This window comes from Oreochromis aureus, linkage group 20, assembly GCF_013358895.1.
Source record: "Oreochromis aureus strain Israel breed Guangdong linkage group 20, ZZ_aureus, whole genome shotgun sequence".
In the NCBI taxonomy this organism is placed as follows: Eukaryota; Metazoa; Chordata; class Actinopteri; order Cichliformes; family Cichlidae; genus Oreochromis; species Oreochromis aureus.
The window spans coordinates 36,080,366-36,224,544 of NC_052961.1; the positions used below are offsets into that span (position 1 = coordinate 36,080,366).

The following is a 144,179-nucleotide window of genomic DNA, read 5'->3' on the forward strand; positions in this document are numbered from 1 at the left end:
TGTACTCTGAGCACTCAGAGTGCTTTACACAACTTGCCTCATTCACCCATTCACACCCATTTGCATAAGCACTTTTTTTCTATGCTCTTTCCTATTCCAGTGCAACACATCTTCCAGTGTCTGTCAGTGTCCTCCATCCATCCAACCATCCATCTTCTTCTTATCCAGTTCAGCTTCACAGTTAGGCTGGAGCCTATCCCAGCTATTATAGATCAAGAAGAGGGGTACACCCTGGACAGATCACCAGTCTATTGCAGATACACTGGTAGATTGATAGTTTTTTAACCCCACATGTTACAGTGCCCGGAGGCCAGTACATGGACATGAACTCAGATGTGGATACAAGTATGGGAAGCAAGGATAACTTTTCTCACAACTTTATTTGGTAGCACAAAGAAACAAAACATGCCCCAGAGCTCGTGCGGCAACCAGTTTGCGGGGTTCCGTATCCATAGTGTTACGGGTTCGAAATTGAGGACGAGAGTAAAACAATGATAGTCCAGAGGAGGTCGTTCAAACAATTGATTTTAATGCACGCAGCGTGGAGAGGTGTAAACTGCAAAACAGTTGTACATCTCTACCCAAAATACACTCTAGATTGCTTTTATAACATCAGGGTATTGTAACGCCCCTTCTTGCGTTTACAAGCACATAATTTGCATGTACAGAACATTCATGTATTTTAAGAATTAAATGCAACATAGAGGTTCCTCCTTGTGGCATACTCTTCCGAATATGGTGATGATCTAAGGCCTTTGAGGTCACCATGGGCTGGACATCCTTCCGTCACCTGTAACTAAGCAAACTCAAATACCACAAGAAGCTGAATACATTCAGGCCTTTGCTCAGCTACTATTTTACTGTAACAATATACTCAGCATATGAGTTATGATATATATATATTTAACTCAATCATTTTAAAGTAGTTATAACTGCACCTGTAATAAACATGTTAATATTTGATTATGATAACCCCTATAATATAAATTATAACATAATGCCAGCAGCTTCAATAAACGCTTTGATGAAATGATAATTAATGCAATGATAAGATGATGGTTATGTAAAATAATCCCTGTAATTCCACAATTCCCTCTTTTGACGTCTTCCAAAGACGTCACTACACCATTCCCAGGTCCACTACCTTCGCTCTGACCCTCTCTCTGCTACACCTTACTAACCTACTGTGTTCATCTAAGGTTCCTGTCATTATTCAAAGTTGGTTCCCAATATCATATCAGGCAAAATCACAAACCCTACTGCCACGTCTGCTTTGTTAAGCTCTTCAGTTAGACTCTGTACCGGTTTGCCAATCTGTGTGTACATGCCTCTACACTTTTAATGTCTAAATGCACATCTGGATGTATGTGCACTTGTATGTCTATCTGCATCTATGAGTCAGTGGTTTTTCAGAAAAAAAGGCGTTAAAGTGAAGAATGTTTCCTGACTATTAACTCCTGATACTGGAGGGACTTTCCGGGTTGCCCAACCTCTTAGGTTTGGCCTTTTACACTTTTACTAAAGAAATTTTAACAGAGCCCAAAGAGATTTTTATTTTGCTCCTGTGCTTGACAGGTTAAGCGAAGTTGTTTTTTGTTTTGTTTTGAAATTTTTCCCTTCTGTGTGTGTGTGTATACATAAGTAAGAATATGATAATCAACATAAGATCCCTGGTTTGCAAATGATTTTCTGCCCCCGCTGCAGGGCAACATCATGTGGTGGTGAGTCTATGTTGGCTAGTTTAGTACAGATATGTAACAGTTGCTTGATTGCATGGCCCACTCAGAGTTGCACAGCTTTAATGTATGTGGAGAGCTAATACACATTTCTTGGCTAATTATTTTTAAAAATTATTTATTTTCCAATATTTTGAAACTATTCAGGTGCCATTTAAAATAATTATCAAAACTCCCTATCTCTACATATATATATCAATATCAAGCGCATATCTACACTTAAACACACACTCAACCATTTCTCCTTCACTTGTTTAAAATACTCGTCCAGTCTCAGCACACACCAACAGCAGATCTCTTCATGAGACCATCTTCAGGTGCATTTTCTAACTTGGTCCTCCTGACATGAGTTCTTGTTCTTTCTACAGTTTTTCTATGGAAATCAACCCACTTTTTCACGGTTTAAACATAGGTTACTCACATTTCTAGCCTGATTGTTTTGAAATCAAACATTGCATTTGATTTTACTTATGTATTATCATGTTCTGGGCTCTATCCATTATATTAACTTTCTTCAATCTCAATACTCTTTATGTGTGTGAGCAACGCTTTTAGTTTTATTAAACACAACCCCAGTAAAATACACCATCCCCATGTCAGCCTAACTCTCCGCTAAAAAGCACACTTCAAAGTTTTCTATCTGGATTTACGCCTCTTTTGGCTTCAAGCATATACATAACATGCAAAAGTTACTGTTAATGCCAGTTAGACAAGTTTCCATTATCCACAACATTTTGTTTCACCCGGCTCACCTTCACACATTTCCTGTTCACTTATTGCATATTTATCTTTAACACCTTTTACCTCAGTAGTTGCTAAGCAGAAACAAAGCAACCTGTGGTCCACCTTTACCCTGTAAAATAAACCCCTGTCATGTTTGTGTCTGTAAGCATGTTTTGCATTCATTCATTACACTCCCCGCCATTCCTGCAAGTTAGGAGCTGTAAAGTTGAAAGCTGCATCAAGTCCAGGCCTCTGGCCTGGCCTATATATAAATCATGTGTGTTTGTAAGCGTGCGTGCAATTAACCTGCTATGTTCTCATCTTCCCTCAACATGTATCACCTGGACACTCTCACCAGTGAAGCTTAGAACCTGTTTGGACGGAACACCAACTCTAAACAAGCACAGTTACGCATTGTGTATAAAATTAACTCAACCTGTAAATAGAGACATCACTGTTATGACAAACATAAAATAATACTGTACAACACGTTATTAACACAGTCATCCTAAGGCAGATTATATGATAGCAATAAAAAATCTCTAAATCCCCAATCCCAACAGGTCCTGCTTTTAAATCTTTCCTGACTTTCGCTTCAAGTTCTGCTGTCTTAGTACAATAATTAGGTCCTCCTAATCCCATTAAATCTGCCATATTGATTCCTTCATGTGTAAATGTCAGATTTCGAGCATCTAAAACTTTACTCTGTTGTGCTAACGATGTCATAGTGAACGCCTGCAAGTTCACATAAGCCACCACACTATGTGTAGTCAGAACTTTTAGTGAGTGTTCTCTCCCTACATGTGCTGTTTCCTATATTATTTTGGCCACCCCTGCTGCATGCTGTGCACATTTAGGGTGCCTTGCTTCTGTTGGACTCAACCTCATGCTAACCTACATAAGTACCTGTCTTAAGAGAGACCTCTGCACAGCTCAGACGCCAGTTGCAAGAGCTCTCTAACATTAGAATCATCAGCTGTGACTTATATAGTGTTATTTCGGTACTTTATACTTCACACATTTTCAACGTTGTTTATATGGGGGGTTCCTCTTTTTGTGTCTATATCTATTAATATGCCTTGTGCACTACAGCTTCCTGTTTTTCAGTCTGGCTGAGCACTTGTTTGTGAGTAAAAACTGGCCTCTACAAGCCTTCACAATTAAAGTACATAAAACAAGATAATGAGCAGATACACATTACAAATGCTTCATATATACAGAGAAAAACCCAATAATCCACATTTCACTATTTTGTTCTTTGGTTCAGATTTGGATTCTGTATTGTTCTTTATTTGTTATTATTTATATTCAGATTGTTTTTGCTAGTCTTGGTTTGTTGTTGTCTGTTTGGGAGCTGACATAGTCTCTATAAATAAACTTCTTTTGGTGGAGTAGCATCAGGAGAGAAGCTCCAGAGAGGCATCTTCCATGTTAAACACTAAAATATAACAAAAGAGATCTTCTCAACGTGTTGTATATTTTTAATATTTCCTTATTATTTTGTCATAAAATAAATCACCCAAATAACTTAAGCTGTGTGACAGCACCTTGCGTTTACGCCAGGCTGTGAACTGCCCTGAAGCTACACCCCCCTTTTACCCCATTTACTTTCTCAATCTTAGTTTAAACTATTCCTGACCTTCTCCTTCTCTCGTCTGATCATCTCAAGTACGTCCTGTACCAAATTTGCTTCCTCTTTTCAAGTTCCACATTTAATTACAAGCTCAAACACATTTGCCCTATATGGCTGTCTCGACGTGTTTCCTGTCAACTTAACAGAGTTATTCTCAGAACTCAGAGCTGAGGTTCCCCTTTTCTAAGTCTGTATGTTCTACAAGAGAGCAAGTCGGTAAACAAGTTTATCATCACAAAGGTTGTTAGGTAAAGGTCACCTGTAGAGCTCTGCTTAGTAACCCTAAAAGAACACATTTCATGTAGCTAATCGCATATATTAACACCCCCCTTTTTGTGACACATCTCATGTGTTACAAACTCAAAATCCTTCACTCAGGTTAGGGAATTAAAAGAAAAGTTTAGTCCTATCATATTATGTATAAATGCTCCGGAGCTTCAAACCTGTATTTAAGGAATGAAATCAAATTAATCATCATGTCAAATCCTTTCTTGGCTCCATCCACAGCCTGCATCCTTGAAACGTCCTATAAACAAAAGCCTGTGTGTTAACCAGAACATCACCTTTTATACTCAGTTTCTCCACTTATGATCCAACCTGTGTTTTAAAAAGAAAAGTTAAAACAGAACAATTATCAGTCATGTGTCCAACCTTAGTCCAGTCTTTTGTCAGTGTCCAGTCGGTCCAACCTATGATCTGCCTGGTCCGTCCATTCACCTGTCCATTCCCACACATTCACTCACACGCATTAACATCTGGTAGTGGTAGACGTCCGCACAAATAATCACATTTTCCACTTTCTGCAAACTCAGTTTATTTATATAATCATTTATTTTCTTTTTAGTTGTTTCTAGGAAAATATTTCTTTATACTTTTGGACTGGATTGGCTCGCTGCAATCCTTTTAGACAGGGACCCACAATCTGACCCATTATAATTCGGAAAAGGTCACCTTACTTTTTGTTCTCCTGAGACTATTGTCAACGCTGTTATTCGTTGTTTTCTTTTGCAGGCCTGCTTACAACAAAAATGAGAAAAAAGAGAGCTGAGTATTAGCTCATCAAAGTACCAAACAAAATCACCTGACAGGTTTTTTCTTTATAAGTGCACTGTTACAAAACCCCTTAAACATGTCCATGTTTATTAAAACTCCCTCTTTAAAAATAAAACAACAACCTCAAAAATCTTCAACAATCTTAAATTTCACCCATACAACACACCCAAAACGTAAAAAGCTTCACCGTTTCGTACACAATATCCCCCTTTAAGCACTTTACCAAACTCACATTCAACCTTAACATATAAGCACGTTCTCACAATATGTCAACACTAATTTAAAACCTCCTAACCAAATTTGCACCTCTGAACAATCTACCCCTCCTTTAAGGCCTCAATCACACACACACAGCAAGCTCCTCTGTCCACATTCACACGAGCTCTCAAACTTTTTGCATACTCAGCCATATCTCAACAATTTAACTTGGCGAACGAAATACATGATTACACTTCATCACATTATTTAATTATTGTCAATTTCTTCCTATACTAATCCCTTGTTTTGATCAATCAGTGCAAAGCACTCCTAAGTCACACTTTTAAACTAGTTTAATCAGTTTATTCAACATTCACACCATTCTATCACTCATACAAGTAGCAAGCCGATCTTCATTGCGTATGTTTGTGTGTGCTATTTTGCATATATGGCTTCACAGTCTCACAGACACTTTCCCATTCTCCAGTTAAAGAGTCAGTTTTCTCCGTCCCCCAATCACTAACCCAAACTTTACTTCCCCACCTTAAATCACAGCCCTGCTGGTCTTCCACCACCAGTTAGGGCTTGCTGTCAGGTTCCTGGACACTGTAAACAATTCAACCAGAAACTTGCCTTAACATATCCATTCATGTTAACCTGTACTTTCGTCCGACTCCTGCATCTGGAGAATTGGTCCGGGTCTGCTTTACTCCTGAAAATAACAAACTAAAACATTTTCATTATTATCACGGACGCCTAAACGACCCATTTCTCTTTTCTATTCAAAAATACCAATTATGCCATGTATGTAAGCGTGTTCTTCCTTGCGTTATGTGGTCATGTAAATGCAGTGTAAGCTGTTTTCTTCATTGCATGCCTTCATTGCGTTCTTCATCACATTCTCCTGTATTCATGTCAATATACACTAAGTGTAAGCTGTTTCTTCATTGCATCCTTATGTATTTATTGCATTTTCATGTATTCATATTTAATTAATGCATCTTTTCACTGAGCTCTACATTCAAACTATCTCACTTCTGATTCGTTTCAAAAATAATCTCACATGTAACAATTTGTATATGTGTGTTTTCTATTCATTAATATAATTGTCAGTTATTTTGATTATCTTTACCTTTTGTATTGTTTACCTCTTTGTTGTGATATGGTGGACATCCCTAAACTATCACGAGTTCAGGGTTCAATTTCAATCCAATCATCTCCTATCTTCTCGCAGTCAAACTCGTCCAGCTTCATCTCTCACTGGTCCTTTTCCATTCACAGTGTCCTGTTCGGGCTTCAGAGCCCCAGCAAACACAGTCTGTTTCTTCTCTATTTTGATCTTTCAGTATTTCCTCTTCCTTCAGTCTTATTTTCATTTGCTCTGTTTTCTTCTCCATTCATCTTTTCAGTATTTTCTTCCAAGATTGCTCCAAGCTTGGCAAATATGACAGTCAGTGCCTTCAAGCAGACATATCACGCTGTTCTTCACCAGCATGCATGTTGCATCTCGTGCTTTCTTCCATGCTGCTGGACTCATCAGTCGTTGTCAGTGTTACTGCTTTCGCCTGCACTGTCTTTTAGCTTCCGTTACTTCTTCACGTCCACGATGTTCTATCGGTCTTCATCAGGAAATTGACTGTCCTTTGCGTTTCTTCTCGGGGTCAAGGACAAAGTGAGAGCTCAAGCTGCCCAATTTCGAGCCAAAGACTGGCTTATTTTCTCCCAATTCTTTTAATCTACTTTTCTGCTGCTGAACTCAAGGTTGCAAAGTTGAGAGAGTCCACCTGTATTGGCACACTAAAGCATATAATTAGTATCATATTCATTTTATCTTAAAACCTCCCTTTCGCTTCATCTGCCCAGAGTTAAATCTCTCTCTACTCTGGGTGCACACTTGTCACCGTGAGCTTCCCTTTTATGGGCATGCATTTCCTGTCCCAGACACACACACGGTTTCCTGTTTCTACAGCTTCGGCAGAGACTTCCTTTTAATTTCACAGTCTACAAATAATCAGTAATTCTACTAAATCTTTATCTAAAAGCAATATGCCTTCATTTCACTCACACACATTTTAATAGCGCTCTTTCACACATCAGGACAACTAAGACTTCTCCACACACATCACCATTCTTTAGGTCAGTTTTGTAGCATCAGTCACACAATCATTTCTTGAGTGGGTGTACTAAGTGCATATACTTATGTGTTTTTAAACAGAAAAATAAACTCAACCTCTCTTAACATCAGTCAAGGTCAAATATCGTCATAGACCCAAAAGTAAGCATATTATTTCCCTAGTCAAAAGTCAAACCGTTACTCACAGTAATTCTTCATCCAACAGCCTTTGTGTTTTGAAACTAAAAAGAGGAAGGAACAGCGCCCAATTTAAACTGCGCATGTTGTCACTCAACAACACACACACAGAAAATGTAACTGTATATATTATCTCAAACTGAAACAGAACCCATCTAAAAATCCTAAAACATCTTACTTGACACCCCAAAACACACATAAACTACAGACATCTTTTTAATTAAATTATCTCAAATTCAATTTCAGTTCTTAGAACCCAGATAACGGTCTTAAGTATCAACAGTTTATGTATCCTATCTCAAAACCCAGCAAAAATTCATACAGTCATGGCAAGAAATAAAACTTTACTTACAGTCTTGTAATAAACAAAACCAGCGTCTTAAATACAGGCATCAGCCATGTGTAGCAGTCTCTATAAACTTCCTATCAGTCTTACACAGTTTTACCTAGTACAGACACATGTCAAGCAAACCCCATACTCATATTCTACAGTTATCATGAAATACTTATCATAATCAACAACAGTCACACAAATATAATAAACATAAACTGCATTTCTTCCTTAAAACACAGATTGAAGTCGTCCTTAACCCTGGCTCTGCAGTCAGTCATTAGCCACTCATTAGTAAACAGGAAATGTCAATCTAAATAAGTCACAGGCATCTCATTTACATAGACACAGACACACTCTCAAAATAACCAGCCTGCTGCAGTGCCCGTGGCAGACAGAGCCTATATACAAACATAGAAATTATAACACAGAGACGTCTGATAAATTAAATAATATTTACAAGGCCTTAAATTGCACAACCTACATAATTTAGACAAAATTTGAATTAACCCTCCAAGGGACAAACTCCAAGTTTTTGATCATCAATGACAGTCTCAGTTCCAAACTGTATCTGCTCTAATCCCTAAATATCCTAAGTAAATTTAAAAGCGTCCCAACGCCCAAGCTCCAAGCTTTACTGCCCAAAAAGTGCATAAACCGTTCCAAGCGGCAAAGTGGTCCAACCACTAGTTATTCTGGAGTGCCCCAAGCTCCACAGTGACCAACTGACTATCCCTCATAGAGGACGGAGTCTAAGCGTCCCCGACTCCGGCAAGCGTTACCTCTGGGCGATGCACTTCCTAGAACTTCCCACAGTTCCGTCCTACAGAAATTTAATCGTGTTTTAAAGACATCCTGTGAAACCACAAAACCGACTATATTGATGTCCAAGCCCAGCTTTATATTCAATTATAACTGTATGACCATATACAGATTTCAAATGACCTATTTCCTAAATTCAGTAGTCAAACTACTTTAACTTGTCCTTTTCCTATTTCCGTTACTTTTACCTATTCCTATTCAGTAGTCTAACTACTTTAAATTCTCTTTCCTTAGCGGTCCAACTGCATTTCCTTTAATCAGTACTGTCACTTAACCTTACATTATCATTACTTCAACTTCAATTCTCATGAGATTTTCACCAAAATCAAAACAGACCTTTACCAGTAATTTTCAGTGAGTAGACTTTCAATTTTGTCAGAACCAATTCAGCACTGTTTGGAAATAATTCAACAGGTAGTGCCTTACCTTTGAATAAGCCGGCTTATGTCCACTCACTTCGACCACTGACTCGTGTCTGCCTGTTTGAGCACCTTGGACCCTCTCGGTCTCAACCTCCAACTTTTCTCCCTCAACCCTCGGCCAATGCACCAAATGTTACGGGTTCGAAATTGAGGATGAGAGTAAAACAATGATAGTCCAGAGGAGGTCGTTCAAACAATTGATTTTAATGCATAGCGTGGAGAGGTGTAAACTGCAAAACAGTTGTACATCTCTACCCAAAATACACTCTAGATTGCTTTTATAACATCAGGGTATTGTAACGCCCCTTCTTGCGTTTACAAGCACATAATTTGCATGTACAGAACATTCATGTATTTTAAGAATTAAATGCAACATAGAGGTTCCTCCTTGTGGCATACTCTTCCGAATATGGTGATGACCTAAGGCCTTTGAGGTCACCATGGACTGGACATCCTTCCGTCACCTGTAACTAAGCAAACTCAAATACCACAAGAAGCTGAATACATTCAGGCCTTTGCTCAGCTACTATTTTACTGTAACAATATACTCAGCATATGAGTTATGATATATATATATTTAACTCAATCATTTTAAAGTAGTTATAACTGCACCTGTAATAAACATGTTAATATTTGATTATGATAACCCCTATAATATAAATTATAACATAATGCCAGCAGCTTCAATAAACGCTTTGATGAAATGATAATTAATGCAATGATAAGATGATGGTTATGTAAAATAATCCCTGTAATTCCACAATAGTCACCAGGACCTGTGGAACCTCCTCCTCAGGGCTGAGACTGGCCGGTTCCCGACCTCCAGCTGCAGGAGCTCCCTTAGAGACCCTGGCCGTGCTGCCAGGTGATCCTTGGCCAGGGTCACCACCAGATCCAAGGGTCGGTGGCAGCAGACCCACTCTGCCATTCCCACTGAGAGCTCCTCCATGAATTGTTCCAGGACCACCATATTCACCAACTGGGCCTCCTCTTTTGTGGGAGTTAACTTTGTCTGGCTCTCAGACTGGTTCTACAGGTTATTTTTACAGGTGGCCACTGGCTGCTCCTAGTCCATAATAGCAAGCTCCACCACCATTTGTGCTAGGGCCTCCACCGGTTGTGCAGGTCACATATCCGTCATCACGCAGATTTGGGTTTGGGCACCACCGGAGCACTAAGGACTTCACACACAGCCAGAGGGTCACGGTGAAGTACGGTTTCTTTTATTACTGTTTTGCACACAAACACTTTAGCACATGCAGGCCGGCAGTATCCGGCTTTCCAACCCATCTCTGGTGCTACTTCCTGCTCACTGCTTAGCTCTCCTCTTCAGGTCCTGGAATAGGAGAGGCAGAAATTACACAATTACTGCCCAGTGTGATGACGGCCTCCCTGGGCCTGCCCCCTGAACCCATTGTTTAACATCACAATAGAATCTTATCTTAAAGACCTCATACTATTGTATCACACCAATAGAACTCTTCACTCTCAGACTGGAGGCTTATTTGTGGTTCCCAGGGTAATTAAAAGTAGAAAGGGAGGCAGAGCTTTCAGCTTTCAGGCCCTTTTCTGTAGAACCAGCTCCCAGTTAGGATTTGGGAGACAGACACCCTCTGTACATTTAAGATTAGGCTTCAAACTTTCCTTGTTGATAGAGCATATAGCCAGGGCTGAATCAGGTGACCCTGAATCCTCCCTTAGCTCGATACACTGACTGTTTCTTTTTTGCTCACGCTTTTTCACTCATTGTGCCCCTTTCTTCATCTCCCCATCTCTTAATTGTTATTCGTCTCTGGCTCTCCATATTCACCAATTCATCTCCCTCCCCTCACACCCAACCAATCACGGCACAGATGGCCCCGCCCCTCCCTGAGTCTGGTTCTGCTGGAGGTTTCTTCCAGTTAAAAAGGGAGTTTTTCCTTCCCACTGTCACCAAAGCGCTTGCTCATAGGGGATCATGATTGTTGGCGTTTTCTCTGTTTTCTCTGTGTTATTGTAGGGTCTTTACCTTACAATATGAAGCGCCTTAAGTCAACTGTTGTTGTGATTTGGCACTGCATCAGTACATTTTAATTTAATTTAATTGAATAGCTAAAAAGCTTCAAAAAGGCATTGAACTGAATACATTTATAAGAGCAAAAACACTTAACATAATTTTATTTAATGACACTTATATGACACAGTTAGTGTGGCTCTATCATCTAATACCAAGTACACAATTCACCTCATAGTCAGTATTGCTGCCAGTAGCAGTCTGGTGCAGTGAATTAATATATCCCCACAGCACCATCACAAACATACTTTTAATGTTATTTTTTGTTGTTCACATTTGTACGCAATATAAATTGATAAGAAAATTTCCCAACCTTGTTATTCATAATTCGGGTGGTTTTAATGTGGAAAAAGAGCGTTACAGGCAGATTACAGAAAACAGTGCTAATGTTTAGTATATACTGGGACTAATGGGAACATAAGATATGAGAGTGGGACAGTTATATGATTGGTCATATGGTATTCTTGTAACCCTCTTCCAATATTATGTTAATAAAAACAACTAAACTAAAACTGACTATGATGAATAACAATCATATGGAGTTGTGTAAAAAGCAATGTATCTTTTCTAATATGAATGTGCCTTACATATGTACTTATGCCAGTCATCAGTAACAGTGCAGAGTCTGACCGAGAAGGCTACCACTCCGGTTTCTCTTCTCATGAACCAAACTTCGCCACAGCCACCACAAGACAAACCTGGCAAAAGAATGGCAGCTCAGATGGAGACCTACAGCAGCAGCTGCAGTACCCTTGGCTCCATGATCGGAGGACTGCAGGGAGGAGATAAAAGTCCTCAACCCAGCCAGCATAGCAGTGGACTCAAACCTGATCTGGTTCCTGTCTCCAACCAACATGTGTAACCAATAACTCTGCCAGCATAAATAAACCTAAGAAAATGTGAGAAATTAGTTTGTTGCAGGTAGTGCTATAACAGCTAAATGACATAGTTCATTGTCACCTGACATAAAAAGTTTCAACTCATATTAATTTCCTTCCTGAACTTTTGAGTTGGAAAGACTCACTCGTTCCAAGTATTACAAAGAAAGTTCGACATACTGTTAGCATTCTGTCATCAGACACACCCCAACAGTGTCAATCAGGCCGAGCAGACACACAAAGGTGGTTATCTATGGAGAGAACTTTGACTCAAAAATGGCCTGTATTTATATAGCGCTTTACTAATCCCTAAGGACCCCAAAGCGCTTTACACATCCAGTCATCCACACATTCACACACTGGTGATGGCAGCTACATTGTAGCCACAGCCACCCTGGGGCGCACTGACAGAGGCGAGGCTGCCGGACACTGGCGCCACCGGGCCCTCTGACCACCACCAGTAGGCAACGGGTGAAGTGTCTTGCCCAAGGACACAACGACCAAGACTGTCCGAGCCAGGGCTCGAACCAGCAACCTTCCGATTACAAGGCGAACTCCCAACTCTTGAGCCACGATCAAAAGGGTTATAAATGCATACTGTATCATCCACAGCATCAGCTTATTTAAACTATTTATGTCAACCTTCACAGGCTACTGTGTAGTGTCTGTAATTGGTAAATATATGTTTTCCAGTAGAGTTCTGTTTAGAAGAAGGCCAGATGACAGCAAGATCTTAAACACAGCTTACATTTGTGAGTCTGTGTGAAGCTGGCAGCATGAAATTCGTCCCCACGTGGGCATGTGATCTGTGCTATTTGTGCACTCGTATTTAAGGTTATAAGTGAGAAGGATGTTACATGTAGTTTAGACATCTAGATGCACGGAAAACTTTTTGAAAGTGAAAATCTTTGGATTTGTGAGGCTGAACTTCATAAATTATGTGTAAATGATCAGTAGTTATTCATGTTTGGGTGCATGCATTTGTAAAATAGTTTACATGTGGTCTAATTGCTTTATATTTTTGTGTTGATTGAACATTTTTGTAAATCTTTATTAACATACCATACACATTTTTAATCCTTTTGAGTCAAATTTCTTTCCAAAGTCATTGGCTCAAAGTATTTAGGCTTGAATAGTGATATTGAAAATGGCCCCAGAACCAGTCTCCTGGCAATGGACTGGACTCTGTTCCAATCTTGAGTGTCTCTTAGAGGCAGTGGGCAGGAGTGGGTTTTCTTGCTTTCTCCCAGTAGACAAAAGGTTTGTTTCCTGTGCTGAATAACAGTTCAGAGTACTCAAATCTCTTGGAGTTGCTGGGTGGGGTTCTGGATGATGCCACACTTCGTATCGACAGACTTCAACAGTCATGTAGACAATGACAGCTAGATCTGGAGGGGCGTGATCAGGTGGAACAGCCAGCCTGATCTTCGACAAGAGAAATGTCCTGCCATTGGACTTTTGTTCCACTGGGTGGTGGGAGTTAAAGAGTAGATGCTTGTCTTGTGTGTGGGTTTCTGGTAAACTTCAGTGTGGAGGCTTTCACCCTCTTCAATGAGCACAACACTGTCCAGGAATGGTAACCTATTATCCTTGGTATCCTCCTCCCTAAACTTTGTTTGTATCCACTGAGTTGATGTGATCAGTGAAGGTTTCTACTTCTTAGGTTTTATTTGACTTCATATGAAGAAGAAGAACCTTTTAGATATTCCTTGTGTTGTGTTGTGTGGGCCTCAGTGTTTGTAGGTTTATGTCCTTGTGTTCTGTGAACAACTTTGTCTAATACATTCCAGACCATTACTGTTTGTACAGCTTATTAAAAACAATGGATGCTACATTAATGTGGTAGGCCTTAGATAGAATTAATGTCAGTTTACAGTACTGTGCAAAGGTTTTGAGCCACCCTTTATCTCTTTATGTTTTGAAAATTGGGAATAGGTGCAGCGACGTGCAAACAGACGTGGAAATATAGTATATAACACATACAAAGAGTCTGTGCAAATCTAACAAGCTTGAAAGTCCAAACTTGATATGATCCTCGGCTTTGGTCCAGTTTTGAGGGGTATTTGTTACTGAAGTCTTGTTATTTGATGTTCTGTTCTGTTTGTTTGTTTTAGAGTTTTATACTCCTTTATATCGTGACCCCTCGTTTTTAGTTTTTGCTTATTTACATTTGTATTCTTGTTAGGTTTATGTTAGTATAGTTATTTTTAGCTTTCTCTGTGGATGACACTGTGTTGATTTTCTGAAGCGCCGACATTTAGAAACACTCCCCTGGCACTGCCCCTAAACCCACAGCCCCATCCCTCTCCTGCAGCTGAGCTGCAGACCACACCATGTCACACACATTTAGTCTTTTTTCTTTAAATTGGGGATATTGGGTATATTGCTTTATATTAGTTCTAGTGAACTATGTAATGCGATATCCTGAAGCAGTGCCCCTGCACTCCATTCCTGCAAAGAGTGTGGCGCAGGGGCTCTTTCATGTCATTTCCCAAGTCGGCATCCCAGAAAAGATCCCAGTGCATTCATGTCTCCCACACTAAAAGAACTGTATGAATTACTGGGCATTAGAGATGTTTGCATCAGCATCTGCCACCCTCAGACTGACAGGCTGGTCGAGCAGCTGAATAAGACTTCAAAGTCCATGATTCAGAAGTTCATTTAGGAGGATGAGCACAATTGGGATTGCTAGTTAGACCCTCGGTTGTTTGCATTCCGGTTGGTGCCCCTTGACTGTTTGGCAGGAAGACACAGGGCATGTTGACCCTAATTAAAAAACTAGGAGGAAGGCCCAAGCCCAGCTAAGAACAAAATTCAATAGGTTCTGGACCTGAGAGCAAAACCACACACATTGTTATTACAAGAGAATTTGCAACACATGTACAACAGAGGGTCTAGGATCAGGCAATACTGCTTCCTGCTTTGAGCTCAAAGGTACTTTCCAAGTGGCAAGAACCCTTCGTAGTGACACAACGAATGGGTGACACTGACTATGAGATGGTACTGTCGGACAAAGGACGAGCCACACAATGTTGTATGTTGCCCAGTCGTATGTCATTCACAGAGCACCTTTTTAACATGGGACCTGGCATGACGATGAGTTCACGGCCCTACAGGTTACCTGAGCATGAGACAAAAATAGTTCAGAAGGAAATGGCTGAAAGACTGAAAATGAGAAAAATAGAAGAGTCACAGAGTGTATAGTGTAGCCCCAAGATGGGTCTATACGGTTCTGTGTTGACTACCATGAATAAAGTGTCACAGTTATCCCATGCCCCGGGTCGATGAGCTCCTGGACCAGTTGGGCACTGCTCGTTTTTTCACGACACTGGATTTAACCAATGGCTACAGGCAGATTCCGTTGTCTCCAGAGTCTAAGGAAAAAAATGGCCTTCTAGTATGAATTTGATCGGCTAATCAGTCTTCAGCAGAGGCTAGGCTGTCTAGAGGCTAGACAGCTGCAAAAACATCACTAACACTGCAGCAATGTGTACATGTGGGGTCCTTCGTGTCACAATTGATGACAGTTTAAGTCAAAATTTTCATCACTCCATAACAACTAATGCCACTGATTTTCAGTCCTGTTGTTTAATTTAGCATACCTCAGCCTTTTCCCCTTGTTTCCGTTCCTTAAGAATGGCTTCCTGACAGCTGCTAGTAACAGAGACCGGTAGCATATTTGTACTGGGGCATGGTACGCACTGGGGCTGCGGCGGCTGAAACACTTGCAGGGTGCCTGTGTGGGCATACGCTGAGCAGCCATCAGTATGGGACCTGGGTGTTGGTGGTGGTGGTGGTTGTACAGATGGTGTTTAAGGCCTGAGGCCTGGGTGCTGACTGACGCATAGCATTCGGCATGTTCTGGAAGTGCTGAGGGCGCACTTCCAGAACTTCCAGCTGGGCCAGCTGTTTGGCAGAGAACACAGCACGGTTCTGAGCCTGTGGGATAGCTGCCATGAAAATCCTGAGGGTGGAACAGGCTGGTATGGGTTAAGGACAGGATTGGGCACAGCTCGGATAGTGGCCATTCTCTGCATGTACTGGTTGGTTAGATGAGCCTGATGCTCCTCTTTCCGCTGGGCAAGGGCCACATACAGTGGATTTGTAGCCATAATATGCCCATTCATCTCTGTTACAGCTTTAGTGTCTTTCTCCGAAGAAGAGAAGCGCACAAAGCCAAAGCCTTTGCTGCGGCCTCGCTCCATCATCACCTTAGCACTAGTTATGGTTCAAAATGAGGAGAATTATAATCAATATATGTATAAATATAAAAATATATATAAATATTTTTTTTTCTTTTTTGCTAAGTGTTCTGTTGTCAGTAGACTCAATGGTAGCTCATCCCTTGACGTAGGTACTTTTTTTATTGCTTCATTGGTTATTTGCTGTGTTAGAAAGCACCCGAGCACACAGTGTTACAGACAGGTGAATTCCTGTATTTATAACTATTTAAATACTTGTGCAGCTTTCCAGCTGCCTTGTTAATGCAACACACTCTGCTGTCAGGTCCTGGCATCCTACTGAAATAGGGAAGCATGACCATGTGATGGACAGCAGCTGTGTGGGCCGGCCTCCCCTGACACCACACCCTGAACCCACTGCTCCACCCCTCCCCTGCAACCGAGCCACAAATCACACCCCGCCACAGTGGCTTAACAAATAAAAGTGGCTAATATCCAAAGAAAAACTTTGAAGAACTTCAGAAAGACTGGAGAACTGAATATAATTGTTTGTTGTTGTAGTTGTTGTTATTTTTTAAAAGAATGAAAGTCTGGATTCTTAGATGCAAAATATGAAGAATGAGGTGGCTCAAAACTTTTGCACAGTACTGCCGTAATGCTGAGTGACTGAATTCTCTTTAGCAGCCAATATGTATCATCCTGGTGGTACGCTCTCCACTACTTTGATTGCAGCCAACTTCTGCTTGTGCTTGGCAGCAAAAGCATGTTTAAATGCTCATATCCTGCTCTCCAGACATCCATCTGTTTTATCCAGTTCAGGGTCAAAAGGGTGCTGGAGCCTATCCTAGCTGCCACTGGGTGAGAGGCAGGGTGTACCCCAGTGCCATTCTGTCACTGGGCTAAGATGCAGAGATGGTCAACCATTTACACTCCCATTCACACCTATGGCCAATTTAGTTAACCTAACCTTACTAACTGCATATCACTGGGAGAAAGCCAGAGTACCTGAAGGGAACCCACAGTCAACAGGTGGGAAAGAGAGAGACTGAAGTCCCCCCGGCTTACCTCCCATCACACCTGAGAGAGGATGAACATCCAGCCTTTAGTGTTTAAAATGATGTAGAGTGCTTTTGCTAATAGTAAATCATCTTTATTTGTAACGAAAGATAAAGAATATAATTCTGATTCATATGTTGAATGAGTGCAGTTTGAGTAATGAAAATTATTCTCTGGATTTTGTGTGTGTGGACAGGATCCAGCTTCACAGATTAGTGTCTGTGTGTGACTGTAGGAATGTGGAAAAGATCCTAAATGTGTCCCAACCCATCATTATACATGATTTTGAATAAGAGTAATGCTAATGTGTCTTGTAATTGTTGAACACAGAATCATAATTCTAATAATGTGATTTTGCTGATAGTTAATCACGTTTAATTGCTTAATACTGGAATATAATCAGGTATAAGGTTAAACAGTTTAATGAATAAGAAACTATAGTAATGATTTAAAGACAGGCCTCACTGAGAGTCTGTGGAGATGGCCTTGGAGGCTGTGTGTGACGACACTAAGGAGCTAAGAATGTCTGACTTTGAAATGCTTGATTTAATTAAAAGAAATTGTATTGATTATATTGTAATTGACAAACACAGTTTGTCAGAGTTTTGAAGAAAAAAGTGAGAAAAAGTATTCCTCTGTATTTGAGTTAAAAAGGGATTATGCTGAAGTGGATGTGAGAATGAGCTAATGAAAACTCTAACTGAAGTAAATAAACTGAATGAAACATGAAGTAACGTATATTCATACATCACTAAGTGTTCGTATGTGATTGAATTATTGACGAGTCATGTTAAAGTACAACATAGAAAAGAAGAAAATGTGAAGATTTTGAAGTTTGAGATTTACACTTTGTTTTAAATCATATATGTTGAAATGATGATGAGGTGTGACTGGATATGAGGTGATTGTAAGTCAATCCCAAGAGCAGAGACGGGGATGTGAATTAGCAATTATAGCAAGTAACGCCACAGGAGCAACCGATGCCAACACTGTGGGCCCACTAATTGGATTTATGATTTTTGACTTTTTCTCTGCTCAGTTTTGCCATGTTGGATTATAAATTCAATAGGATTGGGATTTCCATTGTTTCTGATCGGAAACAAGAACTTGGCTCCTCTCCTCTTGAATTATATCCACACAGAGATAGATGCATTGTGGCCATGTTGTGCCCATCTCTCTTCTCCAACCTCTCTGCTCTTAAAGATCAAAATAAAGTCAGCATTAGCTCAGAGTAGGTTGGTTAGATTAGTATAACTCAAATGATTTGCTTGATTATTTGATTATGCTTTTGATTTGCTCCTGCTAACGTGTGTCAATAAAATGTCCTGCATTCAATGAGTCTCTTTTTGAAGCCATTTCTTTTTTTAATCCTTTGTGAAACAGTAAAGGTAAAAGTCCGAGTATTAATCCACAGTGGTAGAAATAGCTCTTATGAGCTCCAGCTTTCTAAAAGTGACAGACCCTGGGGCTTAACTTTTTAAGACACTAAACTAAACTCTGATCTAGAGGTAAGCTACTGTTAACGAGTCACTTATGGATGCTGAGCCTGTAAATCTACTCAGGGTCCCTGGTTTTTCATCAGAGGAGGCAGGGTAGACATTCAGAGGCCAGAAGCAGTTAGGACTGGGCAAATTCCCTCCCCCATCTAAGCTCTGCTTTGCCTACTGGGTAACACTCATAGGTGAGCTGGTTCCACTGGATTGACACAGGCAGACATAGGGAAAACACAACCTACACAGAAAGGCCCCACCTAGTGGATTTGAACCTGTCAAGTGGCGGTGTGAAGCAGGTAGGATTGAGGACCCAAAATACAGACTCTGAGAGACTGGACTAACCCAAAATGCAGCTTTATTGCTGGATTATGAAATACACGAAAGCAAACTGGAAGAAACTAGGAACCAAGCAAACAGGCAGAACACAGAGCCAGGAATGCGGGAGGTCACGACACTAGACAGACGGAGATAATAAACACATGAGGGATCAGGGCAGAGACCTGGGGAACATGGCTGAACACAATCAACTGACCAGGCAAGGTAAGCACAGCTGAACATAGTACACACAGGACAAGAGACTGTCAAACTAAAACAGGAAGTATGAGACACGCACGGTGACACAGACAGAGAAAACCCAGGGAACAAATGAAGGAGAGAGCAAGGGATTAGAGGACGAGAGAGCACAGACAGACTCATGGAGACATGAGAAAGGAAAGAGACAGATCAACATGAAGACAAGAGTGACCTAACAGGGGAGGAGACAAAGACGAGAGCAGGGCATGAAAAGGGACCTAACAACTAACCAGACAACCTAAACTACAAATAGAAATAACTCAACCAGAAAACAAGTCACACAGAGGAAACAAAGAACCAAAAACATAAAACACTGAGTCAACAACCGCGGTGTCCTAACAGAACCTTCTGCTGTGATGCCACAATACTACACAGTACAGCTGGTACTGTGTAGCTCTGTATTTTATACTTTATATGCTTTTTGTTAAAATTGTACATTTGGAGGTTGCTGAATTTGTTTTGGAAATTTCCCACATTTTAGCCCCAGAAGTCATCATGGACATGCAGGAACAGTGAAATGTGAAAAGTGTTAGTGATAGGAAACACTTTAGATTCATTATCAGTTGAGTCTTCAGCTATGAACGTTCATATTGAGTTTCAGCTTGTTTTATGCTTGTCAAACCCAAGGAGCAAAGCTGGGGAGGAAACATGTGTCCAATATGGACAAGTGGTTCCTTCAGTGGCCCCTTGAGGCTGGCTTATGTCTGTCTACCGGATGTAGACAGACATAAGCGCTGATTTAGACATCATGTGTTGTGCAACTTCATGCACCGCTCAATTTCTGTAACATGGCGCATTGTGCCGTGGCCACCGCAGCTGGCATGAAAACACGAGCGTATAATCCTGTTGGTTTTTGTCACCATTTTAATTATACAACGCAGACTCCAGTGCAGAAGTTTAGGTGTTGGAACAGCTGGTTTTCCACAGTTTGTGGAAAACATTTTGCAACAAACCAGCTTTCTGTTTTGTTCTGGTTTTGACTTTTTCTGCTCCTGTAGAAAAAGTTTAGCAAAGTTTATTTATTAAGCACTTTTCACAGACAAGTGGTCCTAAAGCACTGTACACAAAAGACTACAAAAAATGATTAATTAACTAAATAAAGACAGTAAAATAAACATGTAATTTTAAATAAATAATAATTCAATATAACATTCTCAACAGCAAGCCTGTTAAAAACTTTTGTTTTAGCTGCTTTTTCAAAGAATCCACAGAGTCAACTAAATGTTGTTGTGGTGGTGACGGTTCCACACACACGGTGCCACAGACTGAACGGCATCGTCCCCCTGAGTCGTGTACGGGGAACAACTAACAAAGTCAACGAGCAGCACTGTATTTTGCAAGACGCTGAGATGCTTATGTGGAGATACTGTCTGAGTGGCGACACCTATCGCTCAGGAGAGTACTGCAGCAGCTGCCTGCAGCTTAACATGTGACTGTAAGACCAGGCTTTGACAGTGAGTGAGATGACCATTGCTGCAGGTGTTCTGGGGCTTTACTCATTATAATTGAAGCAACTGTAATTGACTTTGTGTCAGAGGTTGATGTTGGTGGAATTTAACTCAATTATTTACCAATATGGCAAAACTTCAGTTGTTTAGTTCACTTACTATAGTAAGCAACACGGTTGAGTATTTATAAATACTCAACCGTGTTGCTTAAACAGTACATTTTCTCAGAGTTAGTGGAGGAAATAAAAAAAAAATTACTAGACTTCAAATTTAACTAGTGGATACATATTTGCTTATTTTAGAATTTATTTTCATCTTTAAGGCTTATAAACCCCCATTACTGTATATTGTAAAACTGCCTCATAATTTTGTATCACACATTAATGTTTTATCCTTTACTGCATACAGATATGTAGAACAGTTTTGGATTTACAGCCTCTGATACCAGCAACAGCAAAGACTCAGGTAATATCCCAGAAAGATGATAAATCATGGCAATCCCCCTGACACTTAGTAGCATTATTTGCACCGAAGGACCTTATCCTTAGCATGGACCAGTTTTTGGCATGTTTTGGGGTTTGAAAGCCCCAGAGGTTTGTAAGAAATTCCAGGCTAGTCCCAACATCAGCAACAGGATCACCGCAGGATCAGGAACAGGATCAGCACCAATTTAAGTGCATCTGCTCTTGGAATTGTCTTTATTTCATATATTTCACATACAAGGGCCAGTACTAAAGGGCAGAAACGTGAATGTGCCATGGGTTCTCCAGTTTTACCTATTGACACCAATTTGTATATAGAGGAAGTGAAAAAGAGCGCTCTGTTATCCTAGCCTGGAACACCACCAAGTCATCGGTTAAGGTATGTGGATATATTGAAAAGAAAATGCAGATGGCAATAAGTTAGGTAGAACAATAGTCAAATCCACAGGAATTCAGATTTTTAACAATGGCAAAGACTTTGGGTCAAAATTAAATCTCAAGACATGCCACAATTCACTGATCACATCAACCTGGTTATAAAACAAATCAAGTTTACCAAGGGGGACAAGCTAGACTTCTTCAATAGTGAGATTTTCATTAGTAATAGGGGACAATTAAAAGTTGATGTGTACCTTAAACCAGTGTTAAAATGTGTCCGACCCCTTGCACAGAGTAACATATGCTTTTAAGTGCCAGGAGAAATGCATGATCTACCATTCGGGAAAGCAAACAACCTGAGCCTAAACAAATGGCAGAAAACAGACGAACAAGAAGAGGGAACGTCATTTATGTAAAATGGGAAAGACCATTTCTGAACGGAGGACAATGCTGTGATTGCAGCTGCATTAATACACTCAAGTAATATCCCAGTTCATTCAAAGCGCTTTATACAGCATGCCTCATTCACCCACTCACACCATTTAATACAAGCACTTTTGTATTGAGTACAAGCACTTTTTTGCTTAAACACTTTCTGTCTAACATTCACAATCAATGGGGGAGCTGATAGAAGCCCTTTGGGTGTCTACCCTCCCTCTTCCTCCCATTCCTCCCATTTCGCTTCCTGGGTACCACCATTACCCAGGACCTGAAGTGGGAGCCCACCATCACCTGAGGCAGCTGAAGAAATTCAACCTGCCAACACGGACGATGATGCAATTCTACACCGCAATCATCGAGTCCATCCTCATCTCCTCCATCACCGTGTGGTACGCTGGAGCCACTATCAGGGACAAACAGAGACTGCAGCGTGTTGTGCGCTCCGCTGAGAAGGTGATTGGCTGCAGACTCCCATCTCTGCAGGACCTGTACACCTCCAGGACACTGGGGCGTGCAGCTCGGATCACAGCTGACCCTTCTCACCCTGGACACAGTCTGTTTGACCTGCTCCCCTCAGGCAGGAGGCTCCGGTCCATTCGCACCAGAACCTCTCGCCATAAGAACAGTTTCTTCCCCTCTGCTGTTGGACTCATGAACAATAACCACATGACTGTTCCCACCACTAACACGTGACCCTACACTATGTTCACTGCATCATTCCATGTTTGGCACTGATCACCACCTGCACCCATGTATATATCTATCTGCTTAGCACTTTGTCTGACAGTATGTTTGCACTAAGTACCGCAGCAATTTCCTAATGTTGTAAACCTGCTCAACATTTGGCAATAAAACCCTTTCTGATTCTGATTCTGATACTCAAGTTTTTATCTTTACTGCTTCACAAAGAGCAAAAGCAGAATCAAATAATAATAATCAAAACCTGAAATTATACTTATCTAATTAACCTACTCTGAGATATTCTACCCTCTACATTGATGGGGAGGAAGTAGAAAAGGTAGAAAGCTTTAAGTTTCATCTCGGCTGACCTTACCTGGTACACGAACATTTCCCACCAGGTAGGGAAAGCACAACAAAGGCTGTACTTTCTCAGGAAGCTGCATCAGGCACAATTACCCCAGAGACTGCTAGTAAACTTCTACCGCTCCACCATCGAGAGCCTTCTGACTTACTGCTGCACACTCTGGTTCAACTGCTGCACCGCGGAGGACAAGAGGAAACTCCAGCAGGTGGTGAGGGCAGCAAAGCAGGCAATCTGCACTTCACTAACCCCCCTCAGAGACATTTATACTGGCAGACTTCAGCAGAAAGCCAGCATCATCATCATCAAGGACCCCTCACACCCTGGACACTCACTTTCCCCCCTTCCCTCTGATAAACGCTGCAGGTCCATCAGGTCAAAGACAAACAGACTCAATGGAAGCTTCTACCCACAGGCTGTCAAACATGCCCTACCTCCACCCTGATTGAAGGATAAATGCACTGCCAACACTCATGGACATTACACTTTATTTATAGACCGTATTTTTATTTTTACTATATTGCCACCAACATTCCTACCTTTTTAAACTGTAATTATTATAACCGTATTTATTATAGTAGCAACAGCACATCCCCACACACTCAATGTGCACTATCACTGATAACACTGCACCTCACAATGCACCTGCTCCTCAGATGGCATGTATGTGTATGTATATATATGTATGTGGAAATATGTGTGTGTATGTATGTGTCGGTGTATCCGTATGTACACATGTGTATATATTCTATTCTATGCTGTAATGCTTACTGTGTACTGATCCTTGTGAGGAAGAAGTTTACAAAATGAGTGTGCAATGGCCACCAATTCCCCTCTCTCTTCTGTGTAGGGATAACAATAGAAGAGAAGTAAAGTCCAAAGGCCAACAATGGATATATAAATACTATGGAGTTTATACTCTAGCACAGGGGTGGGCAATCTCAGTCCACAAGGGCCGGTGTCCCTGCAGGTCTTAGATGTGTCCTCGAACCAACACAGCTGATTTAAATGGCTAAATTAGCTCCTCAACATGTCCTGAAGTTCTCCAGATGCCTGGTAATGAACTAATCATGTGATTCAGGTGTGTTGACCAAGGTGAGATCTAAAACCTGCAGGGACACCGGCCCTCGTGGACTGAGATTGCCCACCCCTGCTCTAGCATGACAAGAATGAGCAGAGAAAAAAGCCAAAAAAGCAAAACTAATTTTAGGTTTCACAGTTTGGACAGTGGTTGAAACTGTGACCCTGTGACATCCAATCATGTTGTTGACATCTAATGATGTCTGCAGTCTGAAGCCTCGCTGTTTCAGAAGGTAGTTTGAGTGTTGTGTTGGTGTGAATTATGTCCTGCAGGTTTTAGATGTGTCCTTGATCCAACACAGCTGATTTAAATGGCTAAATGACCTCCTCAACATGTCTTGAAGTTCTCCAGAGGCCTGGTAATGAACTAATCATGTGATTCAGGTGTGTTGATCCAGGGTGAGATCTAAAACCTGCAGGACACCGGCCCTCGAGGCTTGCTGTGCAACACTTGTACACCCTTCTATCTTCAGTATCATGTCAAAGGGTTTTACTCCAAAGCTAGAGAGCTTATTGCCAAAAACCACCCGAGTCAAACACATGGAAAAAATATTATTTCTTAATAAAATAAACACAGTTACCATCACAGCAGTATTCATAAACACAATCACTCATGTCCACGCACACTAATCAAAACAAATTAGATGAATGAATGAACCACAGTGAAAAGAAAAATAAGATAAAATAAAACAGATTAAGGTGTTTTTATTTCTATTCTAGGCAGTGATCATTCCCACACTGGGACTGTAAGACAGCCAAGAGGTCCACGAAGACAAACTGCCATGGCTGCTATTGTCAAGGTTGTGCTGTGTGGCAAGAAGAGGTAGGACCCAAGAAGTAGGTGATGTCAAAAGTTGCAGGAGGCCCTTTGGGAAATATATTTTTCTACACATTATTAATTTTGTAACATGAACAGAGAACTTTTAGAGATGTACAGCTCTGGGTGTATTTTGCACACTGCCTTTGACTGTTGCAGGTGGTGAGAGCTTCCAGGAAGCTAAAACAGATTAAAATCTATTTTTATTTCCACCAGGTCTCTGGACAGAGACATATTTCATGTTGCAATACTTTGTTTAAAAAAAAAACATATCCAGAGGATTATTTAATTTATATAGAAGAGAATAGCCCTCTATTGTCATTGTACTTGTACAGCAAACTTATGGGTGCTTCACGCCAACTGTGCAGGAAGTAAAAATATATATATTTCTAAATAGTAATAGTAGTTAAGGTATTTTTATTTGTATTTAGTATAAGGTACCAACCATTAGCAAACATTATCATAAAAAATGTATTTATCCAAGCAGAATATTGACCCATGTTTGCACAGTGTCATATTTTTTGGGCTCGCATGGTTTGCAATATGAACGTGGTGGGGGCCACAGTGCTATTTTTCTTCACGGGGCCCCATATCACCCGGCGGCACCCCTGTGTGTATCGGCTTCCTGTATGAATACGAAAAACAGACCACGTGGTGTAAAAGCAGACTGCAGCTTCTTTTGTTCAAATCAATCAAACCGGAGACGGACAGAGAGCCGCTGAATCAGGAAATCGCCGGTATCTGATTTATTTTTAGTTGTGTAAAATTAATAATGATATTTTCCGAAATTACACAGATTGTACGTGGGCTTATTAAAAAATATTTCCAGCCAAGAAAACGTGGATAAAGTTTTATGTTGTATCATCGTTTTATAGAGTGTTTGTGTTTATGTCTTTATTTAAATGTGTGTTAGCATACAGTAGAGAGGTAACGTTAGCTTAATGAAACCTATCAAGTCGTCTATTTTTCCCATTTTATGCGACATTATTTTACGGTGGGTTCTAGAGTGTTGGTGTTTTTGTACAATATACAAACTTTGCGCAGCTTGTTTGTGTAGCGGCTAACTATTTAACTTCGTACGCCGTGCGTTAGCACATCAGCTAGCTTGGTACCCAACCATTATGTGAACAAAGAGCGACAGAGGTTAGCCGCTCAGCCTAATGAAGCTAGCAGCTAGCTCGTAAACTTAAACCGGTGCACTGTTATAGTTTGCTGTTTTTTGTGTGTGCGTAACAAGCTAGGTGGTTGTTTTTGTTTGTCTATTTCCCCCGACGCCAATGTCGAACAGCCGAGTATTAGACAGCCACTAAGAATGTAATTTAAGAAAACCGGACAAATTTTATTAGCTTGTACGTAACAATAGATATGAATTAGGGCTTCTTGAATGTGGCAAACTTATATAACGGCACACATAGTACTGGCAGCATCAAGTCAAGCTTGTGAACTTGTAGCCAGTGAAGTTCGCCAATTCTTAAGTTTAAGTTAACCAAAGACCGATTTGAAACATTTAGTTATTTTTAATAACGTCCATTCCGCCATAACCAGCCCACGAGTTTAATGAGTTGAGGTTTTTGGTAATTAACTTCTGCACAGTGTTTTTCCATTCACATCTTATTGTGTTGTGCTGTACTTCAAATAAGTGTTTCTGTAATTTAACACGTTAGTAGTTTTATTCAACAAGCCTTTGTTTGGTCTTTATCGCAGCCTTTGTTTCTTTGACAATTAAGTTTCCATGTGGTCTTAATAACACTTTGTGGTTTCTTCTTTTCCACAGAAAACAGCTTGAGTTTGAAAGATGCCACGCAAGAAGGTGACAGATGTCTCAGGGAATGGTGGGATGAAAAGGAAGCGAGCCAGCGGGAAAAGGAGAGAGAGGGATTTCAGCAGTGATGACGAGTTTGACTTTGAGCAGGAAAACAACAAGAAATCCGGCAAACCCACCACCAAGTCTGGTCTCCAACCGGTCACTGTGGCAGACGACGTGAAAGAGAAAATAGTGCGTTTGATCAAACAAAGACTGACTGGTTTTTGAAAGTTAGAGTGTTGTGTGTGACAAAGATTTCTCAGTTATTACCTGATAATGACCCTCAGTCAAACCGTTCGTCTTTGTTGTTTTTCATCAGCATGTGTGTTCGTGCTTTTTCCTTCTAGTACAGCCTGACCTGTAATATGAAATTTAGTCAGCATTTTTTCATCTGCTTTCTTATTTAAAAAGAAATACTCACAGTATGAAAAGTTTGTGTTAAAGCTGTTCCTGTTTGGTGATTGCTAAATAATAATACAAAATAAAACCTTCTTTTCCCTTTAACCCAGAAAATTTAGATTCATTTATTTATTGTTTATTCATTGTTTTTTAATTATTGTCCTCTTTTTGCAGAAACTCGAGTGCCCAAAGGTAAAGGGCCAACTGCTCATCTTTGGGGCAACCAACTGGGATTTGATTGGAAGAAAAGAGGTTCCCAAACAGCAAGGTGAGCACTATTCAAATGGCTATCATATAAAGTACCTGTGTCACAGGATAGTCAACTTTTTGTATGTCAGCATGGCCACGTAGTCATTTTCCATATTTTGGTGATGATGGCGTGATTAAGACGCTTCCTGAGGTTCTTGTACAGAGAGCGCACACTGTAGTCCTGAGCCTGTTAGACAAACTATTTATTATCAAGAAAAGGTTTCAGTGCGTAGTCAAAGCTACAAAATGTTATTTTTACATTTCTATTTCTATTCTGTTGAACAGTTCGTGTGTTGTTTGATACAAACACACCTTCCATGAGCTTCCATGGTGCTGGTAGTTGTAAGGTCAACCTATACTGTGCTTTAGGTCAAGGGTCACTGACCTTTGGTTAAACTGAGAGTTACTTGAAGGATACAGAGTAGTACAAGGTGCTACTTGTATGTCTTCAGTAACAAAGTTCAGCAGTTCACCTTTAGTGCTAGTATTTCTATCTGAGAATGGGTGACCTGATCACAGTTGTGTCGAGGATTCCCCAGAATAAATATTTGCAATTATTTGGGAAACGCAGATTTAAATATACAACATTATTTATTTGTGTAAATCTTCTGTATCAACATTTGAAAGTCGGTTTCCACTTGTGATATTTTTGTAAATATTTTGACAGTTTTGTATGAATGAACACATTTGTAGCATTTTGTCTAAAATCGCAACAATTTCTGTAACATTTTCTTTAAGAAATCATTAACTGTCACAACTTCAAATCATGTAACTTTTTTTATTATTATTATTTGAACTGATCACATTTTTGTACAATATTTGAGTTTAACAGAACTATGGTGTCTTTTACTGAAAACGTCTTTGTAAATATCTGTTAGTGGGAAGCCTGGTTTCCCACTAACAGATATGCTGTACACCAGGGTACTGTAATCTGGGCTATAATTACAATATAAATAACACTGCACCTCTGAGTGAGTCTTGTAGATGTGTGGAGCTCATTGTGTTAGGATTTTAATCTTGTCCAGTATCCAAGTTGAACTTAGCTGTTCAGCAGTGCATGTCGTGTACACTTACATGAAACGATTTCAAATGACTAACACACACAAGGCTAAAGTTGATCAAAGTCACTAAACCTGTTCTCAAACTCTTGCCCGAGTCTGTTTAAGACTTGAGCGTACTTGTCTGCAGCTTTGTCCAAAGTCCCAGATGCAGAAGCATTGTCATTCAGCACTGACTGCACAGAGGGAAAGTGCAGGACTTTTTTTCCTCCTCTATAAATGTACAGAGAGAATTTTCATCGTAGCTTTAAATGCATTTACAGCGAGATGTCTTCATCTTGGGTTTGCATTAACTCGTTGGATTCGTTCAAAAGTGACAAAAACACTGCCAAACTCGCCCCGCCTGCACCATCGGATCTTTGTGTTTCGTAACAGGTTACCATATTCAGCTAAAAGTTCCAGATGCTAATTTTGATCTCCGTGATGGGAGTCGTCATATTGCACATATCGCCTGCTGCTGAATGATGCGGGGTAATGTAGAAATGTTGGGAAATCTGTGTCGTTTTTACATTGCACAATGACGTCTGCATGTCCGCCTGTTCCATCTCTAGTTACTGTCAACAGATAGAAATAAGATGTGGTACCTTCCCCCCCCCCATGAAGAATCTCCTCACCATATTGTAGAAATTAAGTTCCTGTGTTGTTGTCTTCAGGGGCAGCAGGGGCAGAGAAATCATTGAACGTCGTCTAGACGAATATTATCAGCTGTGATATTCTGCTGCAGACTTGTTGCACTACAAGCTGAACCACTTGCACTTAACTAGATTCCAGTCACTCATCAAACTGGCCCCTAGTTGGACATCTGAGAGTGTGGAGACAACATCGGAACATGTTGAAAGCTTTAAGCATGTAACATTAGAGCAGTTTGAGTCACATTGATTGTCACTTTCGTTACAACCAGTTAAAAGTACTAACAGCTCATTGAAAATGATTCCTTGAAAATCTTGAGCCATCTTATTTCTATTTTATACTTTGCTTAATAGTCGTAAACGATAATCCTCCAGGCTTCCAGAGATCTTCAAGAACTCATGTCCATAAGAAGTAGGAACATAATCAAGCAAAGACTCAACACAGGATCTAAGAGATGCATCTGGCCTGTCAGTTGATCCGTCCACTGTATGGCAAGCCTCATCAGAAGTAGACGTGTGGCTGTCAAGAAGCCATTCTTTACCCTCTAGAGTCAATTTTTCTTGAATCCTGTCATCACTTTTGTTCAAGACAGAAATGGCAAAAATTCGATTTACTAAGGAAAACTCTCACAAGCTTCCTGAAATTCAGTGACAGCAGGTCTTAAGGAGTGACAAATGCAAATTTGCAATATCTAGTATCTATGGAGGAGGTCGAGAGAGATGCAGCAGTGTGTAAAAATGGTTTGAGGCTGCATTTCAACCAGTGGTTATGTGTGTTTGTCAAAACTGAACACAGAAAAGTACCATCAAAATTTTGATCCACCATCTGACACCATGACAGTGATCCCAAACATGCTACAGTGCAGTAACATCATACCTGGATAGAAAACACAATGAAACACTGTCAGGTATGGATTTGCATTACTGGAGCTCAGCTTCAGCATTATTGAAGCGCTGTGGTGTTATCTTCATAGAGGACAGCAAAGAACAAAGACACATCAAATATGCATTTTCAAGCTCATTAGAACTGCACTGTTTTTTTCATTTATATTTGCAAAACTTTCAATAAATGGCTGCACCCGTTTTCCAAACAACAAAAAGAAATTGGCTCAAGACTTTAAAGAAAAAGCAGTCTCTGTGCATGTGAGTGCTTTTGTTTGCTGTGTGGATGCTCTTGTCTTTACCTGACTGCTGTTCTCATTATTGTGCAGAACTGATGCAGGGGCATACAGACCCAGACAAAATCAATAAGCTTTTGATTAGTTTACATCTGCAGTAGAGAATGAGAAGTCAGTGGATGATGCAGCCTGTTCACTATGAACCGGCCGTACGCGTCACAGTCTGTGTGATCCTGGGGTTAAAAAAATCATTGCAGCCAAAGAGTCTGAAATAGGTTCATTCATGCTGATATCTGGACACCACATGAGTGAATGGGCTTGTTTATTTAACCAGCTGATGATGGTGTTAACTACATGGAGTGAGTGTATATATATTCCAATGAATTTGGTTATAACAAAGATTAAAAAAAATAAAAGTGCACATGACCCTGGGAGTGCTTGTATATGTGCACTGTTTGAAGTCAGATGGAAAAGATATCAGAACCTTAAACAGGCTGATTTTTGCTAAACGGCTCTAGTGGCACAGGGATGATACAAATGAATATCATCATTGTGAACTTACCGTAAAAACAACATAGGGAGGTCAGGCTGACCTGCGGCACTATTCCTGTAATCGCCATTAGAACCTTTTACTGGGAAAAGCTAGCAAAGTCCTCATCAAACCACCTGATCAACAAACACTGACGTGAAGAACCGCTGTTTGTTTTACACAGTGAAAAATCCTCCGTAAACCTTCAGAGATCGTATTGAAATCAGCAGATGAACTGTTAACTTAGCATGTTTAAATTACACAGCTCGCTGAAGGCCAAGCAAGGGTGAGTCTAAAGGGGGCCGTGGGCAGGATCAGACCACATTAACTTGAAATATTTTTCAGATTGAAATAATATAAAATATTGTGTTAATTAAATTGCATTTGATTAAAAATATATATTTTTTTCCACAGACAAATAAAAATGTTGACCTGCACTTGAGATTATTTATATATTTTTGCATTTAACAAAAATATTTTCTTTAGAAAATATATTTTGGACTTGGCACGTAAATACAATCATGTGTTGGGTTTTTTTTTTTTTTTTTTTTTTGGGACAATGTTGTGTGCAGTTAAACTATTACAAGTTAAACTAAGTTCTCCAAACCAATCGTGCACATTATTTATTACAAAGAAGCATTGTTACAAGAAATGATCAACCAAACACAAACTTCCTTTTTTGTGCTCCGTTTATAGAAATGTCAGCGTTCTTAAAGAATGCAGTGTTTATGAACAAAATAAGGTACAGAGGAAGCATTGTGCCAGCGTTGACAGCGTTGTGCATTTGTGTGTGTTGGGTCTTGACACGGGTTGTGTGTGTTTCTTAGCTGCTTTCCGCAACCTGGGCCAAAATCTCTGGGGCCCTCATCGTTATGGCTGTCTAAATGATGTCCAGGTTAGCTGCGTGGTGTCCGGCCCCTGTGCTGCTCACAGTCTCTTCATAACCACAGAGGGCAAGCTGTGGAGCTGGGGTAAGTAACATGCTCAGTGGTTGTCTGTGTTGGTTTGTGTTATGAGACACTGAGCTTGTGTTCCTGCTTCCTTAGGTCGGAATGACAAAGGTCAGCTGGGTCATGGAGACACCAAGCGCCTGGAAGCTCCCAAGTTAATCGAGGCCCTGGCAGAGCATGTTATTGTCTCTGTAGCCTGTGGACGCAATCACACCCTTGCACTCACAGGTAGGCTTCACTGGGGAGTGTGTGGGTTTTCCTTACACAACAGCAGCTGTTTTCAGTGGTTGTGCAGAACAGCCACAAGATCGTGTAATGCAGCCGCTTGTTGAAATGAAAAACCACTGCATTCTGGGATTGGATTATGCATTATTGGTTTGATTGCACAGGTCATCTAAGGAGGTTTCCAAACTGAAATCCAGTCAGTAATGGCTCTGTGCTTTTAACGTGTTTGCTGATGGTACTCTGTCTCCTCAGAGGATGGCGCTGTGTATTCATTTGGAGAGAACAAGCTGGGCCAGCTTGGTCAGGGAAACCAGACTGATGCAGTCCTCACCCCAGCACTGGTAAGCCAGGGTGTAACTCGTACTTTTCCTTCCTTTCTCATCTGTAAGTGTGCTGGTGTAGGTGTCACTGCTCGTCAAGTGAATACAGTTAATCTGCTGTACAATATTCCATAGCTTTTATGGTTTCAAAATAACAAAAACAAACTCAAAACAAATATATAAAATTATCAAACAAAATTGCTAATTAATGGGGCAGCAGTGCAGTGGCTTCATAGTTTACCTTAGAATCCTTTGGTTTAAAGCAGTGGTTCTTAACCTTGTTGGAGGTACCAAACCCCACCAGTTTCATATGCGCTTTCACTGAACCCCTCTTTAGTGAAAAATAAAATATCATTTTTTTCAAATTCAAGACATAGATATGTTTTTTACTGGTGCACAAAATGAGCCATGCATGTCACGGCGGAGGCTCTGCCGAACCCCTGAGACCAACTCACCGAACCCCTAGGGTTCGATCGAACCCAGGTTAAGAACCACTGGTTTAAAGGATTTCTTCAGCAATACAGTAACTCAGTGACAGTTGTCAGCATTTCCCCTGCTACACAGCAAACAATGACTGTTATGATAGGTAATTCTGCTAATCTTATTTTATTTGTCAATTACATTTTATAAATGTAGCAAATTGTTGCCTCAAGGCACTTTATATTGTAAGGTAAACACTCTACAATAATACAGAGAAAACCCCAATAATATGATTAATTACTCCTTTGATTAATTAATGCATTGATCTTAAATTATGATCAATGTGTATCAAATTCATTTTACATCATGGGTCACATACAGCCCACTTTGATCTTAAGTGGAGCGGTGAAGCACGCCCTTTCAGTCAAAGTAAAGTAACAATGCGGTTGAAAAAATTTGGGTGCACCCAACTTTTGTGCTAAGAAAAAAAGTTAGGTGCACCAGTGCAACCGTGGCAAAAAGTTAGTCTCAGGCCCTGTATAATGTATGGCAAACTGCTGGACCTGTAATAAAAAACAAACATACAGCACCTGGAATGATCTGAGAAACAGAGTCCCAGGGCCCTGGCTGAGCACCCTGCAGAGCTGTGATAAGTCAGCCGCAAAGGTAAACTTCAGAGAGCTTACCATTGCGGCTGACCTGTCCATTCCTCTAACCAGGGTCTCCTAACAGTCCCACCAGAGGCGATCATGTTGGTGAGGTTGTGGTGCCCACACACCCTGTCAGGTTGAGTGTGTGATTTCTTTTAAACGACTGCTGAAAACACATTTATGGGTTAGCGTTCCCTTAATCTTTTCCTCTTTATTTTGGGCTGTAGTTTACATCTAAGTGTGTACGTTGGAATGAATGTTTCACCCCATGTGGTTGGTCTGTATGTTTGAACATGTATACTTTTAATGTGTGTCTTTTATTCAAACTGTGAAGCACAAATTCAGTTTTAAAGTGTGATATACAAATAAAGTTATTGTTACTCGTGCTGAGCCATATCACTTCCTCTCTGACTGCCTGCTAGGCTATTTAAAAGTAGAATGGGAGAGAGAGCCTTCAGGTTTCAGGTCCCTTTTCTGTTGAACCAGCTTGAGATTTCAAGAGACGGATACACTTGTGGCTTTTAAGATTAAGCTTAAAGCATCATTTTTAATAAAGCTGGTTGGGGCTGGATCGGGTTACCCTGAAACCTCCCTTAGTTTTGCTGTGATGGGGTTAGGCTGCTGGGGTTGTCTGATTGTTGTGGTTTTCTCTCCATTATTTTAGGGTGCCAACATACAGTATTAAGCACTTCGAGGCAACTGTTGTGATTTGCTAATATAAATGAAACTGAATTGTGTTTCTCTCTAGATTTCCTACAATGGGCAGCCCCTGGTGAAGGTAGCTTGTGGTGCTGAATTCAGCATGGTGGTGGACTGCAAAGGAAACCTGTACTCATTCGGCTGCCCAGAGTATGGACAGCTGGGTAAGCTCTCAACACAGTGTTTTAATGTTTGTTTACAGTTTAAAAGGTCACTGTTTAAGACTGCGGAAGATTGTTTGCAGTCTCACCAGTTTTACTCCTCAGCGATTTGGGAGTTTTAAATTGTTACCATAGGTGCATCTACTAAAACTCATAGAGCAGTTTTAATTTCAGCGATCTCGACCTCAGGGTCAAGTTCAGAGGTCAAGTTTTCCGAAAATGTTGTGTATGTGTTAACTCAAGATTTTGAAATTGATACCGTAGGTGCATCTGTTTGGACAAGTTTGGGAGGGGGTTGGTAAATAAAGTGTTTTCATACTTAAACAAACTACACACTGACATTTTATATCGAGCCCATTACAGTTCACCATCACTGACATGTTTCAAAAAACCTTTCTTGCTGATTGATTCTAGAAAAGTGTAGTTAAATGCATGTAAATGATTTCCATCATGGTGAATTTCCCAGGTTAGACTTGGGCTGACAGCATGGACATCCAAGTTTGTGAATGTGATAACTTGAGAATGAGGTGGCATAGGATTCTGACATGGATATGTATCATTTAGACACAGTAGTGTAGTTTGTGCACTAGAAAGCACTGATGTGTCGGGAACGATAAACTCCGTTCTTAGTTTTTTATTGTTCTGCATCTCTGTCACTGCAGGCCACAACAGTGATGGAAAGTTCATAGCTCGTGCCCAGCGCATTGAGTTCGACTGTGAGCTCATCCCTCGTCGTGTCGCGATATTCATTGAGAAGTCCAAGGATGGCCAGATCATGCCTGTGCCTAACGTGGTTGTGAGAGATGTGGCCTGCGGGGCTAATCACACGGTGAGAGGTTTCCCAGAAGTCTTAACAGGACCAAATCAAATTAGATGGCCAGCGATTTATTAATTTCTTTATTCTTTAATTTTGCAAAAGGGTTTACAAACTGCTGCTGTTTGTGTTTTCAGCTGGTGCTGGACTCTCAGAAGCGCGTGTTCACCTGGGGCTTTGGTGGCTATGGGCGCCTCGGTCATACCGAGCAGAAGGATGAGATGGTTCCCCGGCTGGTCAAGCTGTTTGACTTTCCTGGCCGTGGTGGCAGTCAGATCTATGCAGGCTACCAATGTTCGTTTGCTGTCAGCGAGATGGGTATGTCACATTGCAACAAGATCTCTGAACAGTCTCGCTCAAGTAGGTTGCATGAACATTGATACTGTTAGTTTTCACAGATTCTTGTTTAACTTGGATGTTCAGGAAAGTGAAGTCAGGTTTCATGCAGAACTGCCTCTAAGTAAGAAGAGTCCTTCCAGTCCATTCCATCAACAGTTTAGACAAGCCGAATGCATTTTAGAAACAAGTCTCATGGAGTTAAAATGTAACTTTGTAGCTGCACAGAGCAAATTTGTTTGAAGGAAATTAGGAGCATGAAAGGGGCGCCTGTCAGTCTGCTCATACTTTAGACTTGTGTTGTAGTCATTTGCATAAGATTACACTGGCAGAGCGAAGAATTAAGTCAATTAAATATAAATCAGTTCTTCAATATAAAGAGGATGGACTACCTCAGACGTCACTGAAGCAGAAGACTATCTGATGATGACGTGTATGCCATTCAGACCCTAGTGGACTTGAAGAACAAAAACTGTACCACGACTATTCCCTGCTACACAAAGCCATTACAAGCTGTGATTATTTTTTTCCATTTTTAATGTATTCAAATTGTTGAAACCATAAAGAAGTAATCGTGCCTAAGGTAACAAATAAATTTAAAAAAAAGAAAAAAAAGAAAGGCTTCTTTAACTTTCTGTCTTCTACAGAGAGAAGAAACTTTTTTTTTTACTTTGCAAGGTTATTTACAGAAACTAAAATTTCAATGAGAGGTGTGAGAGGAGCACACATATAAATCTGTACATGTTGTATTTTACAGGGGGGCTGTTTTTCTGGGGGGTGACCAATACTTCTAGAGAGTCAACCATGTACCCCAAAGCTGTGCAGGATCTTTGTGGCTGGAAGATCCGCAGCCTGGCATGTGGGTGAGTGCTGTCGTTACTTTGTTTTTTTTCTTTGCTTTTGGTTTTTATTACCCTTCAGCCATAAAAGCCTGATTGAGTATTGTGGGGACCCCACCAGGTGGGTGGACAGCGTGGACAGCTTGTTGATGTGATAACTAAAGAACAAGCTGATGCAGATTCATACCATAGATGATCCACAAGATCAGAAGGCACGTTTTCTGAAAATATTGTGAACGTGATAAGTCAGGAAGGAAGTCGCCTAGGATTTTCAAATTGATGCCATAGGTGCTGCTAAGGGGTACCACTCACAGCCGGCAGTATTTTTTGGTTTTGGGATTATCTTGCCCTAATTGGACAGTTCCTCAGGGTCAGTTCTCTCACACTTTGATTTAGACTCAACTTTGTAGGTTCACTGTGCGCGCACGCACACACACACACGCACACTGTAATATATTATCATATGCATATTCAAGTCAATTTAACCTATATAGGTCCAAATCAAAACAACAGTTGGGCATTATATTGTAAGGCAGCGGTCCCCAACCCCCCGGGCCTCGGACCGGTACCGGTCTGTGAGTCGTTTGGTATCGGGCCGCGAGAGTTGAGGCTCAGGTGTGAAATGTATGATTTTCAGGGTTTTTATCGGTTTTCAGTGTTATTTTATTATCGTTTTTATCGTTAACTCAGTTTTCCTGGGTCTTTTCACGTGTGTTATGAATAAATTGTCTTTTTTTCGGTACCGGTACTAGTTTTATTTTGTTGTATTTATCCGCGACACCTTAAAGGCCGGTCCGCGAAAGTATTGTCGGGCATAAACTGGTCCGTGGCGCAAAAAAGGTTGGGGACCGCTGTTGTAAGGTAAAGACCCTACAATAATACAGAGAAAACCCCAACAATCACATGACCTCCTTTGAGCAACCACTTTGGCAACAGTGGGAAGGAAAAACTTTCCTTTGAAAGGAAGAAACTTCTGGCAGAACAAGGTTCAGGAATAACTGATTAAATGAAGAGTGGCGTAAAAACACAGTGAACGAAAAAAGAGAGTGAAGAAAAAACACTCGTCACGGGAAGCCTTCAGCAGCATAAGACCTATTGTAGTAAACGTAGTGAGGGTATTTGCCTCCAGACTGAGAACTGGTTCCACAGAAGAGGTGCCAGGAAGCTGAAGGAAACCCAAATAAGCCTGCAGTCTGAAAGCCAAATGCTCTTTTGGGGTGATACGGTACTATGAGGTCTTTAAGATAAGATGGGGCGTCATTATTCAACACCCTATATGTGTAATATATATATGCATAGTACTTACATTATATGTATTGTAAAGCACTTTTAATAGTGTTTTACATACACTTTTGGGACTGTTTGTTGTTGTTTTCTTATCTACATCCGGAGCTCTGACTCTGTTTGCATGTTTGTATTGATCAGGAAGAGCAGCATCATCATTGCTGCAGATGAGAGTACAATCAGCTGGGGACCCTCGCCCACATTTGGAGAGCTGGTAAGAGTCATTATGAGACATCACGTGTCCAGTGTTCACAGCTTTGTAGGCCATCATCTACATAATCTGTTGTTGTTTTAAACCTGAACAAAAAACACACAGAACAATAGTTCTGTTTGGTTAAAATAGTAGTTTAGTTAAAATAAAATTAAAATTTAGTTAGTTAAAATATCAATATTTCATGAGACAAAATAAAACGATTGAAATTACATAGGTGCTCTTTTGTGCTTATAAAATCTGTCAAATAAAAAATGTGATGCCTTCAAATTACAGAAACAAAAGTCTAGTTAGTGACTGTAAAAACTACTGACCAATAACAGTCACAGGTGTCACAGCTGGTGTGTGGGGAGACGTTGGCATGCAGAGTGTAAAACAGTCTTAATTCTGCAGTGGATGATTCTTCAGCTGGTGGAATAAATTCATGCCACTGCTCCCTTTTGCAGCAATTACTGTACAATATAAAGCGCCTTGAGGCGACTTTTGTTGTGATTTGGCGCTATATAAATAAAATTGAATTGAGGAAAAAAAAAAAATTGAATAGTTTTACAGCACGTTTTGGAAATTACCGCATTTTGTTTGATATCCTCCTTAAAATGAGCGAGCGAGTCTCGTTCATTGCTCGTCTGAAACTCCCCCAGACAACTTAATATTGCCATGGCAATTTATACTCGATGGTTATGATAAAGTCATTTAAGCCATCGTGCGTGGAAAAACTCACAATACACTGATTATATTCAATATATCGCCGACCCCTGCTGCATGCTGGGTTTTCAGTGGGAGAAACTGAGACTGAAGAAGTTGCCTGGATAAGTGAAGAAATGTTTGTCCCACTGAAAACATCAAGATGAACAGAATCAACTTACAGGGTATACAAACTAGACATAGTTGGAAAAAAATTTAATTTCTGTCAAATTTCTTTTATTGGTTAAGAGCTACCTTTTTTAAATGTGAAATTGATCTTTTTCCAGTTTAAGAAATCTCGTCTTTGAGCCACAAAAACGTGGGGAAGTCAAAAGTGACCTCCAGAGAAGGAGGATATATCTTCCTAACAGAGAACGACTTGTAATCTACAAGGGAACAAGCGGAACCCCCAAAAATAGCGATGAAAAGCTCCGCATTTACCTGTGTCCCTAAAACCTTAGACATGATCATGAAGTAGTCAGTCCATCATTTGACACCAGGAATGGAAACATGTGGCTCAGGCTGCAAGAAGAGGCATTACATCGGTCAGTTATTTTGGAATCAGTTTTGACAGTCCAGACTGAAATGGACCTGACATGTTAAACTGAGAGAGTTGCAACTTGGCACAGGTTGCACTTCATTGTATACTAAGGACAATTTTATCCCACCGTTGACCTGTCAGCCTGATTCCAGCCTTCTGCTACCAGGCATTTTTGGTTTTGACTAGAGATGGCACGATACCACTTTTTTATTACCGATACCATAAATCTGAATATCTGCCGATACCGATATGAATCCGATATAGTGTGTTTTTTAATCAATAAAACTGTTTTTTTAATATCTTGCTGCATTTTGTATAAGTTCATACTCAAGTTTAAATAAACAACAACACTAAAGCTATTCTGTTATACCTGTATGTAAAAAATACACTGCACCCAAAATATTTCATAGTTCAGCAACACTGATCAATCTAATAAACTTAAACCTGCTCCATCCTCCCTATTCTGGTATTTTAAAGAGTACTTAGCAGAAATATTAAGCAACCTAACTAATAGGGTTGCAAACTGCCAGCAAAAAAAATAGGGAACCACCCTCCACCTCATGATGCTTAATCAATGTAATCAACTTTAATTTGATGCAGGGTGGAAAAAAAAATGCACAGAAATAAATTATTTTTCAAGAATAATTAAATAGATTCAACATCTTTCTTCAACAGAATTGCAGACTGCACAGATGGTACCTTCCCAAAGGAAAAAGTACTATAGCTTACTAGGGTATATTAGACTTAACAGTTACTATATACAGTAATGGACTTCTATACATTTTACATCAGATTAAAACTTTGGGTGTAAGATTCAGATAATTATTTATTAAAAGCTAGACATTTTAAATGAGAATAAGAAAGAAAAGTATGTCTTTGTGCCCCTTTTCCTGTTAATGCCCTATCGGCCCCTGGCTAAACTTTGCTAGATCCGCCCCTGCACAGTTACCAGCCGTCAGCTACGTGAAAAGGATCCTGGTGTAGAAAGTAATATTAAATGCATTCTAACAACAGCTTATCAAGCTTAAACGTGCTGCTGTTGTTCAGCCGCTGGTTTCCTCTTTCTGGTGCAAAGTGGGCCAAAAACAAAGAAGAGAGACGGACTCGCGACAGAAAAGCCGATCAGCTGATCATTGATCAGTTTCACGATTGAAGTAGCGGCAGGAGAGGGAGAGAGAGAGGCAGTCGCTCCATATATCGGTTGTTAAGCTTAACACGGGAACGCTTTACAAACATTCAGAGATGAACTTACTCACTTGCTTTACTTCTCTCTGGGATAACTTCCTCGGAGATGAAATGCTGGTTTGGTAGCGAGGCTACAAATACACACAGCCGCTCTATCACATGAGCACACTGCTCCAACGTGCTACGGTTATGAGCCGAGTTACGCCGTGTCGCAAGTTTTGTGAGGTGCTTTTTTTTTTATATTTAATGGATCGGATTACATTTTTTATTTCTGGCCGATATCCGATCCAGTAATTTAGGTCAGTATCGGACCGATACCGATACGTAATATCGGATCGGTCCATCTCTAGTTTTGACTGCAGTATGAGTATCCAGGGCCATCAGTGTGTTGTATAGTTTGCGAAGTCGAAAGACTAGAAGACCGATGGCTGTTCAGTAAGCAGCGAGGGAAAACGGGGAAAAAGGATGCAAAACAACTAACTTAGTACTTAATTTACCTTAATATAACTTTAAATAAGTGGGACACAGGAAAATTAAAGTCGGAGGATGAATTGGAAAACGGTCATAAGACTCCATGCTGTCGTTCTGTGTTACATTGAAACTTTGTAGTGTGCTGTAGTCTTGCTACAGTCTCCACATCTCTTTGACATTCACATGAAGATGAATTTGACCAGTGACTTGCTTCCAAATTCGAACAATGTTTATGCAAGTGAAATATTGCTTGTGAATATTGTCTGTTTTGTTGTAAGCTAGGAGATGAACATTGATCACATCTGTCATTGATCTTGCAGGGATACGGAGACACCAAACCCAAATCTTCCACCACCGCCCAGGAGGTAAAGACCTTGGATGGCATCTACATTGAGCAGGTAAATGGACAAGGTGGTAACTATTTGAAGTAGAGTCATTAAGATGCATACTGTTACAGTCGCCATTGATCAAATTAAGCATTGCCAAAGTTTCACATAATTAGAATGTGTGAATGTATGAGTGATCCGATCCATAGTTTGAGACAGTCTTGGATTTGTACTGGGGCGGTTGTGGCTCAGGTGGTAGAACGTGGCCTGATTGCTCAGCTACCAATCAGAAGGTCGTAGAGTCAATCCCAGACTCACAAAAACTCAAGTATTCTTGGGCAAGATACTGAACCCTGATTTGCATATGTTTGTGTGTGTCTTATAAGTTATATGTGCATAGGGGTAGATAAACCGTAGAATGTGTGTGACATTGCATTGAATAAAAGTAAAAATGTAAATAAGTGTTAAATCAGCCCTAGTTTGCCTGTACTCAGCTTCAGTAGTGATGTGTCCTTAAACCTGTAGACTAATTGCTACACGTTGTAGCAATTAATAATGATGATAATAACTAATAGTAATAGGGGGGTGGTCTGATTGTTGGGGTTTTCTGTTTTGCTGTAGGCGCTTTACCTTACAATGTACAGTTCCTTGGGGCATCTGTTGTTGTGATGTGGTGGTATATAAATAAAACTGAGCTAAATTAAATTGAAAAAGCATACGACGAAAGTGCGTGTGTGACTGGGTGTGCATGGGTGAATGAGGCGGGTTGTACAAAGCGCTTTGAATACTCGGGTAGATTTAAGAAGTGCCATATAAGAACCTGTCTATTTACCACGAAGCAGGGAAATGTCCTTCTCTTTCAAATAATGTGCATGTTGTTTTTCCAGGTGGTGATGGGTTACTCTCACTCTCTGGTCATTGCTAGACAGGATACTCAGCAGGAACAGGAGAAACTGAAAAAGCTGCCTGAGTACAATCCCCGAACAATCTGAAGGGCCCACCAGCAGTGACACCTCAACCCGTTTCACAGAGCAGAGGAACAACCATGTGATCAGCAGGAATACCTGACCTGTTCAGCCGCTACTAGTCACAGCATCGTGCTTGTGGGATGGTTGAGTTGAGGGGAGAGGTGTTCACGAGTCTGAAGGTTATCCACACATCTCGACTCCCAACAGACTCCACAACAATTTGGACACTCAAATCAGAGAAGATGGGACTGGAGACTGACAGATGCTCTGGATGGTCCAGCTCTCACAATGAATGGTCACGATATCTTTATTTCCCAATGAGCCTGCAACGGTTTGCTCTAAGCACATCTCATCCAGCAAAGTTGTGCTTCCCAAAAACCCATTCCAGTTTCTTTTGTCATTCATGTCGGGTCTCTTAATTCTGTTTGTTTGTTTCAGTATTGATAGTTGTGACATTTACAGGTGCTACTCCAGGACCCCTCGGTCTTTTCCTACTGGGGGCATTTTAAAGACCAACACTCCATACCTGTGCCTTTTTCTACATGTATGTTCAGGTTATGGAATTCTTGTTTATTTGGTTCCGAGGATCAGCTGATCCGTCTTGTCTGTGACCGAGTGTATGCGACTGCTGCAGATTATAATCAGGATTTGGAACATACACTGTGTCTCATTTTGAATACTTGCAGTAATACGCTTCCATATAGTGCACTTAAGTACTTGCAGACTGCATTAAGGTTGACAGGATGGTGTTTACTCAGATTAAACACAGTTGGTTGTATTCTCTCCCAAGATCACTAACTAAAGTTGTCTTGATGTTTGGCAGCCATCTTGGTACTGCCTAAGGGCAACTATTCTGAAGCTTCTTTTGATTGAATAGAAGGTTTGACTTTAATGTTCACCAGGACCAAACTGCATGCATAGAATCTCAAGTCAAATCTGATTAAAACGCTTTAGACTGCCCCAGAATGACGTTTAAAAAGCTTTGGAGCATCCACATACAGTTTGACAACACCACAGCTTTATTAACAGCTGCCAACAGTCTGAAAAATGCCAAGCTGATTCTTGTTATGGATATACAGGAAACTAAGAAAAGATGATCTGGTGCAACAACACGGATGGCTCGTATGCATCCTGGTCCAGCTGTTGAGTATACCATTCAGGTACTCTGTTTACTCTATGCAGTCGCACTTGTCAATGTGAGCACACTTATGCATTAAACAGTAAGTGTATGGAAGAATATTACCTGAGACACAGCAGTCATGTTCTGTGCACTTCATGTTGATGTTACATTCCTTGTTTCTTCAATGTTTGCATCAATGATGCGCACCTCAGTCCTTCCAAGACCATAGAGTCTCTTAGCTCTTTTTTTTTCACTTGCTTATTTCATTAAGTTTAACTATTACAGCTCTAAGCGATTTCACAAACAGGTCAGAACCTTCAAAACCACCAATGCACTGTCTAAACTAGTTCGACGTGATAAGGTGCAGTGCGTTCTTTTTTTAATGGTGAAATTTCTCTGGGTATTATGTTTTTGTTTGGTTTGTTTCTTGCTTTTTTATTTCATTGAAATGGTTGAATAAAGATTCCTGTAAATCAGTTTCTGTGCAGTCCAGCCATCAGATTAACCAAAACGATTCAGCCATCCATCCACCTCAGAGGTGGGGAGGTTGATGGGGATGGTGTGTGAATGGTGGCCTGTTCAGTTTTATTTGGACAGCACCAAACAACAACAGTTGCCTCATGGTGCTTTATTTTGTAAGGTTAAGACTATCCGAAAATCCAAACAATCTCATGTCCTCTATGAGAAAGCACTTTGGTGACAGTGGGAAAGAGTAACTCCCTTTTAACATTAAGCCTACAGCAGAACCAGGCTCAGGGAGGGGCGCTCATGACGAAGACAGGACAACAATGCAGTGGAAGAAAACCAGAGATAAATGGTGACTGGTTTAATGCAGAGTAGTATAGAAGCGGGGGTTCCGTCACATCAAATGAAGCCCCCCAGCAGTGTAACTAACTGGTCACCGGATCCAGCCCCTAACTATATGCTTTATTGAATACTTACATAGTTTTCAGCCTAATCCAAAAGGGAGAGAGGGCATCTTGTTTTCCAAATCCAAACTGGGAGCTGGGTCCACAGAAGAGGGGCCTGAAAGGTGGAGGCGCTGCCTCCTGTTCTACTTTTAAATACTCTAGGAACAAGTAAATTAACAGCCTACAAGGTCTTTATGATGGGGCCTGAGTTTTTCAAGACCTTGTATGGGATGAGAAATTTGATTCTGGATTCAACAGGGAGCTAATGAAGAGAAGTCAGTGTAAGTGAAATATGCTGCAGCATTTTGGATTAACTGAAGGCTTTTCAGGGAGTTTTTAGGACATCCTGATAATAATGAATTACAGTAGTCCAGCCTGGAAGTAATAAATGCATGAACTAGTTTTTCAGCATCACTCTGAGACATTTCTAATTTTAGCGAGATTGTGCAAATGGAAGAAAGTTGTACCACATATGTTTTAAATGTGCATTGAAGGACATATCCTGGTCAAAACTGAATCCAAGGTTCCTCACAGTGTTACTGGAGGGCAAGGTAATGCCATCCAGAGTAAGAATCTGGTTAGATATTATATTTTAAAGATCTTTAGGGTCCATTTATTGAACCTACCCAAAACGTGACTATAGTGGGGACCAGTCTTACATGCCTCTCTGCAGTTTTTCCCTTAGAGACTGTGTCAGCTCCCAAACCACCACAAATCAGCAAAATAGACATTTAAACATAAAGAACAAAAACTGGTTAAATGTGGATTATTAAACATTAGGTCTCTTAATAATTGATCAACAAATTGATTTATTGCCTTACAGAAACCTGGTTGCAGCAGGGTGATTATGTTAGTTTAAATGAATCAACACCCCCGAGTCATTCTAACTACCAGAAACCTCGAAGCACAGGCCGAGGGGGCAGTGTGGCAGCAATTTTTCACACCAGTCTATTAACCAAAACTCAAAAACCAGTCTTATTTGCTGTCTTTCATCCACCTGGGCCTTATTCTAAAAATAAAATTAAAAATGACAGCATCAAATTTAATTAAATTCAAACTATGGTTAGACTCAGCTGGCTAGTATTATGATGGTCTTTCTGTCTTCCATTGTTAATTGCCTTTTTCTCACCATTTTTGTACCAACACACTACTTTCTGCAGTACAACACTGTTCAACTGATGCTGATGAAGCAGTGTTGGAACACAGTGTGTTCCAACACTGCTTTTATGCAGAGGGGGAAGTAATCCAGGAAAGTTGGAACAGCTGTAGGAATTAGTAGCAGCAGCTTTCAAGGCGTGATCAACCTTGATCAAGCTGCAGAACAGCTTTAAATTGTTAACCTATGTTGTATCATTCTGAAATGCACATGATTTTTCAGTTTTGAACAACCTTACCTTTTTTCAAACCTCTAGCAGTTCACCGCTTACTTTGTACCATTTCAAGCTGTTCATTGTAATGGAACAACCTGAATTACAATAGATAACAGGACAAATTGGGGTATTTTAAAACGTTTGATCAGTTGTCTATAGCTTAAGCAAACAACCTGTTTTGAAAGGAGTAGATGTACCTGTTTAAAAATGTAGAGAGTAAAAGCAAAAAGTTGTCAGAAAAAAAAAAAGTTCAGAAACCTGAAAATTCTACTTTAGTAATGAAGTATTGGTACTTCATTACTGTACTGTACCTCTCTTTCTTTTGCTTTGTACCATCTTTTTCTGTATGATTTGCCTCTAAATCTTATCTGTACTGTACAGTTGTAGTGTTTGCTGCCCAGAATACACACATTTGATTGGCTGAGTGGTATCATGTGGAGTGACATAAAAATGGTCTGTGCCCACCAAATCACTACCATCAACACTACAAAAACAGCGCCATTTAAAATGGAGCAAAACTGGTTTGAGAAACAGGACAGTGACCCCAAGCACACCAGCAAATCCACAACAGATTGTTGTAGTGGGGCCAAAATTGCTCTACAACAACGCAAGACAAGCAGAAAACAATAACTTCCAAGTTATTGGTCTCCTAATGCTGGATCTACAAACTAATAAGTCAGAGGGTGTACTTGGTTTGTCACAGGACAGAAAGAACCCTGTGAAGAACTCTAACATCAAATTACAAGCAGTTTGTTTTCAACTCCAGCAACAACCGACTCATATTTGACCATATGAAGACTCCGCCCACTTCATAACAATGAAGAATGAACAAAATCACATCGCTCAGTTTTATTTCAGCCCATCTGAGCTCACTGCTTATTTTGCAATTTTTTTTAAAGTCTTGTTTCCATGATTCCTACACTGACTGCTCTACAGTGCAGTAACATTGGAATGAATAACGTTTCTCATGATCTGTCATCAGGTTAGACACTGGAACATTATGAAAAGGAACCTTAAACAAAATCTTTGTATTGTAAACAACATTTATTTAAATACACAAAATCAGATTAATTGCCATTTTAATCATCATCTTCCTCCTCCTCCTCATCCTGATTAATCTGGAAGTAGCGGAGCTCATAGCTCTCCTTGGTGTTGGCAACAACACGCAGCCAGTCACGGAGATTGTTCTTCTTCAGGTACTTCTTTGTCAGATACTTCAGGTATCTGGAAAAACAAGAGACGAATTTTAATCATCAGTTGAATCCCCTTCAGGGAACAGCAGCACGGTGGGTGAGTGGTTGGGTTATGGGTAGCTCTCTGGTGTATGGAATTTTACAAAAAGCTATGCAAACCTTGCTTTAACAAGAGCACATTTTTCCCACAAACAACAGACTGGTGGCATGGCTGTGAACTCATAACTGCCATTATACCTTTAAGAACTGAATCCTGTTTACCATGGGCAGTTTTCCCACGGATGATGATGATGATGATGAACTCCCTAAATATCCATTCCCTGACATCATCATTAATAACTGTTAAACTATTTGCCTACGTGGCAAATACATTTATGGATTTTTAGTTTTGAAAAGACTTTTCTGGAATCCTCTATTAAATAAAAAATGACTGATACCACTAGCTGTCATACGTTCCATGTTTTTTAAGAGTTACTACAGGTTCCAGTCCTCAGTTGTAATATCCCAGCTCACGTCACATGATGATGTGATTCTACTCAATACAAAAAAAAAAAAAAAAAAAAAAATCCTGTGCATCTTTGTTCTTGCATATACATAAAGTGCAACATATTTGACACTTTATTACACATTGTTTCATTATTATTATTTTTACATTTATTACAGTCATTCAGGATTAAAGATGTGTGTCAGCTGTCATTTCACACTGATATGCCACCATAATGTTAATGTCTTAAAATGAAAATGTTAATGTTAGTATTTGTGAATGGCTGCAGCTGCATGAACCATTCAGCACAGTGAAATCACCAACAGCAGTTGGCAAATGTAAATTTTAGTAACGTCACATGATCTATATGCAGATGTTGAGTTAACTGGTCTTTACGTTTGCTTCTGTTAGTAATGTGGTCTTGTCATCTTACTCAGAACTTTACATTAGGAACAAAAAAACAAAGTGAGTGCCTGATACCTTTTGGAGAAGGGCACCTCAGAGGACACTGTAATCTTGCTCTTGCTTCTCTCAATGGAGACCACACCGCCACCAAGGTTGCCAGCCTTGCCGTTCACTTTAATGCGCTCCTGCAGAAACTGTTCCTGCAAATAATGTGTAGTAAAAATGTTACTTTATACCGACGGCTCTATTTATGATCCAGATGAGCAACAAGGTCACTGAAGAGTAACAAGGAAAGTTCTAATAAAACCAACAAATCTCTTTGGGTGAGTGAGTTTTTGGATTTTAAATGCACCAGGCCTTTTTGCTTAAGTGAAGCCAACAGTAGTATGGATTATTACGAGCTGTTTTCCAATTGTATGGCTGCGAGTTCGATGGCTACAGAACCCTGGTATTAAACTTGTCCCCAAGTAGATAATTACATATTCAAAAAGCAGTCATTTCTGGGGTTATTCCTTCAGTGTTAATTCATTTTGACTTTTTTGTGCAGCACATTTGACTGTGTTACATGTAACTGCTTTATAGTTACATGTAACACAAACTAAACATTCAAGTGTTTTTCCACCTCAAGTCAAAATAACGAGCACCATTTTTATTTAAGCAATAGATCTGCATTTCTTTACTCTAGACACAGTTACTGGCATTATGAGAACGTTTGTCCTTGTGGACAGCTTTTAATCCACCACCCAGCTGTTGATATTTTAAAAAAATATTTTTAAAAAAAAGTTTATTATATTTGGCGCAGCAATTCTTGTGGCGCGTACACTACATAGCCAAAAGTATTCACTCACCCACCCAAGTTGTTGAATTCAGGTGTTCCAATCACAGCTGTTATGCTGTTGTGTTGACATCAAAATGCTTGTGAGCAATAACCAATAACTGCAGTTTGGAAAGTTAATTAGCACCTAGAAGGCTTCATCAATTGACAGGAGTCACACAGAGAGGAGACCTTTACCTCATTATCTGTTCAACGTGCAGAAATTTGGTTGGTACTTATTAATTTTCTTGTTGCTTAAAACAGAAGAAAAAAAACCCTGATCTTATTTGGTTCAGATATCATCATCTTAAACATGTAAAAACACTGTTTCTTTCCACTTGCTAGAAAAATTGCCATCACCTCTGCTTTGTAATACACAACCTTATTGGCCTTGTTAGTTTGTTCTTAACAAGTCATAAGAAGTACAACCAGTCACTAAGCCTTTCATACCAAATTACGGTGAGTATCAGTAACTAGGTGCTGACAACTACCAGTACTGAGAAAATGCTAATGACATTCATCCTTAGCGTCATGCGGCCCTAAAGACATCTGTAGCAAGAAATGTTACCGACTGAAGAGAAGAAGAAAAAATATAGTCCCGAAACTTGGGTGTGTGTAAAGGTGTGGTTTCCCAAGCCAATCCAAATGGAGGCTGAACTCAAAAAGGGTGTAGAGTGAGCCAGATCTGGCTAGGAATGTCACCTCAAAGAGGCCGTGCAGCTTGTGCAATCCATTCCAGGACAGCCTCTAGTCTTAAATTGGTAATAAAATAACTCGGAAAAAGTTACAGCTTACAACTTACAAAGTTGGCAGCATCCATGATGCCATCTTCGACGGGGTGCGTGCAGTCCAGTGTGAATTTTAGGACCTGCTTTTTCTTCTTACCACCTTTGCTGGCATTCTGCTTCTTCTGCCAATGGAAGAACAAACATTTACTTCACTACAAAGAAGCTCTAGGCTGTCCACTGCATTTATATGAACAAAATTTAGTAAGGTTTACACAAAACAACAACAACCAACTGTTAACATTCCAATGTATCAAAATGTAAATTTCCTGTTTGTGCAGTACAAAGAACGATTACTAAAACCTGGTCACCATCACATTCAAATGATTAATTCAAAAATCCTGCAATCTGAATTAACAGCGGACTTTGCTTTTACTCTACAGAGTTACACATACATACATATATATATATATATATATATATATATATATATATATATATATATATATATATGTATGTATGTATGTGTGTGTGTGTGTGTGTGTGTGTATTCAGCATAACAGTTTAATGTAAGTGATGATGCAACTGTACTTAATTTCTAGCCAAAGCTTGAGTGTAATTATAAGAACATTCAATGACACAACATTAAGTATGTATAAGTGCTATTTTCGACCCTTCAATGTTTTGATAAGTACGACTAAAAGTAAAAACATCTCCATGAGTTGAGCTCTGCGTCAATCCCCCGACTAGTAACGTTCACGTCTCGGAGCTATTAACTAACAAACAAGTTAAACAAACAGCGATAGCTCCGTAGATACTGTCAGCTTCCAAAACCTTATCTGCGCACCTTATTAAACAAAGGTATCGTTATAGGGCTAGCAACGTGGTTAGCTCTGCGACGCTGCTAAGCTAACGTTAACTCACAGACAGCCATAGGCCACAAAAAACTCAGCTGTGTAACAGAAAAAAAACATCACAAACGGACCCAAACCCTGCATTTTAGTCCATGTAGCTGTAACAAGCTAGTTTTTCCAGATTTCATGTAGGAAAAAGATACAACGTCGACAGATTTTAGCACGACTTTTTACTTACAATAGGCGCCATGGTGAAGAAGCTATCAAAAAGGAAGAGCAAGCGGTGCGCATGCGCTACAACATCATACGCCGAAAAATTGATGGAATTCGTTTTGTCCCAAAATCGCTTCATTTCCATTCAACCAATAGACTTTTTCTTTTTTTTTCTTTTTTTTTTTTAAACAGCAATGGACCTCGCAATAGTTCCGATATTCCTCGTTAATTAGTTTTTACATTAACTGGTTAGATTTGTTTACATTTTCCACTCTCCGTGTTAAAAATGTTGCATCGGCAGATTCGTCATTTTCACTGAACCGTCTGATCGTTTTGACAAGATTAAAGACCCCCCAAAAAAGGTCTACATCTCCAGCTCGTTCAAATATATACACGTATCAATATTATATTCAGATAACAATTAAATTATTTTATTAAAAAAAATCAAAACACCTTCTGCCTGGTCCGTCTTTTTGTAACATAAACAACGAGTCGACATTTTCCTCACGACACCGATTAGTTCGACGAGCCCGCGGATTTACCTGTCAGCTGTTAAACACCTGCTGCTGTTACAGGAAACACGCCCACGTGACAGTTTAACCTGGACAGCTGCTGTTTAATGTAAGGGGGGGGACTCCAGGCCTCGAGGGCCGGTGTCCTGCAGGTTTTAGATGTTTCCTTGATCCAACACAGCTCATTTAAATGGCTAAATGACCTCCTTGACATGTCTTGCAGTTCTCCAGAGGCCTGGTAATGAACTAATCATGTGATTCAGGTGTGCTGACCCAGGGTGAGATCTAAAACCTGCAGGACACCGGCACTTGATGCCTGAAGTTGGCCACCCCTGATGTTATGTAACGTCATCCCATATTCTCCACAAAATAAGCAACTGCAGCTCGTTTCCTCAGCACAGAGCTGCTGGAGCCTGTGTTTCCCTTCAGAGTGACTGATCTGGGTTAAAAATGACAAACGGGATTTAACAGGATTGAGTGATGGACACTGAGGCGCTGGTCAGCTTACAAATAGGTTTAAGAAACCGGCCTGAAATAATCTGTTTCCAGTAGGCTGATAAGTGCTCTTTATTTCAGCATGAGAAATGTGTTTGAGTACTTTTAGCTGATCATCGTCTTAAAATTAAGCTAAAGATAAAACAAAAGCACATTTATTGTCTGAGGGGACTGTAGTGAATTGCTAACACGACTCTATGAATTAAATTCTCAGTGCCCTGAACTCATTTATTGAATAAACTTACATTACAAATACAATTACTCGGCATAGTATTTACCCATAACATTCCCTATGACACCTGGGACTGATTATTTAAAGATGATTTTTTTATTCACAGTAACCACTGACTGCATATGTCTATCACAGGGGTGGGGAACTCCTGGCCTCTGCAGGTTTTAGATCTCACCCTGGGTCAGCACACCTGAATCACATGATTAGTTCATTACCAGGCGTCTGGAGAACTTCAAGACACGTCGAAGAGGTCATTTAGCCATTTAAATGAGCTGTGTTGGATCAAGGACACATCTAAAAGCTGCAAGACACCGGCCCTCGAGGCCTGGAGTTGCCTACCCCTGGTCTATCACCAGTTAATGTAGGCATGTTTTCATCTTCATCTTCTTCTTTTAATTATTTATTTGTGTTTGGCGACAGCAAAATGGTGCAGTAACACCAACTGGTGTGGGGTGCGGACCGAACTTTCAAAAAAAAATAAATCAAATCTTTCCAAACAAATTAAAAAACAAAATATGGCCTGATAACTTTCACTTCTCGAGTTCTTGCAAAATAAATCAGCCAAGTCCAGTTTCACTTTCATATTATCGAGCTTTTAGATCAGTTGTCTTCTTTCAGTATCATATTTCTGACAAAGCACTAAAACATGTCCTATTGTTTCTTCTTCTTTGTTGCAGTCACACTTTCCTGGTGTTTTCCTGTTAAGACAAACGTGCTATTTAAACCAGTGTGCCCAAATCTGAGTCGAGATATAACTGTCTTCTCTCTCCTGTTCCTTCCTGTGCTTCTCATTTGGATTTTGTAAAACCATGGCCCTTTCCTCTCGTTCTCACCTTTCTTCCATTTTCTACTGTCTTCCACTCTTAATATCTGTCCTACTAACACAGATAACCAGATCCACTGAAAGCTTCTTTGTAGCTTCCTGTCTGCCTTTTAATTTCCCCTGACTCCACGATGCGCTGGTACCCATAAGCCCCATTGTATTGACTCTGTAGTGTTTGTTGAATCTCTCAGAATGTGTGGCCTGCTATCCGAGTGACTGTCTTGCAAACTAGCCAATGATGAACTTGAGTCCGAGCATATCACAGATCTTAATGATCTTGTGTAGCCCAGCTAGAAAAAAAGAGCAGTGGAAAATAATTTTTGGGTGTATGATGTAAACAATTTAGTCTTTTTGTTTGTTTGTTTGTTTAAGGGAAGATGTGGACAGATTATTTGTTGTTGTGTAACTTGGCCAATCAGCAATGAGCTCCAAGTGACCCTTGCCGTTGACCTTGATCACATGACTTTCCGTAGTTGCCATTTTGTTCCTGTTCATACAATGCCATGTGCCCGACAAACTAATTGTGGTGGAATTAAGGCACGACGGGACCACAGATCCGTGTTTTGAGCTATCTTTATTTAAAATTTGCATCACACCACCACAACACTCTCAACCCTGCTTCCCCGTGATTTAACACCGTGGGCGTGATCTGCAGATGCCGTGCAGGTGCGTCTGCATGGCATCCCAGACCACGCCCCACCACACCCTCCATCACCCGTCTGAGGCCGGGGAGCCATCCGGCCGAACCTACTCCCCCCCCCCACCTGCCTCCAACCCGACGACAGGGCAGTGTCTCTTGCGGAGGCCACCCAAGTCTCCAGCGTTGATGTCCTCTCTCTGTCTGTCAACAGAGAGAGGACAAAAATAAGGGACGCACAATATCAACATTTCATCCATATCTGCAAAAAACCCAAAACAAATAAAACACTTTAACAACATTTCTGCCAACATAAGAGGTTGATAAGATGACACTTTAGTCATACACACATAAGTATGTTTACGTACATTCACCCTGCAGTCAAAATCACATATTTATCTTTACTCTCTGTCTGTATTGCAGTTACATTTTACATACTGCTGCATGGAGTATAAATACAACATACCTCATAAACATAAAGTTTCAACTTACCAACCTTCAACAAACTTTACAAAGTTTGCTAACATTTTCTCAAGTGTAGTTTTTCCCTCCTCTGCTGTTTTCAACCAATAGATCATTTTATTCACTTTCGGTCTAAAATAAAATTCTGCCCATTTGTCAGAACATTCAGCATCCAAATGAATGTTTGGCTCATTCATACACATTATTATGGAGCAGCTGTACTTTGGTCAAGAGCCTGCTGGCATCCAGCTGAAGGAAGATGTTCTGAAGTGCTTCACAGCAAACTTCAGTTCCTGAGGGTAAATAAGATTCAGTGTTCCTGAATCTGCACATGCAGAATCCATGTATGCCAAGAGCATCGCCTGTCTCAACACTGATGGTGAAGATGCCACCAGGACAACTTGTTCCAGCTCCCTATTGAGATCATTTATAAAGGAGAGTGCAACAAACAAAACCACACCAAAGTCACAGGCATATTTAGCACAATTATAAGTTACTCTCTGAAAAACAACATTATACTTCAAACACTGCTATGTGTACAAAAATCTGAATATGTAGTACTTCTGTAACATTATTACCATTTGTAACATTAATATACTCTCATTAAGCAATTCATTAGGAAAACTGATGCAATCCAATGCAAGAGCTGTCATAAATTGCTACTTTTACTAATATTTTATTTTTAGTCCTATTTTCATGTTTTCAGTGGGAGAAACGCTTCATCACCTCTCCGGTCAGGATCTGGATGACTGAGCATGCCAGACTTTTTTTACACCAGTATTGTGTTTACACATAATAATTTGCCCTTTGTTACATTCTTTCATGCCATCAATGTATTCTCATTGATAGTACTTGTTTTCTTACAGACATGTACAGGTGTGAGTGTTTGTCAGCACTATGGAAATTTTTACAAAGACGCATCTGTTTGTGAAATGAATCAAATAATTTTCTTCTATCAGAAAAAGCATCTTTACTTCTCTGTTCAAAGCAGAGCTCCATTTACAGAAACAGTAATTTTAGCATCACAAAAAACATTTCATTCAAGATTGACAGAAACAAAAAAGAAAAATGTTTTGGTTTACCTTTACACTGTTCAATGACCAACTGTGGTTAGGCCCAAAGGCTTCATTCGCCACAGCAGGTATGAAAACACCCGGTGAGGAGAAGGAGGAGGGGCGGATATCAGAGAAGCAGTGAGGAGAAACAGGGAGGACAGGACGTTCTGGCATAAAACTGTTGTTTCTGTTTAAACCAAAATGATCAGACTCTTTAAAAATCTCTCTCTCTAAGCATCTTTCTGTAGACATTTATAATAAGAGCAGTCAGTGACAGAAAGGAGCACTTTTAGTGAATAGACTTTTATCGGCTAACAGTTTCCATAATGAACAAACAGGTGCCTTTGTCACCATTGACAACTGCAGTAGTTTCACTTAATACTGGGTTAATTTCAAAATCTGTTGCTCTCATTTCTATAAGTGTCCTTTATACATCTGCTCATGCCAGCATCTCCACCAATAGCATTCACTCAGGCTTTTTTAGTCTTTCCTGTGTCATGAGACAGGCGTCCCCATTATCCCCTCTATTGTTCACATAGAGCACCTGTCAATCTTTCTGAGGTCCTCCTCTATTTTTAGCCGAATTTCCCAGTTAGGCACAGAATTTAAGTTATCGCTTTATGCTGATGATTTATTGCTGTATGTCTCAGATCCTGTTCTCTCCAAATCATTAATTTTATCTGCTTTTCAGAGATTTTGGTTCAATCTCTGGCTATAGAGTGAACATTGCTAAAAGTGAATGCTATCTCACACATTCTGATGTCCCTTTTTTAAATTAGGCCCCTCTGACTTCAAACATCTAAGGATCAATGTAACATTAAATGCTGTTTTCTCTGCTAATTAAACAGGACCTCCAAAGATGGGGAAGCTTACTTCTCTCGCTTATTGGCAGAATCAATGGATTAAAATGGACATTTGAACAAATCCACACTCCTGTAACTCCAGATGGCGGATTGTCACTTCCTAATTTCCTGTTGCATTACTGGTCAGCGCATATCCACAAAATCTCCTTTTGGTTCAGATCTTTGGACCTTCTATGGTGCAATGTAGAGCCCCCGTCCTGTTTCTCATCCTCTCTAAATGCTTTACTTCTCCTGTTCCATCCAACCTCTCTGGCTTCACAATGAACCCAGTAGTTCACTCCACACTGAAAATTTGATATCAGTTTAGGAGGCACGTCAAATTTAACTCTCTAAGTATCTACTTTATCTCCTTTATTGAGGAATTATCTGTTTCAACCATTTTAGCGTGATATAATAAGGGGCTGGCATGTTTTAATGATTTTTACAATGATGGTGTTTTCCGCAGCGTTACAGATCTCTCAGATCTCCATCCTTCCAACCTGTTTCAGTGCTTTCAGATTAGACATTGTGCCAAAGTTTTATTCCCAGTTTTTCTCTCCACAGCAGTGGGAGGAGCTTATGAGCCAAGATCCTCTTCAAAAGCCAATTATCTCTAAAGTTTATAATGAAATGTCATCTTTTGATTCCTCACCAGTTACTAAAGGCTGCTTGGGAACATGAATTGGGTCTAAATTTGGGAGATGACTGGTGACACAATGCTCTAAAAGAATCACACAGGTTCAGTCTGCGTTCAGCTTTCACTCATACAGTCCTGTTCTCTAAAACCTGACTGTCACAAATCCATCCCAGTCTCACTGACTCTGACTCACCACTTACTCACTTTTGGCAGAATTATTTGGATTTCATTTAAAGGACATTTTCAGTGATCATTAAGCTTTCCCCCCATGTTGCCATGTCCCAGTTGACCTCTAACCAATAAATATTTTAACGTTTACTTTCTTAATGGCAAGACGTTATCTTCTTCTTCACTGGAAGTCGACTAAAGCTCCCTCCAGCACTCAGTGGTTCAATGACACCATGTCTTTTCTAAAATCGGAGAAGCTCTTAAGATATTACGGTCCATTACAGTCCTGTAAGTGAAGGTCACTGGGAACTACAGCAGTCCTGGTGTTTACTGGGAGTAACCTTCACAGACCAAAAGAAAAAGCTGAAGCCTGCAGTGATTTGTTTCAAATCTGCTGCAGTGGAGAGCTGAGGGGCTACTGACAGTGTTTCACTGTTCTTTGCTGCCTTCTGTTGTTTCCTATTTATAGACTTCTCTCTTGTAATCCCTCTGTCACCCCTCCCACCATCCTCCTTGAATTTTGTGAGATAGGTCAAGAGCCTTTTTTTAGTTTCACAGTCCTCTCACAATAAAGGTAGAGGGAGTTATAACTGCCAGCACTCGTCCTGTGTCTGAGTGTGCTCTTGTTTCAACTGCAGGATCAGATAAGCAGCCATGGATGATGTATATAAAGCAGCGGTGAGTACTGATAATGCCGAGTATGCTGTTATATTTCCTTCTATAACATGTCTTCTATGATATACATATTTATTGGACAATTATAACATTATATTATAAGACAGACTATATAGTTGTTTTATAACAACTGTCAATATCCTCCTGAAAATATGAAGTTATGTTATTATTGTAAGCTTTGCATTACTGTAGCTTTACAGTGAAATCTGAGCTCAGTCAGCCTTGTGTACCAATGTGATATATTTGACCAACTTCACAATACAGCGCAATGAAGAGTTTTAGGAGTAAGTTCATAGAAAAGAAAAAGGATTCATTTGAATATTTGCCCGAGGTCACCAAACTCATGTTGGAGTCAAGCCGCTGGTCTGAAAAAGGTTTGAAAATGTCACTTTTATAAGTATAAATAAATGGTGCCTGACAAGAGAACAAAGAACAGCTGGACAGTTGAAGGGAAGAAGAGAAGTGACAGCTGCTGACCCCGTCAACTCAACTTCCATAAACAAGAATAGCAAGTGGAGAAATTAGTGTCACATTGCAGTCCATACTGAGAGCAGGAATGAAGCTGCAGACGTGAACCTCTGCTGCTGCTGAGTGGCACAAAGAATCACCAAAGGAAAAACACAAGTCAGATGAATTTCATGTCAATTAAAATGTGATGTTTTCCTCCAGGTTGAGAACTTAACAGAGGAGCAGAAAAATGGTGAGGAAACCACTTATTCTATTACTGTCTTTCTCTTTATTAGATGAAATGACAAATGCCACATTTGACAAATAAGTTATATAATTATAATTCAATGTTATTTATACAGCACAAAATCACAACAGTTGCCTTAAGGCACTTTATATTAATAATATGAATATGTTTTGTTTTTATTATGTTTTGTGTTCATTTTGTTTCAGTTACAGATCCTGATTATTTTTTTATTTTTATTATTATTTTGAGGGATTCGTGATCGTTGCCTCAGATTTCCATGTGTGAAAAAGGGCCTGAGATGGCCGCTGTTGTAAAGTCTCTGATATGTGAAGCTACATTTTCAAGCAAGCATAAACAAATATTTTAGACAAATCAAAGATGGTTAAACAGAAAACAAATAAAATAAATAGAACTAAATTGGTAAATTTGTGGTTGTTGGATTATTTCATTGTTTGACAATAAATCTCACACCATAGAAAAGCCATAAATGTTGCCAGAATAAATACAGTGGCTTGCAAAAGTATTCGGCCCCCTTGAACTTTCCCACATTTTGTCACATTACAGCCACAAACATGAATCAATGTTATTGGAATTCCAGGTGAAAGACCAATACAAAGTGGTGTACACGTGAGAAGTGGAATGAAAATCATACATGATTCCAAACATTTGTTACAAATAAATAACTGCAAAGTGGGGTGTGCGTAATTATTCAGCCCCCTGAGTCAATACTTTGTAGAACCACCTTTTGCTGCAGTTACAGCTGCCAGTCTTTTAGGGTATGTCTCTACCAGCTTTGCACATCTACAGACTGAAATCCTTGCCCATTCTTCTTTGCAAAACAGCTCCACAACTGCTCTGTGACGGCCTCAGAGGTTGTCTAAGAGAATATTGGGAGCAACAACACCATGAAGTCCAAAGAACACACCAGACAGGTCAGGGATAAAGTTATTGAGAAATTTAAAGCAGGCTTAGGCTACAAAAGATTTCCCAAGCCTTGAACATCCCACGGAGCACTGTTCAAGCCATCATTCAGAAATGGAAGGAGTATGGCACAACTGTAAACCTACCAAGACAAGGCCGTCCCACCTAAACTCACAGGCCGAACAAGGAGAGCGCTGATCAGAAATGCAGCCAAGAGGCCCATGGTGACTCTGGACGAGCTGCAGAGATCTACAGCTCAGGTGGGGGAATCTGTCCATAGGACAACTATTAGTCGTGCACTGCACAAAGTTGGCCTTTATGGAAGAGTGGCAAGAAGAAAGCCATTGTTAACAGAAAACCATAAGAAGTCCCGTTTGCAGTTTGCCACAAGCCATGTGGGGACACAGCAAACATGTGGAAGAAGGTGCTCTGGTCAGATGAGACCAAAATGCAGAACGCTATGTGTGGCAGAAAACTACCACTGCACATCACTCTGAACACACTATCCCCACTGTCACATATGGTGGTGGCAGCATCATGCTCTGGGGGTGCTTCTCTTCAGCAGGGACAGGAAGCTGGTCAGAGTTGATGGGAAGACGGATGGAGCCAAATACAGGGCAATCTTGGAAGAAAACCTCTTGGAGTCTGCAAAAGACTTGAGACTGGGGCGGAGGTTCACCTTCCAGCAGGACAACGACCCTAAACATAAAGCCAGGGCAACAATGGAACGGTTTAAAACAAAACATATCCATGTGTTAGAATGGCCCAGTCAAAGTCCAGATCTAAATCCAATCCAGAATCTGTGGCAAGATCTGAAAACTGCTGTTCACAAACGCTGTCCATCTAATCTGACTGAGCTGGAGCTGTTTTGCAAAGAAGAATGGGCAAGGATTTCAGTCTGTAGATGTGCAAAGCTGGTAGAGACATACCCTAAAAGACTGGCAGCTGGAATTGCAGCAAAAGGTGGTTCTACAAAGTATTGACTCAGGGGCTGAATAATTACACACACCCACTTTGCAGTTATTTATTTGTAAAAATGTTTGGAATCATGTATGATTTTCGTTCCACTTCTCACGTGTACACCACTTTGTATTGGTCTTTCACCTGGAATTCCAATAACATTGATTCATGTTTGTGGCTGTAATGTGACAAAATGTGGAAAAGTTCAAGGGGGCCAAATACTTTTGCAAGCCACTGTAACAGAGTAGAAGTTGTTTGGCACTGGCAGAGAAGATTCTCAAGTTTTACTCATTGCTGCTGCTCAATATTTGCATTTTACTTACAAATGTGAACATGAGATGTGCTGCTGCCATCAAATATACATTAAAACGATACATTTTTCCAGTGTAAATATTTTATTTTCTGTTTTCCATTGTGGATAAATTATAAGATTATAGGATTCGGATCTTTGTGGTTAAATGACAGATTTTATCATAACAAAGAATAATCAGTGAATTCCTGTAATATTAGATGCTGTAAACACTAAACAAGCCCTTGATAGAAACAGTTTAAGAAACAGTTCAAAGTTAGTTTTGTCTTGACAGATGTTATATTTTCAGCATCAGTCTAGTCTGTATCGGCTGTTTGTTGTTGTGTGCAACTTTAACAACAATCTCAGTAACGACAACAATTTGTTTTTCAGAGTTCAAAGCTGCGTTTGATATCTTCATCCAGGATGCAGAGGACGGCTGCATCAGTACCAAAGAGTTAGGAAAGGTGATGAGAATGCTGGGACAGAATCCCACTCCTGAGGAGTTACAGGAGATGATTGACGAGGTGGATGAAGATGGTATGTCACTATTAGTATGTCGGGATCAGGAACATGTTTATTTCATAACATGGTTAACATATTTAAAAAAAAAAAAAAAAAAAAGGTGAAAAAGACATTATAGTCCTGATTTATTTATTTGCTGTATTTTCACAGGCAGCGGGACAGTAGATTTCGATGAGTTCTTGGTGATGATGGTCCGCTGCATGAAGGAGGAGAGCAAAGGAAAATCTGAGGAGGAGTTGGCTGAACTTTTTCGCATGTTTGACAAGTAGGTCTTTTTTGTGTTCTCACGCAGCCATAATACAAAGAAAATACCACCAGCCTGATACAAGACAAATCTTTGCTGACTGCCAGTAGGAGATTGAGGGATGTTTTGAATATTTTTGTGCTTGTAAAGTACACATACAGTAATAATCTTAATGCCAAAAGACGCACCTCAGCGAGCATTGCAGGTAGGATTGATGAGTGTATTTTTATGTTAAGGAATGGAGATGGATACATAGACTTAGAAGAGCTGAAGTCCATGCTGGAGTCCACTGGAGAGGCCATCACTGAAGATGACATCGAAGAGTTGATGAAGGATGGAGACAAAAACAATGATGGCAAAATTGATTATGATGGTATGGGAAGCAGTTTATTTGCAATTAAAATGTGCACAAAACAGCTTTCTCCTTACAACATAAGGAGGACATTTTCATCACGTTCACAAACCATTTCACTGAGAATGATTACAGAGTCATTGAGCTCTTTATTGTGGCTGACAAAGTGTATAAAGTAACAAAAATCAGAAACTGAGTTCAAAAGGCAAATAAACAAAATCCAAAGGAGTAATGGGGAGTAACTGTGAGAATGATATTTATGGACTTTGATTTTAAAATCAAATAGTGTTGTGTAGAAAACTCCATTGTACCCAGTCATGGATAATTAGTAATTAGCTTTGCTGATGTACTGACCTGTTCGTTGTCTCTGACAGAGTTCCTGGAGTTCATGAAAGGAGTTGAATAAAGGATTCTACCGGACGCTTCACATCTTCTATCTTCTACATGTGTTGGCAATATCATCAAAGGCCTTCATGAATATATCTTCACTGGTTTTTCTAAGACTGTACCTTCAAGGCCTTAACAGCTTTTCCAGGAGATTTCATTGAATAAAATATTTTTTCTGAATAAAAATACTTACATGTTTGTTTTGTCTGTCATAATATTTTGTGTAAATTAGCTTAACTGAAAGTCAATTAGTATAATTTCTATAGTGATTAACTGGGCTGCACAGTCGTGTTATAGTTTCAATGGGACACTGGACTCCGGCGCAGGACACGAGGCAGGAATAAAAGTTGTGGCTTTTCCAAGGCTCCACAGAATGGATGAGGGCGGGCAGGTAATTCCAAGTTTTCCACTTGCATCCCGCCTTGGTACATGAGGCTATGCACAAAGGAGATGAGAGCAAAGACAAGCCCACAAGAAACAAAACATGGAATTCAACATTCCGGTGGAATGATCTGATGGTTAGCGGGAAGAAGCCTGGCATTTTATCACATCTCTCGACTTATTACTGTATGTCCATATATATTATGACTGTGGACATTCATATGTCCACGTCCATATACACCACGCACTTGGCAAGACACAGAGAGAGACAGAGACAACGGGTGGAGGACAGAAGGATAAGTTGACTCTGGAGGATCAGGGAGGTTTTTATTATCCCCAAATGCACATTTGTTGTGCAGTAAGTAGAAATCACACAACCATCAAGCAAAATGCAATAATGTGCAATAAATACACAACAAAGCAATATGACCATTGAGAACATGGTGAGTTATTTAAAAGACTAATGGTTGGGGACTTCGAGTCCTGTATGCTGGGAAACTCTGTCTACAACCAGATGGAATCAAACTCCTCTAATAAGGCGTGTCGAGGATCTGCCATGACTTTTCGGACCTTTTTCAAAGTCGTAACCTTCTACAGGTGTGGAAGCTCATTCAGGGTCACACCTGCGATTGTGCTGGACTCTGTCACTGTATCTTGAAGTATCGTTGTACCTGTACCAGCAGACAAAAAAGAGAATGGAAGAGCAGATTGAATAAAACAGTAAGCTAAAATTAGATGTGCTGGGAAGCTTTTCTACAGACAGCATCCACCTAAAGCTCAAGGGTAACCTTATTATCAGTTATAGTGCTACAATATTAATACTGCTCAACGGCCTGATCCTTTCTTAAGAGCTTGAAAAAAGGACGCGACTGGACTTCTTTAAGCGGTACATGTGGTGGTTCTTATATGGCTGTTTTAAACTGTTTGAGCACTCAATGCACTTTATACAACATCCCTCATTCACCCATTCAGACCCTTTCCTACAAGCACTTTTTTCTACACCTAAGTGAAAATATCTTGATGCTCAATCATCCAGGTAAAGAAATCCCAAAAGGTTGACTCTGTTCATCTGGATGTTTTCAGTGGGAGAAACGTTTCGTCACTCATCCAGGTGACTTCTTCAGTCTCAGCTGACTGCAGGTTCCCCTGCACTGATCAATGTCCATGAGTCCCATTCACAGAGAGTTGGGGAATGGCTGCAATCACAGCATTGTAAGATGGTGACAGATGTACCCTTAGGCCCCCTCCTCGATTCAGAGATGGTCTTTCCCTTTTCATGTAAATGGCCTCCTTGACTCCGCGCTCAAACCAGCGTTCCTCCCTGTCCAGGATGTGTACATCCTCATCATTGAAAGAGTGTCCACTGGCCTGTAGGTGTAAATAGACTGCAGAGTCCTGGCCTGACGAGGAAGCTCTTCTGTGTTGTGCCATCCTCTTCGCCAGAGGATGTTTGGTTTCCCCGATGTATAAATCCTGGCAATCCTCCTGGCACTTAACAGCGTACACTATGTTACTCTGTTTGTGTCGGGGGATCCTTGAGGTGGATCAATTTTTGGCGCAGCGTGTTTTAAGGTTTAAAAGCCACAGAGACCCGGTGTTTAGAAAAAATGCGTCTCAACTGTTCTGACACTCCTGACACATACGGGATCACTACAGGTGTTAAGGGAGAGCTTCTGTTTATAAGGTTAGAAACCTGCAGTCAGCTGAGACTGAAGAAGTCACCTGGATGAGTGACAACACATTTCTCTCACTGACAACGTCCAGATGAACAGAATCAACGTTTTGGATGACATTAATAATGTTAATCAGCACAGCTCAGTTTTCAACCAGCAATTAACCAGAGAACAAGTATATATATATCTATATATCAACTTATGCATATAGTATTTCTTATTCCACAGAAGAGGGGCCTGAAAACTGAAGGCTCTGCCTCCCATTCTACTTTTAAATACTCTAGGAACAACAAGTAGGCCTGCAGTGTGAGAGCGAAGTGCTCTAATAGGGTGATATGGTACTACAAGGTCATTAAGATAAGATGGGGCCTGATTATTTAAGACCTTGTATGTGAGGAGCAGGATTTTGAACTCTGGATTTAACAGGAAGCCAATGAAGGGAAGCCAAAACAGGAGAAATATGCTCTCTCTTTCTAGTCCCTGTCAGGACTCTTGCTGCAGCATTTTGGATTAGCTGAAGGCTTTTCAGGGAGTTTTTAGGACATCCTGATAATAATGAATTACAGTAGTCCAGCCTGGAAGTAATAAATGCATGAACTAGTTTTTCAGCGTCACTCTGAGACAGGATATTTCTAACTTTAGAGATGTTGCACAAATGGAAGAAAGCAGTCTTACATATTTGTTTAATATGTGCGTTGAAGGACATGTCCTGGTCAAAAATGACTCCAAGGTTCCTCACAGCATTACTGTATTACTAAGAACCAGATCATTTCCCTCTCTATACCGATCGCTCAGCGTGTCGGGGCAACCAGCTCTTGGAAGCAGGGTTCATACTTCTTCCATTAAGTAATTTTGGGGTTCACAGTGCTCACTGTGAAATCTTTCTGTGCAATTCCCCGAAATCTGTGCCTCGACACAATTTCTTGGACTTTGGTTTTGAGTTTGTGCTCTGACAGCCTGAGTGTGTGTATTTCCAAATCAACTGAATTTACCACAGGTGGACTCCAATGAAGTTGTAGAAACATCTGATTCACTCATGATCTGATCTCATTTTAACATTATGTGCCATTGTGTGTCAAATTTTATGGTGAAAAATGAATTTAATCCATTTTGGAGTAAGACTGTAACATGACAAAATGTGGAATAATTAAACTTGTGTTAATACTCTGTAGATGTGCTGCACGTGTGGTGTATATGGTATCCACTGCTACCATGAGGTATTAAAACCACCAGACACCTGGAAACGTAGTGTTTGGTTTATTATATATAAGAAGCAGGTAAAGCTTCGGGTCAGGGTGCTGCCTCACTGCGGGGGGTCTTCATGCTGACTCCCCTGATGGATGTCTCAGTTAACACACATACAAATAAGTTACCAGGTAAACAGTGAAACTAATCAAACACCATGTTGAGTGAAGGTGAAATGCCAAGACATCTGCCTGCCAGGTGAGGTCAGATCCCTGCCATGCTGAAACTTAAACACAGAAACAGGCCTACGCTCTTAGTGTTGCCATGTTCCCAGTTTCTGATGGTCACATAGCATCTACGGGTAGGTCTGTTTAATAATGACTGGGGTGTTCTGGTTGTTTGAATCAGATGGTTGGTACAGTACCGTAATATTACTGTCATCTCACACCTAAAGTAAAATATTTCACATTAAACTCCAACAAAGAAAAGGAAAAGCAACTCATGTGATTCATGGAACACAGAATAGGGCGGAATGTGGGAAAACAACAACAAACAAAAAATGCTAACTTATTGTGCACACACACATTTTCTGCAGTTTCCATCTTTGGCCCCTCGGTTCATCAAAGCACCATCATTGCTCCCATTCAGCTTCTCTTTCTGTCGTAGCAGAGGCATCTGGATACAGATTTCAGTTCTATCCTGTTGAATTACACTTTTATACTTGCTCACGGCGCACGAGTACATTCCCCTCAAAACATTTCGCTTTCATGAGTGCGTCACTGAAGTTTTCACTGCTAACAGAAAACAGGACACCCTGTCTTTAAATCTCATTTCATGTATAGAAACTCCCGCCCTGCTGTCAGAGAGCAGCTGAATATTGATGCTTTACAGCATTGTTTGATGTTTGAGCTGATGAATGGTAATGAATGGTCTCTATATTATTGCATAGTGCCTGTTCTGATGAACCAGGCTCATCTATGAGGGTATGTCTTAGTTGTTGGAGAAAAAGTAACACATCATCTGCATAAAGACTGATTTTAATGCCCTTAATCACTAAAGCCTGTCTGATTGATGCTGTGGTTTGATCAAAATTGCAAACAGTGAAGGGCAGAGTGGGCATCCCTGCCTGGAGCCCCTCTGGAGACAGAAGCTGGGGGATGTTTGCTCATTTGCCCTGACACAGTGTTTATGAAAGAGTTTCCAAAAGCAAATGTGTGTAAAGCTGCAAATAAAAATTCCCAGTTAACTCTGTCAAACACTTTTCTGCATCTACAGACAATATTGTGGTTTCAGTGTTTTTACTACATGAGTAGAAATTTGATACTAAAGCCTTAAACACACAGTCAGATAAGGGTAATCCAAAGTACACCAAATATAACTCAGTCATTCAGCTCAGATTTATTTATATAGTTCCAATTAACAACAACTGTTCCCTAAAGGCGCTTTATACTATAGGCTACATCCCGACAGTATAAAGTCATTTGGTTGGTTTGGATAACAGTTTGAGCATCACAGGCTGACAGGAGAGACAAAAAGAAAAATCAGTTCCTAAAACACAAAAGGAGCTACAGCACCGGAGCGCTGTTAGCACTTCCTGTTGAATTCAGATCATGCTCATGTTACTTTAACAGCCTCAGGTACTTTGTAATGTGAGCATACAGCACTAAACACTTTTATAATGCTGTATGCACAAGTCCTTCTTGTACTCAGGTGCTTGGAAACGATCCTTAATCAAGTTTTTGTCAGCCACAACATTAAAGCCATGTGCCCAGTGCTGTGTAGCTCCACCTGAGCTGAAAACAGCTGTAGCCGAGGACCTCTGGTGATGTCACTTGGTCTCTGGTTCTGAGACATTTATTTAGTAATGCTCAACATTTTTAAGCTGTAAGTAGATTTAATGTTGGGGCTGAATTTTGTATAGCTTCAATTATTTCATCAGTCCATGCATTAGTAAAATTCTGTACTTTTGTATAGTTAACTTGATAAAAACCAACCTTTCACATATTCATATTGTGACGAACCGCTCTCTATGAGCACTTCCTGTTACTCCACTCTGTTCTACCTTGTCACTTCTCTCGCCTGTCCTGCCTCTGAGTCACATCACAGGCCTACAGGAGGCGCAAACAGGGACGATATACACATGAAGGTCTACGTTTGCAGTCAGTCATATACGACGATGAAATGCTCTGTTAGACATTCTGGGACATGCAAGAGTGTAACTAAACAAAACTGTATGGTATTGATACACTCTTGTCACACTGTGTCATGTTGTCAATGGAACTAAGAGTAAATATAAAAGTTCTCGTGAACATTATTTAAAATTGAACAAACGTCACTCTAGAATATGAAACACCTCTGCTCATCTTCCTCTCTGTTCACAGCTCAAAATAAGGAGAAAAGCTGAGGTACAAAGTGAGAACTGGGACTATTTGTCTCCATAAATCATGACACGTTTTATTATCCAACTCTTTTTAAACCAGATCACATGTTTTGAGGACGCGCACTGAGCCAACCTGTGCTATTGAATTTCACTCTTTGTAATTTTGATCTTTTCAGATAGAAAAGACTTTTTTTGTTACCTGTGCATCACACTACAGATGACCCTACAAAAAGTCTTTTTATTTATATGCTGACACAAACATCTAATAGCAAGGCCTTGACTGCAGGTTTCACATGAAGAGGTGTGATTGGACAAACTGGAATTAGCAGGGACGATGTGGAATTGGACATGTTTAGAAGGAAAATATAAACATTCCCAACCAATCAGACTTGTTCATTTAAATCCAGATTTAGAGAATAAACTGACATTTATTCTGCATCTCTGCCACTAAAATCATGGTGATGATAAACACAGACTTAGACATCAGGACTTGAATATAATGAGTCTTTGTGTGGGTCTGTCTCATATCAAAAATAGTTTGCTTTAATGGAGAAGTACTACAAGAATTTGTACACTAATGATTTTGAACCTGGTTGATTTCCTGTCCAAACATTGCTACTAACCCCTGAGAGAATGATCACATCACTCTCCAACAACACAGGTAATCAGTGAGAACACAAAGCGTGCTACAAGTGTACAAATGACACGTGAGAAATAAATGAAATGGGACACATGTAGAAGAGTGCAGGTTGTCTGGCCTTAAACTGAATGTTGGAGGTTGATATAAAAACAGCAGTCCAGCAGCCTGACACTGTCGCAGCTATCATGGTTTCTGCCTGTGAGCTACGGACTCTCAGTCAGTTGCAGGGTTTTACCTCGGGAGGGCCGTGCCGAGACACGACACACACACACCCATCAGGTCTGACTTGCTTTAGAGCTTTAAGTCTATTGCGTCCAGCGTCCACCTCCTTGGTCTAGTTGACACGGATGCCTGAGATGAAGGGCAGCCCGGTGGGAACCCTTTTCTTGTATTCAACATAGTCCTCGGCAAAAAAATGGATAAGGGAGAGCTCCTCCTCCTCTATCCGCTCCCGGAAGAACCGCCAGCTGGCTATTGTGTAAGCCAGGATACACAGTGGGTTACACAGCATCACCTACAGCAGCCAGAAAAAGACAACAGATGTCAGCAACAACAAACAAACAAACAAACAAACAAACAAACAAACAATTAATTAAACTGAATTAAAAAAAAAAACAAAAAAACCCCAATAGCAAACCAAATAATCAGTGACTGAGGTCCGTGTACCAGCAGGAGTGGGACATTTAGGTCATAGTTAGTACTTTAAGAAATCTTTCATAATTCTACACAAAGTGTTCCAAAACATATAAACCACAAATGAAGCTTTTGAAACACTGACAGCTTCAATAAAGCAGCCGAGCAGCAATCCCTCATATCCTGTTCTGTGTCCGATCGCTCATATCTCCCACATCAAACGTTACGTCTTCTGAAATGTTTTTGTTTGTTTTAAGTTTGGATCTCAGAGTTAAATCTTGACAAATGTATTTTTTATTAATTGTTCACTATGTCCCTCCTACAAAGAACAGATGGTGTAAGGACCTTCTATGGCCCTGTCCAGCTCTTCTACAGTAACAGCCTATCAGTGCGACACAGCAAAGCTTCTGGCAATGACACAATCTGTATCATCACAGAGCAGCTGGACCACAGGTGGTACCTGCAGGCCACAGGCATTGCTTCATACTGCTAGCAGTGACACTGACACAGCCAAATGACAGACTAATTTAAAATAAATAAAATAAAATAGCCTCCACCTGTAAAACCTTCCTGTTTTGTTAATTTTTTAACTCCAAAGCAGCTGAAACGCAATAATCCCGTTACCTAACTGACCAGATCAATATCCCACGTTTAACTGACTTGATGCTATACTCTGATCAAACTGTGTTCCCTGTGTTTGATAAACAACAAGATAAAATGATCCTAATTGTAAAAATACACAGTATCAATATCCTAATGGATTTTCTTTTACCTTTATTATTGTAGTGGTGGAGTGCTGCTCATTACTCTTAGATATGACAGAGCTGTTAGATGCATAGAAAACTGCATCTAAATCATTTGAGATATATATTTAGATCATCTCAGGGTTTCTAAAATGTTCATTACAAATTCTGATTCAACTCACTGATGAACAAACAACTGCTGAGGATCAGATGCACATAAACAGCACTTGAAAACTAATAAGCCCAATTGTCTGTGAAGGTTCTCACTCATCCAGGTCATCGTAGTCAAAGGAGTTTGCAAAGAAAAGCGTCTGGACTTCTTTAAGTTGCTTGAAGACGTTTCACCTCTCATCCGAGAAGCTTCTTCAGTTCTAAGGTCAAATGGCCGAGAGTCCCAGATTTAAACCCAGTGGGGGTATCCCCCCAAAGAGGGACAAAGGACCCCCTGGTGATCCTCTAATCACATGCGCCAAGGTGTGAAAGCGGGTGGGGGTCCTAATCAGCCAGGGTTTCGGGTGAGCTCATTGTGAAACCTGGCCCCACCCTATCATGTGAATTCCTGAGGTCAGATGGCCCAGGATGTGAGTGGGCGTTAAGGCGTCTGGGGAGGGAACTCAAAACTGGATTATAGATGGCAGACAGTTGGTGTCGTAAACCACCGCCTCTGTTCAAAGATGGTCGCTCACAGTGGACATAGATGGCTTCTTTCACTCCTCTTTCAAACCATCTGTCCTCTCTGTCCAAAATGTGAACATTGGCATCCTCGAAAGAGTGACCTTTATCCCTAAGATGCAGATGGACTGCTGAGTCTTGTCCAGTGGAGGTGGCTCTTCTATGTTGTGCCATACGCTTGTGAAGTGGCTGTTTGGTCTCTCCAATGTAGAGGTCTGGGCATTCCTCGCTGCACTGTACAGCATACACCACGTTGTTAAGTCTGTGTTTTGGAGTTTTGTCTTTCGGGTGAACCAGTTTGTGTCTGAGTGTGTTGCTGGGTCTGAAGTACACTGGGATGTCGTGCTTGGAGAAAACTCTCCTGAGTTTCTCTGATACACCGGCTACATAGGGGATGACAACGTTGTTGCGTCTGTCTTTCTTATCCTCCCTCGCTGGTGTCTGATCTTCTTTTCTGTGCCTTTTTGCTGACTTTATGAACGCCCAGTTAGGATAACCGCATGTTTTCAGTGCTTCCCTTACGTGTGTGTTCCTTCTTTTCCCTCAGGCTTAGAGGAACATGTTCTGCCCGGTGGTGTAGGGTCCTAATTACTCCAAGTTTGTGTTCCAGAGGGTGATGGGAGTCAAAGAGGAGGTACTGGTCCGTGTGTGTGGCTTCCGGTAAACTTCAATGTTGAGGTTGCCATTCTCTTCGATGTGCACAGCGCAGTCCAGGAAAGGCAAACAGTTATCCTTAGTGTCTTCCCTGGTGAACTTGATGTTTTTATCCACAGCGCAATGTGCGCAGTGAAGGATTCCACTTCTTGTCTTTTGATTTTGACCCAGGTGTCATCTACATATCTGTACCAGTGGCTGGGTACTCTCCCTTTAAAAGAGCCAAGAGCCTTTCTTTCCACTTCCTCCATGTAAAGGTTGGCTACAATAGGTGACACAGGGGAGCCCATGGCACAGCCATGTTTTTGTCTGTAGAAGCCTTCGTTGTATTTGAAGTATGTTGTGGTAAGGCAGAGGTCTAACAGTGTGCAGATCTGATCGGGTGTGAAGTTGGTCCTGTCTTCCAAGGAGCTGTCTTCTTGTAGTCGTTTTCTGACAGTCTCCACTGCCTCCGTGGTGGGTATGCAAGTGAAGAGAGAGACTACATCAAAGGACACCATGGTTTCATCTGGATCCAGGGTAAGTTTCTGGACCTTGTCGGTGAAGTCGGTGGAGTTCTTGATGTGGTGGGGGTGTTCCCCACGAGAGGTGCTAGGATGGTAGCAAGGTGTTTCGCAATGTTATAAGTGGCTGAGTTTATGCTACTGACTATGGGTCTGAGTGGGACCCCTTCCTTGTGGATTTTAGGAAGTCCATAAATGCAGGGTATGGCATCCCCTGGATAAAGGCGGTGATATGTGAGGCGGTCAATGATTTTGTCTTTTTCAAGGTCTTGAAGGCAAGCTATAACTTTCTTTTTGTAGCTGCTTGTGGGGTCTCGTTTTAAAGCTTCGTAGGTGTTGTTGTCACTGAGGAGAGTAGTGATCTTTGTGTGGTAATCTGTTGTGTTCAGGACCACAGTGCACCTTCCCTTATCCGCTGGTAATATAGTGATGTTGTGGTCTTTGCTCAGGGAAGCGACGGCCTTCTTTTCTTGTAGTGTAAGGTTAGACGGAGGGACTTTGGCACTGGAGAGGGTGGCTGAGACTTTCATCCTGATTTGCTCTGCTTCTGTCTGTGATAATTTATTAATCCGTATGGCCGTTTCTGTGGCTGTGATGAGGTCCACTATGGGCAACTGTTGCGGAGAAATGGCGAAATTGAGTCCTTTGGCTAAAACCCTCTTTTCAGGTTCAGTGAGATTCCGGTCTGAAAAGTTCTTTACCCATTTCTCCCGACTGTCTTCAGGTGTGTTTTCTTCTCTGGGTTGTGTGGGTTCCGACTGAGGAGTGTGGGTTTTTGAAAGCAAGGTGTGAAATTTCCTGCGTTGTCTTTCTTTTCCTTGAGAGTGTTGGGCCCGCTGAGCCTTGTCCACAAACTTGTGAACCTCTTCTAAGGATTTGTCTAAGCTTCAGCGGTTGAATGATTGCTTAGATTCGATCAAACGTTGGATGGCTGCAAATTTCCTCCAACTCAACGAGGGGAAAACCGAAGTCCTCGTGTGCGCCCCTGATAGATTTCTATCGCAGATAGTGAAAGCCCTTGGTCCTCTCTCACTCTATGTTAAATCCTCTATCAGGAATCTAGGTGTCACCTTTGACTCCAGTCTCACATTGGATGGGCATGTCAATTCTCTGGTTCGGTCTTGTTTTTATCATTTAAGAAATGTGGCTAGGCTAAGCCCGATTTTATCTTGTTCTGAACTGGAGATTGCTATACATGCATTTATTTCGTCACGGTTGGATTATTGTAATTCGCTGTTCATGTGTCTTAGCAAAGGTTCTCTGGATCGTCTGCAGGTTGTGCAAAACGCTGCAGCTAGGCTTTTGACAAAATCCTCCAAGTACTCGCATGTGACACCATTGTTATCTCAGTTACACTGGCTTCCTGTTAAATTTAGAGTTGATTTTAAGATCCTGGTCTTGACCTACAGAGCTGTGCATGGACTGGCACCTGCCTACATCTCTGATCTGCTACATCCTTATGTCCCTAGCAGGTCTTTGAGGTCATCTGATCAGGGCTTGCTTGCTATAAAAATACTAAGAGGAGGACTAAGGGTGACAGAGCCTTTGCCAATGTGGCCCCGAGACTGTGGAACTCTCTCCCCCAAGCATTAAGAACTGTGGACTCAGTAGCTGTTTTTAAAAAACAACTCAAAACGTACCTTTTTAAAATTGCTTTTGGTTAATTATTTGCCTGTTTTATTTTCTCTTTTTAAATCTTTTTATGACTTTTAATCTTATGTGCAGCACTTTGTGATTCTGTCTTGAAAGGTGCTATATAAATAAAAATTTATTTATTTTATTTATTTATTTATTTAAGATTGGAGAGGGTAGAAGGGTTTCCAATTCCTGCAGAGTCTGGCTGATCTTGATCTGGAGGGCATCTATGGTGAAATGGACCTGTCTTATCCTTTCACTTAAAAGGTGATTCTGTGCTCTCTGTAGAATCAAGTCTGCTCTGTGTCCTCTGACAGTGGATCCAAGGCGCAAGCTCTTAGGAACAACTCTGCTTTGTCTGCATCTTAGGTTGAAACGAAGGTGGTTCCTATAATCCGCCAGTTTCCTTGATTCCCTTTCATACTCCCGTACCAGTTGAAGGGTGTTCCTCCCAAAATGTACGGCAATATGTCTGTGAAGGTTCTCACTCATCCAGGTCATCGTAGTCAAAGGAGTTTGCAAAGAAAAGCGTCTGGACTTCTTTAAGTTGCTTGAAGACGTTTGTAAGCCCAATTGACTTATTTATAGCTCAAATGGGCTTATTTACATTTTTTAAGAATTACATTCTTCATTTTTAAGAAGATCCATGACAGAGTGATCTCATTACATCACTCAGCGAGCTCTATTAACAAGCAATAATTAATATTCAAAAGAGAAAAAAACAACAGGTTTGAAAATGAACTGCTCATTGCAATTTCTAAAATGGAAACCAATGTTTTAAAGTTTACCAACATCTACCTCACAACCCTCAGGTCAGGGGCTCAGTCTTCTACTGGCCCATGTACAAAAATACTAATGCAATGTACCAAACACAAATTTTTATATTATTTTACTTTCAATGTGAAACATGTTACGATAGCATTGAAGTTGAAGTATATAGTAACCATTGTCCTTAATGTAAATATTTAAGAAAAATTGTGTATGTTTCTGTTCTGTGTCCTGTGTACTGTTTGTTTGTTTGTTTGTTTGTATATGTGTCTTTTTGGCTGCTGTTACAACCAAATTTCCCCTTGTGGGACAATTAAAGGATTATTCTATTCTATTCTATTCTATTCTAAGTTAATATGGTCTAGTGCCCCCCATGCCCCTTCTTTAGGCTCACCCCTGTTCACTTCCATGTAAAATAGGACGGTTGCCGTCAGCCTTCAGTAAACAGTATCATTTAAACATGCTATCAGACTAAGTTCACAGTTCATCTGCAGATTTTTCTGTGTATAAAACAAACAGTGGTGGATGGAGCTGCTGAGTTTGCTTTTCTTCATGTTGGAGTTTGTTGATCAGCTGCTTTGATGAAGGACTCCTGATAGTTTCTCCCAGTAAAGTTTTAATGGTGACCACAGGAACAGCGCTGCTGTTTTAGATGACAGAAACATGTTTTCTTTCACTAAACCTGAGCTCAGCGTCTCAGTTGCAGCTCCGCCTCTTCGCTCCTTGTAGTTTGTAAACAGACTCCACGTTAGACTGTGTGGGCTTAACAAACATTGTAAAAGATGGACGTAGCTTCCAGATCTGAAAGTATTTGCTCATCTGCCGTCACACACATATGAACTTAACTGACATCCCATTCTTAAACTACAGGGTTTAAGGATTTAGGATGTCGACCCACCCTGCAGCATAACAGCTTCAACTCGTCTGGAAGGCTTTCAACAAATTTAGGAGTGCGTCTATAGGAATTTTTGAACAATCTCCTAGAAGCTCATTTGTGAGGTTGGATGAGCCTGGTTCAGTCTCTCCTCTAATTCATCCCAAAGGTTGTCTGGAGAGCTTGAAAAGAAAGTGAAAAGACTTCTTTATCCCCAGAAAGTTCCTTGTGTTCATCTGGTCGTAGTGTTTACAGTGGGAGAAACATTCAGAGACTGAAGACTTTAGACATTTCACAGCTAGCTGCTAACCCACACAGAGCTTATAACACCTTCCTGCACTGAGAATACGAAGCATACGTGGCTACAGGACGTTTTCTTTGAGCTCAAACTTATAACATACACCTGGTAGATGGTTCGGATTAGTGTGTGATCACGTTCACATCATAAACTGTGATCCACAGTCACTCTGGAGTTTGGTTCTGTGTGGTTCCAAACAAACAGTCTCGGTGAGGCTGCTTTGGTCTGCACCTGAGCGTGTTCACACCTGCACAAACAAACCCCGCCAGGTGGGAAAATAAGCTGAAGTTAAACACTAATAACTGCTGCTGCAGCTCACCTGTGTTCCTATGCTCCAGTAGAACCAGCCCACATAGGAGGGGTGTCTGAAATAGGCATAGACCCCACTGGTGACCAACACATGGCTTTGGGCCTTCTCATTCTGGACAATGTGATTGAAGTTGGAACCAGCGGTCAACATGGCCGCCTTCCGTAATCCTTCACCACACAGAACCATGAAGAGACCCAAGAAGCTCAACCAACTGAGCTGCTTCAGTTCTATAAGAGAAAAGAAAGACCGATGAAATACTGGTGAACACATAAAAAGCCTCAGAGCGCAGATCAGGACCTGACCAGCTGCTGGTCTGCAGGTCAACAGGAAATCAGGGTACATCACTTCCTTTATTCAACAGAGGTGTGAGCACATTAGGTGTCAGTATGTTCCCATGAAAGGATCATGGCTGGCCTCTTTCTCCTTCCTTCTCTTTGTTATCTATTAAAAAGATAAGTAGATAATTACATTTCTTTGATGTTGATGGTTACATGAATAGCTGTTCATGCGTTTTGCATGTGGCCACAGGTTTCCAGCTAAACTATAAGGGTACTCAAACTTAACAGACATGTTTACTTCCTATTTTGAAATGCGAATCTCCAACCACTCTTTGGAACTGTTGATTGTCATACCCATGTGACAGCATGGAAAGTGACACACCTCTGGCAGCAGCCAGCATCATACTGGGTACTAGGACACAGCCAGAAGCTCTGCACATAGGCTGTGAGTCAGCCATGAATCCATTAGCCCATCCACACGCTCCACAGTCTGTATGTAATCTGAGATCATTGTTATTTCAGCATGAGCTAATATACTGGAACAGGCAACCTCTCTTCTTAACAGTTCTGAGTGGACTGAGTGCAGGTCATTACACAGATGACACACCAACCTGGAACGGTCAGCTTCTCCACAATGAACTCCACCCATGATGAGACAGCAGCCAGCGTGTACTCCACACTGTGGTTGAGCAGGAATGAGTCCAACGACAGGCTGCGAGGGTTGATGATGGCTGTTACCAGATACTCGGAGTAATGGAAGAACGACAGGGAACACATGTACCTGCAGAGAGACATGATTACTTCACGTTCAACTGTAGCCGGCCTATATTAGACAAAAACACATCCTGATGTCAACGTATACAATTTATGTCGAATTTAACCAAGAAAGTGTGACATATATATAGTTTTACACAACATAACAAAAGTACATACCAGCCAAAATGTGTCCAAGTGGTTTCAGAGAAGCTTATAATTAAACCACAGCCAAAGGTCACTCCCAAAAAGCAGGCTCTCACAGCAACCTAGAACGAGGACATGCTGTTAACCCAGGGCAGGCTGTGCTGCTGCATTTGTGCTCCAAGTCTGCTTATTTTTTCAGATATTTCTCTTTGCCCACTCTGCACTCACTTTTTCACTGTCCAGGTATTTAAAACTCATCCTTCACTATTACACCCGTCTGCTCCTCATTCACAAACATGTGTTTTGTCTTGCTTCTACCGACTTTAATTCTTCTCCTATCCAGAGCATATCTCCACCTCTGTCATATCTCCAAACTCTGTCCCACCTGCTCCGTACTCTCACTACAGATCACAATGTCATCTGCAAATATCAAAGTCCAAGGAGACTCCTGCCTGACTTCATCTTCAACCTGTGAACAAGCTGGGGGTCAAGGCAAATCCCAGCCCCACCTGTGGCTCAGATGGGGTCATGTACAGATCGATAGTTTGTTTTCCAGCTCCTCCAGTCTGAATGTCAAATGATCCTTGGGCAAGTTGCCCCCTGTGCATCTGCAATGCAGAGTGTGAGTGTGTGTGAATGACAGACAAGGCACTCATTGATAGGAAAACCGCTTGAATAAATGTGTGTATTATTGGATGAATTCGTCGTGTAGTAAAAAGTGGTTTGAGTGCACAGCATACAAGTACCAGACCATGTATCCCCCCGAACTCATTCCAGCTGCACACCTCACACACTTCTATGTCACTCCTGACTTTACTCATACAGTACCACAGTGTGTCTCAGAGCATCCTAAGATATGCTTTGTCTACATCCAGAAAGGCAGTAACTTATCTATACGTCTCCAATGCAAACATACAATCTGTAGGGGTCTTCTCAGTCTTAGTTCAAAAACTCTTTCCCATAGCTTCTTGGTAGAGTTTTCTCGCTCAGTTGTTACTACTGTGCTGCATATGACCCTTGTTCTTGAGAAGCAGTACCAGTATCCTCCTCCTCTATTTCTCAGGCATTGCATTAAACAATGTGTTTGCAAAGTCCACTGTCCTGCTCTCTCAGAGAGACCAAGACAATCCCATAACTCCACAGGTATGTCATGTGGACCAAGCGCCTTTCCACTTTTCATTCTATTTATAGCTGCCCTCACATACTCCTTGCTAATCCTATGCGCTTCCTAATCCTGTAACTGTCCTCCTTTCTCTCATTTTGTAATATATCACTGCCTCTTTCTCCATTCATCAACTCAAGGAATGCTGTATAAGTAAATTATATTAGATACAAACCAACACAGGACTAAATGAGCAGATTTCTGAATGGACTTCTGTATTACTTTCTTTTCACAGCACATAAAGTAACTGTTAGTACCAGTTATCGAGTTTAGGCATTTCAACTGTCTAAAATCAGCAAGTTCCTAAGCTTAATAGACTTCTATGTTTAGCACATCAATACCAACAGCCTCTCTCTTCTTTTGCTAATGAGATTAACTCAGTGTTAGCTGTTAACTTACTGTCAGGTAGCTACTGTTAGCTAGCTAGGCGACCCAGTTTGATAACATTAGCAGCAAGATTTAGCATTTAATATTAAATGGCGTAAAACTAGATTGCTATATTAACTGCAGGATGCCAAAAAACTGAGGTCACAAAAAATACGACTTCAGCATAAGATTCAGCACAAAAGCAGGAAGTTGGTAACCTTATGACAGCACCTACCTTGTACAGAGGTCCCTTGTATATCAGAAGTAAGAGGCCGTTAATAAGGGCAATATGAGAAGAAATCGCAATTTTCCCGGGAGTCTCGGTCAGATAATCAAAGACCCAGTCGTGACGTCCAAACCAGGTTCTGATCAGAGGGATTACAACCACGCTAAGCCCTAAAATAAAGCCATTTATACTTACTCTAGCCTCTAATACCAACTTACTGCCTGCCATGATGGAAATACTGTACGGTGGTAAAACGAGATATCGCGAGAACTAAATGACAATCTCGTGAGGTCATATGACTGCCTTTGTATTTTATCAGCTGCCAGTACAGAGGACCAGCAGAGTCATGCGGATCAAATAAACAATTTTGTGCTTTAATAATGAATTGTGCAATAAAATATGCGTTAATATATGCATTTTTAAATGATTTTATTATTTAATAATTAAATTGAAAATGAAAGCACTATTTATAAATTAATATTTCAAAATTGATTAAATATTTCAAAATGAAAATAAAATTCACAAACAAAGAATTAAACACTCAATAAAACCTCTTTTCAAAAACGATTTTCGAATTCCAAATTAAAATATAGATTTAATCCGGTACGTCCAACCTGCAGGGCGTTTTTAGCATTCTGATGTTTCGCATGTTTCTTACAGTTTGAAGCAGATCCAACTATAAGAATCAGCACTGAGCCCTGTTGCATTTCTACACAGTGTTAAAGTGATGACTGCAACCTACAGCCTTTAAAATCATGATTAAAATGCTGTCTGTAAACACATCAATCCAGATGCTACCCCTTTACTTCCTGATACTTAGAGTATCAGAAACTAAGACAGAGTGATTACAATGATAGCTGTCATTTGTTACTTCTTATATAGGAGCTATATGTGATTTTCCTTTTTGGGGGGGTTAATGGAACCCCATTAACCCCCAGTGTTTGGAATGCAAACACTGTATTTGCGCAGAGCTGTTGGGCATTCATCATTAAAAACAATCAACCAACCTCATGTGCTGGTGACAGGAATAGATATGCTGTGCAGGAGCACGGAGGAAATTGTCAAACAGGAAGCTCATACAATGATACTACAGTCTGAGTTGAAACAATTCAATTCAGTTTTATTTATACAGCGCCAAATCACAATGCGCCTCAATGCGCTTTATATTGTAAGCAGACCCTACAATAATACAACAGAAAAAATCCCAACAATCATATGGCCCTCCCTATGAGCAAGCACTTTGGCGACAGTGGGAAGGAAAAACTCCCTTTTAACAGGAAGAAACCTCCAGCAGAACCAGGCTCAGGGAGGGGCGGGGCCATCTGCTGCAACTGGTTGGGGTGAGAGAAGGAAAACAGGATAAAGACATGCTGTGGAAGAGAGACAGAGATTAATAACAGATATGATTCGATGCAGAGAGGTCTATTAACACATAGTGAGTGAAGAAGAAACACCCAGTGCATCATGGGAATCCCCCAGCAGCAATTATATCCTGTGTTGGTACAGGGCATTGAAGATGATAACAGTGGGTGGATTATATTCTTAAACTTAGTTACAGCACTTTCAGAAAGACATCTACTGTGATAAAGTCTACTCTCCACTGCTGTGTAATCAATTATTGTAAATGTAAATGTTATCAGGAAATGATCAGACAGCAGAGGGTTTTTAGGAAACACTGTTAAATGTTCAGTTTCTATGCCATATGTTAAAACAAGATCTAGAGTGTGATTAAAGTGGTGGGTGGGTTCTTTTACATTTTGAGAGAAGCCAATTGAGTCTAATAACAGATTAAATGCCATGTTGAGTCTGTCATTTTTATAATCTACATGATGTTAAAATCACCCACAATAATTATTTGTATTGGTACAAACAGTACAGAAGGGAGAAGATCATTTCCTCCATAGACTCCGGAGAAGAGAGAGTCTGCTTGTAGCCTTTGGTCAAATCCAGTGTCATGAAAAAACGGGCAGCGCCTAACTGGTCCAGGAGCTCGTCAACCTGTGAGACTTGGTTCACCTTGTGGCAGACAACACATAACCTTATACACTCAACTGTCTTCACCACAACAACTACAGGGCTATACAGTGAGCAGTGGACTCTTCTATTACAATTTTAGCATTTCCCCCAGTTTCTTTTGAACAGTTTGTTTTTTGGTAACCGACAGGACCGGGAAGGCACCGTCATGCCAGGGCGTGTTACAAATACTCTATGCTCTATGCAGCGGGGAGACAGGGTCTAACCAGCCATCACAACTGTGTTCAATCATGAATGAACTTACAAATCATGGATTTTAACATCTTACTCAGCCGCTCCACCAACCCGTCAGTCTGAGGGTGGTAGATGCTGGTCCAAATTTAATGCCCAGTAATTTAAGCGCCTTGAGGCCACTGATGTTGTGATTTGGCGCTATATAAATAAAATTGAATTGAATTGAATTAATTCCTTTAGTTTGCGAGACATGAACAAAGTGTCCCAGTCAGTCAGGATCTCTTTCGGGATACCGACTTGGTAGAGGACCTGAAACAGTGCCTGTGCCACACACTTTGTGGAAATGGTGTGCATCGGCAGTGCTTCGGGATATTGTGTTGCAGTTTTCACTAGAACTACTACAAAATGATATCCCTGTGCACTCCAGAGGAATGTTCCAATGACGCCTATGCCAACACGCTCAAACGGGATCTGCTCATCACAAATACCTTCTGGAATATCGGCCTTAATCTGGTGTTCCCACATTTCATCCAGGACACATCCTGAGTGCAGTCAGACGCTGCAGGATTGAATATAACATCATTATGTAAAAGTCCAGAGCCGCTGTGCTTTATCTGATAATGATGTGGAGTACTTGTCACATCACACAAACAAAGGTGGCGAAGTCCTTACAAAGTTCTGGATTTGGTGAGAGAAGAAGACATTCCTCTGAAAGTGCTGCTGGTGAAGAGTATGAGTCCTACTCATCCTACAGATTAGCTTCAGTCTTCCTGATGTTTCTGACATGAAGTCGCTCTCAGTGGGCCAACAGAACAACAGGACGGCTGTGATGAAACAAAGGGAGGAAGCTTCTGCAAACCTCTGAACCCAGGAAACCCAGTTTGGTCCTGATGCCATGAAACTGAACACCTCATTGCCAGTTATCAGTCACTTCAGCACAAAGAGCAAAACTAGAAAAAAAAACTAAGAAGTGTTGATTTTGTTCAGTCTGCTCTTACTCCACACAGTGATGACCCAGGAAATGATGGAGTGGATGTGAGTTACTGGCCTCAATTCAAAAGGGTTCATACTATGATACTCAGGAGTGTTGCACTGGCCGCTGCGCTCTGCTTCTACGTCATTTTTTGCAGCCGCTCTACGTGTTCCTGTCATTTTCAACTGTATCTCTCTGACTTTGTGTCCTCTGCGAGAATTTGCGTTGTATTATGTTCAAATGTTTAATAAAAACATGTACTGCTCCTTTATAAAGAAGAAAGCTTTGTAACTATCCTGACTAATGAAGAATGTGTCATTGAGGGATCTAAAGCCCGTGTAGCCCTGTGCATTAGTACCTACTTGGCTCGACTATACAGTACATCGAAGCAAGAATATACCTGCTGCTCGGTCTGTGGCTTAGTTAGTGTTAACCCTGTTTTTGTTTTGAGAGCAACTAAGTTTTGTACACAGTGTTTTGTAAGCAGCTTTGTCCATTGAAGCAGAAGGGGAAAACTCGTAACTTACTCCTGTACAGTCGTCTCTCGTTGATTAAACTAAGGAGTTAGGGGTAGCACTATTTTTGTTTCATGTTGGACTTAGGTAGCACTTTTTTTTAGAATAGCTTGTTTTGTTTTTCATTTTGACCGTGGTCAACACTGGAGTTTAGGTTTTGGTGTTATTTGAGCAGCAATAAACATCCCTTTGAATTCTGATTTTGCAACTGGCCTTCTGGTTTTGGGGCAGAGACGCCCTGTTAAACCTGTATGCTGTGCTACCGTACTCCGAGACTAGGCCTAACAATTTACTCGTGATTATCTACATTATTGTAGGGTCTATGTTACAATATAAAGCACCTTGAGGCGACTGTTGTTGTGATTTGGTGCCGTATAAATAACACTGAATAGAATATATTTTTTCTCATGTACAACTTTTGACATAAATACACTTCCATAAACTGCGTCTCCTGTTAACAATGAGTTAAGCTGACCAAGTGTGTGATTTCTCACAGATTAACGTCTATGATAAATTACTTGGTTGACTGAAAGTAATACATTTAAACATCTGTTTAATCCAACCTGTAGATATTGACACTTAATGTCACACACTGCTCAAGTCTTTCACTTAAGCTGATTTTTTAAATTAATATATACTTGGAGAGACACACCCAAGACAACGACTACACACACACACACAATTTATCCAATATGACTCTGGAATTTAAATATAAAATATTTTAAATGATTTCAACTTCAATCCACGTGTCAAAGATATGCAGCAGTAACATTAGTCCATTTGATGTTGCAATTTTCCAATAATACGGTTTTAAGTGTAGTGAGTTGTAACTCACTAATAGAATGATTTGAATAAAATTCTTCCACTACTTGACAACCAATATTTTTGGTAACAACATCAATATTTACTTAACTATACATAGAAATATTTTAATTCTTCAGCCTGGAAGGAATGTAGAGTGCAGACAGGCAGCACAGATGATTTGTTATGTATGTTAGGTATCATTTGATCTGATCTGAATTATTCTTGTGAAACTGTTAAATAGTGGAGGAAGGTGTGTGTGTGTGTTGGGGGCAATCTCTGCTTTCTATAAATGTAATTCTAAAGTAATGCTAATACTAATTATTTTCATTGGTGTATATTGCTTCGAGCATTGCTGGAAATACAAATGAAACTCAGGTCATGAGAATATTTCATCAATTCAATTATCTTAAAAAATGAAAAAGATTTTATTTATCCATATCAGATTTACATTTCATCACATGGAAAGAAAGCCAATTTATTTACAGTTACATTCAAAACATCAAACATCAAGAACAAGTTTAAAAAAAAAAGAAGATCTACTCTGATTTGTTTTCAGCAGAGGAACAGACTTGTTCCTGGGATGGTCACTGAAGACAGGCATAGAAATTTGACTCAAGTTAGTTTGAACTATAATAACCTGAATTCAATACGGAATTCTGGACTATTCATTTAGCATTCACTTGCATTCTATCTTCTTTGGCTGCTTGAGAAAAAACTGGAAATCTTGCTTTGGGACCTCAAAGGAGACAACAGCGAAGCTGAAAAACAAAGAAAACAACAGGATGACACATGGAAACAAGTTTCCAATTTCATTGTACTGTTGTTCTCGGTATAACTGTGCAATGACAATAAAGAGTTATCTGTATCTGTTATCTGTTAAGGCGCTGACAAAAACCAAAAAATAAAAAACTAAATGAGAACTGAATATTCAGCAAAGTTAAATGCCCACTCTGCCCTACAATATAAAGTACAGTGTAGTGTGAAGTGGCACCATATAAATAAAACTGAATGAATGAGAATGATTAGTCACAAGGTAAAGCACACTTTTCTAAACCACAGGGATTTACCTTCCGGTTGTTCTTGCTGCTCCTCAATCATAACAGGAACATCAGGAGCAGAGACTGGCTGACCTATCAAGCCATCCAACATGTCTTTGTACTGCTTCTTGTGGTTAGGACGAATAAACATACCAAATCCTTAAGAAAAGGAACACAAGAAACTCTTTTCAAACTGCAAACATTTACAGGAAGATAGCAGAGAACATCTCATGATCTGGAAGAACACTTACTGACAAGAAGGCCGAAGTTCTCATCTCTCTCAGTGAATAAGCTCACTGCTGTGGTCACCAGTTTTTCATAGTTGTCTGTCTTTTTGTAGGTGTGAATAGCCTGAAAGAGCTGTGTCGATCTCTCTGCTCCAAGAGCTTTTTTCACATCAGTCAGAAAAGTAGTGTGGACTTCATTCTTTGATGCAGAACCTGATCAACATAGTTTTATGGTTAAACACCACTGACACACATTACATGGCACAAGTTTTTTGTATGGGTATGTATGAAGTAAACTTCATTACTGTTTGACAAAAATGCAGCATTATATGCAGAGAATAGGTGAAAACATCAGCTACTGGTGGACCGAGCAGTCAGCCGAGACTGCAAGACCAGACTGACCAACCTGTGCACTGCCTGCATTGGTTACAAGAAGGCCGATGACTCGATGCCCCACACCTGGATCCTGGAATGCCGAGAACTATACAAGATCAACAGGACCCTAAGAGTCTTCATCAGGAACTCTGACAAGACTGGCTACCGACTACGGAATAGAGCAGTTGTCAGCCACCTCCTGTACATGGATGACATCAAGCTGTATGCCAAGAGTGAACGAGACATTGATTCACTGATCCACACCACCAGGATCTACAGCAATGACATCAGAATGTCATTCGGACTGAAGAAGTAATGGTAAATGGACTGATTCTTATATAGCGCTTTTCTACTCTCCCAGAGTACTCAAAGCGCTCTATACAACATGCCACATTCACCCAATCACACCCACTTATACAAGCACTTCTAAAGCCAAGTGCAACTAATAAGCATTCACACACAGTCACACTCCGATGAATGCATCGGAGGGCAATTTGGGGTTAATATCTTGCCCAAGGATATTTGACATGGAGACTGGGGGAGCCAGGAATCGAACCACCAACCTTCCAATCAGTAGCTGATCTGCTCTACCGCCTGAGCCACAGCCACCCGAAGTGTAGTCGGATGATAACAAAGAGAGGGAAGGTAGTCAGAACTGAGGGATCGAACTACCAGAAGGCAACTTTGCTGACATAGAGGACAGCTGCAAGTACCTGGGGATCCCACAGACAAAATGGGAACCATGAAGAGGCCGCTAGGAAAGCTGCAACCACCAAGTAACTGGAGAGGGTCAGGCAGGTCCTGAGGAGTCAGCTGAACAGTAAGAACAAGATCCGGGCTATCAACACCTACACCCTGCCCATGATCAGGTACCCTGCTGGGATAATAAGCTGGCCAAAGCAGGAGATAGAAGCCACTGACATCAAGAGAAGAAAGCTCCTGACCATGCATGGAGGGTTTCACCCCAAGTCCAGCACCCTGAGGCTGTACGCTAAGCGGAAGGAAGGAGGCCGGGGACTGGTGAGTGTCAGCACCACAGTCCAGGATGAAACAACGACCATCCACAATACATCATGAAGATGGCCCCAACCGACTGTGTGCTCAGTGAATACCTCAGGCAGCAGAAACCCAAGAAAGAGGAGGAAGGCGAGGAACCATCAGGGAAGGACAGGGGCCTGTCCAGCAGATAGCGGAGGTGGCTGACATCCAGAAATCCTACCAGTGCCTGGACTGAAAGACAGCACAGAGGCACTAATCATGTCAGCACAGGAACAAGCTCTGAGCACAAGATCCATAGAGGCTGGGGTCTATCACACCAGGCAAGACCCCAGGTGCAGGCTGTGTAAAGATGCCCCTGAGACAATCCAGCACAAAACAGCAGGGTGCAAGATGCTAGCAGGCAAGGCATACATGGAACACCATAACCAAGTGGCCGGCATAGTGTACAGAGGGGTCAGGGTCATCTGTGCCGAGTATGGGCTGGAATTTGTTTTTTATGTTAAAGGGAATATTGTGCTATTCTTGCAAAATTCTTCCTTGACATTCTTTTCTTAATCCATGTATCTCACACACATTTCCAAGAGGAAAATGAAGAGCACTGAGTAAATATGTGTTTCATACCGTTCTGCAGCATTACAGTCTTCTTCTCATCCTTGGACAGAGTGTGATCAGGTTTGTATCCACAGCCCTTCCCTGTCAGCTCCTGGCAATTTTCATCAAACCTCTTTTTGTGATGTGGGCGAACAAACTGGTAGAAGCCTGTGACACAAGGCAGCAACAGCAGTCAACTACAAACTGTTTTGCACTAACACACTGTTATAGTGGTGCGCTGATACTGAAATTATGGCTTTGACATTGTTAGTATTCCTGTGTAAATATCAAGACTAATAATGATGACAGTTATGTTCAGTTTTTCAAAAGTAACGTTGGGTGAGGTGTTCTTACACTACTGTGAAAAACTGGGCAAACTACAAAGAACGCGAGGATTCTATTATTGTAGATCTCTGTAAGACACAAGGCTGAAAATTCATATTGACCGACTATGATCTGCACTGTATCCAAACATGTTCAGACTTTATAATCCAAACATGTGTAAATCAACATGAATTTGGAAAAAACCAAATATGGCAATGTCCATGGACAATTTAGGCAATCATTGACTGCAACAGATTTTCACCCAGTTATTAAAAACGATCTTTATTTAAAATTATGTTGGTTTGTCTAATTACTTTGAGCTTCTGAAAATGCACGTTATAATTCCTTAACAGTTAAAGCAATACTTACCCTTTGAATTAAAGCTTATCTCATCCTTACCATGTGAACAGAGACACAACTTTTACAATTTTGCACTGTGCACGACCACAGTGGGTTGTAAAGCAAATGAAACAACCTGAATGTTGCAGTTTAGAAAATGTGATTTTCATAGAAACCCTGCTTGTCAATGCATTCTGCACATATTCAAACTATTGTGGTGTGTACGATTTAAAACATACTAATTATACATATTAAAATAATTTAAAACACTTTATTGAAAAGAGTGCAAAGACTTTAACGGATTTGTAAATAGTTGCACTAGTTAGACACATTTTACAAAGAGTGTAAAATGACTAATCGTAAATTGAGAAAACGTGTTCTGTAGAGTTCAGACCTGCAAAGCAGGTATACTTTATAGGTGACAGAGCGTACTGTCATTCTTCAGTGTTAACCATGTGTGGTATTTTATCGTTTTAATAGCAGTGTATTGCAGTACCTTCTAGCATCAGTACACAACATGCAGTGCTACCACATGCAAAACTGAGGTTCAGATATGAGTCTGAATGTGCAGGTAACTTTGTGTTTATTAGAGCAGAAGATTTACCATGGAGGAGACTCTGAGTATTAGTGTCTTCACTTAAAATTGCTGTCTCAGTCAGCAGCTGATCCAGGTCGTCGGTCTTTTTGTAGGTCTGCAGAGCCTGTATGATGCGGTCAAAGCTGACCTGACTCAGGGACTTCTTCATGTCCGCCAGGAATTTCTTAGCCCTGCTGGCTTTTCCTTCTTCAGACAAATCCTCAGAGACACTCGGCTTCTTCAGTAACCATGGAGGAAAAGAAAAGCAGCAGCAGTGTAAATTCAAAATGATGTTAAACAATCTGGTTCAAAGTTCACTGCCCTCTGTGCTAGACATCTCCGTACGTCTACAGGTATGTCATCTGGACCAACAGCTTTTCCTGTTTTCACCCTCACATCATTCTTACTAATCCTCTGCACTTTCACCAGGTGTCTGCACCATAGGTTTACTAGATAAATATTTGCTTAAAAGTTCAAATTCAGTTAACAGTAGGCCACAGATAAACATAATTATCCCAACACTTTAATCTTTAACGATTCATCACCAACTTTCAACAGTCAGAAAACACGTCTTCACCGAGTCCAGCTGTGCATTGTTGAGAACACCACTTACCTGTTCTTGGACCAACTTGATTTTACGTTTTCCACCCCGCAACTCATCCTCCATCCTCTTATCGTATTGAAGAGACAGTGTGGACAAATGATTTGCCTTCAGAAACAAAACAAGTGGAAAATCTTGAAACTGGTATTTATAGTGTAACACACACACACACACACACACACACACACACACACACACACACACACACACACACACACACACACACACACACACACACACACACACACACACACACACACACACACACACACACACACACACACACACACACACACAGTCTGTTACTCATGATGTGAATTAATAAAACGAGCTACCTTTTCCTCTCCCATGGTAAAACCACTGTCCTCTCCAGTGCTGTGGTTGCCTTGCTCCAAAGCATCCAGCAGGTTGGCTGGTCTCCTCTGATTGTCCAGCACCTCACTCTCATACTCATGGCAGATGCTGGCCATTCCACTGGCTCCACTGTTCTCATCTGATCACAAAAACAAGGGGACAGATTAAAATTAATCAAGGACTCACTTTAGAGCAGCTGTAGCTGGAGATTTTAAAACTAGTCCTTCCAACTGTAGGTTTAGGGTTAACTGGCTCTTAGTTGAATTTCTACCATTTATTATTGAACTCTTTGTGTTTCTACTGTAGTTTTTCTACATTTCAACTGCATAATGAAATCTAAAGACATTTCTGTGAAACCCTTTGCAAAACATATCTAGTATAGCAAAAGAACACCTTCATCTTTAATAGCAAAACATCAAACCACATCCATCATCTGTGTACTCACTGAGTCTCCTCTTCTTCAGGCTGGGAAGGCAGGTGTCCAACACTTTGGCCTTCTGGGTGTGAGACGTTTGCGAGGAGGAGCAAGAGGTGAAACTGGAGGACTGAGTGTCTGATGAACACACAGTCGCACAGTTGTCTGCTGGAGCCTTCTTCTCAACCACAGGCCTCTTAAATGTTTAATGCACAAACTGTGAGTATAAGCTGACAAGCTGAACTGTAACCAAGTGTCTACACACCTTTACTGCACATGCAATGAATGAAAACCAGACAAACACCAGCAGACATGTTAGTAGACATTTATTATAAAAGTAAAAAGGTTGACATGGTGTTACAAAAACCCCTAACTTCACCTTTATTCTACAGAAACTCACAGATAACACTTACATCAAATTATATTTCAGCACGATAAACAGTGTCATAGCCATTAATAATTATGGCCAGTAATTATTCACTTTTTTTTGTTTTGAATCAAAATGTTTTTTCAGTGCTTAAAAAAGATTTCCCTCCAGATCTGAATCAGTACTATGAGCTGGTTCTTTAACAAAACTGAATAATGCAAGAATTTGCTGCATTGTATGAACCGTGCAGGTGCGACAACTCACCATTTTTTGTGCAATCCTGAAGAACTGCGAAACATCACGGACCACGTTGCCAAAGCTGTCACAGAGGCGCACATACGACCTCACCCACGATGGAAGCTGAGCCCGGGCATCAGCACTTTTAAATCTGTGGGGAAAGTTTTCCTTTAGTTTAACAATAATTTTTTATCATCAATAAATAATAAATAAGGTGACCGAAGCACTTATTTGAAGCTCGTGTGCTGCTGTGTGGTATAGCGGAGGATGTTCCCTCTGATATGATGTTACTGAAGTAAACCAGCTCTGACCTCTGATCACACAAGAAGATCGCTCCATAGTCTTCCTTGTGACGAATCACTCTACCGATGGCCTGATTCACAGCTCTGAAAGCCTGCTGTTTGTACCAGTCTTGCCCTGATAAGTACTGTTCACACACACAAAGACAGAGAGATCCAACTACCGTAATATGACAGAGTAACTTGTTAGTGTACATCAATAGTTAATTTTCTTTCACCTTGAGCCCTGGAGCTTTCTTTCGATTCATCTCATCCAGAAATTGCATTTTCAGGATGACTCGAGGGTCGTTCTTTGGAGGGAAAGGAAGGCCAGTGATGATGACACCCCGACCATAGGTGTCTGCAAAATCCAGACCCTCGCTCGCCTAGTACAAGAAGATATCATTACAGAACGGCTTTTTGTGTAACCCTACATTAACATGAAAGAAAATCTGTCTATGCATCTTCTTAAATGTTTATCCAATTAGTCCCTGCATCACAGAACAGGAGGTAGCGTGCATCATGGAAAAGCAGCATAGAACTGCTAACAAAGAGAGACAACCATTCACACTCATGAGCCATCGTTACAAAAACACTGTGTAGTCTGTCAACAAAAGAAAAGTGCCTGATGTCACATGTTTGGCACCCCTGTCCTCTCGTGTCAACATGACCTTTGAATATCATATACAGGTGTGGTCAGAAGTTTACATACAATCATCTTTGGTATGAAAATAATGATTATTTGGGGCTTTTAATGATTTCTTTCAACTGCTTTATTCAGGGTGGAATGATTTTACAGCATTCATCTCTTATGACTTTCACAAAATTGGGTTCACTACTTTAAATTAATTTAGATTTTCTCATGCATAAACTCAAATATTGATATACATCTGCTAAAATCTTTCATAATGTCTTTTAACTTGAGGTCAACGCCTATAAACTCATTAGTGATCGTGATCCATTACAACTACTACTAAGTTTTGTCTGGATTGACCAATACTCAGAACAATATGAAAATCCAAGGAACTCCGTAAAGAGCTAATAATGAGAACTGTAGATTTATGTCTCTTGGAACATTTCTGAGCAGCAAATTCCAAGATCATCAGTTCAAACAATTTTAAGTAAATACAAGTTATTCAAATGTCTCACAACTTTACCAAGCTCTGGAAGGAGACTCAAACAGTCAGCCTCAGATTGAGAAAATAGGATATTCAACAACAACAGAATTTACAGCTGCCCACACAGATAAGCCAAATGATTTCTGGAGAAAAGTTTTTTGGACAAACAAGACAGCGACTGTGTTGTTGTTGACATTGACCAGGTAGTCTAAGGAGCTTGGAAAGAAAAGTGTCTGGACTTCCTTAAGTTGCTGGAAGACGTTTCACCTCTCAGCTTCTTCAGTTCTAGGGTCAAATGGTTTTCTTTCCAAGCTCCATAGACTACGATAACCTGGATGACTAAGAACCTTCACAGACAATGACAACCGGACTGGACGAGTAAAAGTGAGGCCTTCAAACCTAAGAACACTGCGCCAACTATCAAGTATACAGATGGATGATTTGCTGCCTGTTGTACATTCATGCTCATGATGAGTGTACGTAAACTTCGGACCACAACTGCATACTCACTGTATACAGCTAAAGTTTTGAGGTGAAACATGATAACAGAAAACATTTTCGGACTTTTACAGACTTCATGGACAGCCTCCTCACCTTCCCTCGACACACAGCAAAGAAGGATCCTCCTTTGGATGCTGGATCATTGACTTTGCTGTAATAACCATCAATAACCTAGGAATAGACAGATGGAGACTCATTTTTTAATCAGAGCTTTACCTTTTTTTTTTTACTATAAACAGCTTAGGAAATATTTTTAGATGTGAAAATGTGAATAGAGGGGTTTACAGCCAAGTGATTAGATACCTAAAAAATACTCACGTCATTAAAGGTGCCCTTCCCTTTAGGTTCAACAAACATGGGCTTTATGTTCTCAATGCGGTTTGCATGTCCGTTAGCCTGGTGATGACACACATGCAGGAAATGATTTACAGTAGCATCTTAGATTGTTATAAATGATTAATTTGTAACATAAAATGTAACATAAATAAATTAGTTCATACAGGTTACAAGGCTTTTGACTTTTAATGATTAACTCTTTTGATATCTTTACATGCTTTTTTTAAATCAGCATTTCTTATGTATTTCTTGCACACTTCAGAAAGCAATTCTTAGCTTCTAATTAGTATTAGTATAAGAAGTATTTATGTAATTGAAATAATGATGAGAAAATAAAAAAATGTACAAGTGATTTGGAAGTTTAAACTATGCTTAAAATCATGATGAAGTAAGGTCACAGAGAGTAACAGACAGGGAGGATGGTAAGGTGTAGTGATTAAATGCCAACAACAGTGATTGGATGTCACAATGGGTGTGAGCCCAGACATCACCTCAGGAGATGTGACATCCAGGAGGAGAGGTGGGAGAAAGGATGACCAAGTATAAAACTTTAGTGCAGAAAAAATAAAGGGTTTTCCATCTGTCATCTAGACGATGAGCAGTTAAAAAAAAAAATTGGATCTCATAGTTCACAGTTGGAAATTCCAGCAGAGACACCAGAGGGATCAACTGCTGCCCAAACTATGGACTTACAATTTGGCTTAACATTCTTTGGTTCTTTCTCTCCTCTCAAAGATCAGAAGAGAATCAGCATTAGCTCCGAGTAGGTTAATTGAAAAAGTATAGTTCAAGTGATTTGATCATTTGGTTTTATGGTCTCAAAATCTGATCTCTGCTTTTTGCAGATGATGTGGTTCAGTTGGCTTCACCGGGCGATGCCCTCCAGCTTGCACTGGAATGGTTCGCAGCTGAGTGTGAAGCGCTGGGAATGAGGTGCTGATTCTCATTCCCAGCGCTTCTCACTCCCCAGGAGGAGGAGTTTAAGTGTCTCGGGGTCTTGCTCACGAGTGACGGGAGAAGGGAGTGGGAGATCGACAGACAGGTTGGTGCTGCGGCTGCAGTGATGCGGACACTGTACAGGTCTAAAAAAACAAAACACCCCCCTCAACCCCCAAAATATTATTTTTTTCCACAGGTGACTCTGCTGACTTTCCACTTACTTTCCAGAATTCCAATGTTTTTTCCATTAAAGGGAAGGAAGGGAAAAATACTAAAAGTCCGTGAGGAACCACACGGCTCAGGTTAGCTGAGGAAAGGACACAAGTTACAAATATATGCGAGTATAAGTTACAAATATATATCGAAATCAAAACAAAGATTTCACACTCCATATACAATCCAACATGGTAGCACTTCCTATGATGGCTCAGCAGTAATGTGGTAATAACAAGGCATTAAAGGCCAAGAAGGTAATAATATGGAAGTAGCAAATTACTACTATTTAATCATCAGAATAATATCTAAGTAGTTTTCATTTTTTACCTCGTATCAACGTATCAACAGTGGTGAAAGGCGAATTGTGGTAATGGGCCAAAATTAGGTGTAATAACACAGAAAAACGTATCCCTATGAGGCAAAACCAGTTAGTTACAGTAATATATTGGCAATATGACATATACCTGCTAATAATAAAATTCCTATATCTGTGCATCTGAATATGTATATACTGGCCCCTCACATTAACCTTATAATAACAAAGCAATAGTAACTAATGGTTAAAAAGTAGGATACTCTCTATTATAATGCTGGACTTTAATCCTGCCTTGTGTTCACAACCTTACTCTTTGTTTGAAGGTAACAATGTAAATATTATTTAATGTGGTGTATTAGTACAACATTAAACAATCTGCACAATCTGTCTGTATATTTCCTATAATTAAAAAAAAAAACAGAACAAGAAAAACACGTCTGTGTGTTAAATGTAAATGTTATAATCATGTTATGGCCATTTTATTTTACATCACTGGCAAATAAACAATTTATAGATAGTCCTAAAACATTAATCCTGTTCATATAGATGTATTGTTGTCAGCAGTAGAGACATTTCGTCACTCTACCAGGTGACTGTCTCAGCTCAGGTTTCCCCAACCTTATAAACAGTACATTTGCATGATGACTGAAACCAGCAGCACTGAGGAACAATGAGCTGTCATGATTGTCATGACCACTGATCAGCAACCATGGACCAAATTAATACGAGCACCATCATTAAAATGGTGATAAAAACAATCGCACACTTGTCTTCAATACTTTTGGCAATTTATTGTAGAAATACTAACATGTTATATGTCACAGCATCAGCCAGTATTAGTATTATTACCAGTATCAGTATCAGTATTATTAAGTCTTATTAATATATTGCTATTCTATTTTGCTTCATATCATAGGCACAGGTACAAGAGTACCTTCTGTTTCCACCTTATGATCCTGTTATTGCCAAGCTGTAGTAGAAAGTGCTACCTTAAACACAATATCAAAAAGGTAATAAGCAATATGACATAACCATGAACAACAGAGCTAAAAGTTAACAATGTTGGTGATGTCAGCACAATCAAACGATTTCCATGCTGTATATTGTGATCTTACCAACAGTGTTGCCCAAAGACGCCATGTTTTCAGGAACAAACCTGCCACACAAATTTACAGTTTGAGGTTAGCATTCAAGTAACAACTTCAAAGTACGAACCAGTAAAATATATATGAGAGAACATATAAAAAAAGGAGTTTTTCGTTCCCACTCTCACCAACTGCTACTGCAAAGGGATTGTCTGTGTCATACAAATAAGGCAGATGAGGCAGCAGGACACCGGCCGTCGAGGCCTGGAGTTCCCCACCCGTGTTTTAGAACATCATTGTTTACTGAGCCACAACAGCTCATATCTCCTAGTGACACATCCTCCATAAATTGAAAAGTGTATGGGTGCCTCTGAGGGACATCTCTCTAATACATTACACCTCTTTTAACCCTATAAAACCTAACCTGTCGCTGGCATCAGACAGGTTTTTCAACATCTGTAACTCCTGAACCATCTGTTCAATTGAAAGACATCCTCGTGGTTCCTGAAAGCAGCGATACAGTGCTATTTGGGTCATAATGTTAAACCCAGGCACAGTGCTGCAGCAGTCCCAAAAGACTAACGTTGGTTGAGAGAAGAGAGAGGGAGTGAGTGTGATGAAGCTCTACAGAAAACTGACATTTTATTGGGCATCTGGGTTCTTTTTTTACCGTTTTGCTGTTTGTTGTTTCCTGTGTTGTTTGCTGAGATTTAGATGTGGTGCCCTGCCTGGGATTACCGTAGTGACCCTAATATCACTGAAAAAGGTCATACTTTCAGAAACTGTTGACATTTTTTGATTGCCCCGTTGTTTTAAGAGTTATGGTAATTTGATCTAAAAGTCTGACCAAAACCCTACAGGAGCGCTCCCATTGGTTTTAAGGGGTTAATAAATCAGGGTTTGTTTGTTTTTTATTTAAAAAACAAAACAAAAACAAAAAACAAAACAAAACTGTCAAACGTCTTACAAATGAATCAGCACTATATTGAAAGGTTTTTCATAATAAGTTAACATAGTTTCCAGTTACAATTTCGATTTAACTAAGAGTTACTTAAACTCTTATCAACTAAACACATTCTGTGGTCAGTTAATGTGAAGGCCCCTTTTCTTACATAAACAGGAAATAAGGTTGGAATTTTTTCCTAGGATTTTTCATACATCTCCCTGACCTGGTTCAATATAAGTGTTTATGTATCTGGCTGCGACACTGATCTTTCCTTCTTGTGAATGTGGATCTAATAGCTCATTGCCACTGACAGCCTTTATTGTCAGTGTTGTCTGTTTTTCCTCAATTCCCATTTCTCTTGTACTCCCTTCCATGTTGTGTGTGTATTCGGAAATATCTTAGCTACTCATGCATTTCCAGAATTCTTGCTAGCTTCCAGGTATCTCTCTTGTATATCCTAACCGTAAGTCTGGTAGTTGTTTTTTTTTTTTAAATTATAGTAGTGTTTCCTTACTAGCATTCTAGAATTACAATAAAAGGATCTCCTTTATCCTGGTGTCACCGTTTCAGCAACTTCTTTTTTTGTTTGCATTGTCACCTTGTCAATTGGACTGGTTGTGACCAAGGCTTGAACTTACAAAAGCTTTAAACTCATCACTGGCGTACTGATATACTGAACACTGTAGTGTTCTGTCAGGACAAGCAAGGCAAAGTAGGGCTTTCTTTGTCAAATCTACAAATAAACATAAATTAAAGCGTACCAAAGTATGTGAAAAATTAATAATGTTAATAATGCCTTTAATACATTAGCAAGGAAAGCTGTAACCATGATGGAGAATAGACAGCAGTTCTGACCATGGTTGGTCTAATATAAAAGGCAAGTTGAACAGGTGCAGGCTCAGCAGCACTTTCAGATTTGCATCTATGAGAATGTCTGAATAAGTAATAAGTTTAACCTGGTGTTTTGTTTGTTTGCTTGCTAATTTTTATTTCAATCATGTAAACAATATACAAAAGTTCATTTAGCAAAGATTCAGTTACATATCAAAAAGAAGTGGGAAGAAGTGCAAACTTATTTAATCCCACCACTTAAGTAAGGTGAAACCAGTGAACAGTAGAGAATATGAAGTAATGTCCAGTCTAATATCTGCTTTGCCTTGTTTAGTATTGCAATACATATTGATACTTTGGAATGAATATATCTTATGTGAGCTCTCCAGTTAAGTCTTTTATCTAGTATTACCCCAAGAAATCTATTTTCATTGACTCTTTCAATATCAACACCATTTATTTGAAGCTGAACATTTGTAGTTAAACTGCTATTTCCAAATAAATATTTTTATTTTTATTTAAATTTAATGACAAATTGTTTTTATCAAGCCAAAGCTTCAATTTAATTATTTCATTAGTTATCTCATCCAATAAATGCTGCAGTTGCAAGTTGTTGTTGTCTGGATCTATTTCGTGTTCCAAATCCTGTGCATTACATTCCATGTGCTTAAATGGTCTCAGTTCCAGTTTATTATATTCTGCAATTGTCTGACTGATGCAGCTGTTTTTTCCAGATGTAGCTGAGTTGTTTATTTCAGTGTGTGTCAGTGTTTCAGTGAGTGTGTTTTCATTTTTGGTAATACAGTAGAAACAAAGTAGATAATCTGGAATCTCATGTCTTGGGAACACTGATTTTATTGCTATTATGACTCTTCCACTTTATGTGCTTAGCTTGATAATCTTTGAATAGCACTATATAAGAACCAGCTTATTTACAGTTTACCCTCTAATGCACAACAGTCTGATTGTTGGAGTGCAATCGTGCAATACAAACTACCTTGAGAAGACAGTTTTCTTGAACTAGTGTTATATAAAAATGAATTGAAGTCTTCCACACACACAGCAGGATTTTACTTGATTTTCTAATAAATCAAAAGATGAGAAAAAATATGGTTTGACAACTTTTCCCCAGAGGTCAGAAAAACTATCCAATAAATGAGCTGAATGAGTTTTGCCATGCGCCTTCATTTGTATTTAGGCAAAACTTATTCATTCCTAAGAGCTGCAAACCGACCTGTTAGAAAGTAATCATATGCTAAAAAAACAAATACCAACCTCCGATCAAACGCTGAACTTAGGTGCGCTCCATCAGGCCCTTGTGCAATGATGCTCACAAAGATCTGGTCCCGCTCAATCACATGGCTGTTCTCCAGACGTACTGGGAATTCTCTGTAACAGCAGGAGCAGAAACTCACTGGCATCAAGTTTCAGGGTGACCCCGCTGTTCATGCAGCAAACAAAAGCTTCCCAGTAATGCTTTTTATTTGATACTTCCTGATAATTTTCTCAGAAAAGTATAGATTACAGCATTACAGTGAATATATTTGGCCCAGATACATGCATAACACTGTTTCATGAAGGGCTGCACTGACAAACAAGTGAATACGCTAAAGTTACGAGTTATTAAATCTAAAGCTACGGTGTCAATTTCAAACTCATACACCAACCGGTTCTTGATTTATCGCATTCACAAACCTGTGTCCACACCACCCACCTGCCAGGCTTGGTGACAATCACAACCTTAAGGGGTAAAAAATGCCTGAAACCTCTGAACAGTTAATGCAATCATTTGGACAATCTGACTGTTTAATTTAAAATCCACCCTGGTGGTGTTTAGAGGTGTGGTTACAACATTTTCAAAACACATTACACTTTCCAAAAACCTATATGTTACATGTTTTAGATGTAATTCATCAGCATGTGCCATACTGCCTTTGGATGCTAAGAAATGAACACAGGTCTGTCTAATGTCAGAGTCATTCTTACTTATTGACAGATAAATGCAACATAATGTATCAGCATTCCTGGTTTAACCATGTTAAAGACAACTTTTTATGCTGAGTTTAAAATGAATCATTAACTTTTATGGCGAGTGTAGTTCACTTGTTACAAAAATCACCAAAGGAGCGGAAGATTTACATTTTAAGAACAGTTCACTGTAGACAGTGTTCAGACTAAACAGGTATAAAGGCCATTGTGTTTTGTTTTTTTTAAATGAGCTTCTACTCAAGTCAGTGTGGGAAAAATGTAACTGTGCATCCGTGCAGTCAGAGTGACAGCTAACTCACATTCTCATCTCAGATGTGAAAGACGACAGGGGAGAGAGGGTACCACTGGTCAGAATGATGCAGCGAACGCCTTGATTCACCAGATCCTGCATACTGAAGCCCGGAGAGAAGCACCAGTAACTCAGAATATTTCCTGCAATATGCAGAGAAACAAATCACATTTACTTACAGTACAAATAGTTCATACACTCATAACTATTGAACTTTTAACAGGGTTCACATTCTGGCCTAAATGTATAAAGAAAATATCATGATATTACATTCAGTTCATGTGACTCCATGTAACCCACCAACGCGTCACGCTGTGCATCATTACCTTGTTTTTTTGATGAAGATGAAGCCCACACATCAACACTCTGTTTCTTTTTGTGAACGCTGTTGTCCCGATGGATATGAACCTGAGCCAAACACATGACACAAGCTCATCATTAGTCATTTCATTTCATAAAAAAAAAGAAATCAAACATTTAAGATGCCGAAACAATGGTGATGGTTTCAGTTACTTCTCAATCAAGCGTGGCAAAGATATGCTAGCTGGTTCCAATATGAACACAACTGTGCAAAAACACACCTTAAAATGAGCCGTGTTGGTCTCCATCTGGTGCCGTCTGTCCTTCTCTGATGGTTCACCACAAAATACCAGCTGAAAACACCAGAACAGAGGGGAACGCTCAAACACGCCATGAGGTGATTAAATAATTACTCTTTATGCAATAAATAGTAATGAAGTCTATAATTTTGTTGAATGATCTCAATCAATTCTGGTAGGCCACACAAATATTATGGGACCAATGCAAAAACCCAAACAAAGAAGAAGTTTAACATTGACCTGTTTCTTTAATATCCATACGAAGTGTACCTGTATGATATCAGACAGCTTCTGGAGTCCACTTGTATTGAGGAATATTCCGGGCTCTGGTGAGAAACATGCATCAAACAGGTCATTTGTTAGTTAGTAGCACTAAGACGATCTGTATAATAAACCCAGCAAATGTTACAGATGATAAATGAAGTGACAATGTGTCCTACGTCCTGCCAGGTATCCACTGATCTGCTCCAGAGCTTCATAGACTGCCGTCTTGTTGCTGTAGGTCAGATGAGCTCTTTCTAACACCTCATAGATGAAGCTAAGACACAACAGAGAGACATGCAGTGCAGGTTATTATAACCTTCAGAATCATTCTCTGACCAGCTAAGGAAGAACCCCACTAGGGTCCATAGGGTTTATGTGATGGTAGTCTAAGGACTACCATCACAGACAGTCTCTGACCACTTTCTTCTTGTCGTTTTATTTTAAATATTTGACTCCAACCACAGATTTGTCACAGTGTCACCACACTACCCTAAAAATACTTTGGGAACAATTGTGTCAGTTTCCTGCAATAAAGTATGATAAAAACGACAACATAAGTAAAACTGATCTCAGACTCAGAGCTCGTTGTTGTTCTGCTGTGTGTCCATGTTAACAGTGGTTGACTAAGATACATTTTTAAAATGTTTTTTGTATGCAGTTAACACTGATTCGCACAAAACGTTATAGATGATTATTTCAAATATGGATGTAGAAGAAAAGCATTTTTCATGCTGCTAATAAAATATCAAATCAAATGTGATATCTCAGTGTTTCCTTCTATTACAACATCATGGTGCAAAAAATTATATAACATGTAGGATCTAAAACGTCACCAATGTTCAATTTGTCTTAATCACTCTATAAATTCCAGTTACAATCCATGTGCTAAATGTCAGGAAGTTCTCATTCCCATTATTGAAAATTGGATGCAGACAGCCTTTAAACATAACAGACATCATACGAAGCACAAACGCACAAATCTATGCATAAAACACACACGAACGACAAGACACACCAACCTGTGACGTGTGTTTTCTTACCTGAATCACACTCTATGGAACAGAACCGACTCAGACCGTGTGTAAAAACAAATGCCGACAGTCTGTTTCTCATCCTGGTCAGATGTTATCACTTAAAGTCTTGTTTCTTGCCCTCATCCCACTGATGCTTTACACTAACTGCACTCCAAGTCTGGCTTTGTTGTCTTAGGAGCACAGCTTTATCTCTTACATCGTCTGCTTTTTCCACATGACCTTAACTTAAAGTGACACTGACGTCATTCAGGGAACCAACAAAATAAACATGAACAGATACATGTTCTTATCTGTTCTGTAAGGATATGTGTATCTTAGTGAAGCTAAAACATTCTAATGCCATCATATTTCAAACCTGTATTACTGAAGGTGGAAAAGCTTGGACAATAATCATTATTTTCTTGGACCGGCTCAAACAAGTATGCTTTGAGATTTATTTATTCATTTTCATATGTCTGGAACAACTGCTCAATCAGTTTATTAATGGGCAACCCATACACTCAGATGACTCTATTTCCATAGGCTCTTATTTTGAAAGCCTGCTCAGATGAATAGCGCTGCTGTCACCTACATTCCAGGTTTGGTAATGCCTTTATCACTTGGATCATAGGAATCAATGGCAGCTTCCAGATCCAGTAGTATCTCTGTTAAAGCAGAAAACAAGTTTAGAAAAAGACCTCAAATCACCAACCAACAGGACGATCCACTCCACAATACTTTAATACTTACGTTTGATTTTAGCGATGGTGGACAAATCTAATTTTAAACCTAAAACAAAAAAAGACAAAATATCAACAGACCTGCAGCTGACAATCTTTTTCTTGCTTCACTAAAGAATAAACTAAAATTACTAGTAATAATGAAACTAAGGCCAAGGCAAAACTAAGGCTAGTAAAGAGTTAACAAGTAGAAGTAAATCCAAACTTCTACAAGTATACAAGTAACCCAAAGTACAATGACATTTATAAACAACTATACACTCTATATATTAGATGGAAAACTCTGTTAGGAACATGTGTATAAGTGAAGGTTTTCTTACCAGAGCTGAGGGATTCTACATTGACGTCTTCATTCACAGAGTCTTTGTGGCTGATTTCTTTAGCCTGCTCCACAAGCAGCCTGTCCACAGCATTGATGGCCGAGGCTACATCATAGGGAGTCAGATCAAACGATGTTGATTCCTCACATGTCTTCTCCTGCAAACAAAAGAAACATCACATCAGGTGGGATAGTATCAACAAAAGTAATTATCAGCATAATCCATATAACAAATATTTATTTTAAACATTATTATAAGTCTGTGCAACCAATGTTTTTGTAAATAGTAACTTTATTTATATAGAACCTTTAAACCCAGTGTATGAAATTAAAAGTTAAATTGTGTGTGGTTACTACATGTCAAAGGACAACAGTACAGGTAATGTAAATGTAGATTTTGTCTGAGAATGTTGTGTCCACAAAAATATAGATTTTAGTGGAGCAAACTGGCATTAGACCATCACAACCAAGGTGTCCTTTGTCTCAAGTTACATTTGTTGCATTAAGCTAAATGAGAGTTTAGCTTAATGCTAAAGGGGCCGATGGTGGGATATGGCAGCCTCGCTTCTGTCAGTCTGCCTCAGGGCAGCTGTGGCTACAACTGTAGCTTGCCTCCACCAGTGTGTGAATGTGAGAGTGAATGAATAGTGGAATTGTACAGCGCTTCGAGTGTCTAGAAAAGCGCTATATAAATGCAATCCATTATTTTGTCAGGAAAAGTGGCCATCATGTAATAAATAGATGAAAATAACAAGGCGAGCATGTTCCAGAACAGTGTTCATATTAATAATCATAATAAAAGAGCTTTTTTCAACAATGACACATGCTTAGATTGTTGCTTTGCAAAAATCCCACCAAATATCTTGTTTTGCTCTCTACTGCTGAAATGATTGACAAAAAATGATTAAAATATTAGCAGGCACCAGTGCTACACCTCAGCATCAGAGTAAGTAGGATTTTCAGAAAGCGTGACCTCTGGCCTTGACCCTGAGTTCATGGTCACGTGTTTATCACATTCTTCAATAATGAATCATGCCTTAAATATGCAGCACCTTGCATTGTGCATTAACTGTAAATTTAAATGTTATAAGAAAATGATCAGACAAAAGAGGGTTTTCAGGAAATCCTGTAAATTGTTCAGTTTCTATGTCATATGTCAAAAAACAAGATCTAGTGTGATTAAAGTGGTGGATCCACACGGATTTGATCTGAGCTGAGCACTGTTAAATAAAAAGTTTGAGAAATCAGACAAACTCTGAGTAAGGCCCAGGTGAAAGACAGAAAACAAATGAAACTGTTTTTCATTGAGTTCTCCAGCTATGGTGGACAAGACTAAGCATCAGGCTTTTAAATGAATTCAAACTCTGTCTGCGTCTTTGGTTGATTAATAAGCTGGAGTGGAAGCTTGCTGCCCCACCCCCTTTAACGCCTGTGCTTCAGATTCTGAAGCACCCGTAAGTCCAAACGTAAACTAATTGGACTCTGACAATTAGTTTACGTTTACCCTTAGCCAGCAGTTTTAAATTTCCTTCAGTGTCGCCTGCTCTGGCCCCTGGAAGACAATTCACTATGTTGCTCGTGTCTGTAGCTTCACATGTGTCGAAACAGATTCGTCAATTACTAGAGTTTGTTCCTCAAAGGATGTGTCACCAAGTTGGGAAAAACAACTAGGACATAGACGGGTTTGGTGGTGTACCAGGGCTTCTGTTTAGGACTACGCTTCCTCCTGACTGTCACCCAGCCGTCCCGTTTTCCCGGCTGCTTGGGACAATCTGCTGGGCGAGAGCTAACAGTGGCTATGCTAGCTTTGGCTGCACCTGCTACATGGGCCTGGCTAGATACAGATTTTTAAAGGGGCTACATTTATTACAAGCATCGTTATTACTAAAGAGGGCTGAGGAGTAACTAAACCTCTGACATACTGAGCAGGAAAGTGGAGAAGGGACAGGTGAAGAGGTCGTGCTGCTAGAGAGTCGGCTACAATATAAGTTAGCAACTTCCTTAAGATACAGTGAATGAATATTGTGCATATAATTAGTGGGTGAATCAAAAGAGAGTGTGCAAAAGGAAAATCTAGAAACACTGGTTTTAATATATCCTTATGGTTTGAGTAGGCCAGCCCCTCTGATTTTAAATTAGGCTCGATGTGGCCTGCAAGTTAAAATGCATTTGAAACCCTCTAGTGTAGACCACTCCCATTTAGTAGTGGGTCACTTGTGGTCTTCGAAGCTTTTATATACAACAGTGCCAATTTTTTAGTGAATACATTTGACAGAGGAAAAATATAACCTTACCACATTGTGAGCTTCGTCAAAGATAACCACAGCTCCATTCAGGTCAATGTTGTGTGCCTTGCGGCTCTGTGGAATGGAGAGAGGGAGGGAGAGGCAGTTGAATATTAGCATTCATGGAGATTAGAAATGACAGTGCCAATCACAACACTAAAGTCTCTGCTGATGCTCATTTATGGTCACAGATGTCAGCCTCAGATGTAATGTGGATGACTGAGCTTACCTTTGGATCTAGCAGGTAGTTGTATGGCATAAAAATGACATCTGCTTGTTGTTTCAGTGAACGGGACAGGTAGTAAGGACAGACTCTGTGGAAAAATTTACAAATGCGAAATCAAATATGTGAACTTTACGGAAAAACTGACTCATTCTGATAGCGGTTTAAAGAGATAACATAGTACAAAAGGTATAGTTCCTATCCACTAGCCTGTGACTACTGTGCGTTTCAGTGGTTCTTGGATGAGTTGCTGCACTGTTAGGGGAGGTTGTTAAGGCTTTTAAGATTTATTGCTCAGATGACTGTTACATTTTGACTCAGAGAATTTGAAGAGTTCAAAAGACATTAAAATGAAAGAAAACATCATGCCTCTGGTATTGTTTCATAATATTGAAGCTTCAGGACAACTGCTGAAATAAAGTCAAAAAGCATCCTTCAAATGATAATGACTCATTTGTGATAAGGCCTTATCATTCTGGAAGACAACACTCCTATCCTACCTGAGACAGAGATGTTTTAATATTTGTTCAAAGGTGCTCTCTCAGAACAACTACTTACTGATCTGCAGTAGGGTTTCAGAGTTCTGTACAGTATCTTAGCTGGTCCTAAGACCTCTGATGTTGTGCCTGCTATCTGCTAAATTCATTCTTCTATTTTGGGGTTACAGCTCCTAATATTCCCATTATCACTGAGACAACTTTGGACTTTACCTTCCACATCTGCTCCAGTTGTTACTTTGGCCCTTCTCCATTTTCTATTTTAGCACTTTTCTATTTTCTTGTGCTCCTTCTTCCCGATGTTGCTGTCCACTCTATCACAGCTGTGGTTTTCTGTTACTTCAAAGTCCCACAGGACACAGGCCCAATTTTTCTCAACCACCTTTGGTGTTGTCTCCCATCAGGACGTGGGGACTTCTAGTACACAGATGTTCCTGTATCCCACTCACGTGATTGTCCTGTGTAGCCTGCCCTAGTTTGCATCTTACGTCCCGCTACTATGCGCTGGATAGTGTCCGGGGAACCTTTGCACAATCTGCAACTTGGGTCCTGTCCGTTATGGTAGACTCTGCTGACCTTTAAGCTGGCCTTTTCTAGCTACCATGGCAACGGTATGTCCACTGCAGGGATTGTCCATGATGGTTCCTGATCATGTCTTTGGCATACTTGGAGCAGCTCATCTCAGGTGGCCCATCTTGCTGATGTATTCATGAATGCTCAGCGTTCCATCCTGCATTGTGGCTCTGACACTAACTCACTCAGCACCTTGCCTCTTTCTGTTTTCTGTGGTGCTGGACGTCTGATGGAGATCTCTATACATCATGAGGAGTTTTCATGTCCTGATATCAGTGGCCCATATATCCTCCAGTGGCCACTTTATTATTTCAGCTGTGGCACACCCAGGCACTTGTAGATTGTTGATTTGACCACTCCTACTTATTTTTGTTTTCCATCTCTCTGATAGATTAATTTGGCTTTTTCAGCATAATAATGTTCCCCATTTTGTACCAAAATAAGAAAGTGCAGTACAGAGACTGAAACAGACAAGTACAAAAAAATGAACACATGAACTACAAACCTCTGTTTGGTGCCAAATTGGACCAAATCTTCCACATCGAGGATGGAATTAACCAAATCTCTGTCAGTGCTCTTTTCTAGAAGAAAAAAAAAAATCAAGCTTGAGATCTGGTACTTATAGGATACTAAATCACTGAAACATGTGATTAAAACCAGGGCCATCACGGGTGACCCCTTGCATCCCGCCCACCACGTGTTTGACCCATTGCCCTCCAGACGATGCCTCAGGTCAGTCAGGTCCTAAACCTTCAGACTCACAAACAGATATTTTCCGTGGAAGGACTATAATAAATCAAATGCTATGTACAGAAGGGTAGAGCGTAATCAAAATATAAAGTGTAATTAGTTATAAATACTATTACAATGCTAAGACATTCAGAATGTATGAGTGCCTTTATAACTAGCAGCATAACTTACTCCATACCTAACTACAAGCTTTATCCAAAAAAGAAACACATGGCGGCTCCTCACCACCATGTGTTTTTTAGGTGCCTGACGCACTCTTGGAGCATGGAGACATTATCTTGATGTATTTGTAGATGCTCTGTGTTTACTTTTGAGCTCTGACACTCAATCAGTTGGTTCAGGCGGCAGTGCCTGGGGAGGCTAGCAAACACAGCGCACACTAAAACCTCCAAACCTTCCTTGTGTATTTTAATATTGCACCAAGACCTGGGAAGAGAGGAGGAACAAGACGTGACGCCAAGCTGGGCAGCAAGGCGACTGGAAGTACAATTGTGGACATTAAAACGGGTAAAGACTAATCACTGTAAACACAGAAACGTGAACTGAATCGTCTGTGCATTTTAGTTACACTCTATTTGGCCCCAACAAGGAAGCTTCCTGGCTCCCTCCTATCACCTCCAGTCACTGAGGGACAGCTGTGGTGATCTACTGACCCTTTTCTTTCTTCTGTCTCTCCCCATGATTCCGGTGGCGACTGCACCCGATTTACCATGGGTCACACAGATGCCGGGGCAGGAGTGCTGCAGCTGCACAACCTCTGAGTGTCTGTTAATTGAGATGGGCCAGGTGTTCTGTGTCACCGGCCTTCCAACACCTTGCCCTGATTTCAGGAGGGCCATACAGTGTTCCTGTAGGGTACCAGAGGGGTACATTCCAGACTACGCTGCACGGCAGAGCTTGGCCCACCAAAACCTGGTTTGGACGGGGGCATTGTTGGAGGCAGAGTGGGTGGAGATCAGGTGTGTGAATGGGGATTTTCATAAGTATCCTGTGGTGCAGCTGGAAATTAAATACAAGGGCAAAATTCATTTACTAAGGCTGCGGTTAGCCAATGTTTGGGAATGCGCTCATGACCAGCAGGGACATGACATGTATGTGCTCAGTGGTGAATGAAACCAGATCCCTGGGATATCATTTTCAGTTATATGGGAGTCACTGAAAGCCTATCTTCAGGGCCAAATTATCTCATTTTCCACAGCAAGAAAAACAGCTGACACAGCGCGATAATAAATGATTATAATAGTCTATCATTAAAGTAACAAATGTATGGACTAGATTCTCAACATAACAGTTTTTCCCCCTTTTTAAATCAACTGAAAGCAAGCAGTAGATATTTTATTAATATCCACATTTGGGACATTCCTGGACTCCAAACTTCCTCACAGTAGTGCTGGAGACCCAGGTTGTGCCATACTTCGAAAGTTATTAGTGTCAAATAACATAATAAACATAGTATGTAAAACATAAAAAGGTAAAAGGACATGCTTTTCCAGACTACGTTCTGCTACACGGATACAGTCCCTCTGTTAGACCATTACCTTCAACATTGTTGTAGTAAACACATGACCTGGTGGAAACTTTTCCTCTGCACATATGAACCTGAAAAACAAAAAAATGATTCCACATTAAGACAAAACCACTAACCCATTACTTATATATATTTTTTTTTACCAGCTAGATCACTGGCAAGGTTGTGCAGGAAATTAATGTGTTAAGATAGATAGACCAAGGAAACTTACGAATTTGAAAAAATTCAAAAAAAATTTCATTATTCAACAGGACTGTCAGAATAAAAATGAAATAAAAAAATATTAGCTAATACAAATTAAAGTATTAGAAGTATTTAAACAAAAAACAATGAAAATAGGAACCTAATAATGACTTCTGTCCATAAATTCATATTAAGTGTCCTGAAAAAATCTGCAGAAGGAACTGAAATTGTCAGGAACGGTTACCATGAGGGAGTGTGACTCTTTGCATTGTCGCTCTTATCTGCTATTATATATTTTTTTACACATGTTGGTAGTCTGATGGAAATTTCTTTTACCTTAGTGTACTGATCATGTGTTTTTATAATAGACATACATATAGATATATTAGTTAGAGATAGAAAGGATAGCATCATATATGTGTTTTATGCTATATCCCCCCCACACACACACACCACACACACACACACACACACACACACACACACACACACACACACACAGGTATTGTAAGTTAGATGTGGACTGGCAAAAGGAGAGGAAGAGACCTTTGGGAGTGAGGGGGCCTTCGGGGGGAGGCCTTAGAAGGTAAATCTTCATGTGACTGTTAAGTGAAAAACAAGGTTTCAACTCTCTCTCTGTCTGCAGATGATATAACCCTCCCCCCAGCCACCTCCTCCAGCTTGTGCGGGGGAACACCAAGGTTTTCCCAGGCGAGCCGAGAGATATAATCTCTCCAATGTGTCCTGGGTCCCGGTGGGACATGCCTGGAACACCTCACCCAGGAGACGACCAGGAGGAATCCTTGTCAGATGCCCGAACCACCTCAACGGGCTCCTTTCAATGTGGAGGAGCAGCGGCTCTAACCTGAGCCCCTCCCGGATGGCCGAACTCCTCACCCTATCTCTAAGGGAGAGGCCAGCCACCCTTTGGAGGAAGCTCATTTCCACCGCTTGTATCCATGATCTCGTTCTTTCGGTCACTACTCACTGCTCGTGACCACAGGTGAGGGTAGGCACGTAGATCGACCGGTAAATTGAGAGCTTCTCTTTTACACTCAGCTCTCTCTTCACCACAACGGACCAGTGTAGCGTCCACATCACTGCAGCCGCAGCACCAATCCGTCTGTCGATCTCCCGCTCCCTTTTCCCATCACTCGTGAACAAGACCCTGAGATACTTGAACTCCTCAACTTGGGGTAGGAACTCGTCCCTGACCCAGAGTGGGCACTCCATCCATTTCCTTTTGAGGACCATGGCCTCAGATTTGGAGGTCACCTCATTTGCTTTTTGCAGATGATGTGGTTCTGTTGCCTTCATCAGGTGACACCTCAAAGCTGATGGAACAATAGATTACAAAATCTGCTGGAAACCTCATGTATATAAACTATTTGATTCAGGTGTGCTTGGCTGTGCTGTTGCCTTTGCCCGTGTGTTCGTTATGCAGATTACAGATTTTTGACCCTTTTCAGTCTGGCTTTCAAAAGCAGCACTCTACTGAGACCGCTCTCTTAAGGGTTCTAGAATCATCTGTTAATGGTTTCTGATGCAGGAAATTGTGAAACTGTGATCGTTTTGCTTGATCTCAGTGCAGCCTTTGATACCACTGACCACAAAATCCTACTTAACAGGCTGAAGGTTTTGGCGGGTATATCTGGCTCCACCTTAGACTGGTTGTCTTCCCACTTATCAGACAGGTTCTTTTCTGTTAGGACTGACAGATTTACCTCTAACATTGCCCCCCTAACCTCCGGAGTCCCGCAGGGTTCAGTTTTGGGTCCATTATTAGTTTCTTTCTACATGCTTCCTTTAGCTGGCATTATTCAATCTTTTAGTGACCTGTCTTATCATTTCTATGCCAATGACATTCAGCTGTATATGTCCTTTAAGCCTCATCAGCTGGATAGGCTGTCCACCCTAGTCCAGTGCTTAACTCAGGTTTCTGATTGGCTTTCTAGCAACTACCTTGTATTAAACACGAACAAAACAGAGACCATGATCATAGCTCCTCCTGAACTACATTTTAAAATCAGTCAGGTTCTTGCCCCTTTCTGTCCTTCTGCCAAGTCAAATATTTGAAATCTGGGAGTAATACTTGATTCTTCTCTGGGCCTGGACTCACATGTAAAATCTCTGTCTCGTTCCTGTTTTTTTCATTTAAGAAACATTGCTAAACTGTGAAATATGGTCTCCTTAGCTGACCTGCATTTATGTCATCATGTTTAGATTATTGTAATGCTGTTTACCAGCTTGGATAAATCATCTCTTTCTCGCCTCCAAGCTATACAAAATGCAGCAGCCAGGCTACTAACACGTTCTAGCAAGCGTGCTCACATTATTCCTATTTTATATTCTTAACATTGGCTCTCAATAGATTTTAGAATTTGCTTTAAAATTCTTGTTTTAACATACAGAGCACTAAATGGCCAGGCCCCAGATTATTTTTCCAGGCTTCTTACAAAATACACTGCTGCTCATTATCTCCGCTCACAGACTCAGAGCTTGTTGGTTGTCCCCCGTACACCACATTTTTATTTACATGTAACCTTTTATATTGTGTATATCGTCTATTTTGTTACTTGTTTATTTTAATCTTTGTGTACAGTGCTTTGTGACTGCCTGTCTATGAAAAGCACTTAATAAATAAACTTTACTTACTTACTAACTAAACTGTCAAGAAGCATCTCTGTACTGAGTAAAGCGAAATGTATTCTACGTTATAAATCACTGTGTGTACTGTATTTCACTTATATTACCATACTGGCTGCTGTCTTAAAGTCCAGAGTAATACATTCAAAACTTCACTTCAACCATTAAAAAAAAGAGTAATTGGGATCATCAATCAAGCTGGATTTAGATAAAAAAATAAAAGATTAGTATTATAAGTCCCAAATCTTGAAGTTCATGGACCTAGAAATATAAAACTGTATGTGATGTAATTAGTATGGGACATGAACGTTACAACAAAGGTGGACATGGAGGTGACGTTATACCTGCTGCTCGGTCTGTGGCTTTTCATCAGATTCGGAGACCACGGTGTTATTTTTTGTAGACATTTCCCTCATTGTCCCTCATTGTCTCAGGTTATAGACTGAAATACCAAGCTATAGACAGTCAGTGACTGTTGTTGAGGACATAATAGTTATGGAAAAACTCTGACACTAATTGAAAATGAAAGAATGCTTTTTGGATAAATGGCTATTATATGAAATAAAGAAAGGACTCAAATTATTGAAAGAGCCAGAACTGCCCCACCATGACTGGCTTGGAACTGTTGAAATGTTTCATGTATGTGCCACCAGTGTTGATGTTTTATAAAGATGGCAAATAAAGTTTAAAAGAAAAGAAATGTACAGAGGATGTTTTTTGACAATGAAGGAGATACAACCTGAGGGGAAAGCTGAATTTGAAGTCTATTAATGCACAAACAACAGGTTTTTTTTGTTATGTTTTTTTAAACTGTGAATGTTCAAGCATTATTCAGTTCAAAAATGTTTCAAAACCTGTTTTTGGAAGAAAATGAAATGAATGGCACTGATGACTGATATTATATACAACTATGCTAACAGATATTGTAATCCTATCTATTATTATACCCATCTTTATACTTACATTTGTCTGTTCTTTTTTTCCCCTCTTTTTTGCGTGGGGCAAGTGTATACAGCCATCTGAGGGGGAGTGGGGGTAATGATGAATATGGTGAATAGAATGTTGATAATGGGGTCGGGATTCGGACTTGATGATTGAGTGGTTATTTTTATGTCATTTTGATTTTGTTTATGCATGTATCTGTGTGTATGTGTACGTATTGTTTTGGTTGTTTTATATGTCCAAAATAAAAGTTCATCGTCATCATCTTCTATTATAGATTTATAATGCTAAACCGAAGACATCCAACAGTGAGTTTGAACAATGAAACTATTCTTCAGTTTTCCTGCAACAGTGACAACAAAGCTTATCTACAGATTATCTAAAGTTGCTGTTGAGGTGGTTGTTGATTTCACCGAGATGCCTCAGATATAATGCAACTCAACTGTCTTGAACAAGAGCTGGTGATAGTAGTACCTCTGTTCTTGAGATCTACTGCACACTGAAGGCCCACACCAACCAGAAGCTGCAGCAGATGGAGAACTGGTTTATGTAATGCTATAGTTTTAGGCCGCTGAGCAGAACAAGAGTGAAGCTACTGTTCTGAGCGTCCAATAGAGTAGAGTTGGCACAACTGATGTTTGGTCTGTGTGAGTCTGTCAAAAGTAGATTTTTTTTGGTAAATCAGTAGTGAGGTTGCACATTTAGTGTTTTGTGTTTAATACAATTCATTGGACATAACAATTAAAACATCCCATTATATTTATATCTCTAAAACTGCATTAATAACTTACTTTGACGTGGTTGCTCTCCTGACGCATGACTTCCTGGTTAATACACAACTGCTCTCTTGAGCCCAGCACACACACCTTTGGCCTGAATCAACAGAGACATTGGAGAACTGGATTACCATAAATAGCCAAGAAAACTAGAACAGACATGAGGTGCTGGACTCAGTGAGGCCTCATTGTAGCATATGTAATCACCCTTTAAAGCCCCACTAATATTTGGTTAAATGCCACTTAGCAAGTTGCACCTTGATCATACACTTTTAGTAGCTTTCAACAAGCTTCGGGATAATTTTGTCACTTTGTGCAATGTACAATTTAAATGGATTTGGGTTTCGATTCATCCATGTAGGTAGCTGAAAATTGCAGATGAGCTTGAAAGTGTTGATTTATGAGCATATTGGTTGACAGCCTCAGTGCATGGCAACGTAAAATCCACTTCACTGTGGACAGTGAAGCTAATGCTGTAGAATTTTCCAGGTTATGGTAGGCTCCAGCTTTTGTGGTTCCTGGGTTGTCCATCCTAACCAAGTTTCCTCTCATTGGATGGCAACAGTTTTAACAGGGTCTTCTTCCAGACCTTGCCAGCGGTGACAAATAACTTACTTATGTACAATTGTTTCAAGAACTGATGACCTTGAAATTTGCAGTTGTTTTGAATTCCTCCCCAGATTTTATAAAATAAAACTGTTTTATATTGCAAACAGCTCTAATTCAGACAATCATGCATAATCAAAAACTTATATCCAGTAGTTTTTAGAAATGCTTACCTGTATGAAGTGTTCTTTAACTCACTAATAACTTGTGCAAGCTGAGAATGTGTCCTCGATGCGTATACGATCTTGGGGACATCAGTGTAGTAGGCTTGAGAACAATAAGAAAAGACAATTAGGGCTTTATACACTGCTGAAAAAAACCTAATAGAACACCTGTTAACATCGTATAGCACATTGGGCCTCATTTACTAACAGTGTGTACGCACAAATCGTGTGTATGAACATTTCACGCACTGATCTGATTTATCAGTATTTTCGTTCCTGAATTTCTTCATCCTACTGGGCAACAAGACCTGCGGGGGTGTCACTGGAACAGCCTGCCGGATCTGAACCCAAGCGGTGCTCTGTTATAGTTTGCCCATAACAAACACCATGTTTGAACGTAAGGATGTCCCATAACTGCACATGGCAGGACACCAGCCCAGGACACCCTAGGCTGCATGCAATGATTTATTTTGTAATTGTGTCATGAGATCTGCAGCTGTATGTTCTGGACACTCGGGTAAAGAGAGGTGCTGAGCTGTCAACGGATTACCACCTGGTGGTGAGTTTGATCGGGTGGCAGGGGAGGATGCTTGACAGACCTAGCGCACCGAAACGTATAATGAGGGTGCGCTGGGATCTTCAACTCCTTTCTCTTGCAGAACTTAGACAGCATTCCGAGGAGATTGGGGACATTCAGTCCGAGTGGACCATGTTCAGCACCTCCATTGCAAGGACATGATGTTTAAATATTAAGAATATTTAAACGTCATGTCCTTGAGAAATGGGAGAGAAATCCATCAAAGTCCTAGCACAGGACACAGCAGAGCTGCATCTGGCCCTTCAGCTGTTCTATCAACTATTCATCAGAAGTGGCAATGATTAAACCATTAATTAAAACGCCATCACTTAACCCAGATGTCTTAGCTAATTATGAGCCAATCTCCAACTTTCCTTTTATCTAAAACAAACAAACAAAAAAAACAAACCAAAACACACAATATTAGTGGTAAAACAGCTAACAGATCATCTGCAGAGGAATGGCTTATTTGAAGAGTTTCAGTCAGGTTTCAGAGCTCATCACAGCACAGAAACAGCTTTAGTGAAGGTTACAAATGATCTTCTTATGGCCTCTGACAGTGGACTCATCTCTGTGCTTGTCCTGCTAGACCTCAGTGCAGCGTTCGATACTGTTGATCATAATATCCTATTAGAGCGATTAGAACATGCTGTAGGTATTACAGGTACTGCACTGCAGTGGTTTGTATCATATCTATCTAATAGACTCCAATTTGTACATGTAAATGGAGAGTCCTCTTCACACACTAAGGTCAATTATGGAGTTCCACAGGGTTCAGTGCTAGGACCAATTCTATTTACATTATACATGCTTCCCTTAGGCAGTATCATCAGAAGCCATAGCATACATTTTCACTGCTATACCCAACTCTATCTGTCCATGAAGCCAGGTAACACACACCAATTAGTTAAACTGCAGGAATGTCTTAAAGACAAAGACCTGGATGGCCGCTAACTTTCTGCTTCTAAATTTAGATCAAATAGAGTTCAGTGTACTCGGCCCTAAAAATATGGCGTCTAACCAGATGCCATTATCTTGTTCTCCAGTAACACTGAGGAATCTTGGGAGTCATTTTTGAACAAGATATGTACTTTAATGGACATATTAAACAAATATATTTCAGGATGCAGGATGTGGGAGAGAGAGATGGATAGGCTGCTATTTAGGAAGTTGCTGTGTGTGTCAAAGATTGGCGAAGACACTAAGGTTGTTCTCTGTTCAGTTAAGTCAGAGTGCTGTCTGCTGTTTTCCACACCACACCTCTCTGCGTAACTGTGGTGTCAGAAGTGGGATTAATTACCTGTGAATTAAAGAGGAAAACACACTAAATGAGAGAAGCAGGCTGTGGAAAAACCAGTGGGACAAGGAAAAGTCCCCTTCCTGACATGGAAGAAAGAGAAGGTGGAAAAACAATTGAGCTAGATCCACCACCAGAAGGAGCGATGGCTGACGAGGACGATTTTGAGCCAGTGATAAAGATCTTTCTGAACCTGATATCTTGATGAAATTAGAGAATTCATTTGGTGGCCAAAAGAACAGAAACAATACTGCTTGAACAAATTAAACAGCTGAGCGATAATATACCAAAGCTGCAACATTATGTCTATTCTGAACTTCTCTATCAGCCTTCTGTCCAGAGTGACATTTCTACAACAGCTGCCTCAGCTATCAGCTGTGCAGCCACCTCATGGAACCAGTGAGCACTAAGCTGAGCCGCCTCCTCCATCTCAACCACTCCGTGCACAGCCTCAACAAGAATACCAGAGTTTAAGGAAGGTGAGCATCCTGAAAGTTTCTTTGTACGATTTGAACGCATAGCTAAAACACAGGGATGGCAAAGCCCTTGAGGCTTATGCTGACATGGATTAAGAACAGTCTGACTCTTATGATGCTATTAAAGCTGCAGTGTTATCTAACTTTAATCTGACAGAGGAGACCTACAAATACCAGTTCCAGAGCACCAGGGGAACTGTGTGTTAGAGAAACCTTCAATCGGATAAAGGGGCTCTATAAGCGATGGATGCGACCTAATAGTCAGAGTAAAGAAGAGATTGGGGAAACCGTCATCTTAGAGCAGTTTCTTCACATGCTTCATCCAGATGTCTGCACATGGGTGAAGGAGAACAATCCAAAGACAGAAGAGGAAGCTGCAAATCTGGCTGAATGTTACCTAGCTCCCCATAGATGACTGTGGGGAGACCAAGGTTTGTGGAGGTAAAACCTCCATGGGCAACTAGTGCTGAAAGCTTGGACCCTAGGGGTGGTAAGAAACCTATACATTGCAGTCAAAGGCACAACCTCGATTGCTATTACTGTCAGCAGCCTGGTCAATGCTTCTTTATGACTGTAACAGAGTAGTATAACAAATGTCTTTCTCCTGGGTGTAATTAAGTAAGGTACTGCATTATGTTTAAGAAAAGTGTTGTGTAGTAACTTTTTTTAAACTTTACTTTTTTGGAGTAATGACCCCAACGATGATCACAGCAAAGAGAGGAAAACCCTCCAACATGCACAAACATTAGACTACGCAGGATGTAACTGATTTGCATAAAGGTAATGTCTTTGATATACTCCTCAAAGCAGAGCCATTAAGAATCGATAAGGAATCGAATCAATAATTGATATCGATTATGGAACTGGAATTGCTAAATTCTTATCCATTTCCATCCCTACCAAAGTGTTTGCTCATAGGGGGTCATATGATTGTAGGGGTTTTCTCCGTTTCCTTGAATTATTGTAGGGTCTTTACAATAAAAAGCGCTTTGAGGCAACTGTTGTTGTGATTTGTTGCTATATGAATAAAACTGAACTGAATTACACTACATTCTCTGTACACAAAATATAGAGAAAAGGACGAAGTATTCCAAATTACACAATCAATGACAATCAATGGTGATAGGTCTGATGAATCAAAATATCAAAGTTCTGGTTCAAATTATTGTCAATATGTTTGGAGGATGTCAGGAGAGAAGTACAACAGAAGTGTCTACAGTCATCTGTAAAGCACAATCGAGACTTTATGGCTTAGGACTGTATTTCAACAGGTGGTGTTGGACTTTTGTCAGAACTGGTGGAATTATGAATACAGACTTTGATCCAGCATGCAATACCATCTTAAAACCATCTGGTTATGAAAAATTAAGCCATTGCCAATGATCCCAGACATACTGCCAATGCTTTAAAAGCATACTTGAATAGAAGAAACACACAATGGAAGACCATCAGTCATGGATTAACCTCCCAAGACCTCACCATTACTCAAAAGTGTGGGACAGTGATTGGAACACAACGCAGCCGACAACCAAAGAAGAGCTTTGGAGCATGCGTTGAAAATCCAAAGGAAGTATTCCTGAAGAAATCACAACAAACCTTGCCTAAGAGAGTTCAGACTATGCTGAAGAATAAAGGTCATCATACCAAATATTGACTTCCATCCTTGTTAGACTTGTACAAATGCTGATTTTGCCTTATGTACAATATTTCTGTGTATGTTTGGACACATATACATGTTTCAGTAAGTTGTTATTTTCCTAACAAAATATAAAGTGGTTTGAGCACTCAAATAGAGTACAAAAGCACTACAAAGGAAGCAGTCCATTTACCAAAATCTAAAGAAACCAGTGCCAGCTCATTTTGTTTTGCACAGTAATGTAAGCACACAGCGTATCTGTATATGTGCATATGTATCTGTTATTCTTTTTTGACCTGTAAAATTAGAAATGACTGATGTGCAGATGATACAAACATACTTGGTTTGTCACCATCAGTGGCAGCTGTCCCCCAGGAAGACAGAGGTGTGTTTGGAAACATCTCCTTGCCCAGCCTCTCTGCTATCTTCCGGGCAGAGATGGTGTCCTTGAAGTTCTCCCTCCAGGCCAGGGTGGCGCACAGCAGGCACAAAGTCTTACCTGTGCCTGTGGGGCTCTCCAGAACACCATTGACTTTCTGAAATAACCAGACAGGTAAAGCTATACAGAAAAACTGCACATTGTGATGGTGACAATATTGCAGTATTAGAGACTTTCAGGCATTAGACTATGCTTCTATGAGCAAACATTTGGCATTGTGGAGAAAGATCTCCCTTTTAACAGGAAGAAATCTCTAGCAGAACCAGGTTCAGTTATCAGGGCAGTTATCTGCACAGATCAGCTAAAAGGTAAGGAGGTAAATAAATAAATAAATAAAAACAGCACAATGTGGGTCACGATCCATTAGGTGATAATTGTGTGCAAGTTTGATTAAATTCCGACCAGCACTGTAGAAGTAGAAATTCTTGTGACTTGTGGATGGAAAGGTGGATATATACACCTCGCCATGGCACAAAACAAACTATCAGAGCAAGCAGACAACCAGAATGTTCAATGCAAAGATGGGACGTCCCCCAGCAGCCTAACCTAAGGATGGTTCAGGGTCACCTGATCCAGTTCAAAAAGGATGGTTTGAAGCCTAATGTTAAAAGCAGGGAAGGCGTCTGGCTCCAGAACAAAGACTTAGAGGTATTTCAATAATAGAAGAGCCTGATAAATTTAGGCTAAGAACCACAAGTAAGCTGTGGTTCAGAGAAAATATGTTATCATTCAAAAACAATCAAGTCATTCATACACATGAAAAGACGGATTTTAAAATCAGTTCTCAATTTTACATGGGGGCTATTGTAAGGACAGGCCCATGATGTGAAGGCTCATTTCATATCTTTTTTTCCCCATCAAGTATTAAAACAGATCTGGACTGTAACCAAGTCAGTTTATCACCGATCTCTTTTACTATGGAGGCATGCTGAAAATCAGTGCCTGTTTACATGAAACAACACACTCTGGAACACATTATCGTGTGTGCTGCCTTTTGGTGCCACTGTCAAAAAGTCAGGTTCCTTTTTTGTCAGGGCTAGGTCAGGTGATCCTGAATCCATCCTTAGTTATGCTTAGGCTGCTGGGAACTTCCCATGATGCACTGCGCGTTTTGGCGTCTCTCACCCCTTCTCACTCACTGTGAAGAGTGGTGTTCAGCACTCTGCCTTAGATTATGAATAATTATTAACCTCTGTCTCTCTTCCACAGCATGTCTTTATCCTGTCTTCCTTCTCTCACCCCAACCAATCGCAGCAGATGGCCCCGCCCCTCCCTGAGCCTGGTTCTGCCGGAGGTTTCTTCCTGTTAAAAGGGAGTTTTTCCTTCCCACTGTCGCCAAAGTGCTTGCTCATAGGGGGTCATATGATTGTTGGGATTCTCTCTGTTGTATTATTGTAGGGTCTACCTTACAATATAAAGCGCCTTGAGGCGACTGTTGTTGTGATTTGGTGCTGTATAAATAAAACTGAACTTGAATTAAAAACCAATATGAATGTACAATCATTTCTTCAACCCAGCTGTAACTGTAGCGACACAATGGAAGAGGTTACAAAAATCCAGTGGTGCACACATCGCCACAACATCGGCATTACATAGGAATGTATTCGATAAATCACACTTCATCCAGTATAGCACAGCGACATATTGCCGACGTCATTTACCTCCATTTCACCAACACTTTTTCCCTCTCTGGCCAATCCTCCTGGGGATTTAGTGTGTCTTGAAAATAGAGCATGAATTTTGAATGAAGCTAGCAGTTTGAAAATAGAAGACACAGAAGATGAACAGTCATCTACATAAAATAAAGTGAATTTTCATATCACATTAACATGTTTGTCTGAAAACTATTGAGAGTTTACTAACACTAGTTAATGATTATGTCCTGTTGCGGATGGCACCCTGTTAGTAAGCTTTGCTTAGCTGCTATGTTGGGCAGATAACACATTTCATGCCAGCGTTCCTCAACCATAAAAGTCAAAGTACATTAAAATAAATTATTTTCCAGCATTTTGTTTTTTACCACAGAGTAACTCCATTAACACATTCACCTGGAAGAAACCTCTTTAGTTGAATGTTGCGGATTCTGATTACAATTAGTTCCCTTAATGGTTGCAATCTTAGGAGTAAAATTCATATCAAAATACACACACCTGAAGATGATGAATACTCTTCTACAAGAAGAAGATGGAAAGTCTTGCCGTTTAAAATTCATTCATTTTGTGTATTTGTACAGTCCTGAAAGATATCTGTGCATTCAGCTGCACTCGATTACTCCAACTGAAGATTACAATTTCATGTAGTAACTTATCCCCCCCTTCCCTTAAAGTGCTTTGTTCCTTTATTCATTCTGCTGTGGGCTAAGAAATATTTATTTCATTCAAAATTTGAAAATGTGGCAAATTTATAACAGAACAATAATAGATTCTGCATACAGCTGGCTCTTTTTCCCTTTTCTTTTTAAATGTGCTGCATCAGAATTCCCTTCAGTCACAGTCTTGCTGTGAAATATTAGTGCATAAGATAAGATAATTCTTTATTGTCATTGCACAGTCATACATAGTACAGTAGTACAATGAAATTGGAAAAACTGTCCTACGTCGGCACTACATATAACACAACACGACACGATATGACACATCACAACGCAACACAAAACAGCACAACACAGTATATTAACTTAGAAATAAAAAAGAAGAATAAGTGTTATGTGTATTGCACACTGTTATTATTGCACATTAATTATTATTGCACCTTGTTATAAATATAAATATTATTATTGTTATTGTTTTAAACATTGTTACCTCCCCCTAAAAAAAGTCCAGGCAGGTAGCCAATCAGGTCAGCTATTTGCATTGATTAGGGCTATTGCCCTATTGTAAAAGCTGTCCTTGAGTCTATTCGTTCGGGACCTCAGCAGCATGAATGTATGTTTGAAAATAAATCAACATGCAAAACCATTACTTTCTCCTTTATTAAGGATATGTCGTCTTTCTGTCATCTTCAGTGCGTTTGAGGTTTCAAAAGAGGTTATACATGTGCCTGGATCACTTTTCATTCCTGAGCAGATGTTTGCAGTAGCCTACACTGAATTTTAGAAAGGAACTAAGTATCTAAGTGCTTTTTTTTTTTTTTTGCTTAATTCATAATGCTATGTATGAGCTGAGGTATATTGTGTGTTATAAAAGCTATCGCCAGTAGTGGGCACCACGCCATGTTATGTGTGTGTGTGTGTGTGTGTGTGTGTAACTTCTTCAGGTACATGATAACAAAGAGAAGAAGACGGAATGTAAACAGCTAACGTGTGTATCTGTCTGACTCTTTATAACTCCTGCTTAGTGTACCGACACAACAGGGGGAAACATGACACATAATATTCTATTATGGTAGAATATAGGAATGCTCGCTGTATTTTAAAGCACACATTACACCACGACTTGAGTGAGAAGATCAGCCTGTATGAATATGGCACAGAGAGCAGTAGGAAGTCGCTAAAGCAGTGCTAAGATACGTAGATGCCACGGCCACCTGAAACGCAGGCAAAGCAGCACTAAGCGACCTGTTCCCAAAGATGAAACAGCGCCTATCCCGACAGACACAGCAGATATACGTCGGCAATACGTCGTTGTGCTTTCTGGGAAGCGACGTTTTGCGCGAGCAGATGCGAGATCACTTCTGTCATGCGGCAAACGGTGAGCATGGTGGCCGCATAGCCGTGGCTGTTCAGTACTGCCCCTTTGCAGTTTGTTTCCATTAACACACATACACATGACAGTCGATTCTTACCTTCTGAAGACATTCGATTACTTTGTTCATGTATGCCTTCTGACATTCGTACGGAGAAAAAGGGAAATTTACAGTCACTCCGCTGAGAGTCAGTGAAGGCATTCTGTCCTCTGGCGTCAGTCGGCAGCAGCATAGACGAAAATAGTTGTTGTTGTTTAAAATCCAGAGAGGTACTTCTTCTGTTTGACCAGTTTAAATGGCTGAACTGTGGTATAATGTACTTTTATCATTGGCTCGTTTAGGCTTAGTAGAAAGGAGTTCTCAATCCCAACTATAGTTGTTTCGCGCCAGCTTTCACTTAACTTGCTCATGCGCACTGTGACGCTGACGACAGGTGCGTTCAAAGGGTCACGGAATCCTGAACACTCAAACATCAACCTTTTATCTAATTTTCTAACCACTTTTCTCGTCTTCGATGGAAAAAGTGAGCAGGTCAGTAAGGGCAAATGGGTAGGATAACTCATAAGGAGAAAAGCGGCGCACTGAGAATCGCAACGACTTTTTACAATCTCCAAAGTATTGATGTCTGCCACGCTGAAACTACGACGTGCAGAAGATGGACTACAAAACGCGCGTCGATGCCGGTGTTGTACCTACAAATGCCGCAAATGACTTGGAATTGTAGCGAGGCTTTGAAACAATCTGAAACCCATCTCCACAGTGACATCTACTGGCCAATTTGGCTATTACTACATTAGGGCTGTTCGATATAACGATATATATCGGATGACGATATAAAAACGTCTATCGTTTCATTTTACGCTATCGTTTGTTTCTTGGTGTCGCAAAATAAACTGTTTACGGCAATATTTTTTCATTATTTTGATGGTCACTGTAGTGGCTATATTAATTTCCTAAAGTTCTCTCTTTCTCTTATATTTAATATAACCACACTACAGACGGACAAGCGCTTGTTTTTATGCGTTGTCGTTAGCAACAACGACGGTATAAACCACCTCGTGTCCGCTTGTTTATTTTCCACATAAACCTTTCACAATAAAGCTCAAGATCGTGTTGAGACTTTTCAAAATAAACTGAATCATGTGAAAGATGCAGAGTATTTATGGATGAGAAGCAAAAAAGAGCGGTCAGGTGCTAAAAAATAAACCTTAGACTCAAACGTTAGAACAGGCTTTTCCCCGCAGCACGCTGTGTAATAAATACTCACAAAGAAAACTGCGGCTGTTACAACTTATGTCTAAAAATGTATAGTTTCATGCATCAGTTAAAACACTCGACTCCAGGTACGCAACGCCCAGCTGGAAACACTTCACGCAAGTCGAGCTGCCTGACATTCACAGAATTTACAGAAAATGTTACATTTTTGTGATTTATATCGTTATCGGATGATAGATGTCTTAATATCGGGATATGAGATTTTGGTCATATCGCACAGCCCTATACTACATCTTGAAAATACCTTTCTGTGTAACAACGACGCAGACATGCCCTGCACAATTCCAAACAAAGCTACTTATTCTTACTAATTACTACTCAGACTGTCAGTAATTGTGATCAGCAGATGTTTTCATACAAACAAGAGAAGAAAAATAATGAGACTGTTAAAGACACATCTGTGACTATAGTGATCGGTGTGCTTCAGCAAATTTCTCCATCTGTTAACATTCGCGCTGCTTTATAAAGCATACAGAGAAAAGACTGCGGTGTTCACTGTAACGACCACACTCATTTAGAGCTGATTTTGCTCACAGCCCTGAAACTTTGAATGTGTTTGTTTGACTTTTAAGTTTTCTAGGAGTTCGTGTCATCAGGTTTGTTTTACACACTGTCAAGCAAAGCTAGAAGCTGGCATAGCGTTTGGTTTGATTTTAATTAATTTAAAAATATACATTTAAATGAAAAGAATGCACGTTTTTTTCCTTCTTTATAAAAAAAGTTAACATTTTCATGGGATAATTCTGGCCAATAGTGAACCTGCATAAGAAAAAGAAAAAAAAAACACATCTGTCATGAAAATTGTTAAGAAATAGATCGCCTGTAATTAATTAATGTGTTTTATTGGCTCTTTTTATAGTATAAACATATTCTTTATGGGGGCGGATATGTAACTGATTGTAGTGAGGATGAAGTCACTTAATGCTGCAAATGACATTTTCTGTTGAAAGCAGACAAAACTAAAGAACAGTTTTGATTTTCTCCTTAAAGCAGGTGTGTTGTTGTTATTGAGATGTTTAATAATTTTACAGCACAGTGTGCCGCTCTCTCGCTCTCTCTCTGCTGATAGGAGTGAATGGAGCTCACCCACCAGCCTTTCTCTCACTTTCTCTCAAGTAATCATTAAAATAAGCTATTTATGAATTATTTATAGATCTATATAATGTTTATTTGACTATCCTTTGGATTCCAGTGTTTAAGAGATTGGATAGTCTAGTCTACACAATCCACAGCAAAATAATAATGACAGAGAGGGTATTATTTTCTTTTACACATGCGGGTATAGTAAATTGAAGCGGTAGTATCAAAAGCAGTAATTACAAGCCCCAGTCCAAAAGACTGGTTAATAGAAAATGCGCCTGGCAATGCCTGGAAGCAGCCCATACAGATCCCCATTTATTTTTCCTCCTCAATAATTCTTGTATTTTTTATGAAACTGAGCATAAATTAACTTACCGTAAGTGTATTTATTTGAAAGGTAGTATGCTGACGGCACGCTCTACCAGCCCTGGCTTCATAGCGTCTGCTTTTATTGTGACTTGTTTTAAATTGCATGCCCTCTTGCTTGTCTTTTTGATGCTCACATCTCCTTCTTCACCTTTCTGCTCTTTTGGTGTCTCACCAATCTGCTGAACTCTTCATCTTCTCTCATCTCAAAAAAACCACAAAAAAACAAAACAAAAACTTGACCACCATATTTTTATTACCTTAATTTCAGACTCCGCTTTTAACTAACAGACTGATGAAATTCACTATGATAATTTACTAATCAAAAACAAACCATAATACCAACGGCTCTATGATGTGTGAGAAACGGCTACTTTGTGTAAAGGTTTACCCGTGCTGTCAAATGTATTTATCCAAAGCATGCATTACACACTCAGTACTTACATTTAAATAAAACATGGGAGTGTTATACACAATGGGGGAATTTAGGTCCACGTTAAAGGAGCGAGAGAATCGCTCTTTTGCAACCATTTTGAATGTTTGCTATTACATATGATTCACTTGTCTGTACTGAATATTGTTATGTTATACTATGTTGTGACTTCTGCTAGTGTTTATGGAAAATACAAAGGCTTCACATTGTTAGTTCACTCTGCATGTCTGTGGAGTGAACAAACTGTATAAAGTGCAGGTTGTGAAAGTGTAGCTGTAAGTTCTAGTCTATTTCATGAATACAGTCAACAGGTAGTAGCGTACACTCAGGATAAAATGACAACATAACTTGGAAACTGATGTAAAATTTATCCTGTTTGATCTAAAACTTTTTTTTAAGTTATTTGAGTTTTATTTCAGGTCTTTTATTAAAATTAGTATATGTTAACAGTACTTTGTCCCAACAGTAACTATGACTTGTGTAATATGTGTAGTAGTGTGATTACTCTAATCATAGTGTCTTTTAGGATGAGTGGTTTGTTTGTAAAAATGTTTCAGAGCAGTTATTATATTCCCTCATTGTCTTTCATTTCTAGAATTATATCAGGCTAGGAGCTTTATATAAGTCACGTAACTTAGAAGTACACCAAATGACTACACAGTTATTATGGTTAAATAAGTAGGAAAGCATGTTACATAGTGATTTGTAAGGTCTGAAGTTACAGTGTATTTTTTAAATAGAAGAGGCTGACAGTTGACATATTCTATGTTTTTATTGGCTCGGATTGGTAGGATAGGATTGTCTCCTACTGTAAGATTTTTGTCACCATCTTACAATACTTACAGTACATTACAAACCCATTACAAAAACACAGGTACACGACTGGCCGACATCTAAATCGACATCCGCTCATAAGCAAGGCTTTGAGGAAAATGCCACTGCAAGTTATCACTGTCCACAAAAAATAACAACAAAATTCAACACATACGTATTTTATTTTTATCAGTGAAATACAATAATCAGGTATTACAGTGAGTGGACAGTGGACATGTTACTGTCCTCCAGCTGTGGGAAGAATGATTTTGTTTGTGTCATAGTAGTTCTCCTCTATGAGAGGGACACCATCGGCCTCACGCTGCTGAATCAAACGTTCGGCCTCTCTTCTGGCCCACTGCCGCATGCTGGAACACAAAAATGCACCAGTAAGAAAACCAGAATGAAACCTATAATTAAACAATAATTAACTCAAGTTTACGTGTAAACATTTCATTATTCCACTTAGACCTTCATGAATTCCAGAAAGAATATGAAATTGTGATTGTTTAGTCAACAGGACAACTTTCTACTCCATCCATGTTAAATCAGACTCAGAGTTGAAGGGTACATTTTTGGATCTTTTCTTTGCATGGTTTAAGTGAAGTTGTTAAGTTGCACCAGGCCCGTCTTGCATCCTGCCCCACCAACCTATCCAGCTCACCACCACAGTCATCAACTAGGAGCTCACCCTCTCTCTTCACGTGAGTGTCTAGAACATAAGCCGCACATTAACTTACAAACGCTGCTGTCTGCAAGCCTCATGTTATACTTTAAATCCTCTATATAAGGCAATTCTAAAGAGTTTTGCAAATACTTTCATTGTATTTACATTTTAAAAATATTCCAACTGTAAAATTTAAGTTTCTTAATCTCAAGTCACTGTTTAAAAAAAATAAAGTGTTATTAACTTGATATTCAGTTAGCGTCTGCTGTGCTCCTAAGTATTGCTTATTAATATATTGATAAGCAGCAGCTACAGTCCTGTGACAAAGTCCAGTGTCACAGGACTTTGTCAAGTTTAGACAAGACAAAAACACAGATGATCTAAGCAGTTGTATTTTTAACAAAAATAAAATAAAATAAAATACATGAGAACAAAATACTGAATGTACGCAGGAGGGTGTGAACAATAACATGTTTACCAAAAGTATGTAGAAAGTCTTTTCACTCATACTTCACTATTCACTATTCCTCTGCTGCTTTGTATTACACAAACACGACAAAGATGATGTGAATTGTTAAAAACAGAGCATTCATAGTGTTTTTAATCACAAGGTACTCTGATGAGGCAAAAAATGGGGACAATTTCAAAAACTGGTGACTAGTTTGTAGCGTCCCTTGACCATGATCCTTTACCAAAAAAAATAAAACTTAAAAAATAAAAACACGAAAAAAACAAAACAAAACACACATTTCTTAGATAATACCTAAAAGAATATTGTTTAAAGTGTTTGCAGATCTGAGTAGACACCAGTGGACTTTCCAAGTAGGAATGAGCAAAGGTTAAAGTACAAACTGGTAAAGAATTGCACAGCACTATACTGAAATATAATCAGACTTAATATATCAGTAACATACAAGTGCATACAAATAAACTTTGATATAAGTCTTGGTGGTGCCGACCATTATTGATCATACCTTTAAATTGAAAGGACACCTCGCTGCCCTCAAGTCTTTTTCTGTCAGGTGTTAATCTGATTTGATTTTTACTCTAGTAAAACTGAATTATATCCCATGTTCAACCTATGCTGAGAGGTGGGGGTCAGCAGGGGTTTTGAAAATTGTGTGCTGGGAGCCAGCTGTTGTTGGTGGTATGGTGACAGAGAATCCGTGTACGCACACATGCATGGTTGTGCATGTGTTGTAGAACACCGCAATTTTTCCAGTTATTTATTGCAATTCAAGTCCAATCAATAGCTTGAAATGGTACAAAGTGGTGAACTGCCAGAGATTTCAGAATTATACAAAAATTGATTAACAATTTAAAGCTGTTCTGCAAAAATGGAGGTTGATGAAGTCTTGAAAGTTGGTGCTACTAATTCCTACAGCTGTTCCAACCTCCTCTGTCTGCATAAAAGAAGTGTTGGAACACACTGTGGTACCAAACCCTCGTCAGCATCAGTTGAACAGTATTGTACTGCAGAAAGTAGTGTGATGCTACAAAAATGGTCAGAAAAAGGGAATTAACAATGAAAGAGAGACAGACCATCATAACACTTATAAATGTCGGTCTGTCCTACAGAGAAACTGCAAAGAAAGTCAAAGTGTCAGTGAGTAAAGTTTCCTTCACCATCCAAAGGCTCAGAAACAAACTGTGACAGGAAGAGGTCTGCAGACCCAAAGACACACCTGAATCAGACGACAAGTTTCTGAGAGTTAACAGCTTGTGTGATTGGCGGCTCACAGGACAACAGCTTCAAGCACAGCTCAGTAGGGGTCGTAGTAAGAAAATCTGAGTTTCAGCTGTGAAGAGAAGACTTTGAGCTGCAGGTTTGACAGTTGCAGCAAGAAAGCCAGACGTTAGAATAAGACAAAGAGGCTTGTCTGGGTCATGAAACACCGACATTGGACTACTGAAGACTGGAAGAAGGTATTATGGACTGATGGATTAACATTTGAAATCTTCGGTTCTTCACACAGGATCTTTGTTCGCCGTCGAGTTAGTGAAAGGATTGTTCCACTGTGTGTGGCATCGACTGTCAAACATGGAGGAGGAAGTGTGATGGTCTGGGGCTGTTTGCTAATCCAGGGTCGGTGACTCCTACAGAGTGAGAGACACCCTGAACCAAAAAAGCTACCACAGCTTTCTGCAGTGCAATACATCCTACAGCAGGATAATGATCCAAAACATAAGTCCAAGCTATGCCAGAACTACCTCAGGAAAAAAGCAAGATGGGAATAACTTTCTGGAGAATATTTGATTTCTATTGTAGAAAGAATGCCGCAGGTGTGCTCAGCTGTTATATCAGGTGCTACTTTAATGAGTCAAAAGTTTAGAATTTGGTCTATAAACTGATTCCATGATTTCTTTTTTTAACTCCAACTACTTATTTGTACCATGCTTTGATTTCAGAGTGCAATGAGACATTAAACTGCATAATTTTCAATTAAAAAAAATTGTGGTGTTCTAAAACTTTTGACCAGTAGTGTATATAATCCTATTTTAACTAATGACAAGACATCTGACATTTTCACTCTGTCCTTTGACAAAGAACCATAGCTAAGTCCCAAGCCTAGCCACCGTATGAACGAGCTGATATGAAAAGGTAAATTGAGAACTCACCCATGGTCGGGTAAATAGTGGATAAAAGTTCCTCCAATGACGAGAGCAACTGAAATGCCAAAGAAGAAGCCCACTTTCATATTCCACTCATCCTCCACTGGATCGCTGGAGAAGCCATGGTAATCCGGATTCTGAAAAAACACAAAAGGGGACCAGTTTAAGTATCTAACATGCTTTCAGTCTGACAGAGGATTTTCAGGCTCCGGCACAACAACAGATTAGAATAGGTTTAGTCAGATGATACTGGCCTGTCTACACTTTCTGATATGATTTGTATGTTAACAGAACAACTAAAGTTCTTTGTTTAATTCAGGAGAACCTGACCTGAAACTGCCTTACCCAACTACACCTAGACAACTGACTACAAGCCAGAGGAAAGTTGAACCTGAGCAAGGCTCGCAAAATTTCAAAATCTCTGGTAGCCCTTTGGGCAGGCACTCTTCAGTTTTTGGTAGCCCAAAATAAATTTAAGTAGCCCGAATAAAAAAGAGAGCAATTTTTTTAATGTTTTGTATCTGTTACAAAATTGTACATTAAAGTATAATATTGTAACGGAAACAAAAATTAATCAGAAAGTTGTTAAAATACAAATCACAACAACTGTATAAAAATCACAGTCACCAACTCAAATACTTGTTTCTAATTGAACAGAAATTTCTATGAACCTGTAAGAACTGTGTAGAACATGGTAAATGGCCTGTATTTGTATAGCGCTTTTACTAGTCCCGCCTAAGGACCCCAAAGCGCTTTACATACCCAGTCATCCACACATTCACACACTGGTGGAGGCAAGCTACAGTTGTAGCCACAGCTGCCCTGGGGCAGAATGACAGAAGCGAGGCTGCCATATCGCGACATCGGCCCTTCCGGCCAACACCAGTAGGCAACGGGTGAAGTGTCTTGCCCAAGGACACAACGACCGAGACTGTCCAAGCCGGGGCTCAAACCGGCAACCTTCCGATTACAAGGCGAACTCCAAACTCTTGAGCCACGAACATGAATCAGTCTGTGTCACATCCTGAATCTGAAATTTCCACTGAAGTCAAGGGTAAGGGGTGAGGGGAACCAAGATCGAGGACATTTGCTTTTTGAAGTTTGCAAAGACTGCTAAATTTTGACAATGGTAGTTCGCTCTTTGCAACATAGTATGCTTTTGAAAGATTTTTCAGGACTTCTTCTTGTGCTTGGTTTATTTTTAGTATGTTTTTTGCAATTGCTGTTTGTTCTGGGAAAGATATTGCAGACTGAGCAATAATGCATTTCTTGCATTTCTCATGGGTTCTGATGGGGTCTTTCTTAAAATTACTGGTCCCAGTTACAAAGGCGCTTGTCGACTCAAATGAAATGAAACTCACAACACACCTGGCAGAACATCATGTTATTTAGGCAAGGCAAGGCAAGGCAAGTTTATTTATATAGCACAATTCAACAACAAGGTGATTCAAAGTGCTTTACAGAGACATTAAAAACAAAAACAAATAAAAAGCATGATTTAAATTTGATTAAAACAAACAAACAAACAAAACAGTATATAAAATCAAATATCAAAACAGTAGATAAAATCAGAACAGTAGATAAAATCAGTAGTTAAAAAGTAGGTTTTGAAATTTAAACTTAAGTGTGGATTTGGTGCTTTATTCAAATGCAGCTGAGAATAGGTGAGTCTTCAACCTGGATTTAAATAAACTGAGTGTTTCAGCTGATCTGAGGCTTTCTGGGAGTTTGTTCCAGATATAAGGAGCATAAAAGCTGAATGCAGCTTCTCCGTGTCTGGTTCTGACTCTGGGGACTGATAACAGACCGGATCCAGATGACCTGAGGGATCTGGAAGGTTCATACTGGGTCAGGAGGTCACTGATGTATTTTGGTCCTAAACCATACAGAGCTTTATACACCAGCATCAGAACTTTAAAGTCTATCCTCTGACGGACAGGCAGCCAGTGTAAAGACCTCAGAGCTGGACTGATGTGGTCCACTTTTTGGTCTTAGTGAGGACTCTAGCAGCAGAGTTCTGAATGAGCTGTAGTTGTCTGACTGATTTTTAGGTAGACCTGTAAAGATGCTGTTACAGTAATCAAGCCTACTAAAGATGAATGCATGGACTAGTTTTTCCAGGTCCTGTTGAGACATCAGATCTTTTATCCTTGAAATATTCTTGAGGTGATAGTAAGCTGATTTTGTTATTGTCTTAATGTGTTTTTCTAAGTTTAGGTCTGCATCCATCACTACACCCAAATTTCTCGCCTGGTTTGTGGTTTTTAGGTGTATAGATTGAAGTTCTCTGGTGACCTGTAATCGTTTTTCTTTTGCACCAAAGACTATTACCTCAGTTTTATTTTTGTTTAGCTGGAGAAAATTGTGGCACAACCAGTCATTAATTTCCTCAATGCATTTACCAAGAGCCTGTACAGGGCCTCGGTCTCCTGGTGACATTGTGATATATATTTGTGTCATCTGCATAGCTGTGATAGTTTATTTTGTTGTTCTTTATAATCTGTGGCAGTGGGAGCATGTAAATGTTAAACAGAAGGGGTCCCAAGATGGAACCTTGGGGAACTCCACATGTGATACTTGTCTGCTCAGATATGAAGTTACCTATTGATACAAAGTATTTCCTGTTTTCTAAGTATGTTTTGAACCAGTTTAGTACAGTTCCTGAAAGACCTGCCCAGTTCTCCAGTCGTTTGAGTAATATGTTGTGGTCAACTGTATCAAATGCTGCACTGAGATCCAGTAAAACTAAGACTGACATTTTTCCACTGTCTGTATTCAGACATATGTCATTAAACACTTTGGTCAGAGCGGTTTCAGTGCTGTGGTTCTGTCTAAAACCTGACTGGAAGGCATCATAGCAGTTATTCTGTTTTAAGAAGTAATTGAGCTGTTGAGAAACTGCTTTTTCAATAATCTTACTTAAAATGGGAGATTTGAGATCGGCCTGTAGTTATTCATTTGTGTCTTGTCAAGATTGTCCTTTTCAGTATAGGTTTAATTACAGCAGTTTTTAGTGATTCTGGAAACACACCTGATATTAAAGAAAAGTTGACGATCTGTAACAGGTCTGACTCCAAAGTCTTTGTGACCTTTTTGAAAAAACTTGTTGGCAGGACATCTAAACAGCAAGAGGAGGAGTTCAGTTGACCTAAGATGTCCTCCAGGTTGCTGTTAATAGGGTGAAACTGTTTGATGGTGTTTAAACAGTTTTTCGGTGGACACAGTACATTTCCTGGATCTGCTGTTGATGTATTAATTGCTTGTCTAATCTTTTGGATTTTTTCTTTGAAGAATTTGGTAAAGTCATTGCAGGCCATGGTCGAATGAAGTTCAGCTGCCACTGACACAGGAGGGTTTGTTAGCCTGTCAACTGTAGAAAATAAGACCCGAGTGTTATGACTGTTTTTGGTGATGATGTCAGAGAAGTAGGACCTCCTTGCACTCCTCAGTTGTAAGTTATAATTGTGAAGTTTCTCTTTATAGATGTCATAATGAACCTGGAGGTTTGTTTTTCTCTATCTGCGCTCAGCTTTCCTACACTCTCTTTTTTCATTTTTCACCATTTAGCTCGTCATATTCCAGCCACAGAAATTCTTTTGTCCATGAAACCAAAAAAGCTGAGCTTTCTTTTTGCCTCATAGTCTGATTTGTCATAACTTTTCCGTTTTGTGGTCGGCTTTTATTTGGCTGTCCCTTCTTCACTCTGACCTGTCTTATTTGGCTCAGCAGAACTAAAATTCCAGCGTAAATCCTGCTGCTTTTACACACGTACTTACATAACGGTCAGCGATTCTCTGCGCAATCAACCTCTCACATGTTTAAGCTTGCTGTGGGAGATTTCACTTGTCACGTTTGAACAGTAAGCTAATGAGTGATAAGACGATGTCAGAGGAATTGGTGCGCAATTAATCGTCACTCACTAATCGGTGCTGCCGCTCTCTACACACCGTTCGCGCGAACGCAAAGTGAAAGCAAAAAACAAGCACAAATTCAAACGCGATTTCAATGTGTCACATATTGACAGTGGCTCATAGATGCCAATGACATAATTACTCAGCTACATTTCCGAAAGAAAGCAAAAGCATTGACATATATTTTCCCTTCCTATGATAGCCCGACGGGCAGGGCTGAGATAGATTTTGGTAGCCCGACTGGAAAAATCGCTAGCCCCGGGACGTCGGGCTAGCGATTTTGCGAGCCCTGCTGAGGAATAAACTGAAGAAGTTCCAAACGCTTAAACTTCCCACAGACATTTTCCTGCATTATCAGGTGACCTCTTCTGACAGGGAATAGCCTAAAGCAGCTTTGAACATCAGCCTAATATTATGGACAGTTTGTGATATTTACACATTTGTGAAATATTAATTGTTTTTCTGATAAGCATATCCAGGTTTTATTTTAAATTAAGATGCTTTGTGTTAAAGTACCCCATTGCTCTACCAGCTCAGTGCGGCTCTTTCTGTCTTAAAACCTTCAAACTCAGTCTAATCATACTTCAGTACTTCAATCATGTTTCAATTCTGTGCAAACCTCAGGTGGGTTATGTTTGCATCTTATAGTAAATATTTGTACAATCTGTATCACTTTGTATTTTTCCTGTTTCCTTTCTCTGTTGTGAAGATAGCTGAGATTATTTGTAGAGGCTTTGTAAGATTCACACAAAAATACACTGCTTAAAAAACAAACAAACAAAAACAAAACGAGCACTTGATCAGATCTCACGGGCAGTTTAAACTCTTGTTAGCAGAGCTGGGGGCACATCTGAGGAGGCAGACAAATCATTTCAGAGAACCGATTGACCCAGAGCAGGCTAGCTGTATGTCTGCGGTAAAATTAGTATTTTTTAAGTAATTAATTTATTTATTTCTATTTTTAATCATTCCCATACTATTGTATATTCAGCACTGGCGCGCAATGCGGAGCTCTTAGTGCACTTGTTGCAAAATAAACCGATCTGACCAGTCAGATCGGTTTATTTGGATCTGAAGAATCGCAAAAATCGAGCTTGGTTGGAAAAAAATAAATGCCGCAAATTCGTCCAGTGAAAAAACGCAGTCGGTGTGAACGGCAGCATTAATGGGCGAGTCCGAAAATAATTTAAACGCACAAAATTGTACGCGTCCGGCGTACGAGCCCCTTTACTGTTTAAAAATAACATTAGCATGCCTACAATCTGATCGAGCAGAACTCACCTTGACATACGGGCTGACCTCACCGTGACCAGAATGCTGGACCTCGGGGTGGAGTTCCGTCATCGCGGTCGAGCCTGTAGCACTGTTCGCTTTAGACTGGGAGACGAACCGGGCTGGTGGATTATAAAGTAACCGGGGCAAAGTCAGCCCAAACCGCGAAATTCGGGTCAACATTTTGCCACTCGTGAAGGATACTGTTAGCCCGGAACCGGAAACTACAGTTTCAACTCTTCTTCTTCTTATTTTTGTTTGCGGTTACCAAATAACGAAACGCTGCCACCAACTGTGATGGAGTGTGGACCGAAATGACACTCGGAAAAAAAAATGTCAGGCAGCATTTACGTGTGTACACTTATAAACAGTTCCACACATCACTAACCACCTAGCATATCTGCAAGATCATTAGCCTGCTATAACTATTGTGTTTGCTAAGATTAAAAGAGCACTAAGAGAAGTGCACTAAGCACTAAGAGAAAATGAATGTTCCATATCATAACACTGCAAATCATAAACCGCATGTTCTCCTTAAATTGCTGGCTGTCTGAGTGGTGTCCCAGAAACGATGTGGGCTTCATAGATAATTGGCAAACCTTCTGGAGGAAACCTGGTCTTGTTAGGAGAGACGGCATCCATCCCACTTTGGATGGAGCAGCTCTCACAGTGTCTCATTTCTAGAAATATGGACCAATTTATTAAACCCCCCAAAATATGACTATCCAGAGTTGGGACCAGGAAGCAGAGTTGCAGTCTTACACGCCTCTCTGCAGCTTCTCTCCTCCTGCTACCCCCCCAAAAACCCATCTCCATTGAGACTGTGTCAGCTCCCAAACAGACAAAAAACAAACTAAAAACCAGCAATAAACAACTTAAACACAACAAATCACAAAGAAAAAACAATACAGTATCCACATCTGAACCAAAGAGTAAAACAGTGAAATGTGGATTATTAAATATTAGGTCTCTCTCCTCCAAGTCTCTGTTAGTACATGACTTAATAATTGATCAACAAATCGATTTACTCTGCCTTACAGAAACCTGGTTGCAGCAGGATGATTATGTTAGTTTAAATGAATCAACACCCCCAGGTCATTCTAACTACCAGAAATCCCGAAGCACAGGCCGAGGGGGCGGTGTGGCAGCAATTTTTCACACCAGCCTATTAATCAACCAAAGACCAAGACAGACTTTTAATTCATTTGAAAGCCTGATGCTTAGCCTCGTCCACCCCAGCTGTAAAACTCAGAAACCAGTCTTACTTGTTATCATCTATCGTCCACCTGGGCCTTACACAGAGTTTCTCTCTGATTTCTCAGACTTTTTATCTGATTTAGTGCTCAGCTCAGATAAAATAATTATTGTGGGTGATTTTAACATCCATGTAGATGCTAAAAATGACAGCCTCAACATGGCATTTAATCTGTTATTAGACTCAATTGGCTTCTCTCAAAATGTAAAAGAACCCACCCACCACTTTAATCACACTCTAGATCTTGTTTTAACATATGGCATAGAAACTGAACATTTAACAGTGTTTCCTGAAAACCCTCTGCTGTCTGATCATTTCCTGATAACATTTACATTTACAATAATTGATTACACAGCAGTGGAGAGTAGACTTTATCAAAGTAGATGTCTTTCTGAAAGCACTGTAACTAAGTTTAAGAATATAATCCACCCACTGTTATCATCTTCAATGCCTTGTACCAACATAGAGCAGAGCAGCTATCTGAACGCTACTCCAACAGAGGTCGATTATCTTGTTAATAATTTTACCTCCTCACTACGCATTTACTCTGGATACTGTAGCTCCTGTGAAAACTAAGGCCTCAAATCAGAAGTACCTGACTCCGTGGTATAATTCTCAAACACGTAGCCTAAAGCAGATAACTCGTAAGCTGGAGAGGAAATGGCGTGTCACAAATTTAGAGGATCATCATTTAGCCTGGAGAAATAGTTTGCTGCTTTATAAGAAAGCCCTCCATAAAGCCAGAACATCTTACTATTAATCACTGATTGAAGAAAATAAGAACAACCCCAGGTTTCTCTTCAGCACTGTAGCCAGGCTGACAAACAGTCAGAGCTCTACTGAGCCAACAATCCCTTTAACGTTAACTAGTAATGACTTCATGAACTTCTTTACTAATAAAATTCTTATCATTAGAGAAAAAATTACCAATAATCATCCCACAGATGTAATATTATCTACAGCTACTTTTAGTACCATCGATGTTAAGTTAGACTCTTTTTCTCCAATTGATCTTTCTGAGTTAACTTCAATAATTAATTCCTCCAAACCATCAACGTGTCTTTTAGACCCCATTCCTACAAAACTGCTCAAAGAAGTCCTGCCATTAATTAATTCTTCGATCTTAAATATGATCAACCTATCTCTAATAATCGGCTATGTACCACAGGCCTTCAAGCTGGCTGTAGTTAAACCTTTACTTAAAAAGCATCTCTAGACCCAGCTGTCTTAGCTAATTATAGGCCAATCTCCAACCTTCCTTTCATATCAAAAATCCTTGAAAGAGTAGTTGTCAAACAGCTAACAGATCATCTGCAGAGGAATGGCTTATTTGAAGAGTTTCAGTCAGGTTTCAGAGCTCATCACAGCACAGAAACAGCTTTAGTGAAGGTTACAAATGATCTTCTTATGGCCTCTGACAGTGGACTCATCTCTGTGCTTGTCCTGCTAGACCTCAGTGCAGCGTTCGATACTGTTGACCATAATATCCTATTAGAGCGATTAGAACATGCTGTAGGTATTACAGGTACTGCACTGCAGTGGTTTGTATCATATCTATCTAATAGACTCCAATTTGTACAAGTAAATGGAGAGTCCTCTTCACACACTAAGGTCAATTATGGTGTTCCACAGGGTTCAGTGCTAGGACCAATTCTGTTTACATTGTACATGCTTCCCTTAGGCAGCATCATTAGAAGACATAGCATAAATTTTCACTGCTATGCAGATGACACGCAGCTCTATCTATCCATGAAGCCAGGTAACACACACCAATTAGTTAAACTGCAGGAATGTCTTAAAGACATAAAGACCTGGATGGCCGCTAACTTTCTGCTTCTTAATTCAGATAAAACTGAGGTTATTGTACTCGGCCCTGAAAATCTTAGAAATATGGTATCTAAGCAGATTCTTACTCTGGATGGCATTACCTTGGCCTCCAGTAATGCTGTGAGGAACCTTGGAGTCATTTTTGACCAGGACATGTCCTTCAACGCACACATTAAACAAATATGCAAGACTGCTTTCTTCCATTTGTGCAACATCTCTAAAGTTAGAAATATCCTGTCTCAGAGTGACGCTGAAAAACTAGTTCATGCATTTATTACTTCCAGGCTGGACTACTGTAATTCTTTATTATCAGGATGTCCTAAAAACTCGCTGAAAAGCCTTCAGCTGATCCAAAATGCTGCAGCAAGGGTACTGACAGGGACTAGAAAGAGAGAGCAGATTTCTCCTGTTTTGGCTTCCCTTCATTGGCTTCCTGTTAAATCCAGAATTGAATTCAAAATCCTGCTCCTCACATACAAGGTCTTAAATAATCAGGCTCCATCTTATCTTAATGACCTTGTAGTACCATATCACCCTATTAGAGCACTTCGCTCTTGCTCTGCAGGCCTACTTGCTGTTCCTAGAGTGTTTAAAAGTAGAATGGGAGGCAGAGCCTTCAGTTTTCAGGCCCCTCTTCTGTGGAACCAGCTTCCAGTTTGGATTCAGGAGACAGACACTATCTCTACTTTCAAGATTAGGCTTCAAACTTTCCTTTTGCTAAAGCATATAGTTAGGGCTGGACCAGGTGACCCTGAATCCTCCCTTAGTTATGCTGCAATAGACGTGAGCTGCGGGGATTCCCATGATGCATTGAGTTTTTCCTTTCCAGTCACCTTTCTCACTCACTATGTGTTAATAGACCTCTCTGCATCGAATCATATCTGTTATTAATCTCTGTCTCTCTTCCACAGCATGTCTTTATCCTGTCTTCCTTCTTTCACCCCAACCGGTTGCAGCAGATGGCCCCGCCCCTCCCTGAGCCTGGTTCTGCCGGAGGTTTCTTCCTGTTAAAAGGGAGTTTTTCCTTCCCACTGTCGCCAAAGTGCTTGCTCATAGGGGGTCATATGATTGTTGGGTTTTTCTCTGTATTTATTATTGTGCGATCTACTGTACAATATAAAGCGCCTTGAGGCGACATTTGTTGTGATTTGGCGCTATATAAATAAAATTGAATTGAATTGAATTGAATAAACCTACTGTTATCTTCACGCCCCACACCTCTTCCTGTTCTCCTCTCAGCTCTTGGTACTTCTCATCTTCCTGACGCAGCTGTCATTCAGTACAGCTACATCTATCACTACAGCCGTCGTCCTCTGCTTGTTCTTTTTTTTTTTAACATTCTCTTCTAAATCCCAAGATTAAAACATTTCTGGAGCTTTGATTTTGTCATGTTTTCAACAGTTTTGCATTCATTGCATACATTACAATGGACCAAAGGTGGGAGACTCCAAAGATGCACAATAGGAATGACTACTTGGATGTCAGGTCTCTATCTATCCAAGTCCTTGTATGCAACAGAGTACAATCTGGAGTGTAATTTATGGTCCTGCAAATGTGTTAGTCTCTGTATTGGTTTCTGTTCGGAGAGCATACAGAGGAATTTTTCACCCACTGTAAATGTGTTCCTATGTAGTTCCCAGCTGCATGTTGCTGGACGCAGATTATTTATTTGTCAGTAAAATGCTGACTGTCTGACATTGAACAAGGAAGGGAGTCACAGCAGAATTCACCAGCAGGAGTTGAAAAGTAAAAATAATCATAAATGATGAAAAATAAAGGATGAAAATAACAGACAGTAGCTGCAATGACCATTTTTTATTGTTTTAAAAATTCTGTTTTATTTGAGCTGTTTGTAAATAATAGCTTTGATCTTCTCAGCATTTTGCTGATGGACCGACAAAAACAATTACGAGTAGCCTAAAGACCAGTTGTATTACGTTTATATCAGTCTGAGTGCCCACAGGCTACCTTTGTACTATCCACGTTCAAGCATAAAATAAGTATTAAAGGTTTATGGTCCTGCAAATCTGTCATTGTCATAGGGGCAATGTACAGGGAGAGCTTCTCCACCACTGCAAATGTGCTCCTGTGTAGTCCTCCACTTCATTTCACTTCAACACTTTTGTAAGTTACAACTTTGCTCATCTCTACAACTGGCTACAACAACAGGAAGTGCAGCCCACAGACTGGGTGGACTGATTATTTTGCACACTCCCTCCACTGACAACACTCTCTGCAGGTAGACAGCCAATCGTGACTGCCGACAAGCTACCCCTGCTCAAACCTAACATGAGCAATATAAATGATGCTGTTGCCAAAATAATTCACATACCCATCCAAATCATTGAATTCAGGTTTTCCAATCACTTCATTGGCCACAGGTGTACAAAAGCAAGGACCTAAGTCTGCAGACTGCTCCTTGTGACAGAGCGGGTTGCTCTCAGGAGCTCAGTGAAATCCAGCGTGGTACACTGTTACACAGTGTTACACCTGTGTAACAATTCCAGATGTTAAATTTCCTCTGAGCTAACCACAGTCAACTGATACAGGTAATATAACAAAGTGAAGCAACTGGGAATGACGGCAACACAGAGCTTTTCTGTAGAGTCAATGGATTCACACCTGCAAACTTCATCTGGGCTTCAGATTAGCTCAGCGCATACAGAGCTTCATGGAATGGGTTTCCATGGCTGAGCAGCTGCATCCAAACCTTAATGCAAACTGTCAGATGCAGCGGTGTAAAACACGCTGCCACTGTACTCTTGAGCAGTGGACACAAAGCATGCTTCTCTGTCTAGCAAATGGATGGAAGAGTCTGGATTTACCAGTTCCCAGATGAACAGAACAGTACTTGTGTGACTGTATTGTGCTAAGTGTGAAGTTTGGTAGAGGGAGGAATACAGTGTGGGCTCATTTTTCAGGAGTTAGGCTCGTCACCTTTGTTCCAGCCAAAGGAACTCTTAATCCCTCAGTATACCAAGGCATTTTGGACAATTTCATGCTCTCACCTCTGTAGGAACAGTTTGGACATGTTCCCCTCCTGTGCCAACATGACTGTGCATCAATGTGCAAACCAAAGTCAAAGACATGGATGAGAGAGTTTGTTCAGGGTAGTCAAGCTCTCCCACAACAGAGTCCTGGCCTCAACCCAACAGAACACCTTTGGGATGAATAGGCCAGGCCTTCTGGTCCAACGTCAGTGTCCGATTTCACAAATGTGCTTTTGGAAGAATGGTCAGAATTGACTCTTAAACGTTGTAGAAAGCCTTCCGAGAAGAGTTGAAGCTGTTACAGCTGCAAAGGATGGGCTGACATCAAATTCAACCCTACTGTGTCTACAACTCAATTTTGTCATCAGATGATGAGTGTGAAGCAGAATTTATAATCAGGCATGAACCTCAGGTGTGCATCAGTTAGACCAACTTCTTATAATGCTTAATTGCTTTTAACCAATTAACAAAGAAGTACTAGATCCACCCAAGTAAAATTAAAATTGAGGCAGTTTTGAGAACAGGATTATATTTCAAATTCTACACTTGGACTTTTGTAGCCTTCATGAATCAGTTCAAAACAATCATCCTCCATGCAATCAGCTGCACTGAATATTTATTTGTGTCCAATATACAATCAGTAACATGGTGTTTTAACTTTTGTTTACATAGATAACTTGAGATAAACCTTTTTAAATAAATGTACATATTGCTAGCTCACAGTCTAGTGAGTACAGTTACTTCAGATTGGTTTATTTTGATATTAAATACTGACATACAAAAGGAGGCAAAACAGAACCCCAGAATAATAACCATAAGAGCTTCTCCACAGAGATCAGTCACTTCAAATTCTGTTTAAATAGAAACAGTCCTCAGAAGGTATTTCCCAAATAAGCTTAACCGTTTGCATGAGTACTGTGTGTACAGAATACCTATCCCTTAAAATTAAGAATAGGTAAAGTAAACCATGCTAGGAAGAAGAAAGTTTTAAGATCTACTCCCAAAATTTGTAGTTGTGCCCCTATATCCCTAACAGATGGCCCACAACTGAGCTGAGGTCTGGAACATCGAGCATGTGGTCTGAGGATGGATTCATGTGACTGGGGCCAAAACCCATCCAGAGTAAGCATTTTTCCAGTTGCCCAGCTTATTGACAGTGTCATGGCCTAAACATAAATATGTATTTGCTTCCCTTCATGTATGTTGAGCTGGTAAAAAATAAGACCAGAACATCACCACCACCTATTATAACCACAGTATGAGCATAACTGCCTTTGACACAAACAATAACAGAAAATGATGAATGTAAGCTTTGTTAAAGTGGAGTTTATATCAGAGCTAGCACAATGCAAGGTTTGATTTCACAGGCATATATCTAATGTGATCAATAAATCTGTAAATCAACTAAAAAAAAAAACACCCAAAACAACAAAATAGGGCCAATCTTCCTGGGCATGTCCTGACAGCCTTCAGCTGCTTTTTGATTGATTGTGTTAGTCGGGTTCACTCTGTGAGATCACCTAAACTTTCCATCCAAAAAGGACAAAAGAAGATGCGAGCTGTACATTCATAAAACACTGTCTTTGGAAAAGAGCAATAACCAAAGTGCTAAAATGAAACATTACTCAATAAACACATTTACAGTGTGCAGTACTCACTTTACTACTGATGTAGTTTTAATTTGTGACCCTAGCACAAGGTCTCTTAATAAAAAGGCATTTGTACAAAGTAGACTGAAACCACACTGGTGTACACAGCATGGCAGCCAGTTTTTGTTCTGGGCTAACATGTTTTAAAGAGACGTCACAACTGTTTGTTTTAACAGCGGCTCAGCAGAGGTTGGATCAGAGACAGTGGCCCCATCTCAGTTTCAACATCAGAACCTACCCCTTCATACTGTCTGCTCCAGTATAGGGTAGGTTGTGGTTATGGTGAGCTAGTCTCACAACTCCAAGCTGTGTTAGAAAGAACTAGAAACTGACTGGAAAAGGACAGCAATGGTTGTGTTATGTGTCAAATATTGCCAAGTATGTTTTCAATTCAATATTATTTGTATGGCATCAGTTCACAACTAGTTGCCTCAAGTGAGTGTATTAGAAGACAACCTACTTTTAACAGGAAGCAGTCTCAGGCAGAAATGAGGCCCGGATGGTGCACCATGTGCTCCCGAGCACAGTGAATGTCACTGCAAATGCCGTTCTGCATGTTTGCTTTAAAGATACAAAGAAATGAAACAACATGCCAACTAAATAGTCAGCGAGTGGCTCCTTGTGCACGCACACACACTTATTTAAAATATCCAAACTAAAAGAATTTAGATTATTAGATTAAATTATTGGGGTCCCTATCAAGCATGTTATTTTATGAGTAACAAGTCACACTTGAGGTTATTAAAAAAAACAACAACAACAACAACAACAAACAAGCAAACAAACAAAAAACAAAACAAAACATACAGATTCTACAATTATTCAGTGGCTCGTGCACTCTGGATGAGTGAAAGCAATGACTTGACTCATGATTTCAAGAAACCATCACCCCATTATGTTTTTTAAATAATGTAACTCCCGTGTTTTAATTAAGATACTTCCATGGCTTCCTGGAGAGGAAACATAATAAGCAAACATAATAAAAATGGCAATATAGGTTAAATGCACCAAGTGTATGATTCAGACAGGCTCAGGGTCAAATATAAGATTCCCGAATTACTGAGCTGAGAGTCGGCAACCCCAGTGGGAAAAAGGCTCTTTAGCTTCTTTATCCTGACTTCCAGAGAACAAGAAAGAAAAATGAAAAATATTACACTGACCTTAAGGAATATATGTATTTAATTAGAGACAGAATTAAAAGAGCTGAACCCACTAAGCAGTCCGGAAAAGGTAGCCAGTGATGTACAACAGATTCAGGAACTGGTGGAAAACGAATTTTGAGCTATCAGAGAAGGAATGGTGTTCGCCAAATTATAGGTTGAATTTGGAGATGATAACTGTGGAGATGCTAAAGGGCTGTAAATGGGCTTAGCTGAGATGGCTGAAGAAGGGGAGTGCTGAGTAGCAGTAGCTGTTGTTGGGGAGTCTGAGCTAACCTCATCCCCTTCTTCTGAGTCCCACACTTCACTTTGCAAGTACTCTGCAAACAGGGCCTTGGCTCTTTGCAGCACCCTGCTCAGGTTGTGCCGTCGCACAAGGCGATCAAAGTGCATGGCTAGCTCATTGTAATCCAAACTGTTCTTGATGATATGGTCTCTGTGCTCCAACAGGATGGACAAGCACAGGAACAGCATGAAGGGGTTGCCTTTACCAAACTCTTGAGGAGGTGGCAAGGAGCACGGCTTGATGCCAGTGGTCTCGGCTTTTAGAGAACTGGGCGTATTAGCAGCGCTGCTGGGGGATTTGTTGCCAGGTGAGAGGAGACTGTTTGAGTACAACCTGGAACCAGACAAAGATGTTCCTCTTCCAAAGGACAAAATGGGTGAAGACAGCAGGGATCTGTTTGGAGCAGTAGAAAGAGAGGCGATGGATGTCCTTGCAGTGGGGGTTGTGGGTGAACTGATGCGCGTACTGCTGGGCAACTGAGTAGAAGAAGCTGACACGTTTAGGCCAGTTCTTGGTAAGGCCTCACTTTCATTGCTTGCGTATGGTGATGTGGACTTTGGAGGAGAGTCTGGAGAAACACCAGGCCAACTCGATGGTGACACTGAAGACATGGGAGAGACAGAGGAGCCAGTTTTCCAGATGGGTTGGCTGCTTGGGAAAAGAGGTGGAGAAACATCATTATCACAATTTTTAAACAGTGGTGTTTGCTCTCCCGTGTCCTCCTCAGTGTCAGTTGTGGATTGGCGCCTCGGGATGCTCGTTATTGTCTCTGAAACCACCGCACCCTGTTGACATGGAGGATGCTGTTCACCCTCCTCCATATCAAAGCTGTCTTCATTTCGGGCAGTATAATATTTAAACTCCCCAAAACTAGTCTGCCTCTCGAAGGGAGCACCTTTCAGATCTGTCTTTCCCATGGTTACCTGAGGGATATCACACTCGTCACCCACATTTACTTTGTCCGAGCTCACGCTTTGCCTGTCCATTTCATCAGCGATGGCATTTATGTTCATGTCTGCTTCTTCTCTTGAAGGTCGCAGCATGTGCCGTCGACGCTGCTTCTCTTTTTGTTCCTTATCTTGAAAGTAGTCCTCAACCGTCTTGTCCTCAAAGTTGCTGAACATTGTTTCGTCGGCTTCCAGGGGTGGCCCCAGCAGCTCCACTTCAGTTTCAGGAGGATCTGGGGGCAGAGAGCTCCAAGTAACTTCCAGCATTCTTAGAGCATCATCAAACGCAAACTCTCGTTTAAGCTCCAGAAGAAGCCAACGGTAGCAGAAGAAGAGGTCGTCAGCTCCTCGGGACACTAGGTAAGAGTAGAATTCAGGGTCGGAGTACTGCAGGAGGAGCTTCAGATGCTGGAACTTAACAGACATGAGCTGCCCGTCTGGCCGGAAGTTTCCTTCTAAGCGTTTCATGATGCCACAAAAGCAAATGAAGGCGTGTGCCTCGTTGTCCATTACTGCAAGTATTGGGGAGGCAATGTCACTCATGCCTTGACAGTAAGATATCTGGAAAAACAACACAATGGCAAAACGTTATAAAAGATGACGGTTTTCACAAAGAATGTATTTCTAAATCATGTTATATAATGTCATGTCACAATAACCAAATGTATATTTAAGACTGTAGTCTTTCCTCCTTAAAACAGCCATCATTAAAATACTTTTAAAGGAATCAAAACTGGATTGCTTTTTCAGCAAACCATTAGAAAATATAAAGTCATGCAAATCAGTCTTTTCTTAAAGAAAAATATCAGCCTCGTTATTTTGTCTTGGTTTGTTCCTTTTCCTCCTCATACGTGCTGTCAGACAGCAATCTCTGTAACCGGGCAGAAAATGGCGATTTTCTTTTGATGGAAACTGCTGTGAGGCATTGTAGGAGATGGAGTTATTTAGCTAATGAACTTTAACAGTGACAAAATAGGTTTTAGATGAAAGACAGCAAAGCTAAGACAAAATTCATGCTACTATTCTTCAAACTTGAAGCGTGGTTTGGTTTTCTGCTGGTTCGGTGAATTTTGGTCGGAGCGTGATGAAACTTGCAGTTTTGGAATCTGCGAGATGCCGGCTTTCAATAGAGGTGTTACATACTTGTCTGCGTGACTCTGCAAACAGGGAATCCGTGCTTTGTGTTTATGTCATTTGTGTTTACATGCTCTTCTATTTGTTTGTTCTTTTAGCTGCTTGGTGAGCTTTTAGCCAAGATTCTGATGTTTCTGTGGATACAGAGGGTTAAGAGATTCAGATTGGAACACAAATCTTCTCCTGCAGATAATGTGCCAATACAAACCTGTGGATGAGTGATGGCAAATGTGGTGAGCAGATCTGTGAGGGCAGTCAAATGTGGACTATCCTCGGAGCCTGCATAGTATGGATGAGCTCGATCCGTCCTCAGGACGTCTTTGAGAACGTTTCCACGGATAAATTCAAGGTCCTCATGACTAACCCGGGTTGTCCACTCTCTCTTTAGTTGGTCATACTCTCTCGTCTTCCTCTTCATGTAGTCCATTCTCTCCTGTCCGCTCAGTCCATCTGGATAGACGTTCAGGAGGTAACGCCAAACCACCTAACTCAACAGAGGACAACAGAGGAGTTAATCCTTGAGAAATGTAAATCACAAAATACAAATTCAATAATTGCACATATATGTTCTTAATTGTCCTTCAAGTTCCATCTTTTCATCCAAAAATTGCAAATGACTCAATGTATCAGTTCAAATCTGCTTGCAAGCTGACTGATTGTTAAAACTCTCAACCAAGAGGGAGAGCTAGGATAGCAAGATCACTACAATTAGCACAAGAATTTATTCAGTTTAAATAATAACCAGATTATTTAGAGCGTGCAGTACAAGGTGCTCATATACAATATTAATCAAACACAGGTGCTAAACCTTCCGCAGCGACGGCTCCACACCCCCATGGTAGATTCGCAGTCTGAGTTCCTCAGGCCGGGTCAACTGTCCCTGTCCGTTAAGGTAACTGTGAAACTCAGCGTCACTTAGAGGGGGCTTGAAAGGCTTGATCTCCTCCCCATAAGACCAGCTGAAGGCCTGCTGGACCTTCGACAGGGTCCGGCCCACCTAAAAAGAATTGAAAAAGGTGCATAAGCAAAAACCGCAGCTCAGAAAGTGTGGTCAGGTTAAACAGAGTGAGGAAGGGAAAGGAACCTGGGACAGTAGAGACTGGGTGAAGGGAAGAGCTGCAGATGCCAAAGATCTAGTCTTCTCCGTGAGAAGCTGCTCAGAGCCAATCACGTCTTTGGGGCTTATGATGTCCCAG

General features: G+C 40.3%; 7 protein-coding genes and 1 pseudogene across 9 annotated transcripts in view; 2 read left to right on the top strand and 6 right to left on the bottom strand.

The window, feature by feature from the left end:
- Positions 1–10,538: 10,538 nt before the first annotated feature.
- On the bottom strand, positions 10,539–16,365 carry LOC116309978 (annotated as a pseudogene).
- Positions 16,366–25,736: 9,371 nt separating this feature from the next.
- Positions 25,737–43,618, top strand: rcc2 (regulator of chromosome condensation 2). 2 transcript variants are annotated; one of them, XM_031726711.2, is made up of 13 exons: positions 25,737–25,888; positions 26,926–27,147; positions 27,529–27,622; positions 31,765–31,908; positions 31,984–32,115; positions 32,365–32,453; positions 34,251–34,365; positions 35,025–35,191; positions 35,314–35,494; positions 36,270–36,375; positions 37,777–37,849; positions 41,048–41,125; positions 41,941–43,618. In XM_031726711.2, the coding sequence occupies exons 2-13, from the start codon at positions 26,947–26,949 to the stop codon at positions 42,043–42,045; spliced, it is 1,485 nt and encodes a 494-aa protein (XP_031582571.1). In that variant the 5' UTR covers positions 25,737–25,888; positions 26,926–26,946; the 3' UTR covers positions 42,046–43,618. The 2 variants fall into 2 exon arrangements, with proteins under 2 accessions (XP_031582571.1, XP_039460709.1); XM_039604775.1 differs by lacking the exon at positions 25,737–25,888 and adding an exon at positions 26,056–26,145.
- Positions 43,619–46,445: 2,827 nt separating this feature from the next.
- Positions 46,446–50,276, bottom strand: LOC116310000 (60S ribosomal protein L22). The gene is made up of 4 exons (XM_031726721.2): positions 50,136–50,276; positions 49,121–49,228; positions 47,580–47,704; positions 46,446–46,646 (listed from the first exon to the last, which is right to left on the bottom strand). The coding sequence occupies exons 1-4, from the start codon at positions 50,253–50,255 to the stop codon at positions 46,502–46,504; spliced, it is 498 nt and encodes a 165-aa protein (XP_031582581.2). The 5' UTR covers positions 50,256–50,276; the 3' UTR covers positions 46,446–46,501.
- A 6,229-nt stretch (positions 50,277–56,505) lies between these two features.
- LOC116309993 (troponin C, slow skeletal and cardiac muscles-like) lies at positions 56,506–61,218 on the top strand. Its single transcript, XM_031726713.2, has 6 exons — positions 56,506–56,651; positions 57,318–57,348; positions 59,906–60,052; positions 60,188–60,302; positions 60,518–60,654; positions 61,008–61,218. Exons 1-6 carry the CDS (start codon positions 56,628–56,630, stop codon positions 61,037–61,039), a joined length of 486 nt encoding a protein of 161 aa, XP_031582573.1. The 5' UTR covers positions 56,506–56,627; the 3' UTR covers positions 61,040–61,218.
- A 4,416-nt stretch (positions 61,219–65,634) lies between these two features.
- Positions 65,635–77,567, bottom strand: icmt (isoprenylcysteine carboxyl methyltransferase). Its single transcript, XM_039604847.1, has 5 exons — positions 77,311–77,567; positions 75,581–75,669; positions 75,259–75,428; positions 74,379–74,596; positions 65,635–67,793 (listed from the first exon to the last, which is right to left on the bottom strand). The coding sequence occupies exons 1-5, from the start codon at positions 77,527–77,529 to the stop codon at positions 67,614–67,616; spliced, it is 876 nt and encodes a 291-aa protein (XP_039460781.1). The 5' UTR covers positions 77,530–77,567; the 3' UTR covers positions 65,635–67,613.
- Positions 77,568–82,197: 4,630 nt separating this feature from the next.
- rtel1 (regulator of telomere elongation helicase 1) lies at positions 82,198–119,824 on the bottom strand. 2 transcript variants are annotated; one of them, XM_039604201.1, is made up of 33 exons: positions 119,405–119,820; positions 117,283–117,340; positions 115,523–115,718; positions 111,206–111,299; positions 110,442–110,523; positions 105,890–105,950; positions 104,107–104,182; positions 102,538–102,622; positions 102,318–102,383; positions 100,025–100,181; positions 99,715–99,753; positions 99,557–99,629; positions 98,128–98,225; positions 97,958–98,013; positions 97,670–97,741; positions 97,415–97,496; positions 97,099–97,231; positions 96,086–96,199; positions 93,064–93,104; positions 91,638–91,723; positions 90,460–90,537; positions 90,235–90,312; positions 88,762–88,908; positions 88,556–88,671; positions 88,272–88,395; positions 87,671–87,836; positions 87,207–87,364; positions 86,884–86,979; positions 86,298–86,508; positions 85,061–85,198; positions 83,090–83,278; positions 82,869–82,997; positions 82,198–82,559 (listed from the first exon to the last, which is right to left on the bottom strand). In XM_039604201.1, exons 2-33 carry the CDS (start codon positions 117,286–117,288, stop codon positions 82,489–82,491), a joined length of 3,318 nt encoding a protein of 1,105 aa, XP_039460135.1. In that variant the 5' UTR covers positions 117,289–117,340; positions 119,405–119,820; the 3' UTR covers positions 82,198–82,488. The 2 variants fall into 2 exon arrangements, with proteins under 2 accessions (XP_039460135.1, XP_031608800.2); XM_031752940.2 differs by lacking the exon at positions 117,283–117,340 and having other exon boundaries at positions 119,405–119,824.
- Positions 119,825–123,216: 3,392 nt separating this feature from the next.
- On the bottom strand, positions 123,217–131,969 carry ndufb11 (NADH:ubiquinone oxidoreductase subunit B11). The gene is made up of 3 exons (XM_031752938.2): positions 131,745–131,969; positions 126,559–126,689; positions 123,217–123,640 (listed from the first exon to the last, which is right to left on the bottom strand). The coding sequence occupies exons 1-3, from the start codon at positions 131,916–131,918 to the stop codon at positions 123,511–123,513; spliced, it is 435 nt and encodes a 144-aa protein (XP_031608798.1). The 5' UTR covers positions 131,919–131,969; the 3' UTR covers positions 123,217–123,510.
- A 6,570-nt stretch (positions 131,970–138,539) lies between these two features.
- tbc1d25 (TBC1 domain family, member 25) overlaps positions 138,540–144,179 on the bottom strand; it is an 11,171-nt gene continuing 5,531 nt past the window's right edge. The window contains exons 4-7 of the mRNA XM_031752937.2: positions 144,068–144,179; positions 143,792–143,980; positions 143,192–143,467; positions 138,540–142,410 (exon numbers count right to left, since the gene is read on the bottom strand). The exon at positions 144,068–144,179 is cut by the window's right edge and continues 16 nt beyond it. Of these exons, the coding sequence (XP_031608797.2) occupies positions 140,710–142,410; positions 143,192–143,467; positions 143,792–143,980; positions 144,068–144,179 (2,278 nt within the window). The 3' untranslated portion in view covers positions 138,540–140,709. The remainder of the gene's footprint in view (positions 142,411–143,191; positions 143,468–143,791; positions 143,981–144,067) is intronic.

What these genes read in the sequence shown, in the direction of transcription:
- rcc2 (XM_031726711.2), top strand. Translation starts at nt 26,947, where the DNA reads ATGCCACGCAAGAAGGTGACAGATGTCTCAGGGAATGGTGGGATGAAA. An exon ending in ACGACGTGAAAGAGAAAATA is followed by an intron (nt 27,148 to 27,528) that starts GTGCGTTTGATC and finishes CTCTTTTTGCAG; the next exon opens with AAACTCGAGTGCCCAAAGGT. An exon ending in CGCCCACATTTGGAGAGCTG is followed by an intron (nt 37,850 to 41,047) that starts GTAAGAGTCATT and finishes TTGATCTTGCAG; the next exon opens with GGATACGGAGACACCAAACC.
- LOC116310000 (XM_031726721.2), bottom strand. Translation starts at nt 50,255, where the DNA reads ATGGAAATGAAGCGATTTTGGGACAAAACGAATTCCATCAATTTTTCG. An exon ending in TCTTCACCATGGCGCCTATT is followed by an intron (nt 49,229 to 50,135) that starts GTAAGTAAAAAG and finishes TTCCATTGGCAG; the next exon opens with AAGAAGCAGAATGCCAGCAA. An exon ending in GAGGTGCCCTTCTCCAAAAG is followed by an intron (nt 46,647 to 47,579) that starts GTATCAGGCACT and finishes TTGTTTTTCCAG; the next exon opens with ATACCTGAAGTATCTGACAA.
- LOC116309993 (XM_031726713.2), top strand. Translation starts at nt 56,628, where the DNA reads ATGGATGATGTATATAAAGCAGCG. An exon ending in ATGATGTATATAAAGCAGCG is followed by an intron (nt 56,652 to 57,317) that starts GTGAGTACTGAT and finishes GTTTTCCTCCAG; the next exon opens with GTTGAGAACTTAACAGAGGA. An exon ending in TGGCAAAATTGATTATGATG is followed by an intron (nt 60,655 to 61,007) that starts GTATGGGAAGCA and finishes TGTCTCTGACAG; the next exon opens with AGTTCCTGGAGTTCATGAAA.
- icmt (XM_039604847.1), bottom strand. Translation starts at nt 77,529, where the DNA reads ATGGCAGGCAGTAAGTTGGTATTAGAGGCTAGAGTAAGTATAAATGGC. An exon ending in ACAAGGGACCTCTGTACAAG is followed by an intron (nt 75,670 to 77,310) that starts GTAGGTGCTGTC and finishes TCCTCGTTCTAG; the next exon opens with GTTGCTGTGAGAGCCTGCTT. An exon ending in ACTGGAGCATAGGAACACAG is followed by an intron (nt 67,794 to 74,378) that starts GTGAGCTGCAGC and finishes TGGCTGCTGTAG; the next exon opens with GTGATGCTGTGTAACCCACT.
- rtel1 (XM_031752940.2), bottom strand. Translation starts at nt 119,506, where the DNA reads ATGCCTTCACTGACTCTCAGCGGAGTGACTGTAAATTTCCCTTTTTCT. An exon ending in TTACTACAACAATGTTGAAG is followed by an intron (nt 104,183 to 105,889) that starts GTAATGGTCTAA and finishes TTTTTCTTCTAG; the next exon opens with AAAAGAGCACTGACAGAGAT. An exon ending in TACTCAGAGTCTCCTCCATG is followed by an intron (nt 85,199 to 86,297) that starts GTAAATCTTCTG and finishes CTTGTGTCACAG; the next exon opens with GCTTCTACCAGTTTGTTCGC.
- ndufb11 (XM_031752938.2), bottom strand. Translation starts at nt 131,918, where the DNA reads ATGTTGACCCGAATTTCGCGGTTTGGGCTGACTTTGCCCCGGTTACTT. An exon ending in AGGTCAGCCCGTATGTCAAG is followed by an intron (nt 126,690 to 131,744) that starts GTGAGTTCTGCT and finishes GTGTTTTTTCAG; the next exon opens with AATCCGGATTACCATGGCTT. An exon ending in CACTATTTACCCGACCATGG is followed by an intron (nt 123,641 to 126,558) that starts GTGAGTTCTCAA and finishes TTTGTGTTCCAG; the next exon opens with CATGCGGCAGTGGGCCAGAA.